General features: G+C 42.6%; 1 protein-coding gene across 5 annotated transcripts; it reads left to right on the forward strand.

The window, feature by feature from the left end:
• The first annotated feature begins 14,013 nt into the window (after positions 1 to 14,013).
• On the forward strand, positions 14,014 to 72,292 carry GPBP1 (GC-rich promoter binding protein 1). Of its 5 annotated transcripts, XM_077816873.1 has the most exons (14): positions 14,014 to 14,166; positions 15,305 to 15,553; positions 16,096 to 16,372; positions 17,441 to 17,509; positions 42,199 to 42,319; positions 52,290 to 52,413; positions 54,112 to 54,341; positions 55,145 to 55,211; positions 58,765 to 58,949; positions 60,050 to 60,190; positions 60,987 to 61,151; positions 66,547 to 66,728; positions 70,192 to 70,294; positions 71,331 to 72,292. In XM_077816873.1, the coding sequence occupies exons 5-14, from the start codon at positions 42,257 to 42,259 to the stop codon at positions 71,487 to 71,489; spliced, it is 1,419 nt and encodes a 472-aa protein (XP_077672999.1). In that variant the 5' UTR covers positions 14,014 to 14,166; positions 15,305 to 15,553; positions 16,096 to 16,372; positions 17,441 to 17,509; positions 42,199 to 42,256; the 3' UTR covers positions 71,490 to 72,292. The 5 variants fall into 5 exon arrangements, with proteins under 5 accessions (XP_077672999.1, XP_077672996.1, XP_077673000.1 ...); XM_077816870.1 differs by having other exon boundaries at positions 15,305 to 16,372; XM_077816871.1 differs by having other exon boundaries at positions 14,037 to 14,166; positions 15,309 to 16,372.
• The last annotated feature ends 71,887 nt before the right edge of the window (positions 72,293 to 144,179 follow it).

The following is a 144,179-nucleotide window of genomic DNA, read 5'->3' on the forward strand; positions in this document are numbered from 1 at the left end:
TATGCCTGCAGTGCCTAGTACAAAGGGGCTGGGACTTCCAGGTGCAACTGCAATGCAAATAATTAGATACATGCTCCTTTCTTTGCCCATGCTCCTGCTAAAAGGCAATACTCTCATTATTTCAGGATTCATAGATTCTAAGGCCAGAAGGGACTATTGTGGTCATCTAATTTGAACCCTTGTCTAACACAGGCCATAAAACTTCAACAAAATAATTCCCAGAGAAGATTTTAGAAAAGCAGCTAGTCTTGATTTAAAATTGCCAGTGATGACAAATCTGCTGGGACCCCTTTTTGATAAATTTTTTGATGAGTAATTATTGATTGAAACAATTTACCTTTATTTCCAGTCTGAATTTGTTTAGCTTCAACGTCTAGCCATTGGATCATGTTACACCTTTTTCGCCTAGATTGAAGAACCCATTATTAAATGTTTGTTTTCCCAAGTAGGTACCTATAATCAAATCACCCCTCAACCTTCTCTTTGTTAAGCTAAGTAGATTGAGCTCCTTGAATCTGTCACCAAAAGTCACATTTTCTAATCCTGTAATCATTCTCTTAGCTCTTCTCTGAACCCTCTCCAGTTTATCAACATCCTCTTTGAATTGTGGGCCCCAGAACTGACACAGTATTCCAGCAGTGGTCACATAAATAAAGAGTAGGAGTAGAGAGGTTATATTACCTCAAGATTCCCCTGTTCATGTATCCCAGGATTGCATTAGCTCTTTTGGCCACAGCGTCAGATTGGTAGCTCATGTTCAGCTGATTATCCACAATGACCCCCAAATATCTTTCTGCGTCACTACCTCCCAGGATAGAATCCCCCCATCCTGTAAGTATGGGCCTACATTCTTTGTTCCCAGATATATACATTTACATTTAGCCTTATTAAAACACACTGTTTGTTTGTACCCAGTTTACCAAGCATCTAGTCCAGTGGTTCCCAAAGCCGGTCCGCTGCTTGTTCAGGGACAGCCCCTGGTGCGCCGGACCAGTTTGTTTACCTGCCGCGTTCACAGGTTCGGCCAATCGCGGCTCCCACTGGCTGCGGTTCACTGCTCCAGGCCAATGGGGGCTGCGGGAAGTGGCGCGGGCCAAGGAGTGTGCTGGCCACCCTTCCTGCAACCCCCATTGGCCTGGAGCGGCAAACCGCAGCCAGTGGGAGCCGCAATCGGCCGAACCTGCAAACGCGGCAGGTAAACAAACCGGTCCGGCACTCCAGGGGCTTTCCCTAAACAAACGGCAGACCGGCTTTGAGAACCACTGATCTAGATCGTTCTGAATCAGTGACCTCTCCTCTTCATTTTTCTAACACTCCCCCAATTTTTGTGTCATCTGCAAACGTTATCAGTGAGGACTTTTTCTTCTTCCAGGCAGGGATTAATTTGTGCTAGAACGTGCCAGGGCTGAGCCTCAGCACCCCTTGGCTTAGCAGTTCATAGCCCCAGCACCTCTGGGCTTGTTGCATCAGTTATGAAAGTAAAAGCCATGGCCAGGGGCAGCAGGTTTGTATAATTTTTGGTGGTGCCCAGAATGGGTCCAAGTCCTACCCCCCCTACCCCTGCTTTGTAAGCTGATATATATATTTAAATAATGTAAAAATGGACTGGAAACAGTAAGCATTTAACAGTTTCCCTATATTGCACAATGTGGGGGGCTGAGGGCTCTGGGGTGGGGCTGGGATGAGGGGTTTGAGGTGTGGAAGGGGACTAAGGGCTAGGGCAGAGGGTTGGGGTGTGGGGGGTGAGGGCTCTGGCTGGGGCTGAGGATGAGGGGTTTGGGAGGGGGCTCAGGGCTAGGGCAGAGGGTTTGGGTATGGGGGGTGAGGGCTCTGGCTGGGGCTGAGGATGAGGGGTTTGGGAGGGGGCTCAGGGCTAGGGCAGAGGGTTGGGGTATGGGGGTGAGGGCTCTGGCTGGGGCTGAGGATGAGGGGTTTGGGAGGGGGCTCAGGGCTAGGGCAGAGGGTTGGGGTATGGGGGGTGAGGGCTCTGGCTGGGGCTGAGGATGAGGGGTTTGGGAGGGGGCTCAGGACTAGGGCAGAGGGTTGGGGTATGGGGGGTGAGGGCTCTGGCTGGGGCTGGGGCTGAGGATGAGGGGTTTGGGAGGGGGCTCAGGGCTAGGGCAGAGGGTTTGGGTATGGGGGGTGAGGGCTCTGGCTGGGGCTGAGGATGAGGGGTTTGGGAGGGGGCTCAGGGCTAGGGCAGAGGGTTTGGGTATGGGGGGTGAGGGCTCTGGCTGGGGCTGAGGATGAGGGGTTTGGGAGGGGGCTCAGGGCTAGGGCAGAGGGTTTGGGTATGGGGGCTGAGGGCTCTGGCTGGGGCTGAGGATGAGGGGTTTGGGAGGGGGCTCAGGGCTAGGGCAGAGGGTTGGGGTATGGGGGCTGAGGGCTCTGGCTGGGGCTGAGGATGAGGGGTTTGGGAGGGGGCTCAGGGCTAGGGCAGAGGGTTGGGGTATGGGGGCTGAGGGCTCTGGCTGGGGCTGAGGATGAGGGGTTTGGGAGGGGGCTCAGGGCTAGGGCAGAGGGTTGGGGTATGGGGCTGAGGGCTCTGGCTGGGGCTGAGGATGAGGGGTTTGGGAGGGGGCTCAGGGCTAGGGCAGAGGGTTTGGGTATGGGGGCTGAGGGCTCTGGCTGGGGCTGAGGATGAGGGGTTTGGGAGGGGGCTCAGGGCTAGGGCAGAAGGTTTGGGTATGGGGGCTGAGGGCTCTGGCTGGGGCTGAGGATGAGGGGTTTGGGAGGGGGCTCAGGGCTAGGGCAGAGGGTTTGGGTATGGGGGGTGACGGCTCTGGCTGGGGCTGAGGATGAGGGGTTTGGGAGGGGGCTCAGGGCTAGGGCAGAGGGTTTGGGTATGGGGGGTGAGGGCTGCAGCGTGGGGCAGGGGATGCGGGGTTCATAGCGCAGGATGGGGCTCAGGGCTTGGGCTGAAGGTTGGGGTGCAGGCAGGGGAGTCCTCCTCTCTGGCCCCAGCAGCACACTCACCCGGCACCGTCACTGCACATGCTCCTAGGGGCCAGGCCCCTCTCAGGTCCAGGAAGCCCCCTCGTCCCAACTGTGGTGGGTGATGGGAGCCGGGGGGGAGCGGCCATCACATGTGCCCTCATCCCTCTGCAGGCAGCTGCGCCGCCACCGCAGCCTGCCACTGGCACGGCTCCCTTTTGTGGCTGGCAGCTGCTGGCGAGGGAATGCAGCGCAGAGCGGCAGGGCAGCCACCTGCTGCCCAGGCCGGGAGGCTCCGGGGGACGTGCCCAGGGGCGGCAGTCGGGGGACACTCCAGGGGAGGCACATGGGGCGTGAGGCCCAGAACATTGGTGGAGCCAGGCCCCCGGGCCCTAAATTTGCTGAAGCACGGGCACCATAGCCCCCTATAACTCACTGCCCCTGGCCATGGCACCTAATTGCTTGAGTCCCAGCACCTCTTTCATTACAAATTAAACGCTGCTTCCGGGTCATTAATAAAGATGTTAAACAGCACAGACCCAAGAACTGATCCCTGTGGGACCACAGTGCAAACAGATCTACTCAATTACTATTACAGTTACTTTTTGAGACCTATCAGGGTCAGGGACTGCAGTGTCCTTGCTTGATAATTGCTTTTTTACTTTGCACTTACACAGTCCATGCCAGTGCTGTGCTACATCAAGCCTATTATCATTGTAACCTTTGACACATGGATACATATGTAAAACTTTAACAGCAAACCTTTCAGTTGCCTTTCTGGATGAACAATAGCATAAAGTATGCTATTGAGAAGTAATTATTGTAAACATCTTTAATAAAGGTAAAAACTTAAATCTCCTTCAGTGGTGTTTTTTTTTAATACATTTACCTTAAGGGAATGAATCAAGTTGCCATATGGAAAGATATTTCACTAGGATCCCATACATACATTTCACAAGAATATTAACAACCATTGTGGCTGCAGCTTTTATTTAAGACCTCACATGAGATTGTTGGTGAACCAGAATGTAGGTACTAGAATCAAGATATTACTGTAACCCTCTTGCCAGTTGACAGTAAGGGATTCTTGGGTCTCACTGGGTTTGCTCATTCTCCTTAGTGGAGCCTGTCAGTTAGGCTGTGTGCCTGACTCCTCCAGGGGCCAGTCAGACCCCCTATTTTCCATGTAAGGGGCTTGGGTTTGATTTTGGAACTTGCTCACTAACTTTAGTCCAAAATAACCTTTTTAAAAGACCAACCTCACAAACAAAATAAGAGCTATAGATACCCTGACAGCAATAAAGGTCCCAATCCTGCAAAGACTTATGTATGTGCTAACGTTGTGAGTAGTACTATTGAAGTCTATGGGACGGCCTGCAATGTGTAAAATTAAGTATGTGCATGTTTGCAGTCCACATGGAGAACCGCAGTACAATAAAATAACAAAAATCAACATTACAGTAAAATATGAAAACACAGTTGAGGGGGTTCTGTATGAGCAATGATATTTTGGGGAGATGAGGAGAGTGCTAAACCCTGTCAGGTTAATTTTTGATTGGCCAATTTTGGCTACTTAGGTGGAGTGATGCAGCTCGATTTAAAACAGGCACCCTTTAAATGTTTGTATATAAATTTGCAAGAAATAAGAGGAGATTTCAGTTTTAAGCAGGAATTGATTCTATTTAGAGCCAGATAAACAGGTGTCTAGATTTATACATACAGACTTGTAAGGTGAAAGTAATGACATATAGAGACCAGGTTTTCTGTTTAATACACATTATCTTATTTTACTTTCTACACATGTAAGGTAAACCTAGGCACTGTGTAATGAATGAGGTAACAGGATATTTTAAATTTTTATTATGCTTCCTTTTTCTGATAAAATAGTTAATAACTTTTTAATTTAATGGAAATTGTGTCCCTTGTCATCAAATACCTCTTAGTACTGTTCACAAATAGGTTAATTTCCATATGTAGACTTATTTGGAAGGGGTGTGTGTGTGTGTGTGTAAAAAAAGATTTTTGTTTTGTTTGTTGTTGTTGCTGGGTAATCTAATGCCACTCAAGCCAGTCTGTCTCTTCCAATTTATTGTAAGGAAGCATGAAGCCTGGGTTGGAGGCAAGACCAGAAAGCAAATAAGGTAAAGTCTATGTAGAATATCGAATCAGAGAAATACAATGACCTATGTAAAAAGATATTCTTATTCTCAATAAATACCAGACATGAAATTGTCCCTTTAAAACTTCATACCTTATATGACACCTAAAGATTAACAAAAATATCTATCTATCTCTCTCTTTTAAGAAAGGGAGGTTTGGGGTTTTCTTTAAAGAAACTTTAAGGTCAAAAGTAAGGAAATAAATCCTTGACCTGTATCATTATCTTCCTGCAGGACAAAATCTCTACAGAGATCCCCTGGCAAGAATCTCCACATGCTGTTTCATTGGGGAGTGTAGAAAAGGCTAAGGGGCCTGCCCCTGAGTTTGGCAGGATCCCCAGGAAACCGTGCAGATCTCTGGCACCCAAGATGGGTTAGGGTCTTTAAAACAAGTTCCCATGCCTCTGCCCCAACTCTGGTTCCTGGTACCCCTTCTGTCTCTTGCTTCCTGGCAGTGCTATTCCATTGGAGCCATGCTACCAAGAAAGTGCCACAGCTGCTTTCAGAGACCCTGGGAAAAGATAACGGCCAGTTGTTATATGATCTCTTCCAGATAACCTTCCTAGGATTGGAGGGCGATGATGTGTTCTCTCGCTCTCTCTACGCCTAGCCTGCAAACACCCACTCCAAGGTTCCCAGTCCCTATCCTCTCCCTTGACCACAGTGGGAAAGCACAGTATTTGCCCCATGCTCTTTATATGGTGAAATTGTCTGTGCTGCCTTTGTATTTAAAAGTGTGCCCATCCATGAGAATGTTATTTGCCCAACACTTTTTCTGATCTCTCTCCTTCCTGTATGCTCCGTATGCTTCTGAATGTCCCTGTAAAACAGTGTTGAACCAGGAGAACAAAATATGTTTCTCATGATTTATAATAGCATTTTAAAGGTCTAAATAATGTAACATAATAAAACATTGTTTTTAATTTCTTTCCCCATGTCAGTGCTCTGCCTCAGTGCCTTTCACTGCACAAATTAGCTTTATAATTTGTATTATTTGCTGGCATAGTAGGCCAAATTCTTCCCTAGTTTAGTGTAGTTCCTCTGAAGGCAAAAGAGTTATGACAGAGATTAATCTGGTCCCATGAGAGTTGGAACAGCTAGGGTCATTGTTATTTCTAGCAATTTCACATCAGTGGTAATTTTTCTTAATTTTCCTGTATAAGCATACAGCCAGTTTTACCACATTTTTTGAGCGTACTTTTAAAAGAGTTAATGCACGCTATGGGATATATCTTCAGATTGACTTTAGCTGAGTATCAACTTTTTGTACTTGCAACTATTTGTGTTTGCATTTTAGATCCTTTACACAAATCTACATGCACTGTGAGTAGTCCCCTTACTTCAATGGGACTAGTTCAGTACTCGCAATGTATAAAATGAGACATCAAGGGAGAAATCTGGCCCCACTGAAGTCAACGGAAGTTTGGTCATGGACTTCAATGGGGCTAGGATCTAACCCCAAATGGTTGCAGGTTTAAGGTCCTGGTTTGCACTAGAGTAGAAATGTCATATTTTGTTTTAACAAATTAATATAACATAAATCAAACAATTTCCTCTTAATATTTTCTAAAGTAATTTCCACTGCAGGCAATCAAAAGCTTTTTGTATGGCTAGTATTATTAACATAATCACAGAAAATATAATAACAATATGTTAAAGAGTGCAAACACTAACTTGGTGGAAGGATTAATTTAGAAGAGATGCATAGCCTTTTGCTGGCTGTCTCTGTTTTTGATAAATCCACACTGCACAATGCATGCAAAGCCACACAGCACTCAAAAATGGCGAGATGTGATCCAAAGCCCGTTGAAATCAATAGAAAATTTCCCATTGACTTAAATGTACCTTTGGTGGGCTGACACTACTGCTTTTCCTGAGTGTAATTTTACTGTTACTTTGTGCTCTCCTTCTCCTCCTCCCTGTTGTCATATGCTGAGACTGCAAACTCCTTGGGGCCAGGGACTTGTTTTTATGATATGTGTGTATGTGTATAGTGTTTAGCACAATTGTCTTGACTCATGACTTAGGCCTCAAGGTGCTATTGCCATACAAATTATTACTAACTGAGCTAAATGTGTTAGATTAATTACAGCTTAGCCTATATGTTGTTGTGTTGACAAATACTTTTAATAACAAAACAAAATGGAGGTGGTAGCTTTAGGCCTATGGAATGTATGCCATTGTATTTTTACTCTACCACTGGCCCCACTCCTGATTTCCAGTCAACCTGCTAGACAGAGCACTATCCTTGATTCCCATCCATGGGTTCTTTAAGACTCTGGTGACAGCAACCCACAGAAGAGACTGAATTCCTTAGTGACTTTCCGTCTTCCGTTTGGAAAGCTGGACTTTTATGGCACTAGTAGTTGAAAATCAAACACCAAAACCTACATAATCTCACAGTTTTGGGGAGTGGAATGAGGTTGCAGAAAGTTGGGAGGTAGCCGGAAAGGGGGTGAGGAGGGAGCTGGGTGTGGTTCTGAATGTGTTAGTTTGTATAGGGCCTCAATAAACAAACAAACAAAAAAAAATGCAACGTGATTCCTGCTGGACAGTGAGAGCTCTGTTTTTCAAGATGCTTGATATATCTTAAAAAAAAAAAAGACCCAATCCTGTAGATCTTTTAGACAATACTTCCATTGATGACAGCGGGAGTTTTGGCTAAGCTACAAACTGCAGCATTAGACCCAAAAGCTATCAATGCAGAACTCAATGTACATGGAATTGAAAGTGTCTCTACAGAATATTTAAAGACTTTTAATAAAATTGAGGTTAACTACTCAGCACTGATTTGAAATAAAATTAAGCTGCATAGCTATCTGAGCCTAGTCCTTTTGTAATGTTTAAAGAGAAGAAAGTACTTTACATTTTTTTTCACTTTCTAATTTTCTCTGGTTTTTATTCTTTTACATAATAACTTTATCAAATAATATAAAAATGATCAGTTTTGGCAGTACGTACTTTTTCATAATAAGTTTTAAAAACTTGTAACTTGGCAGGATTTAGAAGATGTTTTAAAATCAGCCTATGCAGTGATGAGTTGCCAAAATCTTAACAACTGGTTCCCTCCTCATCCCATGAGGGGGTCGTGCCCCGACCCCTGGGAATCCTGCCCCATCCAATCCCCCATGTTCCTTGACGCCCCCCGCCCCCCCCCGGGACCCCTGCCCCATCTACCCTGTCCCCTGACCGCCCTCAGAACCAGGAAGGAGGGTCTCATGGGCCACAGTACTGGGTGCCCAGCCCGCCCTGCCCCTAAGAGCCAGAGGAACCTGCTGGGGGGTGAGGTGGGGAGTCCCAGCAGTGCTTACCTGGGGCGGCTCCCGGGAAGCTTCTGGCAGGTCCCTCTGGCTGCTGGGGGGGAACAGGGGGAGCGACCATTCCCCCCACTGATCACATCAAAAGTGGTGCCTTAGGCACCAACTCTGTGGGTGCTCCAGGGCTGGAGCCCCCAAGGGGAAAATTTGGTGGCTGCCCCCAAGGGGAAAATTTGGTGGCTGCCCCCACCGGCAACTCCCCACTCCGCACCCGGCCCCAGCTCATCTCTGCTCTGCCTCCTCCCCTGAAGGCCCACCCCCCGCGGCTTCCCGCGAATCAGCTGTTTGCGCGGGAAGCTGGGGAGGGCTGAGAAGCAGGTGGTGGTTTCGTGTTCAGACCCAGGGAGGCAGAGGCGAGCTGGGGCGGGGAGCGGTTCCCCTGCGCGTCTCCCGGGTTATCTGCTGCGGCGCGGATGGCCCTCCTTGCGACCCCCCTGCCCCAGCTCACCTCTGCTTCGCCTCCTTCAATATCAGCACGAAACAGCCGCCTGCTTCTCAGCCTTCCCCGGCTTTCCGCGCGAACAGCTGATTCGCGGGAAGCCAGGGGGGCAGAGAAGCAGAGCGGGGCGGCGCGTTCAGGGGCGGAGGTGGAGTGGAGGTGAGCTGGGGCCTAAGGCACCATTTTTGGCACGGGCTTCTAAATTTAAAAACCGGTTCCAGCGAACTAGTGCGAACTGGCTCCAGCTCACCACTGAGCCTATGTCAAGGTTCCTTCCCCACTCTGAACTCTCAGGTACAGATGTGGGGACCTGCATGAAAGACCCCCTAAGCTTATTCTTACCAGCTTAAGTTAAAAACTTCCCCAAGGTACAAACTTTGCCTTGTCCTTGAACAGTATGCTGCCACCACCAAGCGTTTTAAACAAAGAACAGGGAAAGAGACCATTTGGAGACATCTCCCCCCCCAAAATATCTCCCCAAGCCCTACACCCCCTTTCCTGGGGAAGGCTTGATAAGAATCCTCACCAATTGGTACAGGTGAACACAGACCCAAACCCTTGAATCTTAAGAACAATGAAAAAATCAATCAGGTTCTTAAAAGAAGACTTTTAATTAAAGAAAAGGTAAAAGAATCACCTTTGTAAAATCAGGATGGTAAACACCTTACAGGGTAATCAGATTCAGAACAAAGAGAATCCCTCTAGGCAAAACCTTAAGTTACAAAAAGACTCAAAAACAGGAATATACATTCCATCCAGCACAGCTTATTTTACCTGCCATTAAACAAAAGGAAATCTGACACATTTCTAGCTAGATTACTTATTAACTTAACAGGAGTTGGAAGGCTGCATTCCTGATCTGTTCCCGGCAAAAGCATCACACAGACAGACCAACCCTTTGTTCCCCTCCCTCCAGATTTGAAAGTATCTTGTCTGCTCATTGGTCATTTTGGGTCAGGTGCCAGCTAGGTTACATTAGCTTCTTAACCCTTTACAGGTGAAAGGGTTTTGCCTCTGGTCAGGAGGGATTTTACAGCACTGTACACAGAAAGGTGGTTACCCTTCCCTTTATATTTATGACAGGTTATTATATAGGAACTTATAACAATTTTAAGCTATTAAAAGGAACTGCAAATAATGAACATAAAATCAAATTCAAATGATAAAAATACTTGCCAATATCTATTTTAATGACAATTACACATAATTTTCTGTTTAATTTTTCATTTTATTAATTGCAGAATCATTTTACCTTTCCTTAAATCATACTTTCATCTCCACAGCTTTATATTGAAATAATTTTACCTGAAAATGTGATTTCAAATTGTCAGGAAGTTTAACCAGATATTTTACAGTTGCCAAAGTTACCAATAGCTCTAAAATAGATACAAGTAAAATTATTTCAAATTAATTGAACACATTTTCCTATATAGATATAAACTGTAACTATTTTTTAATCTAATTTATAGAAACCTAATGAAACCTCTCAATGCTGTTTTAAATTTAAATCACAAGAATTAAGATATTGTTTTCCTAATCTCAAAATCCAGTTGGTGAAGGTTTCTCACCCTATTGCCCTTAATAGCTCTGCTTAAATTTCCTATCAACTCCTGCTATCTTTTGTTAGAATCAGGGTATGTCTATACTACCCGACGGATCGGCAGGCAGCCATCAATGCGGCGGCGGGGAGGGTGTCGATTTATCGTGTCTAGTCTAGACGCGATAAATCAACCCCCGAGCTCTCTCCCATTGACTCCTGTACTCTAGCGCCATGAGAGACGCAGGCAGAGTTGACGGGGGAGCGGCAGCTGTCGACTCACCATAATGAAGACACCGTGATGAGTAGGTCTAAGTACGTCAACTTCAGCTGTGTTGTTCAAGTAGCTGAAGTTGTGTAACTTAGATCGAACCCCCCTACCTCCACCTCCAGTGTAGACCAGGCCTTAGTATGGTCCTGAAGCAGCTGGTCTGCTTCCATGGGATACCAAGATGTAGGCCTCAATCCTGCAAACACTTACATACATGCTTAACTTTAATAATAAAATGCAACTAACTCACGTGGCTATACTTAAGCACATGCATAAGCGTTTGCAAGCTCAGTTCCTGAATTGCCTTTAATTCCCCCTTAGTTGGAAGAAAATATAGGTTTGATCATAACCTTTAAGAAAAGGTTTAGGACTCATTCATCTGTAGATCTCCGCTTCAGGATGCCATGAATTTATTTGTGTAGCTACCTCCTTAATCCATGTTTTTACAAGTGATGACCAATTTTGGCACCATTAAGCTAAACACTGGGAATGCCCCATTTTTGACTACAAATCACTAATATTTTTTGGCAAGCAGGATATATAACAAAGAAAGAATGTTGCTGATTTTGTATTTAACTGGAAGTATTTGAAGGAAGTACTTCTTCACATAATCTACAGTCAGCGCATGGAGCTCGTTGACAGGGGATGTTGTGAAGGCTAAAACTATAATTGGGTTCAAAAAAGAATTACATAAGTTAATGGAGGATAGGTTCATCAATGATTATTAGTCAAGCTGGTCAGGGATGCAACCGTATGCTCTGACTGGGAGAAGCTGGGACTGGATGACAGCGGAAGGATCACTTGCTAATTGCCCTGTTCTGTTGATTCCATCTGAGGCATTTGGCTCTGGCCACTGTGGGAAGATGGGATACTGGGAGAGGTGGACCATTGGTCTGATTCAGTATGGCAATTCTTATGACGGTATCTGAGTTCTAAGACAGGTGTATGATTTTGCTTTAGGGGCATTGGAGATGTTAGGATATGTCATGAATGAATCCATGGAGTCTGCATGGTGCACAAAGCTGTGATTAGAAAAGAAGTACTTGGGGCACAAGTACTCCTTTTCTTTTTGCGAATACAGACTAACACGGCTGCTACTCTGAAAGCTGTGATTGTGTGTGATTGAGAAGTGTGCTGTGAAGTGATAGAAAATATGTTGTGCCCTAATGAGGATTGCTTCCTTCACTTTCTGTCTTATTCTTTTCAGAGCAAGATCCTTACTGAAGAAAAGCAACAAGAAGAAAAATAGATGGAAACAAAATTAAAAAGGGTTTATATGGCAGAGTGAATTACAGTAGAACCTCAGAGTTTCGAACACTTCTGGAATGGAGGTTGTTTGTAACTCTGAAATGTTTGTAACAAAACGTTGTTTTCAAAATTTACCATTGACTTAATAATACTGCTTTGAAACTTTACTGTGCAGAATAAAAAAGTTGCTTTCCCTTTATGTCTTAGCAGTTTATGTTTAACACAGTACTGTACTGTATTTGCTGTATTGGCTCCATTCCTCCATGAATCAATACACATTTGAATAAACTATCCCATCAGTAGAGGCATAAATAATGTTCCACACACAGTAAATGTTAAGATGTTTTTGAAAGCCTTCAAATGAGCTCACAGTCCAATTTTCACTTGCAGTGTTTAGTAACTAGCAAGGTCTCTGTAAACATTACAAAACTACTCTACAATGGGCAGTCTCTGCTTAAGGGCCACATTCTTCCCTCCACTAATGCAAGCTAAGTAGAATACAGACAATCAGAATCCACTGGGAGCGGGCTGAGAAGGGAGAAATGCCAGTTCCATGTCATGCTCTCCACCTCCCTGGAGCTACATGGAAGCTCCTCTATTCTCCATGCATGGGTATTTGGAGCCAGAGCAGGGAGGAACGGAGCCAGGGATCAGCTGCTTGCCATAGCAATGCTCCCTTGCAAAACTCAGTGGGAATTCTGAGTGTGCAAGGAATTCAGGATTGTATCTTTAATTACTGTCATACATCTCCCATGACTATTATATACTGGATGACCAATTGACAGATTGCACTCCCTTACACCCATAGGGGCAGCTGCATAGCTGGGGAGGATTTGCCCAGGGAAAAAGTCTTTAGTACTACTGTTCTGCCAAAGAAGAGTAGCTTTAAATGCTGGCGGGAATACCACAGAGGAAACAGTGGTGGTGACTGTTTGAGTTACTCAGTCAAAATATCTCATCCAGTCTGGTTCCACACTCTCTCTGAGGCTGTCACTTTTGATTGTTTTTGAGGCTAGTGGTTTCCAATAACTAGGCTCTGCTGGCTTGTGATGATGGCAGAACCCAGATCAGGACTCCCAACTCCAAATGTTCACAACTCATGAGTCAAGCACACGCCCTAGCCCCCCCCTTCTATGAGATTTGTTTAAAATAATCAGATTTTTAATAAAATAACACATTGAGGTCTCTATGTTTGCCCACTAGTTCTATATTATAAAAGCAAAACCCTGTACTGCTAGCTGCAGTCTGTTTCCTCTTTAAGGTTTCAGAGTGGTAGCTGTAAAAAGAAAAGGAGTACTTGTGGCACCTTAGAGACTAACCAATTTATTTGAGCTCAAATAAATTGGTTAGTCTCTAAGGAGCCACAAGTACTCCTTTTCTTTTTGCGAATACAGACTAACACGGCTGTTACTCTGAAACCAGTGGTAGCCGTGTTAGTCCGTATCAGCAAAAATAAGGAGGAGTCCTTGTAGCACCTTAGAGACTAATACATTTACTTGGGCATAAGCTTTTGCAGGCTAAAACCTTTCTCTTTAACTCACTCATCGCTAATAGGTCTGTCACCGCATAGGTGCATTGTAACTAAATTCCAGTACCGTGGAGAACTAAAGATTGCTCTCAAATTTCACACAGTGCCTCAATCACAGAGTAACAACGAGCTGTGTTCTCCACAGCCAGCACAATACACAACTCAGCCTCGGACCCGGACCGCTCCTACTCAGGAGTCCCCAGGTGTTATAACACCAGAGACAGTGGGGTCACGAGGGATACTATTAATTAGGATTAATACACTCTCCCGGTTGCGCCCCACTGGGGTGAGCCGCGGTCGGGGACGCCTCACTCCCAGACCAGAGACAAGCTGCGCGCGCTGGGGATTCCCCCTCAGCTGTTCTCAGAACGTTCGGGATTGTTCCGGGTGACGTCACAGCACGGGGGGCTCCCCGCTGGCTCAGGTGGCGCGGTGGGGGAGGGGCGGAGCAGACGGCGGGGGTTCCTTGAAACTCCTCCACGGCGTGGGCTGGCGCCGCTTGAAACTCCTCCCCTTTCGCCTTGCGGGTAGCTGGCCTGCTGGGGCCCGTCCCGCGGCGTCGGCGGGGCGCGCTGACTCTCGCGAGGTTTGGGCGCAGAGCATTGCGGCTCGGAGCGGCGCCATTTTGGGAGCGAGGCGAGTTGTGTGACTGTGTGTGGAGAAGCGGCAAAAGGAGCTTTCAAATCTGGGACCCTCTGCTCTCTGCCTGCCGCCGCCGGGACCAGCCAGCCGGGTACGGCCCGGGGCAGGCCCGAGGGGCTACGGGAGGCGGGCTCGGAGGCTCCGCTCGCGGCGGGGGCAGGGAGCTCCGTGGAGGGGAATCCCCGTTGTGGAGGGGGCTAGTGGCCTCCATGCGCTGGTGGGCAGGGGGTCCGGGCCCGGCGGCTCCGTGCGGGGAGGGGGAGCTGCGGCTGGGGGGCTGGTATGGGGGAGGGGAGCGGGGCTGTGTTGAGGGGCAGCAGACGCAGGAAGGATCCCCTCGCTGCCTGGTGGGGGCTCCCGAGTGGGCGCGGGTCCCGCGGGGAGGGGGACTTCCTAGCACGGGAAGCCCCTCTCCTGCCCCCCCCTTGGGCGCCTCATTGCTGGTGGTCCCGCTCCCCATGGCCGGGCAGCCGCGGTGCATGTGGCCTCTGGGTTTGAGCACAGGGCTTTGCCGGGGGTGGGGCTGGCTGAGCCGGCAAGTGCTTGGATCAGGGTGAGGGGCAGCGCTAGAACCCGAGTGAGGATTTTAAAGCTCTCCTCGACAGATCCAGCGTGCGAAGCCTCAAGGCGAATCCCTCCGGGAAAGTGACTTCTTGCCGCTGTGCGTGTGTGTCTGTGGCGTGGTGGCGGCAGTGAATACGCTTCCACCGATGCCTTAAAAACAAACGCATTCAATTGAAAGCTTTCACGTTGGTGTGTGAGCTAATCCTGACTGCAGCCTGTGCGTTCGTTACTCCTGTTTATTTCTCTTCCTTAGTGGGAGTGCTGGAGGGATTTCCCGGGTAGCTCGTTAATGTCTGGAGGGTGGTTTTTTTTTTTTTGCCGTTTGGCATTTTTAACCTAGGATCAGCAGCTTCCTTTTTTGGTGTAACACTTTTTTTTAATGAAAACGAGAAGTCTGTAAACCTTCCTGGTTGGTTTCTCTTTGGTGGGGGAGCAAAGGTCTGTTTGTATTAAGGCAAGAAGAAACTTCAGCGTGCGCAGCATGTTTATTGATACTGTATTGTGCTCTGTTCACTAGGAAATGTCTGCTTCTTCCTTGTTCCTCTTCTCTCTCAATCATGTGAGCACTGCATTTTTTTAAAGATGTCAGATTAGTTTTATAGGCAAATATATAATAGAACTTTCAGAAAGGAAAACTGATTGTTTTTTTTTTCCCCCTCCTGTAGGCAGTTTGGATTATAAAGGCTATCCTGGATATTTAGAGCCTTTTGCTTCAGTTTGTTGTGGAGGGGGAGAAAGGTGGACGTTGACCTGCAGCCTTTGCTTCAGTTGAAGAGGGGAAAAAAATAACTGGACATCGACCTGGAATTATGATTTATTCAGTCACGTCCTACTCACAAGGCTTCTGAAACTGTCAGAAAACATCTAAGAAGTAAATTGAAAGCTTGTGAAGTCTTGAATTTCTCTACTCAAAAGTACGAGACACCTCATCTGTGGACGCTTTTGTCCACATGGAATGGATAATTAGTTAAATTTCTTAAGCTCAGCATACTTCTGCTGTTAAAATTAAAGGTTTTTTTTTCCTTTGAATTAAAAATTTTCAGGCACTGGCTAAGATACTTTTGAGTCATATGCATAACTAGTTTTGTCAACTGGTTTTAGATTGCATTAAGTGTAATCCTTGGTTGCTGTTTAAGCACGGCTGAAGAGTTTCATGGCAGATATTTTTACCTTCATTTTATTTTTTAAATATTCTGACACAGCCTTTTTTACTTTGCAATGAAACCTATTTTCTAAATGAAGAGATTAATAGAACTTTGTTTTTCTTTTTTCCTTTTATATTTTATTTGAGTTTTTTGGTAAAATGTTGCCAACAATCAATATGGCGGTATCCAGATAGCCATTGTTTGCAGATGCCTCTATGAGCTGAATCTTAGAAATGTTCTTCAGTTCAGATGTGATATTTGGCTTTTCAGTTTTACTCTTGGTGTCATAAAAGGTATATTTATTTCATCAGGAGCTGATGCTCATTACATTGAGATGTACATGGAATAGTAAAGAGAAGAGGCCGCAGAAAGATAGAACAAGCTTCTTAAATCAGACTTGCAAATTTTGGAAATAGATTTGTGAAGGCTGTAAACGAGAAGGATGGGTAGCTGATTTCTGAGAGGGGAACTCTGTCAAATAGCTACTGATGTAGTATCTTCAAGGACTCTGGCTATTATTTCAAGGAAAACAAACTGGAAAATACAAATTACACTGAGCTAACAACTTGTACAGTCTTCTTGGATTTTGTAAGTATTGTACTGTGCATGAATCAATATGCATTTGAATAAACTATCCCATCAGTAGAGGCATAAATAATGTTCCACACACAGTAAATGTTAAGCTGTTTTTGAAAGCCTTCAAATGAGCTCACAGTCCAATTTTCATTTGCAGTGTTTAGTAACTAGCAAGGTCTCTGTAAGTATTGGAAGCTGTTGCAAGAAGATATAGCATTAAGTAGAGAAAATCTTATGTGATTTTGAGGATTTGCGTTAAACCAGTGGTTCTCAAACTTTTATACTGGTGACCCCTTTCATATAGCAAGCCTCTGAGTGCCATTTCTCTTCTCCCCCTCCCCCTCCAATGAATTAAAAACACTTTTAAATATATTTAACACCATTATAAATGCTGGAGGCAAAGTGGTGTTTGGGGTGGAGGCTGACCACTTGCGACCCCACCATGTAATAACCTCGTGAGCTGCGGAGAGCCCCTGCTTTAAACTGTGTGCTGATGTATAAATGTTTAGGTATTCTGTGTTTTTTTTGTTTACGCTGTATGCTGAACATCAAGAAGTTAATACTTTTGACTAAGTTGATTGAGCAGCATACAGATGGAAAGAATGAAATTCTCAATGCACACACTACCGCCTAGAAACTTTTCATAAGGTTGCCTGAAGTGATAGACGCTTCATATCTTGCACAATTTTGTGCTATGTAGCTAAATTGATTTCCTGCAGTGTATGTTAAGAATTAAGGGTGAAGACAGTAGTTCCTGTCCATGTTCAGGTTTTGATAAAACATCTGTTTAAGCAGGCTGACTTTTTTAAGTTGCATTCAGAGTAATTTAGTGAAATGTGATGGGTTTTAACCCTCTATCTAGTTCCTGAAAGCTCCCTTGATTTTTCTGATTCTTCAGATACCAATAGGTTGCTTAATTCACCACTTTGCATTTTTATTGTTAAATTTCACATCTTTACTGTTATATTTATTATTGTTCCTCTTTTTCACTGGAAACATGGGGAGCTTAATTACAAGAAACAGCTTGCCTATTAATTGTAAAAACATTTACTGCAATATTTTAAATTAATTTCTCTGCAGGTTTGCTTTCAACAGATCCACTACTGCCTCAAGAAAAATTTAAGATGGACAAAACAACCTAGTTCAAAAGTCAGTGGTAACTTTATTCAGCTTTAATCTTGTTTTTCATACATAAAGGTCATGTTGACCTAGGTTTAAATAATTAAAGCACTATTTGTAATCTGGCACCTTTACTGAAGTGGCCATATTTTCATAATTTTCTCTTTAAGCTCTTCAAAATTTGTGTTTGCTAATACCAATTTTGAGTCTTCTCCAGGGCTCTAAAATGGGATCTGGGGCAGTGTCTTGAAGGGAAACCTCACATACAAGCAATTGTAAAGGAATGTGAAGCTGTGCCTTGATGACTTTATGGGAATTGCTTTTTCTATATGCTGATATTTTGACCAGGAAGATCTTGTTTTAAATAGGCCTACTTCATAGGACCTGTATTCAGGTTCCTGTGTGATCAGAATTACCCTCTTCCACCTCCCTCCTGAGTGTTGGAGGAGCTTTATACTAAATACAGCACTTCAGAATAAAACTCCTCACTATCTTATTTGGCTTCTGCTGAATCAAAATCTGTTATGTACACCATCATTAAAGGGTTACCCTGATCTAGTTATGGTTCTGGGATAGTTTCAGGAGTTCTACTTACTCCCAAATCCCATGGCCAAGTTTTGTGGGGTTTTCTTACTCTAATTCTCCTATTTTTTTTCCTCAAGTGTTTCTTTCCTCTTTTGCTTAAGCCATGCAATCATGAGAAAATAATTAAAGGTCTGATCCTGTAATAAGCTCTGCATGGACGGATCCCTTTGCCTGTGAGGAACCCCATTGAATTTAATTGGGCTCTACACTGACTCATGGATCTCTTATAATGGAGTTAATTGAATGACTGGGGGCTAATTGATTATACAGGATAAATTGTGAGATTGTCTATACACAAAGTACTGTAAATTTATAAAGTAAGCAAACTAAAAAGTGGAGAAATACCTTTTTTAAATCTTTCAATTGTAATAATGCGTTGTTGTTGCTTCAAGTAGGTTTAAAAAAAAATTCAGCCATAAGCGATTTTTCTTAAAGTTGATGGTGTTTCCTTAAATTACCTATCTATAGGTTCCATACTACTGTCCATCAATGTAGTATCTACGTGTCTTCCATTTAAAACTCATAGTAATAGGAAAGACCCTAATGCTATTCAAGCTGCTGATTTTCAGTATTACTATAACTTGTTCTTGATCCAGTTTTCTCATTGAAATCAAGCCCTTTCCCACCCTGGGACATTCATTCTGTGGAGTGATTTTTTTTCCCTTTCTCTGGATGGTTCTACCCTAGTTCTCTGTCTGGTGTATATAGAAGGGTGCCCTTTACTCTTGATACATTGACTCCATTCTTTACACTTTCCTAGTTGCTGGTAGCAGGAGAGTTTTTTTCTTTTCACTACTATCCCCTAACTTAGGATCCTAGGATGATCTCACTTGAGAGCTAAGTATCCTGCTTTGCATGCATATGTATTGGACATAGTTTGAAGCTCTCCTGTAGTTGTTACTGTATCTCTTGATGGGACATTGCAGCTTGACCAAAATTCATACAGTAGTTAGGGCCTACTAAGGAAAAAATTGCCACCATGCTGGTCCATTACAGTGCCGCCTCTTTATTGATGTTTTTAAAATTTTGATAGCACTTACTAGGCTGCAGCACTTTGCAGACAGGTATGAAGCTGAGGTCCCTGCTCTGAAGAATTTATGCTATAACACTTGGTTTAAACACACTTACTGTACTGGTATAACTGTCAGGGCTGTAGGTTTTTTATCAATATAGCTATCCTGGCACAACCCCTAGGGCAGTGGTTCTCATTTTTTTGTTTTTTCACGGACCACTTGAAAATTGCTGGGGGTCTTGGCGGACCACTTAATGATCTTTCCAAATGTTGTTTGTACCATTAGCTAACTGTTGTAAAGCGCTTTGGATAAAAGCGCAAAATATGAAACTTAATAATTTTTTTTGTTCTACAAATAAAAGCACACAACTCATATTTTAATATCCGTAGTCTTGTCTTTCTAATGTGATGGATGTGCCCTCTCTCCTCTCCTTTTCCCAGCCCCAGCTTGAGGGCTGCTGCGGCAGGGGTCTCCCTCTCCCCAACCGCAGCAGCCCCTGAGCTGGAGCGGTGGGGGGATGGAGGGGTGGGAAGTGTCCTCTCCCCTGCCACAGCGGCCACAGAGCTGAGACTGGGAAGGAGGGCCATCTCTTCCCAGCAGCTGCAGCCCTGGAGCTGGGGAAGGTAGCCTCTTTCTCTGGCTGCCGCAGCCCTGCACATCCCAAATTCCCCCCAGTCCCACTTCTCACCCTACTGCCCCCTCCCATCTACCTCCCTATTCCTCCCAAGGCCACCACTTCACCTTACATGTGCGTCTTCTCCAGGGTCCAGGCACCTAATTAGTGGAGTCACGCCTGCACAGCTCCACTAATTAGGTAGGTGGCCATTCATTCTCTCGTTTGCAGCCACCCAGGCGCGCACCTTAGAGGGAACTATTCATGGACCACACTTTGAGAACCTCTGCCCTAGGGCATGCAGTCATATTATAAAGGAGTCTTATACTGGTACAGCTTGTTTCCCTTGCAGTACACAAATCTATACATATATAAGCTTTTATCGTTAGACAAGGCCTAAAAGGTTAACATACATACAGATTGATAGGATGCAGTGAATATGATGATATGAGGAGGTTGAACAGATGTCCTGCTTTGCGATTTGTTTGGATTTTTATCCACTTTAAGATTTGCACCTCTATCTGTCACTGTGATGAGTTTCTTCCATGTAAAATAAATTTGAATAGAACACATTGGCAATAGATAAATTCCTCATGGACTTCTGGAGTTTCCTATTCTTAATCTTGTTTTGTGTTTGAGTAAACTGAGTTAATGTTCTTCTGTGGGGAGGATTAGTTGTGATAGGCCTCTTTGTACGGAGCACTAGGGTTATAAAATGGTGCATACTGTGTGTGTAAAAAAAAAAAAAAAAAAACCCTAAAAAAACTGTAGTTTATAGTAGTGCTTTGCCGTTAGACTGTCTTGACAGTGATTGTGACATCAATCATTGACTGTCCTACAGTGAGGTGCCTGAATTGGTATAGTGCTACAGGCCCTTTGTTTCTCTTTCATAATACACATGGACAGCTCCACAGTTGGCTGCCTTCCCGTACTGAGGAGGTTATATGCAGGCAGGGTGCTGCATTCATGGCCGTTCTCTACTGCCTTCAGTATCCAATATATACTCAACTCCTTCTTCAGTCACTTTATATTGTCACTGTACATAAATATAATGGCTCCTATTTGTTTAACACAGCCTAGATGAATCTTGAAAACTAGACAGTCAGCACCTGAAGCATTTAGTGCAATAATAAGCACTTTGACCCTCCTGCATAGGGAAGTAGATCAGGATTTAATTACCTTTTACCTGCAAGGTGCTGCCAGTGCAAAACTAACTAGTTTCTCTCAATTTCTCTTTTTGGAGTCCTTTTGTACGTGTAAAATGCTGCAGCAAAATAAAGGATTAAACAGCAAAAAGCAAGAAAACGGGGTGGGGAGGGGATACAAAAGGGGAGAAATGAGGAAAGATGTGTGGCTGGATGGATGGAATTCCATAGGATACAGAAAAGGTAGTGAAATATGGTAGAAATAGTCTTAACACTAGTGCCCGACTAACTTTGTAGCAGTGACAGATTCTTCAACCCTTTATCTGGTTCTTTTTTTTGAACCCTATACAATTTGTGGAGGATAGGTCCGTCAATGGCTATTAGCCAGGATGGTCAGGGGTGGTGTCCCTAGCCTCTGTTTGCCAAAAGCTGGGAATGAGCGATGGGGAAAGGCTCACTTGATTATCTGTTCTGTTCGTTCCTTCTGGGACATCTGGCATTGGCCACTGTTGGAAGACAGGATATTGGACTAGATGGACCTTTGCTCTGACCCAGTATGGCTGTTCTTATGTAGGGATGCAGGACTCTTCTGTTGAGTCATCCTGATGTCAGGTTCTTAAGCTCTGTAGAAATGCAGAAGTATTTTTGCTAAATGACTCTGAAGTTTGGTGAGGTATATCCAGTTAGCTACAATGTAAAGCGTTGTCGGTACTAGAGAAATGCATTGGTTTAACTAAATAGATTTTAAAAACAATTGGCTTAGTTCAGCTGGTGCACTTCTGTGGTATGTACATGGTTTGATTATAAGAGGGGTGAAAGTGCTTCTCTCAGGTAAATGGTATAAGGGACAGGGATGGAGTTGTCTTTCCTCCTCCCCTTTCCCCCCCCCCAAAAAAAAAACCAAACAAACCCCAACCTCCTAGGAGCTGCCAGTTTTGATAGAGCTTAGACTGATTTTATAGTTATGTATAAACTTGCCAAATCCCAGGAAGTGAGTAAGTTTAGAATATGTACAATGTCTGTGTGCACACTCTACTTGGAGCAGAGGGGGAACTCCACCTGCATATGCATTTCCATTGTTGGTTATGAGGGACACCAGCATTTACATGTCTGTTATCAAAGCATACTTGGAGAGCCCAGCCATATTACTATTTAAAAAACCCCCAAGCGCGTCAAAGTGTGTGACAGATAACTTAGCAGTTCTTCCTCCATTTTTTTAACTACTTGTTCTTTCCCAATAAACTCCTAATGTTTTCTCTTGCTGTTGGTCCTCAGGTGACATTTGTCCTCATGGCTTTCTAAAGGTGACTTGAAAAGGGAGGGAGAGAAAATGAGTTTGTACCCTTTGTTGCTTCTCTGTTTATAGAAAAGAACTGAGGTTTTTTCCCCTCAAAACCAAAATTCTGCTTGTTTTTTTACATTAGAAAATGAGGTCTTGTCAATTATGGAAGACTTCATGGCAACTGGTCAGAATAGAGAAACTGACATCACAATTGGAGATGAACTAAATGCTGTGCAATTGAGAGGGGATGGGAATTTTTTTGTCAATGTTAAAAGCTTTAAAGCTTTTGACATCTGTTGAAGTCATTGGAGGAAAGAAATTTGTTTCAAGATTCCACCTGTTTACCGTCAGTTAAGGTGTGAAATCTCGCAGTAAAGAATTCTTCCAGCAAAACTAAGGAAAATCAAACTTGAATGCATAATATTCTGTGGCAACACTTCCAACCCCCCTATACTTTCAGAGGTCCTTTCTACATGAAAAGAAAATAAAAAGGCACAAACCCAACTTAAACAATCCCTTTCTTGTCGCCTTTACATTTGGAGGAAGATAGGAACTGGTATAAGCAACTATGTGGGGCGTGGCCATCTTTAAAAAAAATAAAAAAAATAAAAATCAGGTTGATTTGGACCAAAACCTTAGTTTCAGTAAATCCCTGTTTTTACAAAATCTTCAGATTTGAATTTGATTCTGAATTTAATTACTCTGAATTTAAAATTTTTAGCAAAAATATTTTGGAAATCTAAATACTCCCTGCTGTATTTTACAAAGTGAAACTAACTAGTCTGTTTTAATTGTTGAAACTTAAAACGACTTCAGTTGAAATAATACAAGGTGAAGACACAGAAAAGGACATTTTTTATTAGAAATGTTTAACTGGATAAAAACAATTTGTCTTATTGTGGAGACTCTCTGCCAATGACTAGAGCTGACTAGAGGATGAAAATTCCATTTTGCAAAAACTTGCATTCCACGTTTGAATGAAAACCAAACATTTCAAATGTTATCACAACTGGAATTGTCAAGTCTGTTTTCTGATCAAAACCTGAGCTTTTTGATTTGGGAAATAGAGCGTATATCTATAGCTGGTGTGGGCACTGGCCTGAGATCTGGGAGACCAGGTTCAGGTCCCCACTCTACTTGATTCAGAGCAAAGTCTTTCATCTTATCAAGTTAAAGCAGGGATCTGAACTTGGGTCTCCTGTATCCCAAGCCAATACTGCTGTTCTATAGAGTGTGAGGAAAGTCAGTCTCTTTCAGTCTCTGATGTAAACTTTGAACCAAATGTGTCTTCTCAAAGCTGAATCATTTTGAGGAAAGAGCATATTTTTGTGACATTTTATTTCAGCAAAAATGTTTCACACAGCCCTAGTAGCTGTTCCAAAGTTAGGTTTGCTTTCTGAAGTGGGCCTAATGTGACATAAATCCTTGCTTTTCTTTGAAAGTAGGTAGCCTTTTGGTGTGAAACATCACATTTTTAAGCCCTTTGAAATTTTTACGCAGTTTGGTTTCTTTTCATAACTTAATAGGAAGGGTTTGAAATATGGCTCTCTGAAAATTTTCCTTGCAGTTCATTTATTCAATCGATAAAAGATTGTGTATCTACACAAAATTAGAGGAGAGGTATATTCTAGAAGAGAAGGAGTACTTGCACCTTAGAGACTAACCAATTTATTTGAGCATAAGCTTTCGTGAGCTACAGCTCACTTCATCGATGCCACAAATACTCCTTTTCTTTTTGCGAATACAGACTAACACGGCTGTTACTCTGAAACCTGTCATTCTAGAAGATAGATTTGGTGCCACATGTAGATTTTTTTAAATGGATTTTTTGCTCACTTTTGTCAGTTTATTTGTGATGAGAATATTTATGTACAAACAGTTAATGATAAGCTTCTGCAAAAATTTTACTGGGTGCCCTATGGTTGCGTAACAGGAGGTTTTTAAGTGCAGCTGTTGACATGTAGGCCTAGTCTTCACTTAAATGTTAGGTTGCTATAGCCATGATGGTCAGGAGTGTGAAAAAAGGCATCATGCAAGCTGATTTTCAGTGGCACTCACACTGCCTGGATCCTGGCCACTGGTTCAGGAGGCTCTGCATTTTCATTTAATTTTAAATGAAGCTTCTTAAACATTTTTAAAAACCTTATTTACTTTACATACAACAATAGTTTAGTTATAAATTGAAGACTTATAGAGAGACCTTCTAAAAATGTTAAAATGTATTACTGGCACGCGAAACCTTAAATTAGAGTGAATAAATGAAGACTCGGCACATCACTTCTGAAAGGTTGCTGACCCCTGTTCTACATTATGGCACTGTAATGCTGGTAATGTAGACATAGCAATAATGGTTAATGTATAGCAGCTGTTGGTGCAGAAAGTCTTCATTAGAAGTTGGACTTACATCTATCATTTACCTCATCTTCATGCATTACCAAACCCTCACTTAAACATTCAAAAAAAAAAAATCCAAGGAATTTAATATACAAAATCCTTTGTGAAACGGGTAGTGATGCCCTGTACTATGTGCCTGACTCAAATCCACAAAGGCAAAAAAATGAAGTTAAGTTGTTGAACAGTACATAACCTCTTTTCTTTTACCTTCAGGCACCCACCTTAGCATTTTTACCCCTACTACTGCATGCCACAGACAATGCAATGCAAGCTTAGCTCTGATCCCCAAAGGTTCTCCAACCTTCCTTCTCTCCCCTTTCCAAAGCTATTTGATCCCTGCACAACTGTGCCAAACGCTCACAGCTGATAGTGTGAGGTGATGGTAGATTGGTAAAGGGGTTTGTGGTGGAGGGGGTAGTCTGAGGGGCAGAGTTAAGGTTTGGGTGGATGGCTGCGGTGTACTGTAGTTATGGTAATAGTAAGATGTGAGCCTGTGGGTAAATAAGAGGATATATACTATTAAGCTACCTAACTTTTCATTTCCTTTTGTCAGGTATGTTGTGTGTGGAACCCTAACTGCTTCACAATAAAGATGTTTTGTGTGTGCACATCTCCCTTTTTAGTTTATCTGCTTCTTACTAGAGCCTTCATTCTGTACATCAGTACTTTTATATCTGTTCTTAACCATTCTGTAGTGAGCATCCAGAGATTTTAACTCCCTTCTTCTGCTTTAAAGTGTAGCTTTAGAGGGGATAGTCAACTTGAAATTTATTCAATTAAAAAAAGCTAAGTCGTCTTCAATATTACTTTTGCCTATGGCCACCCCTATTGATTTTTGTGGTATTGCAATCATATTTCTCTATTCTAATTTTTTTTCTCTTCTGATGTGAGCCACCCACAAGACAGTGAAATTTAGGCCTGGTCTACATTAAACTTAGGCTGACACAGCTATGTTGCTCCGGGGTGTGAAAAACCCTCACCCCCAAGTGAAATAGTTACGCCAACCTGACCCTGTTGTAGACAGTACTAGGTGGACAGAAGAATTCTTCCATTAACCTAGCTACTGTCTCTTGGGGAGGTGGATTAACTCTGCCAGTGGGGAAGCAGCTCTTGTCAGTCTAGGTAATGTCTCTACAGTGAAGCGCTACGACTGTAGCCGTTGCAGCATTTCAAGTGTAGCCAAACCCTTAGTTTCCCTTGTAAATTCAATTAATCAGGTTATATGTGAAGTACTGAACTATATTTCCAGTCTTTTGCTTATGAGTGAGTTTGAGTTTCATTGGTTGTAATAGATAAAAAGAAAAAAAGCAATTGTTTTAAAATCTTGTTTCCATTAAAAATGAACTGCCTAAACTTATAAAGTACGTGTCCCAAATAGGAAGAGATGTAAAGTTAGTCATTAAGCTTTTAGAAACCGTCTGTTTGGTGGTCCTGTTTCTATCATTCTGGCTGTCCACCTCCCTCTCACTATGTACTGTAACATATTTACAATTTTAACCTAAAAGCTTTACATTTTTAAAAAGTTGATTTTTGTGTAATCTTGATAGCAATATGTGTATGGTGGCTTTTAAATAGCATTTGTCAGTGATATTTGAGCACTTTATAATTAATGAGTTTAGCCTCAATACCTTTTTGAGCTATGGAAGTATTTCCATTTTGTAGCTAAAGAAACACAGAGGATGACTTGCCTGAGGTGCACGGTGGAAGTCTGTGCCAGAGCTGGCAAGATTTTCTGAATCCCCACCTGATGCCTTAACTAAAGGACCATCATTCCTGTCTTCAGTTAGAAACTGGTTAGGCAAGTTAAACAAGACATGTTCTAAATCTTTGTGGGGATGGCCTCTGTAATCTGTTCTTCCTCTGATCTAAATTAGGCCTGACATGGTTTCCTCACCTCTTTTCTTTGGAGTTCAATTAACTGCTTGTAATATCATACTGGTATGACTTTGTTTTTTAAGATGGTGTTTTTTGTGGCTAAGGAATGGAATGTATACAGACCTTTTAATTGGAGCACAGCTTCTATGAGGATCTTAGTGCAGTTCACATCTGACTTCCCCTATAGCTTTTACTATAAAGTTTTAAGAAGGACATTGTATTAGTGGGTCAGGTGAAGAAAGGCAACTGAACTTGAATTGTATAATAAGAGTACTTGAAGCATCTGCTTCTATTCGTTTTAAGTTTTCCAGTGATCTCTACTTTATTTGCCTTATGTAAGCATGCTACTCAGACCTGAAATTATTCAGCCTTTAAAATTGAAACACCTGAATTCTCAGTTGCCAGAGATGAAGCCTCAAGTTAATGCAAATTAGTTGCAGGGTATATCTTTTGATATTTTGAAGGAAAGTGAGTTGGCCTTTGAAAAGAGACCCTGGCACTTGAGCTTTACAACTAATAGGCCAACATTTGTAATATTTTAAGGGCAGAATTTCAGTCTTGAAATAGGATCAGGGAGTTGTTACTTCTGTATGTGCTATTGGTGAGACTGTTCCTAGAATATTGTGTCCAGTTTCAATGTCAGCACTTTTAAAAGGATGTTGAAATATTGAAGAGGGTTCAAGAAAAAGCTACAATAATTCAAGTTTTGGAAAACAAACTTTAGTCATTGAGAGACCTGAGGAGCTCAATATGAAGAGGCTGAGACACCTTGATCACAGAACCTACAAAGGAATAAGGGATTTGATACTGGGGGTGTCTGTAACCTAATAATAAAATGCATAACAAGATTCAGTGTCTGGAAATTGAAACTAGAAAAAGTCAAATAAGGGGCACACTTGAACAGTGTGGGGGTAATTAATGGTGTTGGCAAAATAACGGATTAGTTTGGGTGCAGTTTTGTCATTGCTTGATAATGTCTTTAAATCCACGTAGAATGCCTTTCTAAGAGGTATTACTCTAGTTCAGCCACAAGTTATTGTGCTCAATGCAGGAGTCACTGCATGAAGTTCTATGATGTGTGTGTTTTATAGGAGATCAGATTAGATGATCCCTTCTGGCATTAAAATCTGAGCCTTGCTTTTTGTTACTTTACTTCACTCTAAGGTTAAGAGGTGTTTGATTTAATTTTGTAATTAAGCATTTTTACATACACTGTTGGAACCAGGCCTTGGAAAACCTTGGTCACCCAGAGCAAATAGCAGTCTGTCTTATGAAGATTTTGTTGAGTTGGGCAGATGAATCACTGTCCCTTTTTTCTGGCGAGGGGGTGGAGGGGAGTACAAAGTGCCCAACCGCTGCTGCTCCTTTAATGGAGGGAGCGAGTGAGCAGATCAGTCTCTGGAGCCAGTTCTTTTTGAGGATGGGAAGACCCTGGAAGGAGCAGAGCAACACTGACACTACATTTGTCACCGAATGGAAGGGGAAGGCAGGAAGAAGTGTGGCTCCAGGGTAACTTTTCTCTCTTCCCAGAACGGGACTGATGGGTTGGGGACTGGCAAAGAGCAGAATTATCTCTGGTCTGCTGCATTTCTAAGAGGAAGGATGTAGGTGAGGAGGAGTGCAGGAGGCAGAGGGGCCTGTGGCATGCCCAGGAGAGCAATGAGAATAGAGGTTGCAAGGCTCTCCTGCTGTTAAGAGATGATGGTGGTGGACAGAACTGAGTTTTAGGTATGGAATTGGTGAGTGAAGATGTGCTGATAAAAATTAAATACATATAGCCTTTGGAGAGTGGTGGCGGGGTAGTGATCACTCTGTTTGGTAGGCTTGGTCCTAGAGTAGATTGTTAGGTCAGTCTTTCAGGCTATTTAAACATGCATTGACATGCTTACAGAGCCACGCAAACTACTTTAAACTTAAAAGCATTTCAGCCAATTGTGTGATGAATGTTTAGACAATTAATCTTTTTTCCAAGAAGGTTGAATTTATTTATATTTGCTTTCTGTGTTGTATCTTGATCTTTTAACAGCCTGAGAAAATTGCTAAAGGTCTAAAAATGAGGTGGTTTAAGTCTTAATATTCTGAATTATAAATACACTTGCAGTTATTCATTATTGGTATAATCTGACATTTTCATTAAGGCTCTGTCAAAGCATCTAATATTAGTCTTCAACAATGAGTGTCCTCAAAATCAGCTTTGTTCAGCAAGAGGAAACAATCTTTTTCCTGGCAGATCAGAAGGAAAGGTGTATTTCTAACCAACAAAGAGCGAATCATATTTCTGGGAGTGGAGGTGTTCATTTTTGTTGGAACTACTTTAGAAACTAGGACTCCAAAATTTTTCATTCTGTTAGCTTATTCCTCTTTCTTTTGGAATATACTGAGTATCTCTAGGCCCATGTCCATTAGACCAAGTTGCTTGTTTTGTTGTGCTGGTGAGTTTTAACTGGCAGAAGATTGATTTACTCGGTCCCCAGTTGACATTTAGTGCCAATCTTCAGTTCTAAAGCTGCCATTCTTACTGATGCTGGAAAGATATCCAAAGTAATGTGGACTGTTTGTATTTACTTACTTCATAGTTGGTATGCTGCTTCAGTGCTTGAATAGACTGTATCAGAGCTGGTAGTATAGCTATGAGAGCAGAGTTAAATTTTGTCTAACATGATTGGAACTATATCGCTGTGGATAAAGAATTTTTTTCCACCTCCATGCAGCCTGCTAACTAAACTGTACTTTAAATGCCTTCAATTCATATGTGTCGTTCATAGCACAGAGTTTTGTAGCTGGCTGACACCAGTTTGCAACTCCTGGGTGAGCCTCCTTCAGTTAGCTTGATCGACAGGTAGCAGAGCCAATCTGACACTTTAATGCCCTGTGTTTGGTGTTTGCGTCCTGTCCTCTGCAATTCCTGGTTCCTTTCTCCACCAGCAAAGATACTCTGGGGTGTTTTTTTTCCTCAGCAGTGGGGATGGCAGGAGAGAAGCCAGGAGGGTTCCCCCTGTTTTCTGACTCTTGCCATGAGCTAGGGAAACTTGGAGTGCCATCAGAATTTCCCAGGATTTCCTAACACCCTTTGTCAAAAATAAACCTTCCTAAACAGCCATATCTGTATCAAAGCTGCCTCAGACACACCAACCACCTATGTGAAGGGAGATTCAGAGCTTTCTGTGGACCACCACCTCATTTAACACTCCTATTGTACAGTTTTTAATTTCTGTGAAACTGCAGGAGGAACTCCATAGTCCACAGCTTGAGACCATAATTCTACCTTATTGCTATCACCTTTGTGAATCTAATGGATGACTTTAGTAGAAACATTCAATTTGGCAGTGAAGAGATACAGTTTTCTTTAAAATAGGTGGTGGTAAAGCCTCAGACAGGAGTGGATAAAAAACTTCATATAATGTGATGGTAAAGTGTCAGTGTCACTCCTCCAATAGCTTTCAGAAAATATCCTTTTTGAGTTCAAGGCTTTTCTCATACCCCCCTCTAGAGGCTTCTTTCATAAGTCCCTCTTGAACCAAATAGCACTTGAAATGGATCCTTTTGGAGCCTGCAAATGCTTCTTGCAGTGTTGGCCAAAGTGACTAGTTTTTTTTACAAACCCAAGGGGGTTTTTCTTTCAGGTTTTTCAGGGTCTGGTTGCCCAGGTGACCAGTCCTGCCATATCCTACATCCATATGAGCTGTCATAGATTGTTGTAATCATCACAAGATTCCATAGGAAAAAGTAGGGATAGATTGGGAGACAGTAGGAAAAAAAGGACATTGCAAGAGGGAAGCGACCTCTTAGAACAGGTATCTTCAAAAGCTTAAGCCAGCAGTAAAAGGAGTTTACTGATCTGTTTCAAGGGCTGGTGACTCCCAGTCCAGTCTTCCAGTCAAAATTCTGTTAGTGTCTTTATGCACCGACCACCTGTTCTGGCATTGCTCTCAAGGATATCATGTCTGCGGACTCATCCTTGGCAACAGTTTGAAGTCACCCATTACTTGGTCAGCCCCATAGGCTTACCCCATCAAGTCATCAGGTCTCTATAGTCCTGAGCATAGCTGCTCAGGCTCTTCATCATTGCCTGTGACCTCACTGTGAACCATCTTGGGGACTGGCCAAAGAAGTGGCTCTGCTTTTGTGGCGTCTGCCATTCCAACAGCTCTAAGTGGCCAGTTCTTAGTGCCTGAGGCAATGAATCCCAAGACTTCAGACTATCCTGGAGTGGACAAAAGAGATTGTGTAGAACATCTACTCCGGAATCCCGGCATTCTCAACAGAAAGGTTGAAAGGTGGCTTTTCAAAGCCTTACCATATAGGATTGTATGGTCTTGACTACAGGGTTTAATACTTATCGCAATCCTGAAGAAGAGGGCAACAGCGCCTCGTTGGCCACCTCCAAAAAGGAAAGTTACTGGCAGGTGTCCCAGAGAGGCTGAGTTGTCTATAGTGCTACCCTGGTAGTTAGATCCAATTAAGAGATTCAGTAGAGAACAGATGCTTCCACCTTTTTAAAAAAAAAAAAAAAAATCAGGACTCAATTGAGGGAATTGCCAGGCCTCAAAAAGGAAGGTGCAGCCTCCCTACCAGCTGGGTAACCATTCCTCAGTGACTCAGGAGACAATTCCCCCTCCCCCCGCCCACTGGGTCCATGGACTTTGCTGCTTACAACCTCAAGAGTCTAATTCAGCTTAAGGAGAACCCTTAAGTGAGTCATAATTGCACTTGCTTTGAAAGCAAAGCAAACCATTCCCTACTTTCTGTTCCTAAAGGCTGAATGAATGATCAGGGGCCTTCTCTAGGTTAGAGAAATCCTGGTATGTTTCCCCAGACCTCTGAAAAAGAGAAAAGGGTCATTCATTACCTGAGATGCACAAATGTTGTTCCATGCTGCTGCCTTTCAGGCACAGTACACTCCATGATGCTCAAGCAAACACTTGCCTTCTTTCTCTCTTCACCCCCAAAATTGTACTTTCTCCAGTGTCCCCATTAGAGTAGGTGAAGGGAAGAACTGGGTGGTGTGCATAGAGGAGCCCCGAGGGATGTTCTGTGTTGAGATCTGGCCCTGAATCACTCCTATCTCTGGATCCTGGAGTGGAATGCAGGACAGAGAAATTTTACCTAACCAAAAAAAAGTCTCTCCCTTTCCCAACAAAATGAATGAAGGAACAAAAAATGAAAATGATTGAAGACATTGAAACAATAAGGAGATTGATTTTGCTCTGAAACAGTGTCAACCAGAGGTGGCAGTGCTGGAAATAAAGTTTCATACAAAAATTACGTTAAAATAACATTAAGGTTGCAAAGTATATTCAACTTAGGAAAAGCCAAAATTAAGGTTGTCCATGCACTGTTCCCCTCTCCTCCCTTTTGTGCATAGTCATTAGCAGGGTCTTGCCCAACATCCCAAAGGAAGTCTGTGGCAGAGTTAGTTATAGAACTCTGATCTCATTGGCTCTAGTCCAATACTTTAGACACAAGAGAATGTCCTTTCTCTTAAAATTCTCTGCTTTATTCATTGTTCGTTCTGTGCACTGAATGCGGCAGGCATCCTGTTGAACAAATGGTATGTGATCATTTACTTAAGCACTGTATCATATTGCCTGCATGCAAAATGTCTGAATTAAGGTTGTGCTGGTAACCTTTATTTTGGCCTGAATGGTTGACTTGGCAAATTCTTTTAATGTAGTTTTTGGTATTTGATTTCCTAGATGGATGGTTTTTGTTTTTTAAGTATACTGGGAAAACAAACTCTATCATGTTGAACCATATTGTGGCCCTGGATGGGTTATCCACTAAGTTTAAAAAATAGGACTTCCAGCTCCACAGCATACCTTCATCACTTGAGTAACTGGTGGTGATGGTGGTGGTAGTAGTATACACTGTTGTAGGTAGTTGCCTTATATGTGGATCAGCAACTTGAGCGGGATGCAAAACACAATTGCACAACTGTTTGCTAGACAGCATAGGAATATTTGGAATCAAAAATTCTAGTTCATATTCTTGACTAGAGAATAGTGTGAGCTAGTAGTTATGGACACGATAGTCAAGCACAGATATGACCCATTCATTCTAAAAGACAGTGAGGTTAAGTGAGACTTTCCATATTAGAGATCTTGGGGGTTCTTCTTCTGCCAGAAGTGACTTTAAACCTCGGTGCCCGCTCTTCTTATAAATAAAGTATGCTATGTGTTTGCCACCAGGCAAGACCTCATACCCGTACCATAAAGATTACCAAGTACAAAGTACTACCACCAGCCTGGAGAAGCTGAGATCTGAACTCATTCATGATCTTCTGGTTTCCTAACCCTGTGAATCTTCCTTTGTGCCAAAGTGGGAAATGGTTGCTGCATTTCTTCTTTCTTCTCCTCCCTCTTCCTCAGACCCCCTCACCCGCCCCAACTTTCCAGAAATATAGCTCTGCTTTGTCTGCCACAGGCTCAGTGGTGATTTGGAGGATGCTCAATGCAGGTGATAGGGTTCACTGTGGGTTGAAACATGTTCAGTGCAGATGTCATGTTTGGGGCTTTTGGTAGTAAGCTGCTTAAGCTTCTCTGCATGTGGCAGTTTTCATGGGGATAGCAAAAAGTGCCCCTTTGACACCAGGACTGTTCCCCTGCTAAATTTCAGGTTTCTACTGTAAAGCATGGAAGAACTGGAGTTTTTCAAAGAGGTGGGGTTTTTTTGTGTTTTTTTTTTTTTTTTTTTTTTTACAGGGGAGTGCATGAGGGGTGCATGATAAAATTGGCAAAGCTACCTAATACAACTTTCAGAAGTGACAGGAGTTTTCAATGGAACTTAAAAATAAAAATCCTGAGGCAGAGAGCAACTGTGGAAAAGTCTAGGCAAATGGTTAAACTTTGATAAACTTTTAAGCAACTAAAAAGGACTTAAAATGGACACTGGTAGTTATAACCACAGAAATGCTATAAACTCCTCTTATAGTACTGGATCTCCAGGACCAGAGTTGGTCTGTTAGCAGGTGCTGAGACAGCTGCTGTCTCTGCCATGGCTTCTGGAAGTGCAAAGGTTTAGCTTCCCCTTCCAGCACATGCATGGCTTCTTATGCTAGTCAGAACCTTTCAGAACAAGCAGAAGAAGAATCCAGATATACCCATGAGATATATTGTGCTTATTATATGTACATGCCAAGATGGGGAACTGTTTATGGTATTTTGAGATAGGTAAAGCAATCCACAGGCCTTTTACTTGCTTGTAGGGAGTTTTGCTATGTGAAAAGTGTGTGACTTAAAACTGGATGACTAGTGTATGCTGTAGAAGGCTGCAGCTTGCACTGGTTCCATCAAACTGCAGTGGTAAAATTCACTTGATGAAAACACACCCACTGAATTGCATAGGAGTTGCGCATATAGGAGTTGCACTGCTGGGCCCAGAACTCCCTATTTAGTAACCATTTGGTCATTTTTTAATTTTTTTTTTCACTTTGTGTCTTCACGTCCACTCAAAGACCTTGTTGCCCCCTTTGTGTAGTCCTCCCACTCTTGCATCTTTATCTCCCTCCCCCCACACCCGTTCCCTTCACCTGGAGTGACATCTATTGCGATGCACTAAGCATCTAACACAGTCCTCCTTCAGATCTCTTAAAAGTTCAGTAATATTTTGTTTTTTCTGACCATTTGCATTTATCTATTCTTGCCCTCTCATATTCTGAAGTTAAAACTTTAACAACCTGTTCCTCACATTCTTTTGTTTACATACTAGTTTCTTTAAAAAAAAAATCTACTTATGACCTGAGACAGCAACAAGTCATACAAACTGCTTTGGAGGTGTCTTTTGGTACAAGGTCAGGGTTTGTGTATTTCTAAGAAAAGGGGCCTTATTTTTTAGAAAGGTAGTCATTTTGGAACATAAGCAAAACAATTTTTCAGTTTCTGCTTTTGTTTCCTTAACATTGTTTCCATGCTTCCTCAGCAAAAAACAAAACAAAACATGAATATAGGCATGTAACTGCAGCAGACTATTAGGATTGCTAGATTTTAGGTTTGTGAACTTGGAGTGTATTCCTATTAATGGTTCTAAAGCTGGGGCATGCTTTGTTTTTAATCTTCTTGAGTAAATTCTACAGCAGGGTTTGTTTTACTTTCTAATGTAAATAAGTGCAAAACAAGATACTGATAAGAAGGAGCTTCTATATATCTAAACAAAAAGATGCACAAGCTGCAGATGTGTCTCCTGGTATGTGAGAGTAGCAAGATAATTTCCTGTCAAACCTCCCTCTTCCCCCCCCTCAAAAAAAAATGGTGCTACTTTTCTGTGTGCACGTGTGCCCTAGAAAATTTTGAGGGCTTTTAAAAAGAACATTGACTACACATGAACGAAGTATAGTCATATCTTATATCTATCCACACTATCTACCTACCATGTAATAGCAGTCCCCCCAATAAAAATCAGATTTGGTTATGTAATGTGCACATTCATATACTTTTCAATATTCTGCACACAAACAGGACCAAGTGAAGAAAAATTGTTTATAGGTGTCCAGATTCCAACAACCAAAGCAATTTTAGACCTCACAATCTCAAAATGTGTCTAAGCAAATACACTACATATACACTTGCATAGGCAAGGATTTCATATTTTTTCCAATTTATTTAATATATTCCAATATTGCTTATTTGTAGCAAGAAACAGAATACATTTTTATTTAAATTTGAGTGAGTTAAGAGAATGGATTTTCAGTGAATGATGAAAACCTTGCACTTGGCTTCATAACATAGTTTTTACAGCTGAATCTTTTCTTCCTTGTGTATTTAATGCTCCAGTTCTATGTTCTTTCTTTAAGGTGGCCTATGTAACTGCCAACTTAATTTTGTAAATGCAGCTTGAACATTAATACACATTGTTAGCTCAAAAATAAGAATTCCCCTGAAAGTCAGTAGTTGATTAAAAAGTTCAGATAGAATTTTTAAATTATAATAAAAGCAGAAAATAAATTAAGAAACAACTCAGTGTAAATTTTGTCATTGATTTGCATTGGAAGTAGAAATCTCTGAGATGACGTTGTGTGCTCTTCCCTGTCAGCTAAGGGGATAGGTTTAGTATTTGAATGACTAATAGAGGAAGGATAACGAGGAAAGTTCAGAGTTATGTGAGAAGCAAGCATTGCTATAAATTTCATGCTTTCTCCCACACCCACTTAGAACAAAGTCAAAATAACTTTCCGATAATGAAGTTGATAGAATCCACTGTATAAAACTTAATCTATTCTACAATCAAAAGAAATGAAGAAAAAAAATTTTTTATGGCTTAGGTTGTTTAATTTTACTGTTCGGGAAATATTTTTATAAAATGCAAGTGGGGCAGTACAAACAAGTTTGAATTATCCCATAAAAAGTAAAGATTAGGCTATCCTCCTTTAATTAATGTGGTCTTAACTTCAAAAGAACATTGCTGTTTAAACCTAACAAACTTTAGTTTAAAGGGATGTACTCAACTTAAAAATTAAATTTCTATTAAATATTTCTGCCTACTGTGCTTATAAGTACCTGTAATATTACAATGACTGAAGGGAATTAGTGAAAGTATTGATCTTACTTCATTTGTCTTTGTGTATATGAGCACTTTGTGTCTAGTTAGTTTAGCTATTTAGCTTCAATAGTCAGGTTCTCCCTTTCTGTCATCTCTTATAAGCATAAACAGAGAAGCAGCAAAACTCTTAATATTTTTCTTTAAATATATTATTTTAAGAAGTTTTAGGGTTTACTATTTAAAAAGTGTTCTGTCTGAAATTACATTTTAAAAAAGTCAATTAAACTGATATTTCTTTAAATATTAAAAGTAAAGCTCTTTATACAATTAGTCTGGTATCAAAGCAGAAGGAAAACTTGATTTTAATTTCTAGGATTCATGAAGGGACCAATAGATCATCTAATCTGACATGTATATCAAAACCATTAAATTTCACCATAATCCCTGTGCTAAGGTCAATAACTTGATTGGCTAAAGCATATCTAGAAAGGCTTCCAGTCTTGATGATATCAAGAGATGATGAATCTACCACTGCCCTTGGGAGTTCCAATGATTAATTGCCCTAACTATTTAAAAACGTGTGCTTTATTTCCAATTTGAATATGCCTGGCTTCAGCTTCCAGCCATTGGTTCTTGTTATGCTTCTTTCCACTATAGCACCCTATATTTTATTCCAGTGGAGGTACTTAAACTGTAATCAAGTTATCTCTATTTTTCCTCCCTTGGTATCCTACTGTTAATTGAATTGTCTTGTTAGATTGACCTCCCACTTGGTAAGGCAACTCCCATCCTTTCATGTGCTGTGTATTTATACCTGCTACTGTATTTTCCACTCTATGCATCTGATGAAGTGGGTTCTAGCCCACGAAAGCTTATGCCCAAATAAATTTGTAAGTCTCTAAGGTGTCACAAGGACTCCTTGTTGTTTTTGCTGATAGACTAACACGGCTACCACTCTGAAACCAGTTGTCATCTTTTTCATAAGCTAATCATACCGAGTTCTTTAAGTCTCGCAGATCAGATCTATGCTGCAAAGTTTTGTTAACATAGCTGTGTTGGCCAGGCTTGTGTGAAAACACATTCCCCAGCAGGCATAGCTATGTCAGCAAAACCCCTAGTGAAGACGTAGCTATGGTGACAGAAGAGTGCTTCTGTTGGCATAGCGAATGTCATTCAGGCTGGTGGTTTCACTAAGGCCTGGTCTACATTAGAAGATTAGATCAATTTAAAAATCCACACCCCTGGGTGCCATTGTTAAGCCAACGTCAGTAACCATATAGACAGCACTAAGGGAATGGCTACACTTGCAGATATAGAGCGCTTTGAGTTAAACCAGCCTTCGGAGCGCGCAGTAGGGACAGTGCTGCAGTCTGTCCACACTGGCAGCTCCCAAGCGCACTGGTGTGGCCATATTTGCGGCACTTGCAGCAGCATTGGGACCAGGGCATTATGGGCAGCTATCCCAGCATGCATGTGACTGCAACATGCTTTTCAAATGTGGGGGGTGTGTGTGTGGAGTCTGACAGGGAGTGTGTTGTGTGTATGTCGGGGGAGAGTGGGTTTTTTGGGGGGGCAGAGAGCATGTCAGCATGCTGTCTTGTAAGTTCAGACAGCAGCAGACCCCCCCCCTCCTTTGCCTCTCACGCAGCATTCCACACTAATGGTTGCTTTGTCTCGGAGCAGATAAGCAGCCGGCTGTCAGAAATGGAGCTTTCAAAGGGCGTATCCGCATTCCTACAGCGATTCAAAAACAATGACAAGAGTGGCCACTTGACGTAAGGGGATTATGGGACTTTTCCGGAGGCTGATCAGAGTGCACTAATGCAACACCTTGTTCACCTTGTTCTGTGCGGCTGTAGTGTTTTTTAAGTTAGACAAGTCGTAAGATGACAGAAAAATGCCTTCTATTGGTATAAGCTGCGTATACTCTGGGCGCCTCTGCCAGTATAGCTATCCCAACAAAGTATTCGTAGTGTAGAGGGGGCCTCACTTTTTAAGGCTTTTTTTTCTGGGCTCCATATCAATTTAGTCTCTTCTACTAACCCTCTCCAATTGTCAACATCCTTTTCTCATGTCATAGTTTTAACTATATGGAGTATTCTAGCATTGGCCTCACCAATGCCATATACAAAGGTAAAATCACTTCCTGTTCCTACTCCCTTGTGTATATGTCCGAGGATCATGTTACCCCTATGTGCCACAGCATCAGTCTGGGACCTCGTATTCAATTACACGTCCGCTGTGACCCATGGACCCTTTTCAGAGTGTCCGCTTTCCAGGGCACAGACGCTCTACTGTTGGTATTACTTGCATTCCTCGTTCCTGAATGTGTGTTAATACAGCCAAATGCAAAATTACACATTTTGTTTGAAAAGGCCAAGCTTACCAAGTGATTCAGAGTGCTTTGACTGGCCTGTCCTGTCCTCATTTACCATTCCGCCAGTATTTGTGTCATCTGCAAATCAGCAGTGACTTTTGTTTACTTTCAGATGATCAAAATGTTGATAGAACCAGGTCTAGTACCAGTCTCTGTGGAATCTCCCTAGAAACACTCCCATCCAGTTATTCTTCCTTACCCAACCAGTTTCAATTGAACATTTTTCAGTATATACTAGCACAAGTGGCTGAGATACCACCTCAGGAAGGATGATCTTTTATGGCTTATGCACAATTCTGGGAGTAGGGGATCTAATTTAGATTCTGTTCCCAGCATCTCCACAAAACTCTCCTCTGACCTCTAATTCATGTAATTCTTCTGTGCCTCATTTTTCTCAGCCGTCTTTAAAATAAAAAGAAACAAAACATACTTGTCTGCTTTACACAAATGTTGTAAGGTTTAATTTTTTTTACGGTACTTTTGATATCCTTGAAAGGGGAAGGTGCTGTAGAAGTGCAAATTGTCAATTTTAGCTAAAAAGTTTTGTTTTCAGGTACTTTAACTGATTAAAAAATGCTTCCTACTATAAAAACTCATCTGATGTTGAGTGACCACAATGGATTCAGCTTTAAGGGAATTGGCATAGCACTCCACAGCACAAAACCCTTGAGCTCAAGTGATCTTCCAGCCTCGGCTTCCCAAGTATCTGGGATTACAGGCATGTCCCACCGTGCCTGGAGTTTAAATAGCTTAAATAAATTTAAATGTTAATACAAGTATTATATTAGGAGTGATCTGGGTGGTTATACGTAAGAACTTTGATATACAGCTTGACCTAAGCTAAGCAATGACTGATTGTGTGGTTTTTTTGTTTTGTTGACATATGTTTTGAGGTTGCATTTTTAGCAAATTCAACTAGATTGTAAATCAAAGGTCTAAGAAACCTTTTTTTTTGGGCATGTAGTGAAAAGAATGAAATGGGGGGGGGGCCCTCAGGTAGCAAGTATGTTAATATCTCCATAACCCCCACTTTCAGTTTACCTCAGAAAGTAGCTATCTAGTCTGAGGGCCTACTACATATGTCTGATCATCATGTGTCACAAGCTGTATTGCATATAGAGAAGAGACATAGAGATGTTAGCATACACTTAGCTTTGCATTCCTAATAGACCATAAGCATTTCTAAAGTTATTTACAGTAAACTTATAGATATGAGTTCATGTTTTCCTGATTTCATTGCACTTCCGTGTTAGGCTGCTTTATTGTCTTATGTTCATGTGACTATGAAAGACTTTCTCAGGTCTGTGAACTGCTCCATTCTTCCACTGTTGCTATTCTTTCTCCCCACACCTCACTCCAGGTGCTGTAGAGTTTGATATGTCATGCACGCCTAGGCCATTCTCAGTTTCTCACCTCAGGGTCAGCAATGCGTTCTTGGTGCATGCTCTGAGGGCTGGTCTACACTACAAAGCTTCATCAGCAAAAGTTATGCTGCTTTAATTAAAACTGCTATTGCATGTCCACGCTAACATTGACACAGAGAGCAGAGCACTCTTGTAGCTATCCCACTATGCAACTGGCCGCAGGGTGCTTTGGGAAGGGTTTGCAGTGCCTCATGGGGGAGGTACAGAGTCACAGGATATAGGTTTCTCAATCCCGTTCTTCCAGGGACATCCCAGTAGATTGTCAGCTGCTTTTTCAACTGCAGTGTGGTGGTGAGGGAGAAGAGAGTGGTGTGTCTGGAGGCGGGGAAGGGCGGGGCGAGGGAGGGAGACAGCAGGCTGACTGACCTATCCGGAGGCAGGGGAAGGGGGACATCCCCACATGTCAGCCTCCGGCTCTGCTCTGCACAGAGTCTCTCCTGTAGCAGCCTGTTCTGCCTGCCTATGGTCCTGTGATTTCCTCAGAGTTCTCCCACAACTTCCTCAGCTGCTGGGAGTTGCATCCTGAGCAGCTCTGTGAGCTCTCCATGCTGAGGAATGTCAAAGCAGCATAGCAGTCCCATTCCCCTCCTCCTGCTCCCTGCAGCAGCAGTCTGCCTGCCTTTCTTAGTGCAGGATAAAATAGGAGCGTTCCACGTTAATGATTTGCTCTTTGTTCCCCAAAGGGAGCAGTACGCCCAGCTGTCAGATACTTCCCAGAGCTTTGGAAGGGGAGGGGTGCATGCCTGAAGGGCAGCAGAGATCAAAACAGAGAGCAGAGCAGTCATGACAGGCATTGTGGGTTACTAGCGGAAGCCAGTTCTGTCGACAAAACAAACAGCAGTGTCTACGTTGATGCTTTGTCGCTTTAACTTTGCTGCAAAAAGCGTTATGCCTCTCATTGAGGTGGTTTGGTTTTATCTGCAAAACAGCAGAGTTTTGCTGCCAAAAGTAGCTTTATAGTGTGTACATATCTTCTGTTTTGTTGGCACAAGGCATCTTTTGCTGACAAAACTTTGTAGTATAGACAAGGCCTAAACTTACCATACAGAGGGGCAGGCGTCCTAGATCCTGGCTTACATGGGAGTAGAGAGCGGGGCTCAGACCCCCCAGTAAGTGAGCAAGCTCACCCCAACCTGGCTCACAAGATGCGGGAGGTGGGTCAGGCTCACACAGATGGATAGGGTCCAGGGTTCCTCCAGATCCTGACCCACATGGTGGGGTAGGAAGCAGGGCTCAGACTCCCCTGGGGGACAGATTAGAGTTCACCTGAGGGGGATAGGAAGAGGGGCTCAGATCCCCTGCCAAAAGGCAAGCCCCTGTTAACCCCAAACCTGGCTCACATGAAGGGGCATGAGCGGGGGTTAGACCCCAATAGATGGGCAGGGGTCCCCAGATCTTGGCATACACATGGGGGGGGGGGTGCTCAGGCACCCCTGGAGAGGAAAGGCCCCTCCATATCCCAGCTCACATAGGGGGTAGGGAGAGGGGCTTAAGACTCCCCACATCCTGGCACGCACATGAGTAGAATGTGGGGCTGACAGGTGTCCCTGCTCTTTACTCCCCCACTTACCGCCTGACAGCCATCGGAGTCCTTCAACCCCCTCATCCATTCCCAATTATCTTTCTTCCCTTAGTGAAGCCCCAAACTTCTGACCCTATTCTTCCCCTCCCCTACCTCTCCCCCTCCTAAAATGCCTTTCCCGTGCACCAACCATTGCATGTCTCATTTTTTTCCAAAAATACCTTGATTACATTCTCCCAAAATAATTGTTCTGTACCTATATTGGTATAGAATACGATAGTTTGTGCTTAGTAGCTTTAGATTTCAGAGGATAAAACTCTAAATTCTGTTTTTAACTTGAAAATTAATATGCTGTCACTGTTGTACTGAACAGTAAGAAAACTCAGAGCTTCATTTGGTGCCCTAATACTCCAGTGCGTGAGCAAACATTCATTTAACTTTTTTCTGTTTAAATTTCCAACAGAACATACTTAGAATGACATAAAATATCAGTTTTTAACTAAAGCTTGTACACTTACAAAGCCAGAGATACTTAATTCGAGAATACTTGAGCCAAGGGGCTTGCCTTTTAAAGGAGCTGAGCTTCCACAATTTCCATTGGCTCTAGTGAGAATTTTGGGTGCTTCTCAGCTCTGAATATCAGGCCACTTTCTTAGATGTCTAAATATGGATTTAGAGGCCTAACTGTAGAAACTCAGATTTGAAAAATTCTTTGAGGAAGGATGGTCTTGAACTGGGAGGTAGGAGCTGACTCTGCCACAGATTTCCTGTGCGACCGTGGGCAAGTTACTTGGTTTGTGTCTTGTTCCATATTTGTAAATAATACTTACCTACTTCACAGGTGTTGTGAGGGCAGTTACTAATGTTTGAGGAACTCTGATATTATGGGGTGGGAGTAGATTTGTTCTTGAAAGTAGTATCAGGAAAATTGAGGCATGGTTGGAAATGAGACAAAATTATACATCATCCTGTTAAGATACAAGTCTAAAATGTATCAACTTTTTCCAAATGACAGGGACTTGCCATGAGGTGCTGAAGCCTTGTTTCACCGATTTTGGAGAGACTGGACCTAAATGGCGCAGCATGACTTTGCTCCAGCCTGGCTTAATTTTCCTACTCCGCCATCATCAACAAAGGTACCTTTTCTGAAGTCCTTCTGAACATACAAGGATATACTAAGAAACTTTAAAAAGTTGCCTCTATCATACTCGTAAAGATACTTATTTTTTTTGCCCCCTCTGTTGGTGTACTTGTTCTGTCATTATGAAGTAGCAACTTCCAGTGAAAAAGCCAGATTTCTGGCATGACTGAAATCTACTCTAATGTTCAGCCTTTTATATCTGAGTTTTCTTTCATAACAATGACAGTTGCATAGTAATCATGTGACTTCAAATTTCTTTCCCAATTTAATGACTTTACAACAAGGGAAAGAAAAGAAAAAAAGTAATAGTAAGGTGGAATGCATTCTGTGGACCTTGCAGCTTTATTTACAGGCTGCTTTCTGTGTTATGGTCTTTATGCAATGTTCAATATTGGACTTAGGATGAGAACATAAAATTTAGGAACAGGATTGGTTATTTGTCTAAACATAACCACATCTTCCACTTCTGATCCCAATTTCCTGATTTCCATATAGGCAGCCACGTAGGCCGAGCAGTCACGAGGGTAGCTCTTAGTTTGAAACCAAAAGTACAGATTAGCAAGAGGTGAAGTATTTTTCTGGAGATCCTAGCTAGCAGCAGCTCTTTCACCTTCTAATTGCTTATAAACAAGATCTTTATTTAGGATTTTGGTATGGCACACTTGAACTTCTGTCTGATGCTTTATGGTGAGCTACAGTGTCAATGTTTTTTATAAAGAAAATAGATCCTCAGGAATTCAAACACCCTGGACTTGGAGAAAGTCTGATAGAGATTTGCAGCGTGCAAGTATCTCTACCTAATGCTACAAGTATGATCACTTAAACTAGATATGTTTAGAGTATGTTCTGTTTAAGCTCTTTTTGAAGAACCAGAGTTTTTTTTCACCAGTACCTTTTGGCAGTACTTCTTTCTAGCTAATGCATCATTGTCAGAAACCTCTTTATTGAATAGCTAACCTGAGTACTAATACAAAATACATTTAGCACTGGGAGAACCCAACACCAAGAAGTCAGGCTTCTGTGAACATTGTCTGAATGTGCATGATCCATGTTACAGGTAGGCTAAATGTATTGCTGGGAGTTTCTTTTTGAGGATGATAGGTTGTTGTTCCCCTGCTTCCCCCCCCCCCCCCCCCCCTAAATAAAAACAGTTCAGTAAAGAATTTTTCGTACCTAGGCTGGTAAACTTCAATGATTTTTGCAAGACTACCCTATTACTTTGTAAAGCAACAAGCTTTCTTCTCCCATGTTCTTGAATATCATTTTTTGTTTGTTTGAAGAATGGAGTGCCAGATAATTTCTCAATTTTTAGATATTAACAATAAAGATCCTGATGACTACAAAACTGTTACTTTTGTCTCCAGCACAAGCTTGACAGAGCGTTAGCGCCATTGTGTGGTGAAAATGTGAACTGTCTGATTTTGTATATGCGCAAATTAATTTCAGCAAATTAGATACTTATATTGTTTGAACTTGTATATAAAATATTTATAGATTAATTTTTTTACATGGGACTGACACTTCCTTTTAAATAAAGGGATCATTAATATTTAGCCAGTTAAGAGGGTGTTTATTGTTAAAACTTACTGAAGAGTTAATTGCACAGCTAAAGGAACTTTTGAGCTACAGTATTTGGAGAAATATACTGAGTTTATATTTACTCGTTAATTGTCTTTAGATGTACCAGGTTGTCTGTCAGCCAAGCTTTATTATCTGGCAGTTACTGTCCATTTAATTTTGAGTAGAGGCTTGAGACTCTCATGTACATTACCACATTCTTTATTTGAATGCCAAGGCTGAAATGCCCAAAGGACAGAAAAAATCAAATTCCTTTAACTAATTACATTTAAATGCAGTATTACAAGATGTTTATATGTGAAAGTATAAACGAGACATGAAGCTATCTTCTACAATTGCTGTCTGTCTGTATGTACTGGTTATCAGTAATACAGCAAATGCAGCTCCGCCTGGTGGTGATAAGTTATTTCCTGGCAGCCTGTTCCAAGGTTCAGTTTATAACTCTGAAAGCAGAATAGTAACAGCAACACTTTTCTTGCTTTCCCAAACATTTTTAATATAAAATATTATCCCTCATATATGTTTTTTTATTTGTTGTAATGTTTCACCAATAAATAGGACACCTGTATTGTTTAGAGGTCACATGGGGGGGTGGAGTGGCAGAGTCCCCACTTGAGACTCCAGAATGAGGACGTACATTTTACAGTGAATGGTTGCTGGGCTTCAGTCTCACTCACTGAGGTTTGAATACTCTCGTGGGCTTTATTGGACTCCTTAGGCCCTGCTTGGCCTTGGCTGCTGCTTGATGGGGAAAAAACAAAAATAGGTGGGTATTCTCCCAAGCCCAGCCACTTGTGGTACCAAAACAAGTAGTTACTCAAGTTAGATTGTAAAACTTCATTTGGTCCTCCCTCTCCTTTCCTTTAACATTTTAAAGCTTTTTTTTTCAGTCTGTCTCCAGTCTGACATTGTTGCGTTGGTTCAGGTTTTCAAGGTTTTTGGCACAACCATAACAGCTAGACCAGTGGTCCCCACCCCGTTGATCGCAATAAACTGGTTGATCCTCGGGACTCTCCCATGGATCATGATCTCAGTAGCAGGGCTGCTAAGTCAGGCTCCCTGCCTGCTACGACCTCATGCCACTCCCAGAAGTGGCTAGCATCCCCCCATGGCCCTGAGGGTTGGGAGGGTGGGGGGTGGGTGGGAGGGGAAACAGGGGTCTTGTTGCAATGCTCCTGCCTGCAAGCACCACCCCTGCAGCTTCTATTGGCCGGGAACGGGGAACTGTGGCCAATGGAAGCTTTGGGGATGGTGCCTGCAGAGAGGGGCAGCGCACAGAGCCCACGTGTCCCCCAGCCCCCCTTCCAGGGGCTGCAAAGGGGCATCGCTCCTTTCCAGGAGCGGCATAGGGCCAGGGCAGGCAGGGAACTTGGCTTAGCCTCAATGCGCCACTGACCGGGAGTTGCCTGTGGTAAGTGCTGCCCAGCCGGAGTCCGCACCCTGGCCCTGAGCTCCCTCGTGGAGCCAGCAACCCTCTCCTGCATCCCAGCCCCTGCCCCAGGCTCAGTGCAGAGCCTCCTCCCACACTACGAACCCCCTGGCCCCAGCCCAGAGCCCACACACCCCTCCTGATCCCCAACCCCTTGTCCCAGCCAGATGAAAGTGAGTGAGGGTGAAGGAGTGATATGGGGGTGGGAAATGGAGTGGGTGGGGCTTTGGGAATGGATGGGGTAGATCCTGGGTTGCCCTTAAATTCAAAAAGTGATCTTGGGTGTAAAAAGTTTGGAGACCACTGAGCTAGACACTACATTTAGTTGAAAGTTGATTCTGGGGAATAGAATAGTTAATACAAGGGACAAGGTAAGTAGGGTTGTGTGGGAGGTGGATGTATGCATCTAGGTGGTTCTAAAAAAAGTTTCATCATCATTGCTTGATTGAATTTCACTGTTTTTAGGCAAGCTTGAAGTGAGTTGTGAGAGCATATTTTAAGGAAAAGAGGGAGGAAGCATTGTAGGTGGTGGTGGGAAGGGAGTTCCTGGTTTGAATTTGAAATTTTTCCTGAAAACTCCAAACTTCAAAACTTGGTTGTAGCTGCCTCTATTGTTTACCTGATTTAAGAAAATTAAAGCTTGTTGCCAATATTAGCAGTTTAGCATTCGAATTTCAGAAAGATAGGCATGCAGAAATGTGGACAGCTGTGCTTCTGATTTTTAGTCAGCAAACTAGTTACTTACACAACAAATTACCAGTTTTGTCTGGAGCTACCCAAATTGCCTTCTATAGTGTGACAGTTGGGTTATCTGAGAATATAATAGCATGCATGCAAGAGTGTGCCTAGAGACCTCTAATTCTGGAGGCTTAAAGTATAGTGTCCAAGAGGCGGCCCCAAACAGAACAGCCTTTAGGTGAGTGGCAGGCACCACCAATTTGGTTGACTTAATTTGCCATCTTTATACACACGTGCCATAATACACCATTTGAAAGCTTATTTTGTGGAGTTGTCAAGTGGTGCTGTTACCATAGATAAACAATGACACACATACGTTAAAATGACCACGTTGCATGCATTTCTGTTAATGATTGTATTATTTCAAGCCATACAATTGGATTTCTTTGATCTCAAAGCATCAGAACAACAATCTAAAGGGTAAAACAAAATCAAATAATACATTTGGACAGGTATCATTGAAATGTAGTAATGCTGGTGACATTTCTAGACAACTTTTATTGTCATCTTCATCACTATGATTGCTGAGTACGTGGATTACCACAGGTTTCAGAGTAGCAGCCGTGTTGGTCTGTATTCGCAAAAAAAAGGAGTACTTGTGGCACGTTAGAGGCTAACCAGTTTATTTGAGCATAAGCTTTCGTGAGCTCCTGAATGCATTCGATGATGTGAGCTGTAGCTCACGAAAGCTTAAGCTCAAATAAATTGGTTAGCCTCTAAGGTGCCACCAGTACTCCATTTCTTTTTGGATTACCACACTTTTCATTGCCATTGCATGTACACAATTGTGTCGGGAAGATTGTTCAGACTACAGATGCTGTTGATTGTGCAGCGACCCCTCTTGGTACAGGCACAAAAAAGATCTTGTAGAAGCTCAGATGCCATTCTGCCCTTGAAGAATAGAGGAAGTAATTAATCCACATTTTTCCATCCATGTTGCAACAATGGTCCAATATCTGGTTTACCTATGTGCAGAGACATCCAAGTCTTTGTATGCCAAAATGCTCTTTTTGACATGCTCTTCAGAACTGTTCTCACATGGTGGGAGTTTGGCCAGTGACTTGTCCTTTTTGGTGGCTAGATTTTTGCCACATGCTAAACAGCTTCATCATTTCTGAAAAAAATACTTGCTCATATAAAACCAATACAAACCTTTTTAATACATTGTCATTTGGTAGCTTTGACCAATACTGACCACATTAAGTTAAAATTAACACTTTAAACAGTAAAAACTGTAGCCAAAGTCGTGTTACTGCTTCTGGAACTGTGGAAGAAGACATTCTCGTTTTGGGTACCATTGTTTCACTTTGCCTTCATGTGGCACCACTTGACGGCTCCACATCATACCTTCTCTAAATGTACATTTAAGTAAAGTTTCAGATGAGATATGATGTGGGTGTGCATAGGATGTATCCACCCAACTCTAAAAATATTGCCCTTTTGGGGGAATTTCTGCATGGCTACTGGGCAGTGTCAAGCTGTTTAATGTAACAGACTCCAGTAAGGTCAGGATTTTACCCCCATGTCTTCCAGATATCCTCATGTAGCCCTAGAATCCCTTTGATCCCACATGAAGCTAAGACACACAGATGCTCCTGATTGTGAGTGCTCAGTCTCCTTAGGTAGCTCACTCTCTCCTCCACAGGCTCCCAGGCCTCCTTCTGAGTTGAATCACTTTTCAGCCAAGGACATGGACTTCTGCCTGCACTGAGCTCTCGAGTCATACTAACCAGCAGCGTTCCCTCCAATTTTTCCCACGCCTGTGCAGAATGAATTTTATGTGCACATATTTTGTCTCACACATCACCTCCATATTGGTGCACATAAAATTCATGTGGCGGAGATGGAGCTGAGGGGTTCAGAGTGTGGGAGGAGGCTGAGGGTTGGGGTGCAGTGGGCTGAGGGTGTAGGCTCTGGGTTGGGGCTCAGGGCTGGGGCAGAGGGTTGGGGTACAGGGGGGTAAGGGGTCCGGCTGGGGGTTCGGGCTCTGGGGTGGGGCCAGGGATTGGGGTGTAGGCTATGCCGGGGCTGTGGCATGGAGAGAGGATCCCCACAGCTCGCTGTCTCTCCCCAGAGCAGCACCTGGGCTGTGGGAGGAGAGGCGCCACTCCCCCAGACAGGGCAGGTCTAGGCTGGGGCTGGGGGAGGGGCGCCTGAGGTTGGTGCTCCTACTCTTGCATCCTTGTTGGGAGCATCACAAGTAGCTTCTACAACCACCATCAGACAGAGGGTGAGATTCTGCTCTGTGCAGTGGGCCAGCACAAACCTGGGCATCACCTGAGCCCTACCCATGTCCGGGTGCTTCCAGATGTGCAGTCCCCTTGGGATCAGTGGCTGGGCACTGTGCTGGGTGGTGAGTGTTTGCAGTATCGAGCCCTTATCAGTGACCCCTCGCAGAACAGGAAAAGTGCAACCCGAAGGCACTGCAGTGCCTGTGCTACTTCACTGACACGCTGCAACCTGGGGCTGGGCCTGTCAGGTGTGGCCTCTCTCAAGAACAGCGTGGAGCAGCACTGCCTCCCACCAATGCTGCCTGGAGCCTCTGGGGAGCACAGCTCGTGCATCCCCACTGCAGAGCGAGGGGCAGCCTGTGCTCCCTCCTGCCCCAGCTAGCGCTCACGGCTCCTTCCATTTGGGACAGGAACAAAGGTCCAATATTGGGATTTCCGGGGAGGGACAGAGTCTCCGATTTCTCTCAGCTCTAGTCCCTCCCCCAAGAAGTCCACGACGTCTCCACCCCTGCTTAAAGCCATGTTACAGGCCAAATGGAGAGCTGCTGGGGGAGAGGCGCCCCTCCCTGGCCCCAACTCAGGCCTGGCCCGGACCTGTCAGAGGAGAGGTGCCCCTACTTTGGCTGTGGCACAGCTAGGCCCGGGACTGGGTTGCGGTTGTGGGGGAGGCACCCCTCCCCCAGCCGCGGCAGGTCCGGGCTGGGGGAGGGGAGCCTCTCCCCTGGGCTTTGGCAGGTCCTGGGTTGGGGCCAGGGAAGGGGCACCTCTCCCTGCCGTGGCAGGTCCGGGGATGGGGGAGAGGCATCTGCGTGGCACTTAATAGCACACTTATTGGGAATTTAGATAATCAGATTGTCTTCTCTCAAATGAGGAAGTGGAGTCTTTAGTGGAACTGACACTCTCCACCTTACAGTAACAAACCAATGGCTCCACCCTCCTTTCTTTCCCCACTCTTTTTTTCCTCCCAGGAGGGATGTAGGAAGGGTAGTTCCACTTTCCTAGGCTAGCTGGAATTTGTAGAAAAATTCTGCCAGAGTTCTCTTGTATAACACCTTAGCATGAAAAAATAAGTGGCTGTGGTGTTATAAAGACACATGGAAATCTTGTTGAGGCACCCTTTAATGGGTTGAATTTTGTCTGAAGTTCTAAAAAGTAATTTAACTGCCTCCCCTGTGTTCAGAGTTGGATGTTTTGTCTATTTCACTGTAACTCAGTAGACTGCCATAAACATTTATTTTAAAAACAGTGCTGTTGCTTTCTGGATTTCTCTTACAGTCTAGTACTGAATAAAAATAACTTCTGAATTTCCTCAGACACTTCTTTACGCCCCTGAGATGTCACTCTGCCACTTACTATAAATTTATCAGAAATTAATGTCTTATAGTGAATGAGTGAGCAAAATTAAAAACCTACAATTTTTCTGTGCAGTCTGCGTAGGCACTAAACTTCTAAAACATGGCATTAACGATGCATGGCAAACCCATCATCATTATTTAGTGGGTTTTGTGCTGCTCCCATAATATGTTTTGAAAATGTACACACATGTTCCTTAACTTGGCTTTCCGAGTATCTGTATATGAAAACTTCTTTTTTTACTGCAAAAAATATATACCTCCCCACCCCCTAACACTGTGGCTGCGTTCTGTTAGATGCATAAGACGTTTTAGGTCCACACAGATAATGGATTGGTCCACTGAAAATGTCAAGGGGAAAATAAAATTTTGGCTCCCATTTTTTTTGGCTGTTTCTGAATAGTTTCTTTTTGATTTTTTTAAAAAATGTCCTTTGTTTTTAGGAGGCCATGTTAGCAAAATGCTGTCATGTTAAATCAGCCAAAGCAGCAGCATAGCTAGATAGAAGTAGTAGTAAAGATAAATGGTGTAATGCATGCTCCTACTCAGTCTGAGGAATGAGCTGTCACAGGTCAGGGCATTGGCACTTGTATTTCCTCCTCTGTGGTCAACCAAGGGCGCCCACTTTTAGGCTTCTGGCTGCAGCTGTAATCTCTCTTGGGCACAGACCCGCTTGTCTCTCCCTCTTGACTAAGGTTTTTCCAGGCTGCACAATTCCCTGACTAAAGTGTGATATCCCCAGCAAGCCAGACTGCCTAAACAGGCCAGTGTCTGTGCTTCACTTTCTCTCCAAAGACTATGAATAGTAGTCACAAGTTACCACGCAGCTCTTCCTGAGTAAGCACATTTATTATTAAGGTGAAAGCATTGCAGAGAAAACACATGAAAGAACCTACACACATACTAAAAAGCTTATCAGAGGTCACCCCCAATGCCAACCTCGGGCTTGGGTAGGTGTTAGTCTTCCAAAACCCACCACTGGGTTTCCCCCATGCTTACAGGTCCATAGGTCTCTGACTCAGAACAACCATGAATAGTTCAATCTTTCCTGTATACAGTTTGTGTGTTTAATCTTGGCCTCATGTAACAGGTGATCAGCAGACAATAGGCCACTCCTCGGGGCATAGCTTCAAAAGGTTAGGTTTTTGCATAATCAGAAGTGGGGAATTTGCATTCACCTGCCCCTAGATGTTCCCCAGGAAAACCACTTAACGCTTTTTAATCCAAAAGTCCATTGTTCAGTAGAGTTCTTTTGAACCTCCATGTCTCACATCTGTTACACCTCCCCCCTTGAGAGGCTACATACAGTCCCACCCACAATAATATGTAGATCATTCATTTAATAAATGTGCCCCACAGATATTTAAACTTAATTCAGTAAGATTTCCCAAGTATATTTGAGAAAACCGCCATATCTGTCACGTGAATGTTAGTAAAAGCATTGGTTTGAGTTACTTGAATACTTCAATTTAAAGCAGTTTAGCAGTGCTCTTTACCGGAATCAAAAACCTTAAAAATCTTGGCTCATTCTCCCTTCTAGTTTATCTGGGATCTGCCACAATACATGACCTATGGTGAACTGAGAGAGGTTTAAAGAAACTTCCTGTTGTCAACTTTCCCATAAGTTTTTTATCTTGCTTCTCATAACCAAAAGTGCTTGTTTTACTGGATCCTAATAGACTGTTCCGTTTTGTTTCTCACAAAATTGGGTGACTGAGCAACAGAATGGCAGCTGAAATTCAATATTGGTAAATGCAAAGTAATTCACATTGGAAAACATAATCGCAGCTCTATATATAAAATGATGGGGTCTAAATTAGCTGTTATGACTCAAGCAAGAGCTCTTGGAGTCATTGTGGATAGTTCTTTGAAAACATCCACTCAATGTGTAGCAGCAGTCAAAACTAACAATGTTGGGAATCATTAGGAAAGGGATAGATAAGATAGAAAATATCATATTGCCTCTATATAAATCCATGGTATGCCCACATCTTGAATACTGCACGCAGATGTGGTCCTCCCATCTCAAAAAGATATCTTGGAATTGGAGAAGAGCAACAAAAATGATTAGGGGTATGGAGCAGCTTCCGTACGAGGAGAGATCAATAACACTGGGACTTTTCAGCTTGGAAAAGAGACTACTAAGGGGGGATATGATAGAGGTCTATAAAATCATGACTGGTGTGGAGAAAGTAAATATGGATGTGTTATTTACTCCTCATAACACAAGAACTAAGGGTCACCAAATGAAATGAATAGGCAGCAAGTTTAAAACAAAAAGAAGTATTTCTTCACACAACACACAATCAACCTGTGCAGCTCGTTGCCAGAAGATGTTGTGAAGGCATAGACTATAACGGGGTTCAAAAGGAACTGGATAAGTTCATAGAGGATAGGCCCATTTATGGCTGCTAGCCAGGATGGGCAGGGATGGTGTCCCTAGCTTCTGTTTGCCAGAAGCTGGGAATGGGCAACAGGGGATGGATCACTTGATGATTACCTGTTCTGTTTATTCCCTCTGGGGCACCTGGTATTGGCCACTGTCGGAAGACAGGATAATGGGCTAGATGGGCCTTTGGTCTGACCCAATATGGCCATTCTTACATTCACTGATATACTGTTTGTGCTTATTTCCAGTCATCACTGAATTTTGAAAAGCATTCTGAAAATTTATCATGGACAGAGAATCGTTATGAAGCAAACCGCAGACGACACAACTCTTCAGATGGGTTTGATCCTAGTATTGGACGTCCTAATGGAGGTATAATTTTATTTCTGAATAACCTCAGTCAGTGCTGTGTGTTTATAAGCTTTCTTCGTAGAGCTTTAATGTTTTTTTTACTACTCCTGGGGGAATTCTTCAGCACTGCGCACGTGCAGCATTTGTCCCCCTCAGATTTGACTTTGACTGGGAAGCAAAGGGAAGCCACAAGAGTGGTCATGCGACCCTACCCAGCAGTATGTTTTGGGTGCCCAGGGCAGCTGGCAGAGAGGTAAATCACTGTGGGGTCAGGGGCGGGACTGGGGAAGAGCTGGCTGGTGGCTCCTATTGTGTCAGGCTCAGCTGCTAGTCCTGGCTGGGCTGGGACTTCCTCTTTCCCAGCATGGAATCTGGGGCCATGTCAGAACTGCCCCCAGATTTCTCCCCTGGCTGTAGGAAGCTCTGAACCCCCTTGCCCCCCCCCACCCGGTGCTTCCTGCACCCATTGCTCCTCAGCTGCAAGGGGAGGTATCCATATAGAGGGAGCTGCTCCCCCATCCACCCAACCCCCTCGTATCCAGACCTTCCTGCCGAGCCTCACTCCCCCTGCACCCAGACGCCCCTGATGATGAGCAACCTGGATCCCCACCCCACTAAGCCCCAACCAGCTGACCCTGGATCCCCACCGCACTCCCCCAACTTCTGGACCCGTCTGCCAAGCTCTGTTGTCCCTTCCCCCCCAGACAGCCATGCTGAGCCCCAACCACTTTCACTTGGACCCACCTGCCGAGTCCCCTTATCGTTGCACCTAGAACCCTCAACAAGCCCCTGTGCATCAGGATCGCACCCCCTACCCGAATCCCCCACTGAGCCGTTCGCACCCAGATTGCCCCACACAGAACCCTGTTAACCCACACCTGGATCCCCCACACACTAAGCCCCTCCGCACTTGGATCCTGCCTGCCCACACCTGGTGCACTTGGCATGGAGGGATAGGGCCCTAGAGTGTTTCTGGGGCAGGCCCAGTCCTTGTGCTGTGTCAGGGTTGGGGACCAGCCTTACCACTGAGTCTGTGTCCCGGAGGGGAGCTGCACAATGATCTCCCATCTCTGTGCAGCTAGTGGCCTGTGCTCCCCAATGCCATGCTGGAGCCTCCACATTTGACAAATATTTGCAGAACTTTAAAATATTGTGTGCAGAATTCCCTCAGGAGTATTTTACATTCTGTAAAGTATAGACTTTCTTTCCTTTCTTAATATGCAAACACTGAATGCTTTAGCGTTGGAAGGCTTAATCCCTAGGAGAATGGAGGCACGGAGAATGGAAGCAATACAAAGGGTATTCTTTCAGGGCAGGTAGGATGGCCTCGGATTGGTTAGAACAATGTGCCACTGGGTGCAATGTATTGCTCTTTTGAAAAGGAGCGGTATTAATACCCAGCTAGTGTGTGCTGTAGACAGCAACATACACACAAGCAAACAGGAGAGAGGCCTGACAATATTTAATTGTCAGACCAAGCTCCTTTGGGGCCATCTACTTCCTGTCTTGCTCTGAAACGGAGCTTGTCTCCTTAGTACAGAGTAGAGATCCTACTCTACTGCCTGTATGAGTGAAAAGAAACTCACTATGCTATCAGATCCAGAATGAGCATAAAACGTGATTTGATTCATTCATGATTTTAACTGTCTATCAATTTTGCAACGTAGAAATTCTTTCAAAACTGCTTGTAATCACTTTTTTTTAATTTAAAAATCTAAGGACATTTTGGGAGAAAAGAGAAAAATGGTTGGCGTTCACAAGGCAGGAATGGGACAGAAAACACACACCACCGTGCGGGAGGATACCATAGTGGAGGTTCCCGCTCTCGTACCAGCACTTTCCACTCTGGAAAAAGCCAAGGACTGCTGCATGAAAATAATGTACCTGACAATGAAACTGGGAAAAAGGAAGACAAGGAAGAACCCAAGCAGTTTGAGGCTGAGGATTTTGTAAGTTACTTGTAATTATAATAAACAAGGTTTCATTGTTTCTGCAAGTGCCATTTTGCCCATTATGCAAGCTACTTCATGAGATTTCACCAATTTCAGCTCATCTTATACAGAGATCACCCTTTCCATAGGTAAGAGGGCATTGATGGTTTATCCATTAACTTGTTTCTGTTCTTACTTCCTCTTATTATTGTAATTGTATTAGTGTATAGTACTCAATTCATTTGTTTATAGACGAGAGCTTTTGGGACCTAGGTCTGTTCCAAATCCTTCATTACAATATTTTATGGCAGTTTACCATGGCAAGTACTGCATAATAAATTCTACACAACTTTCTTTTCAGAAACTGGGAGTAGAATAAGTAAGTAGCCTTTCTGCCATGTAGAAACCCAGGCTGGAATCTTCCTCTTGAGTTGTGAAACCTGGGAATTGCAGGATGTAGGAGGATTTGAGCCTTTCTGTTCTGGATGACCAACACCATTCTCCTCCTTTTCTGGACAAGGAGTCCACAAAATGGCATTGATTGCAGTGTGAGAGAAGCCCATTATGAAGGACATGATATTGGAGAGGGGTTAGGCACCAGAGAAAAATAGCAGAATGTAAATTACTGTAAAGTATTGGTCTGTTTCAGAAACAAACCTGGGTCTATCCTCAGTCCTGTCTATTTAAGAACTTATTTCCTTTGAGAAAGGATCTCACATTTGAAATGAATTTTAATGTGATTCTCAATACTGAATTTCATTCATAATCAGTCTTGAAATATGAACCAACTAAGCAATAATTTAAAAATTATTTCCTTTCAGCCCTCTCTGAATCCTGAATATGAGAGAGAACCAAACCAGAATAAATCTTTAGCAGCAGGTGTGTGGGGTAAGTATTTTTGACTGTTTTGATAGAAAATATAGTAAAGGTTTGGAGATGATTGTTTGTTTTAAATAAAACAATGAAAAGAGGGGTGTGTGAGGTTTTTAGGATATAACAATACTAGTTTTTTCACAAGCATGTAATTTGAAGTTAAAAGGACTCTGGTCCTTACTAAAATTTAGTTTACTTTTTCCTTTATGAAAACAGTGCCTGTTGCCTATAATTGTGTAACAGAACATTGGCTTGTAAGCACAGGCATGGTCGGCACATCTGCTATGGTGACAAGGCATCTTTTGGTCAAGGGTTTGCTAGGATTTGGTCTTCAGGCAGGGCACATGGTGAAGAGGGGTCAGTTGACCAAGTGTCATGTGACTGCCAACTGGAGATTTTATAAAAGAATGCTTCTGAATCAGTCTTGGAAGATGTTTGAGGTAAGACTTTGAGAGAAGTTCCTCTGTGGGGTCCTGGCAGGAGGCCTACAAGATAGCCAAGACAGCTGCCCAGAGGGAAAAGTGCATCCTTTGCCCTTGTCTTGCTGAAAGTTGGAAAGGCCGCTGGTGCCTGGGAGCAAGTGTTTTGAGTAGCTGGTCTCTTATTCTGTTCTCCTCCTGTGCGCCGCCCCCCCCCCCCCCCCCCCCCCCCCCCCCGGTAATCAAGTCAACTCTGAGGAGAGGGACTGAATTGTAGTTTGGGCTTTATTTTACCTTTCCCAGCTGGTGTAGCTGCCTGCCAGCTTAAGTTTGTGCTACAGATGCATGATTCACAGTAACATGTTGACAAATGCAGGAAATGCATGTTTGGAGAATATATTTTTTTGAGTATTTCAGCTGCCTTTTTGAGGAATGTAACATTCTGTTAAACATACATAAAAGCTGCTATTTAGAAGTGGATTTATTGTTGTCAAAGCTGAAACCTGAAAAATGAGTGCTGTTTTTCAAAAGATTTGCGAACTCTGCATTACTTCAGCTGTACAGTTTCACCTTTTTAGAAAGCAAACAGACACAGGCCAAGATTTTAAAATGCGTTCCTAAAGTTAGGCTAGTAAATTCTTTTAGATGCCTACCCAGCAGCTTCCACTTTTGAAAATCAAGCCACTTATTTCTTTGCCAGAAAGGTCAGCAAGAGTTTAATTTTCTAGCCAAGCGGGAAGAGGTTATAAAACACTTATTCTCTTCTCTTGCCCCCCACTCCCAGCCACATCTGACAGCCAGAAGTTCAAGAGCTGGGGCTTGGGGCTTCAGCCCAACTCCTGTTGGAGCCCTGAGACACACCTTTCCTCCCCCCGTGCTGGGCAAAAGCCCCTACCCCACTGCAAGGCAGAGGATCCAAGCCTCCCACTCCACTCTGGTAGGGGGAGGCTGGGGGAAGAGGGAGGGCTCTGCAAGACTCACTTTAATGGTAAAAGAGCCTCATGTGACTTGTGAGCCACAGTTTGGCCACCCCTGTTATATAGCTAATGCTAGATCCTTGTAAACTGAGTAGCATCAATGGAACAGGAAACAGTTCAGTTAGATTTGAAGGAGAATTAGCTTTCCGGGGTGTTAGGCTACAGTCAGATTGATCTTCATAAGAAAGGCAAGAAATAGTTTAATTTGCCAAACACATGAGCATAAACTACAATGATAACTTGCTGTTGCAGTGCATTACTTGATTTTAGAGGGAAATGACATCTTTCATACTTCATTACAACCTTGCAATTGCAGACTTAAAGTATACTTGGAAACAGGGCCGTCCTTACCCATACGCAAAGTACGCAGCTGCGTAACGCACCAAATCTCCTGGTGCCCTACATGCTGCTCCAGCCTCTGCTCTGGCTCTTCCTCAGGCCCCCACCCCTGCTTCACCCTGCCCAGCTTTTTCCCCGCCCCTGCCAAGCCCTGCCTCCACTCCCCTGAGCTCTGCAGCAGGGCTGAGGCTGCACTCACTGGCGGCAGGAAGTGCAGAAACCCGGCTCCAGCTGCGCTGCTGGTGAGTGCTGGGGGGTGGTTTTCCCCCCTGCCCCCAAGCCAGCTCTGCTCCCCCTGTGGAGGCCTGGGGCCCGCCCCCCCACTTTCCCCCACAGAGGTCTGGGGCCCCCCACACATACCCCATGGGGGGGGCTGCATAGGGCCCCAGAATAGCTAGGGATGGCCCTGCTTGGAAATCTTAAATTGGAACAAGAATAGCCTTCAGATTAACAGAAAACTAACATGCAAGACAATTGGAAGATATTGTAGTTCACGTAGATGTATTACATATTAAAGTCTGGGTCAAAATGGAGTGTAATTTTTGTTCCATTATTTTATTTCACTTTGTAAATATGGCACAAGAGCTTATTCCATGCTCTGAATGACTTCACATATTGTTAAATTCTACAAGAACAAAATATTCAACTACCATATAATAAATAGTATACTTTTAATTTGCTAACACTCACCAACAATAAGGAACAACATAATGATTTTACTTTTAGGCAGCCTTTGCTAGTGTATTACATATAAACCGGTTTTGCTGATGCTACTCTAACTTTCCATGTGGACACTTAATCTTCATTAAGAGCGCCTGTTTGCGGTTTAGCATCATCGGGGAGCTAGTGTGGAATAACTATTAGGCTTTAAATTCATACCCTCGCTTATTCTGTACTAACGTCTCCATGTAGGCAAGCCCTAAATTAGCTTCTCTAATAGAAACGGAATTGTAATGTTTAGAGTTGAAAATAGTCTATCCAATAACAAGAGTTCCAGTAGAATACCTCTGTGCAAAAGATTTAGTGTGGTAATTTCTTAGTTATGTAAATTTATTTTGAGTGGCACTTTATAGAGAAATGCCATGTCTCTAAGCAAACGTGATTAATGACCTTAAGTGCTGTCCTTCAAATAAAATGTTTCACCCCTAAAGTGGACAGTAAATGCAAATAGTGCATTTTATTATACTTTCCACAACTGAGGCATGTTGAGGTGAAATAACAAAATAAAAAAACTTGAAACAGGAAATGACTGAGAGAGACCCTTACTGCTCTAGAGCTCAAGGGTGCCATATTTCTTCTGTTCATGTGGGAGAGTTGTTCCTTTAGTCTAGGCTATGAGCCATCATTCAGGAGAAAGTGCAAGACTAATTAGCCCTGGCCAGTTGTTGATAAAATAAGCAGGAAAAAGTCTTCTCTCAGCAGCTATATAGATTTCATATTACCATTCAGATGTAAAATTTCCAAAATCAAACACTGTTTCTGGTTTTGAATGAGCAAAGTAATGTGCCTGAGGGAAGAAAATGTTAATATTTAGCACTGTTTCTTAAGAGCATTAATAATTGGGTATGTAAATAACACATCACAAGTTTTAATTCTCACAACAAATGTGAGGTAAGTAGGGTATTGTAGGTATAGCAACTGAGAGTCAGAACAGTTACTTTACTTGCCCCACACCACACGAGTTATTGGCAGATCTGAGATTGAACTCATCAGTTCCTGATTCTCTGGCCTCTTTGCCCTGGACCACACTGCTACCCAACATTTTGTATCCTGAAACATTAGGGAGAAGGCTCATTCTCTGATTTATTTTATGTTGCTTTTGTTTCTATATAGAATATCCTCTGAATCCAAAATCTAGATCTCCAAGAATGCTGGTCATTAAAAAGGGTAATACAAAAGATTTACAAATATCTGGATTCCCTGTAGTAGGAGGTCTTCATTCACAACCAGTCAAGAATGGAACTGGTACAAGTGTTTATAAAGGATTAGTTCCTAAACCTGCTACTCCACCTGCAAAGGTAAGTTTGAACTCTGTTGGAAATATGAATGTCGTCTGTGAAATGTGCTCTAATTTTTGATACTTGTCTCGTATCTGGGAGTACTACTGCTTCATGTAGCATTACCATGTTTAAGTATGGTTATACTTAAAACGTAACTGAACATATTTCTGAACTGTATTTAGACCCTTCCTATTTCTGCTACATATTTTTGAGGTAGGATAAGAACTGAACAGTGTATTCCAGGTGAGAGTCGAAGGGACACAGTTGATTTGTGTAATGTGAATATATTTTCAGTATTTTTCTGTTCAGTTCTTTAATACATATAAACATTTTCCTCCTCTCAACCTCCCCCCTCCCCCCCCCGGCATGCAGTAGAGGCTTTCATCAAGTTTTCCATAATGACAACCTTTTTTTTCTTTCTTTCTTTCTCTTTTCCACTGGGTGGTTCTGGTTAAATTTAGAATCCACCAGTGTAATGACTTAGTCAGATCATTCCTTCTAATTTGCATTGCCTGGAATGAGTTAAGAGTAAAGATAAAGGGTCTGCACAGGTATTACTTAAGCTGTAATTTGGCCTGCAGTACTCCTGGTAAGGTTTGACTGAAATAATGCATCTTGGCTCTCAGAGCTCAACCTGAATTTGCAGGGCTGGCAATAGAATAAAATAATAAAAAAACCTGAGCCTATTTGTTGTTGAAGTAATTGAAAATAAACATAGAACACCAGTGCCATTTTAGGTGTCTTGTTTTTTTAAATGAAGCCATTGCCTCCGTGTTAGATTCATCCTTACCTCACTTCAGGAATTTACACACTCTGTATGTAATGACATAAATTATTTGATAGTGAAAATATTTTGAGTTATTGAAAATGATTTATTTAATATTGCAGTGCTAGATATACTACAGAATATTACACACAGCTTTTGAATTTAATTTGGTCTGTTTAGATAACTAACAGAACAAGGTATTGGTATAAGAAGTGCCAAATAGTTTACATTTGATTTATTAATTATTTTCAACAAGAAAATAGTTTTTGTACTGTCTTACAGAATGACTGTGTTTGTTTTTTCTGAATAAGCAGACCTTAGTTAATGATGATTGGTTTTATTTTTCGTTTAGCCTGCACAGTGGAAAAGCCAAACAAAAGAGAATAAACTTGGGACTCCATTTCCTCATGAGTCTTCATATGGTATTGGCAACTTTAATGCTTTCAAATCAACTGCCAAGGCTTTTAGTGTATCACAGAATTCAGTGAAAGAGGTATAGTATTTTTTTTGCATCAGATCCTTTTAAAATTTCAAGGTATTAATCTGAGTAACCTGCTATATACTGTAAGTGAAAACTGTTACATGCAGTGTTGTAGCCATGTTGGTCACAGGGTATTAGAAGCAAGGTGGGTGATGTAATATCTTTTACTGGACCAATTTCTGGTGGTGAGAGACACAAGCTTTTGAGCTTACACAGAACTCTTTGTAAGATTTGTCCGGACTGTCTTCAAACCTGAAGAACAGCTCTGTTTAAGCTTGAAAGCTTGTCTCTCTCACAAGCAGAACTTAGGCCAGTAAAAGATGTAATCTCTGAGATTAATTATTTAAATAGTTAATATTTAAACTTTACCAATGTTATATACCTCAAGCATTGGCAGTACCTGTTGACCTATTTTGTGGGTTTGGAAGGAGGAGAGGTGTATGGTTTAGAAGATGTTAAGTCTGAGAATGCTGAACATAAAAATTGCTGATGATGTGATACAATTCCAGAAGTACCACCTTTTGAGGCAATACTCGAACACCTTCCAAATCTGATTTATCAGTGAGTGCACACCGAATACATCCACTACCCATGGATAGTTGGGAATTTTAATAAACTCCTCTCTTTATTTTTACTATATTATGTAAGCATACTAAGTCAGTTCTGGACTCTGGATGCAGGTGAAACTACAGTAGGTGTACATTTTTAATTCTTGCTCAGTAAAAGGAACTTGTCTTGTGTCCTATCGAGTAATTTGTCTTTAACTTGCCAATTTTTCAGTGTTCTTACTTTTTTCCCCCCGCATTAGTGTAATCGGTCAAATTCTTCATCCCCTGTTGACAAACTTAATCAGCCTCGATTAACAAAATTGACAAGAATGCGCACTGATAAAAAGAGTGAATTCTTAAAGGCATTGAAACAGGATAGAGTTGAAGAGGAACATGAAGATGAGAATCATGTTGGGGAAGAGAAGGTAATTCAATTCACCAGCTGTTACAGATATAGTTGTAATACATCTCAAACCATACACATATTGTTTTATTTGGTTGTAATGAGACTTTCACTTTCTCTGAACACTTACAACTGCAAAACATAACTTACCATGACAGAATTTCTAGAAATATGAAGTGCAATACAATAATGAGGTCAGGATCCCAGGCCTATTTAATATTAGAAAAGATGAATTATCTTTTAATGTCCCTCAGGTATCGAACCACTGTCCCTTTCTGAACATCACTTCGTCCCTTTTTATAATGAAAATTAAAATATTAACTGGGATCTTGATGGCAGAGTATGAAATTATACATCCAGCTACCACCTCTTCAGTTATTCTTATGACATATATTCAGTTGTTCACCTATGCACAAACTCTTGACTACTCTGAATATTCCCATTAAAACTTCTCCTCTCACATGTTCTTATGCTGACTTAGGGCATGTCTACACTACAGACTTAAGCCGACCTATGTTAAGTCGACTTACAGCAACTACGGTAATTACTGCAGTGGCTGATGTCCACACTACCCTCCTTCTGTCGGTGGTGCGCGTCCTCACCAGGAGTGCTTCCACTGACTGTAGAGGGACAGTGTGGGAGGCTGAGAGCCAGTGCGCTTATCTCTGCACGGCTCCCCGCCGGGATCCCAGTTGCCCCCTGGGCTCTCAGCTCCCCGCTCCCAGCTGGGCTCCAGTTGGCCAGCTTTGTCAATTTCAGGGCTCCATAGTGGAGCCCTGAAATTGACAAGGCAGCCAACCACCGATGTAAGTAATGCAGTGTCTACAATGACACTGTTGCCCTAACTACTATACCGACATAATCCCTATGCCTCTCATGGAGGTGGAATTATGTTTGTGTAGTAGGGCACTTACATCGGCGGGACAAGGCTGTAGCGTGTACATGACATAATGAGGTCAACATAAGCTACCTTACATCAACCTAACTATGTAGCGTAGACCAGCCCTTAGATTTACTCTTCTCAGTAGGCTGTGGGGCATCTGTTACATACTTTTTAGTGACACTTTCACGAGAGCATTTCAGAAACTAAGTGGCCATTATGGCATATTTTGAAACAGGTTTCTCTCTAAAGTTTATTATTTTTTATTATGTGCAGGACTCTTTGCAGGTAAATAAAATTGGCAAGTCTTTACTCTAAGTAGCTTGTGATCAAAACTAAGCACAACACAGCAAAGGCTGGAAATGAAAGTTGGCGTGAGTGAGGGCTAGAATTGTTAAAGAACATGATTATTCATGTTAATTCCTTGCAATGCTAATTATATTAATATTTGTAACTTTCCAAATTGTTGTTGTTTGCCATCCTTGTACAATGAAAAATGTGTCCTGGAATGTCTTGCTCAGAATCCTACTGTATGGGTTTTGAGCAGAAAACTTAAAAGCCATCTAACAATTGTAGTTTGCAGAAGACTATATACATAATCCACCATATATGAGCATTGTGGTATATTTCCTCATTTTGGAATTAAATTTTCTGCCACTGATGAGAAATTGCAAGTATATTGATCTAGTAGTTCCCTCATTTCCTGGTCTAAACTGAACCTAATCTAAATTGTGAGAATTTACTAATTAGTCTGCTGGTAAATGGTGGTAGCTTGGTGTTTAGTAAATGGTAGGTACAGGAGAAAGAAGATTCCTAGCTTCAAGTCCTGTGCCAAGTGTAATCAGTGGCTCTCAGTGGTTGACCAAGACAACATATGCCTATAGTTGAGAAAAGAAACACCCTTTATTGAAAACATATGGCATGGCAGATTCTGCAGCATTGTTCAGTTTTCTGCACAGTTGTCAGGCTTACTAATGCAAACAATTGGCCCCTAAAAGATTCAAGTTCCAGGCCTCTACAGAGTTCTTTCTAAACTGTTTTCTGTCACTCAGGTATCTGGATAGTCAGAAGAGGTTCCAATTGATCCTCTGTCCTTGGTCAAGCCACATGAGTATTATTTCTTTCTTAGGTACTCATAAGGGAACCTATCACATTGTCCAGTTTGGGGCTCACAGGTCTGATGACCTACCTATAGAAGAATACCTCAGAACTATATTAGTCTGCCAATCCCCTTCTCTACTCTAGTGGACAGAAACCATTAAGATGGTGGGTGGTTTCCACTTACCAACACACCTCTTTTTTTCCCCATTAAATTTTAGATGTTCTGATGGTCAGTTTCTGACAGAATGGAAGAGAATAAATTTTGTATAGAACATACCTGAGAGCAGTGCATATGTCTAAAGAGCCCCTTTGAAATTCCAAATGTGAAATGGTGCCTGCATTTTGCATGGATGCCACATCAGAAACCTTAGTGTCTGGAGCTGATCTGGAAATGTCCCTACTGGAGATCTCTGCTACTGATACAGTTCATCATAGAATATTTGGTTAACATGCGTGTAGTCTTAGTTATGAGGCAAACTGTTGTTATAACAATACTTTGAGGATTTATCACTTCAAAATGGGAAAGGGGAAACAGATGTTTAAGTTCTTTCTTTAGATACTTTAAGTTTTCATACTAATGTCCACCATTCATTAGTTACCTGGATACCTGGAGGCAGCTGTGCTTAATAGGGTGGTTGGTTTTCTAGAATGGCAAATACATGAAGTTAGTCCAATGGAACGGTCTGTGGAGGGAGAGCATGAGTTGCTATTGTAAAATCAGATTTTTCATATAATGGAGTGAAAATTTGGATGGATTAAGGAGTTTGATGAATTGGTTGCAAAAGGGCCTGGTTGCAGTGGGCTCAGAAGTGGCTTAGAAGTTACTGAGTAGCAGAGACAGGTGGGAAAGAATGAAGCCTGCATACTTTCCTGATAAGCAGCAGGAAAAAGACTTTTCTTCTAGGCTGGTACTGGACTATGGTTCAGGCAAAAGGAAGTAATGCTGTTTCTAAGGCTGGTGTTCTGCTTCGTGCCTGAGCTCTTGGTTTCCAATATGTTGGTTAGGACGTGGAGAATTCTTAAGGATAGGAGTGGGAGTGGGTTTGGCAACTGGGATTTGAGGTGGATGAGGCCAGACATGCCTATTGATTGCTGCAGATCTCCTCTGAGAGACTGATTTGGGGATCGTTGGTGAAGGAAAGAGCAAAAGCTAGACAAAAGGGGAAATAGAAAGCTGCCCTGTTCTGCTGATTGCTTTTTAATTAAAAAATATCACAGCACTGTAAATTTTATACAGTACTTCAAAAACAGAGTAATTAGATCAGGCTTTTTCACTCTTGTGACAGACAGGTTTGGTAGGGGGAGTCTTGTCGTGGTGTTTAAGCCCCAGTATAATAATCTGTCCCATAAAAGGGTTAAATTTGGGATGCTGTTATTTCAAATAGTTCCCAACTGATATCTGGCCATATCTCAAGCATAACTAGCAATTTTGTTGGTAGCTTCAACAGAGATTGAAGACTGAATAAACATGGGTTCTGAGCTACCCTCCCTTACCTATAGAAATTATTCATCCAGGGCAGGTTTGAGAGACAATGGCAGGGTGGAGAGAAAGGGGAGCTTGCAATGCTGTTGTGTCCCAGGGTGCCTGATCTGTGGCTGAACTCTAGGTACTGCTTTGAGTGCTGATCCATATCTGTATTCCACTCTGGGTATACATAAGCTCCACGTACCTGAACTGGAGAATTCCTGCAAGCAGTGTCCGTTGGGCTGTGCCTGCACCCCTGCTTTTCCTTGCCTTCCACACAGAAGGTATAACGGGCATGGTGGACGGACTGTCTCTCTAGTTTGTGACCAGAGTCTATTGTCTGGAGCTGATCCTTTGTCTACTTTCTATAAATACTCACTTATATATATATTTTTGTTAGTTTTCTGATCGTTCACTAGTTACTTAATGTTAGCATCCCCACCCCAGGGAACCTTCTCTGTCTCCCGGCATGTGACTTAAATTATGTCCAAAACACCAGGCTTCATAAACTGCATCTCCTGCTCTGGCTCACTTTAGGTCAGCGACAACCATCAGCACTGCCTCTACCTTGGAGAAGCTCATATCTCTGCTGAGCGCAGTATCAACTGCTCTTTTCCCAGCTGAATGTGGCAGGCATGAGAACTCCAGCTGCGGAAGCACATTGTGGAGCATGCAATGAGGCCTCAGTCAGACTTGTGCCAGGGAAGCGCACTGTACATTGGCCAGAGTCATTGAGGAGCATGCCACCTAGTACTGTCTGACTCCAGAGCAGAAAGGATCAGAGGAAAAGACCCTTTGTCTGGGCCCTGTCATGAGAATAAAGAGCACTCTCTCTCAGACTTAAGAGTAGATCCCCCTCTTAGACCTTCTGGGAGGAGAGATCCATCCCCATCCCTTTCCAAGTTGTGGCCAAGTGTGCCCAAGCCACAAGAATCTACCACCTCCTCTTCTCTCCCCCCCCCCCCCCCAAAGCCTTATGGGCAGATCAGAAGGCACATAGGGGCAAGGATCCTTTGGTACCAGCCTCTGCACCAACTTCAGCATCAACTGTAGTACCAATTAAAACAAAACACTAGGACTCAAAGTACTGGGAACTGCTGGTACTGTCGAAAACCATCAAGTTGGAGATTCGTTTACCAGAAGTACCATCAGAGCCCCATAAGGAACTACCATTGACACCTACTCTGATGGTACAGGCGTGGACCGGGTAAGGGGGATGTGACTGAAAAAGTTGGGGATCACTGCTGTACAATGCAATAGGCAGCCTCAGTAGCATCACCTCAAGAGGTGTCCCTGCTTGATATTTGCAGGGCAGCTATGTGTAGTTTCATCCACACATTCACGAGACATAGGCATCATTTAGCACAGCAGTTGTACGTGCAGCTATACTAGCATTCTCGCACCCTCCTCTGAGTACTGTTCGTAGTTACCCACAGTGGAATACACGCAGGGACCAGCACTTGAAGAAAGGGAAGTTACTTACCTTATTGTAATGATTTCTTCAAGAGGTATGGTCCCTGCTCACTACCCTGTCCCCATCCCTTCCTCTCTGTGTTGAATCATGACGAGATTCGTGGTAGAGAAGAAACTGGATATACAGTCAGTCCACACTATGTGGAGTCACAGGCATCAACCAACGGACCCTAATTGCAAGAAACCTTCAGTCTCAGGTTTGTGGATTGCATGTCTACCCATAGTGGAATCCAGACAGGCACCACATATCTCAAAAGTGTAGTTACAATAAGGTAACTAACTTGCCTTTTCCACTGCTGTGGGCAATCCAGTACCTCTAACTTTAAATATATTTAGAAGTATGAATAAAGAGATTTTGTGAATTGATGGTGAGTTGCTCCATTTTAAAGCTAATTTTAAATGGTACATAATACCAGAAAAATGGCAGTTTGCCAGAGTATTATTGTGGATACTGTCTCCTTTGAATTATAATCTATATTTAATGTACTTTTTTAACAGGATGATTCATTTAATTTGCATAACAGCAACAATGTTCATCATGAGAGGGACATAAACAGAAACTTTGAAAATGAAATTCCTCAAGAGAATGGAAATGCTTCAGTGATTTCTCAGCAGATCATTCGATCTTCAACTTTCCCTCAGACAGATGTCCTTTCAAGTTCACTTGAGGCAGAGCATAGGTATGTACTTTATATCGATGCCTGTGTTGGCTGTTGAACATCTTTTCCTGAATTCATGGCCCTACCAAATTCACGGTCCATTTTGGTCAGTGTCAGTCATAAGATTTTAAAAATAATAAATTTCATGATTTCATCTATTTAAATATGAAATGTCATGGTGTTGTAACTGTAGAGATCCTGACCCAAAAATGAGTTGTGTGGGGGAGGAGGGAGGTTTAAGGTTATTGTAGGAGGTGGGTTGCAGTACTGTTAGCCTTATTTCTGTGCTGCTGCTGGCGGCAGTGCTGCCTTCAGACAGAGCTGGGCAGCTGGAGAGCGGCGGCTGCTGGCTGGGAGCCCAGCTCTGAAGGCAGAGCCACCGCCAGAAGCAGTACGGGTGACATGGTATGGTATTGCCATGCTTGCTTCCTCACTGCTACAGGCTGGGCGCTGCCTTCAGAGCTGGGCTCCCAACCAACAGCCGCCACTCTCCGGCCGCCCAGCTTTGAAGGCAGTGCAGAAGTAAGGGTGGCAATACCGCAACCCCCCTAAAATAACTTTGTGATCTCCCTGCAATTCCCTTTTGGGTCAGGACCTCCAATTTGAGAAACGCTGGTCTCCCCTGTGAAATCTGTGTACTATAGGGTAAAAGCACACAAAAGACCAGATTTCACGGTCCGTGACACGTTTTTCATGGCCGTGAATTGGGTAGGGCCCTATTCATGACTGATATAAACTTAAGTAATTTAAATATATGGATAAAACTCATGCTCTGATATTGAGTTCATAGTTAATCGGTTTAAATACAACTTCTCATGGGGGGTTCTTCTAAAAACCGAATTGTTCGACTTTTTAATGTTTCTTCAGAGTCCATAGGACTAGGTTTCATTTGCCTGTACTGGTTCTCTTATGCACTGTCAATTTTAAAAGACCACATTTTGGGCTTTTGGAGTTCTTTAGACTGAATTCTACATTAACATTCTCAAGTAGAAGGAATCTTAGTTAACCGTGCCTGCATTCTTTCTAGTAAGGCAGTGACATGTGTTGAACAGTGTTCATCTAGGTATTCTACAGCCTTCCAGATGAAGGTGACTTTTCCAGAAGTGTTTCTTTCTGGGATTGGATTGTAGTGAAGGTGTTCTCTGCGTACGCTATTGGTTTGGTAAACTGAGCTGACAGTCCTGATTCCTTATACTGGTGCCCTGTGAATGGACTCTTCTAGAGTTTTTTTTGGTGGTGGTTGACTTGTGGGAGGACTCTCTTACATGGCTCTCTTGAGTAAAGTGAACAGAACATGTTTGTCACTATGTATCAAATGGGAGGTAGGGGAGATCCTTCTCATGGTTTCCCTTCTTCAAGGAACAATTTCTGTATGGCACCTTCTCTAACACACTGATCCCATAAGGTATTAATGGAGTTGGGGCAGGTTAAAGCCTCTGAGTGATACAAGCAGACCCAAAGTGAGTTCATTAGTCCTTGTAGATTTTCTGGAACAGGAAAACTACTCTCTGGTTATCCTGTTATAAAGCTGAATGTTTCACCATCTGGTAATGTTACTAGCTTAAGCATGGAATCTGAGTTTTGGTCTTAACAAATTAGTGGATCCACTATTTTGACCCCATCAACAGTTGTCCCAGATATCTTAAATCTCCTTGCTAATGGCAATAGTTTAATGAACTGCAGGTCCTTATTGCTAACACATTGTCTGTTTTAAGACAGGCTGTACACCAGCATTCTAACTTTCTGACTGTGGTCCAGCTTCCATCTCTTGGTCTTTTGCTTCCAGTCTGTTTTTCCTTGTTGCCATACTTCTGGAGAGAAACTGGGAGCTAAATAAACCCTCAGGTCATTTTTAGACAGATAGAGCACTATTGTCAGCCCTAGAAAATAGATCATATGGTTTATTCTATGAGTGATCAGAAACAGGGATGCTGTCTATTATGTGAACATTATGTCCTTGCCTCCTCACTCACGATGGCATGAGTGGTGGTGGTCTCTTTGTGAAAAGTAGATTTTTATGGGTATCTCGTCAGTGGGCCTCCCTAGTTAGCAGTTTATCTCTGCATGTGTAAATCATAGAATATCAGGGTTGGAAGGGACCTCAGGAAGTCATCTAGTCCAACCCCCTGCTCAAAGCAGGACCAATCCCCAACTAAATCATCCCAGCCAGGGATGTGAAGCCTGACTGCAAAAACCTCAAAGGAGATTCCACCGCCTCCCTAGGTAACGCATTCCAGTGTTTCACCACCCTCTTAGTGAAAAAGTTTTTCCTAATATCCAACCTAAACCTCCCCCACTGCAACTGGAGACCATTATTCCTTGTTCCGTCATCTGCTACCACTGAGAACAGTCTAGATCCATCCTCTTTGGAACCACATTTCAGGTAGTTGAAAGCAGCTATCAAATCCCCCCTCATTCTTCTCTTCTGCAGACTAAACAATCCCAGTTCCCTCAGCCTCTCCTCATAAGTCATGTGTTCCAGTCCCCTAGTCATTTTTGTTGCTCTCCGCTAGACGCTTTCCAATTTATCCACATCCTTCTTGTCGTGTGGGGCCCAAAACTGGACACAGTACTCCAGATGAGGCCTCACCAATGCTGAATAGAGGGGAACGATCACGTCCCTCGATCTGCTGGCAATGCACCTACTTATGCAGCCCAAAATGCCATTGGCCTTCTTGGCAACAAGGGCACACTGTTGAATCATATCCAGCTTCTTGTCCACTGTAACCCCTAGGCCCTTTTCTGCAGAACTGCTGCCTAGCCATTCGGTCCCTAGTCTGTAGCGGTGCGTGGGATTCTTCCGTCCTAAGTGCAGGACTCTGCACTTGTCCTTGCTGAACCTCATCAGATTCCTTTTTGGCCCAATCCTCTAATTTGTCTAGGTCCCTCTGTATCCTATCCCTACCCTCCAGTGTATCTACCTCTCCTCCCAGTTTAGTGTCATCTGCAACTTGCAGAGGGTGCAGTCCACGCCATCCTCCAGATCATTAATGAAGATATTGAATAAAACCAGTCCCAGGGCCAACCCTTGGGGCACTCCGCTAGATACCAGCTGCCAACTAGACATGGATCCATTGACCAATCTGGTAGTGACAAGCCTAACTACACAGTTGGCATGTGCAAGTGCCAGGTATTGTGGACACATTTTTGAAGGTCTGTTGAAAGCTTCACCTTTAGCATTTAGACATGTTTGATTAATTTACAAAGTTACAAATATAGGCATTTACTGAAGAATCAGAATAACTCTGAAGGACAAGCTCATGTTTCAACCTGTGTGCATAGGTTAAATAAAATAAAAGCAACAAACTCCCCCTGTGTCAAAAAAAAAAAACCATAATGAAGTATGTGTATTTTGCAACTGAGTATTGTTGATTGCTTGCAAATTGTGAAGACACGTTATCTATTTAAGCGATGTTCAAAAAGCAGAATTCTGAATGTTTGATGTAAATGTCAAAATATTCTTTTTTTTTTTTTTAAAAAAAAGGTTGTTAAAGGAGATGGGTTGGCAGGAAGACAGTGAAAATGATGAAACCTGTGCTCCACTAACAGAGGATGAGATGAGGGAATTCCAAGTCATTAGTGAACAGGTGATACTTACTAAAAACTACCAAGCATTACATTTTCTATTTGTTTACACTGTGCTTCAAAAAACACAATTGAGGGATTGTCAAAACTGGATTGAGACAGTGAGTGAACTGGGTAGCTCGAGATGACTCCGCAACAGGTACATATTATAAATGTATTGTGTTCTGCAGTATGAAGGGAAATTCAGAAATCTGGATGGCTTTACAGGTTTAATGCAGTAGTGTTGTCCCATATTGGCCCCAGGATATTAGAGAGAGAAGGTGGGCGAGATATTTTTTATTGCACAAATTTCTGTTGGTGAGAGAGACATAAGCTTTGTCTCTCTCTGTCCAACAGAAATTGGTCCAATAAGAGATTACTTCACCCACCTTGTGTCTCTTAGAGGATTTTGGCACTCAATACTATCCTCCCTTCTCCCCCCCCCCCCTTTTTTTTTTTAAATCTTTAGAGCCTTGTATCTGCATCTAATCCGCAAAAATGATCTGCAGAAATCTGCAGATTTTCAGGGCTCTAAAATCCTCCCCTCCTGCCTTAAAAGGCTAGGGGAGTGAGCCTTGAAAATTCATAGTGCATGAAATGTCTGTCTATAAAAGATAAGCTTACATCTAGGACTTGCAGTAAAACTATTTAATTTCCTTTCATTGCTACCAGTGATGGAGCTGCACAGATTCCATGGGCTCTCCAATTTCTTCATCTCAATCTGACTAGAGGGGGTTTTCTTACCTACATGCTTTTTTGCAGTTGCATAATTTTCTAAAATCTTGGTTTTCTTTGGCTTCTGGAAACCTTTGTCCAGTAATTTCCAAGGAAAAGGGGTGAAGAAACAATTCTGACCTTGACAGTTTTTCTCATTTTTAGTATATGATCCTAATGACAAGAAAAAAATCTATTTCTTTGTGTTGAATCTTACCACATTATACATATGAACTGTCCTATGAGAGGCATAGTTGTTGATGTACAAAAAAGCAATATTGTTTTAGTGTAATTCATTACTGCTGTCAATTTTCAGCTCACTAAATGTTTGTTTTTACATTTCAGTTACGAAAAAATGGCCTTAGAAAAAATGGCATTCTAAAAAATGGCCTCATCTGTGACTTTAAATTTAGCCCCTGGAAAAACAGCACTTTCAAACCCACTATTGAGAATGAGGATACAGAGACAAGCAGCAGTGACACATCAGATGATGATGATGTGTGAAGAATTCTCTAACAGCTTTAGAAGCTTGTGTGGTCTCATGCAGGTTTGGGGGTGAATTGTTCAAGCCCCCCACCCCCAAACTATAATTTATGTAGAAAAATACCCTGTTAGAGGAAGAATGTTTTGGACTTCTCTATGAAGAAAACAAGGAATATTGTGTTGGGCTGTGAACATTACTATAATTACTTTGTAAATCAATGTTGTAGAATGAGGACTTTGGTTGATCCAGCGTCGACTTTCTTCATCACTGCAGCATTTCTCGACTAGCAATGTGACAATGTAACAAATGAGATTTTCTCATTTAATAATAAAAGCAAAAATTGTATAATGTTTTGCAAAGCTTCTGTCTTAAAATGTCCAGGTCTTTAACAAAAAGGGGCAACTTGACAGTGTTTTGCTTGCTGAGTCATTTCTTTCTTACAATGGAAACTCTCAAGTCTACTTTGTACGCAAAAAAAAAAAATATGGGCAATGTAGCATGTTGGCTAAAATGAGCAAAGTGCACTAAAACTTTGTTTTCCTGAATTGAGCTGTTGTACTGTTCCACTTTTTCCAAACATAATTGCTCTTTAGCCCTTAATAGTTCAATTATTGTTACAGCAAAAAGACTATTGCTGCAGTTTCAGATTTATAGAACTGACTTAAAATCAAGAGCTTTATTTGGGTGCTGCAAGGTCCAGGAGTCTGAGTGGATATTAACAAAGATTTTTGTTGGAAAATAAACATTTTGATAAATTATTCACATGCAGAAAAATTGATTATACTGACTGGATCTACATGGAAAATAAACTGGATTTACAGAATATTGTCTCAGTGCATAACATCACAAGTATTGTTTATGAAACCCAATTACAGTTTGTTTTATCTTTATCAGGTTGGAAGTATACTGTGACAGCAATGGTTGACTTTTAAGCTTTGAGAAAGTAAAACAAAATTTGATCACCAGTCTTTGCATTTACTGCTAGGTCAGTTTCATCTGTACAATAAGCAGTTTATTTCAGTGGCCTTGTTTAAAATCTTGTTTTATAGTCTCACTAATTCTTAAACCACTGTGGTCTTGTTATATGGTTTATTGGTTACTGGAGATAATTTGGCAGTGCCATTTCTTAAATTATTTGTACAGGTTTATTTTGTTCATTTTCCTTTTTAGATTATTATATTTTTCCTTCTGAGGTTGTTCCAACAGTATAATTCATAAGCATAAATGCATTTTGATATGATTTCATATTCTATAATGTAGATCTATATAGATATATTTAGGTTTCCCCTTAAAATATTTCCTATTGTACTAGATCTTGCATAGTGTTATGTTTTATCCAAGATTATGACTTTCACAGTGGAAAATTTTTTTTCTAAAGGGCAGATTTTTTTCATATTTTAGTTTTTGAGGTTGGGAAAAATTTTTACAAGTGAACATAGACTCATTTTGGCAGAGGGTAAAAGAGGAGTTTTAACAAATACCGGTATACTTTTAGTCCATGCATGAAGGCAGGGTTCTATTGAAAATTGAACAAATTTAAGTGTGTGTTCATTTGGGCACAGAATATCTGAAAGGATGTTGTTCTTTTCTTTAATTGTCTGGTTTTGTCCAAGATGCTAATAAGAATGGAAATCTTTTCTTTCTAAAGAGAACTGCCATGTTAATATCAGGATCTGGAATAGTTACAAAATGCACCCTCTCAGTCACTCACTTTTGATAGCTTAATCTGGTTTGTATTGATTTTTCACTTCACAGCACCTTTCATGCTGTCAACTGCAAACGTTTAGGGCACTCCCCCTGTACCCTACCAAGGGCTTAAGGTGTGACCCGGTTAATTTAGGTATCCCCAATCTTTTTTACCTAGGACTCGGGGTGTAAAGCACCTATCCTTAAGAATATAAGAACGGCCATACTGGGTCAGACCAAAGATCCAGCTAGCTCAGCATCCTGTCTTCAGACAGTGGCCAATACCAGGTGCCCCAGAGGGAATTAACAGGTAATCATCAAGTGATCCATGTCCTGTTGCCCATTCCCAGCTTCTAGCAAACAGAGCTAGGGACACCATCCCTGACCATCCTGGCTAATAGCCATTGATGGAATTTATCTAGTTCTTTTTTTGAATCCCGTTATAGTCTTGGCCTTCACAACGTCCTCTGGCAAGGAGTTCCACAGTTTGACTGCACTGTGAAAAAAAAATTTTTTTTAAACCTGCTGCCTATTAATTTCATTTGGTGGACCCTAGTTCTTGTGTTATGAGAGAGTAAATAACACTTATTTACTTTCTCCACTCCAGTCATGATTTTATAGACCATTATCACATTCCCCCCCTTAGTCGTCTCTTTTCCAAGCTGAAAAGTCCCAGTTTTACTAATCTCTCCTCATATGGCAGCCATTCCATACCCCTAATCATTTTTTGTTGCCCTTTTCTGAACCTTTTCCAATTCCAATATATCTTTTTTTGAAATGGGGCGACCACATCTGCACACAGTATTCAGGATGTGGGCGTACCATGGATTTATAAAGCGGCAATATCATATATTCTGTCTTACTATCCATCCCTTTCTTAATGATTCCCAACATTCTGTTGGCTTGTTTGACTGCCGCTGTACATTGCGTGGATGTTTTCAGAGAACTATCCACAATGACTCCAAGATCTTTCTTGAGTGGGAACAGCTAATTTAGACCCATCATTTTATACGTATAGATGGGATTATGCTTTCCAATGTGCATTATTTTGCATTTATCAACATTGAATTTAATCTGCCATTTTGTTGCTCAATCACCCAGTTTTGAGAGAGCCTTTTGTAGCTCTTTGCAGTCTGCCTGGGACTTAACTAACCTGAGTAGTTTTGTATCATCTGCAAATTTTACCACCTCGCTATTTACCCATTTTTCCAGATCATTTGTGAATACGTTGAATAGGACTGGTCCCAGTACAGACCCCTAGGGGACATCATTATTTACCTCTCTCCATTCTGAAAACTGACCATTTATTCCTACACTTTGTTTCCTATCTTTTTAACCTGTTACCAATCCATGAGAACCTTCTCTCTTATCCCAAAATTGCTTACTTTGCTTAGGGCTTTGTGGGTTTGCGGGATTTTTTTTTACATCGCTCTGCTTTAAACTTTTATTAGCAATAATTGTAGAATATATATGCCAAGCAAATTTTGTATGCTTATTTTTAATATACAGACAAACTTTACCCGATAGCCAGTCAGGATTTAGTTGTTTGGGGGTTTTTGGTGATGCCTTTGCACATTACTGTTGTGCAGAGGGGTTAGAGTTTTAGCAGCTTGAAGTTGAACTGCAGTTCAGAGAGGCATTTTAAAGAGCTTTGTTTTTAATTATATAGATAAAATTATTTTTTTTAACATTTATTAAACCTATTTTGTTTAATACCCCATGGTAACAAAATTTACCCAATCATGCACTGGCACGTGTTTCCTCCTTTTTGCTTACATTTTTTTTACATTTTATTTTTTATGCTTAAATTGTACCTTATTATGACTTTTTTTTAGTTTGTGCAAATGGTCAAATTTGGTGGTCAGAGCTCATTTTATTTCTTTTATCATTTGCTGGGTTTTTTGTATTTGTTTTAAGCTTTCCAGTGCCTGTGTGTTTCTATTTTACAACCCTTGGTGTTGTAACTCTTGTTAGGGGCATTCCTGAGGTGGGGGTGCCTTATTAACAGCAGAGCATTTTTCTTAATTTTAGTGGTAAAATCCCTAATTTTCACCCACGGCTAGTCAAGTTACTTCCATACTAAACTAGCTTAAGTCCCAGGCCTACAATGCCATCGTCAAAATTGTCTAGAAATCACAAGTCCCCCATCTTAACTGATGTAGGCGAGTACATAGGTGCTGACTCCGTGGGTGCTCCAGGGCTGGAGCACCCATGGGGAAAAAAAAAAGTGGGTGCTGAATACCCACTGGCATCTCCCGCTACCAGAACTCCCCCCTCCCCCCAGCACCTCCTGTCTGCTGGCGGGCCCTGCAGATCAACGCCTCCCCCTCCCTCCCAGTGCCTGCTGCAGATCAGCTGTTTTGCGGTGTCGGGGAGAAGCAAGGGTACAGCATGCTCGGGTGGGTGGCGGAACTGGGGGGGAAGAGGCAGGGGTGGGAAGAAGCTGTGCCAGGGTGGGGCCTTGGGGGAAGGGGTAGAGTGGGGGCAGAGCCTGGGGGGAGTATCCCCCAGCAGATATTAGAAACTCTGTGCCTGTGGGCATGTATACTCATTTTACCATGGGGATGAAAGGTGTGTTAAGTTTTGTTGCATGCCAAGTAACTTTATCCCAAAAGCTACTAAAATACATATGTAGTCTAGAGAAATAAGAAATGATAGGCCACATTTTACCAGTTCTCTCTCAATGCCACTTCAAGGTCATCACTTTCACTGATTTAGGTGCGTGAGGGTCTTGGCCATGCCTTAAGGTGTAAACCATGATTAAAAGCAAGCAAAATAAGCACAATGATTTCCTTAAAGGAATAGAGAATATTAAACAACACAAAACAGAATAAAAATGGTAAATAGTGGTTACTTCAGTTTCAATATTTTCTATCTTTTCTGTGGAGAACTTTTAACAGAGATCAGAGTAGCAGCCGTGTTAGTCTGTAAGTCTCGAAGGTGCCACAAGTACTCCTTTTCTTTTAACAGAGATTACACCTTTGGAGAGTAGCCCTACCTCTGGGTCTCTTGGGGAGCTAAGAGGGAGAGTATGCTATTCCCTAGAAGTAGCAGTGAATCCTGTCTTAGTGTGTCATAGATGGACAAAAGAATTTCATTAAGGGCAGGTGAGTCCTGTTTGGTATGTCCTGGGTAACCTGAACAGTTTATAATGGGCAAAGATGAGTAATTTTAATTAAGTCTTATGAAATTATTAAGTGATTTGAATACTTGCCATAGTAGTCATTCAAGGAGTTGTCTTAAGCAAATTAATGAAAACCAAGAATTTTAAATGCAAATTAAATCCCACTATTTGTCTCTGTTTATCAATATTAAGCCTCTCAAGGAATACTTGTTCTGAACAGTGTAGTGTTTCATGGAAATCTGTTAGTATCTTAAATTACAATAACATTTCAATGTCCTATTAAAATCTAATTCTCCTGCGGTGCTTCAGCATAGATCAGTAAAATGAAAGTTGGCAAAAGTCCTGAAGGTGTCATTTGAACTAGTAGGTTTTCTTTTTGACGCTGCTCTGACTTTTCTTTTTTCCAGTCTGTTACAGCTACCATGCAGAGATGAACAGGATGATTTGTGCTGAGTGCTGTAAAATTGAGGAGCGGAGCACAGAGCGAACTGCTTGCTCAGTTCAGAGTTTTATACTGCTCTCCTCTAAATTTATGCAAGGAGGAAAACAAACCTTTCAGGCTTGGTTAAGTTCAAATTTGTTGTCATCCATTCACTGGTTCAGTGCCTTCCTGGGTTGGCCTTAGTAACCTTTTCAGCTCATGAATAATGTATAAGCAATAGGGGGTGTAATTTTTCCTCAACTTGATTGTTATCCTTCTTTTGTGGCAGGAAATTATCCTAACATCTTCGTTTTAGTCTATTTTTCAGAGATTAAACCCTAATGAAGCTAAAGGAAATAATAGGAGTTGAAATTCTGTTTCAAATAATTCCATACGCTCTTAAAGCTTTTTGGTTCTCAAAATAGTCTTTTTAAACTTTTATTAATTCTTTGTGTTTTTTTAAACTCAGTTGAAGTAGTTGTCCTCTCATTAATCTTTGAAGAGGTGATTTTTGTTGTTCTGATTGGTATGGACATTGCTTAAGCATTGCCAGATAAATTAATTCCCAGTTAATATAAATATTCTATACTCAAATAGCTTCTTGCTTTTATAGTGAACAGTTACAGCAAGTTATTGAACTCCATAATGGTACATAAAGCATCTTGCCATTTATGTAGCAAAGATATTGGGGCGCTATTAAATTTTGATAGCTTTGCATTTAGGTAACATTTGCAAATATACATCTCAAAAGAAGCTTGTCATTTCCAGGCATTTAAGGAATAAACTTTGTATCATTGAGAAGAAATCTGAGTTAGAGGTGGTAACATATTCTGTAAGGTATTTTCAAACCAATGTTTTTCTTAGTTGCAAATATAAAGATCGAGTGTTTATGGAAGAAATTACTCCTAATAATTTTGAAGGCGTTAACTGAGGTTTTTCCTGCAAAGAGGAAAAGGAATAGGTAAAAGGACTCCCCCCACCCCTTTTTTTAACATTTTAGTTTAATGGCTTCTGATAACATTTTTTATGCATCCCTCCCTTTTTTCTTTTAACAGAATGACATCCTTACTGTCTTTTAAACTTGGGACTCTTTCTAAAACAAATATTTTGCAAAAAGTTCTCTCAGATTCTATCAAATGAGATTTCGTACCAGACGAGTGTCTTGTCTGATAAAACTCCTTGATGCCTTTTTGCCAAAATGGACCTTGGATGTATCATTTGCAGTATATTACAACTTGCAACTAAAGACTTCTATTGAATATTTTATTCAAAGCACAAATTTCAATAACCAATGCTTACATAAGTTTTCAGCACATAGTGTAAAGGAAATTCATATAGAAAGATAAAACAAGATAGAAAAGTTATGGACGCTGCCTTTTCAAGTTTGTGTAAACACTCATAGGTGATTTATGGTCAAGCCCCCTGGAATGTCTTTTTAATTAGCTTGAACAACATCTTAAATAAAATAAGCAACCAAAAATGTTGGGCTTTGCTACTATATCTTCGAAGCATGATGGGACTAAATAATTGTAGGTATCTCTTAAAATTCAGTAAAGATGCAGGCAAGTTTGTAATGACCTAACGAGAATAAATTATAACTTTTTGCATCAGTATGGAGGTTTCTCCTGCATTGTTAGGATGAGCTGAGGCACAGAAAGGTTAAGTAACTTGCCCAAAGTTATACATTGGAATTGGTGGCTGACTTCAGTATAGAATCAGCTGTCCTGGTTTCTGGTGTGTACTCCAAAAGCTAAACCACTCTCCCCTCTATAATTCTCTTTAGAAAGACTATTGCAGTAAGTGGTATAGAACTATTGTTATGTACCCAGTCTGGGGGAAATGGTGTTATCAGAATGGGGATTTTGTCGTCGTAAATGACTGTTGTAAATTAATGACACTTGGAGAAAACTGACAGGGGAATAATGTATATAATATATGAACAACTGAGTGTTTGAAGGGGGGCAGTCCTAGCCTTTACACTGAACCCATGGCAAGATTTCATGTGGGAAGGGAGAACCAGGCCTACAAGCTTCCCTGCTGTGCGCAGCTGAAATGGCATTATCCTTCTCTAGTCTCTACTACACTTGCTGGCTCTGTACAGTTTAGGACTTTTCTAAATATGGTTTTAAACAAACTGATCTATCTGTTCAGAAATTGGTAGAGTTAAATAGGTGCAAGTGTCTAGTTTGATTGCAATTATACTAGTATAAAGTTGCCAATGCCCTTTGTTTCAGGTTTTTATTCTGTTTTAAAATTTCCTGGGAATTTATACATGTTAATTACAAACATTTAAAAATGGGTGGAAGTCGATGCAAAAGAACCTCTAGTTTTCTGGGAAAATATCAGGGTTAATACTGGGTGACAGGACGACAGAACAAAAGCAAAAAATAGAGAAAAGTAAGTATGGAAAGTAAGTTTAATGCTGTGGATTATTTCAAGAACATTAACAGTATGTACATGTGTGCATGGATATTTCTTCCACTACATTGCTTGCCTTTGACAGCCTCACATATATACTTAAACTAATTTATTCTTCCTATAAACACATCTACCTAGTGAATTGGATTTGATTCAACATTCAGGTGAAAATTTGTAAAACCTGAGAATGTTTTGGTAAAAACTGAAAACAGTGGGCCTTAACCATTGCTTATGTGTATAGCTTTGACAGACACACTGGCTGGCCAACAGAAGTATCTGTATACCATGATAACTGCATCCATATTAGGGGATGGCAGTAATTAATCAATTTTGAAACTGATATAGTTAAATCAATGCAAAAAAATTGTGAAAACTAGTCTGTGTGTCTGTCAAAGGGCAGAAAGGGCAGCAGCTGGACCAGATGCAGAGTAGACAATCCACTCCGCCTAGCCCAACCTTTCCTGTTCTGCTACCTCAGTCTGTGAGAGAGACCCAGTGCAGCCCCAGCCTGAAAAACTCCGGGAACATCTTCTGGAGGCTGGCCAAGGTTCCTGGCAGCAGGTTCAGTGTGTTGAACTGGTGCCAGAGTGTGGACAGGACCAGTTGGTAGAACACCAGCACCCTCCCCAAAAGGGAAAAGGACTAGAGCAGCCCCTTCTGCCTCCGTAACTGGTCAGTCACCTTGCCTCTTGCTCACTCCGTTCTCCAGTGGGGATGGCTTAGTGGCAAAAAGTAAATGCCCAGAGAGCAGTGGTCGTGTGCACCACTGGATGGCACAGAACGTGGATGGGAGGGAGCCTGCCTGTCTGCAAACTTCAGGCCAGAGCTTTTGACCCAGTTGGAGGATGGCTTAGCAAGACACTACACCAGCTCTCTGTGATCCTGGGCCACAAGAAACACATTGTTGGCATAGGCCTATAGGACCACCTGCCAGTCTGGCTCTCACAGCACCAATCTCATTATCCTCTTGTAGAGGAGGAGATGGAAGAAGGGTTCTAATGATGGTATTGAGCTGGCAGGAGAGCAGACAGCCCTGATGTACCCCTCATCCAAAGGTAATGGGTTTGGTCAAGGTTCAGTTGAGCTTGACCAGACACTCCACAGTGGCAGTCAGCAGGATCTGAAGTCAAATGCTGATGAGATACCTGTGATTCATCCTGTCAAATACCTGATGGTCTAGGGACAGGAAGGTGAGTGACAGACCATCCCCACATGCAAGATGGAGTAGGTCCTAGACCAGATAGAGGTTGTTGAAGATGGTCTGATCACAGTGGATCACATCCACTAGCAAAAAATGGCTTTCACTACAATCTTGTAGTCCATGCTGAGGTCACGGAGGTCCCCTTTCTCATGCAGCCGGATGAGCACAGCCCACCTGCATGACAGAGAACACCCTGCTCCTCAAGGACTGGGCCCAGAAGGTGGCGAGGTCCAGGCAGAGGATGTCACAGAGTACATTGTAGAACTCCATGGTCAGCTTGTCGATTCCCAGAGCTTTGTTGGGACCTGTTGCTGGAAGAGTGACCAGCCCTAGGGCCTCTAGATAGGCTGGAAGCCTCCCCTGCCTGCCACAAGGAAGTCCTCCTCAGCAACTGAGGTGAGTTCCACCTCTGTGCCGACTGCGGGGACGTGACAGAAAGGTGGAAGAGGTGCTCTCTGAGGCTTCCTCCATAAGGAACTCCTGCAAGGGGGTGGTATTGCCCTCTCCACTGTCAGAGCCTCCTTAGCTGCTTCCACCAGCTGGACTTTCTCAAGAGCTGTGGAAGCAGCAGGAACACTGGCAGCCTCCCTAGATCCTTTACAGAAGACCACAGCTGCCTGCTCCAGAGGGAGGTAGTGGACTTGTGCCTTATGCTTACCATGTTTACACCACATTACTAGAACTCAGCCTTCAGTGGTGGTGTGGGTCCATGGAATGAGGGTGATAGGATCAGCACTTGGGGAAACAGAGATGGGGCTACAGAGGGAAGGGTGGTCTCCCCTGAGGTGAGCCTGCTCCCGGGCATTGTGACAACTCCCTTCTCTGTGGACCCCATCCTATGGCTATCAGCAGTGGGGCCTTTTGGCTTGGCTGGGTGTGATTGCGGGGGGGTGGGGGGCAGGGCTTCCCAGCTCTCAAACAGGGATGTCAGCTGGGGCAGGAGGAACAGCAACTGGGCAGATAGGGTCGCTTGTGATGGCAGGGCAATATGCTCCTGGGTTTCAGGAGTGCCCAGCATCCCTCTTTTGGTGAGCTGAGGGACTGCCTCTCTGGACGTGCCCCAAAGTCTGCCAGAGGAAGCACTGATCCTACCCCACTGTATAGTGGACCTGATACAGGGAGCCTTGGTTGGGCACCATAGAGGACTAAGCTCCCCCTGCCACACACCGTTGCCAGCAGCTGGATGGTGACTTGCTGGCAGAATGAGTGGAAGTGGTGGAGGGTGGGGTCCTTTACAGCCCAGCATCAGAGGGCTGGTGGTGGAAAATAGTTTCCCTAAGGTAGAGAGGGGAAGCAGCAGGGCAGCATTGGGGAGAAAAGATGGGATAGAGATAAGGACCTCCCACATGCCCAAGGGGGACAAACAAGAGGACCCCCACTGAGATGCCTTTTTCCCCTGCCTCCTGCATGGTCAGGGTGAGGAAGAACTCCCAGGTGCTGTTGATGTTAAAAGAGGAGACTGTGGTGGGTGGAAAGACTGTGGCAGATGGTGATGGGGCAACAGACCCGGCCACCTGTGCATACAGGGTGGTGGTGCTCACCCCCACAGCTGATGGCAGGGTGATGGGGAGTCATGGCCGTTGGCGTAGCAGTACAGCCATCACGATGGATGGAGCCTTCCAGCTGGAGCTCTTGCCCTTTTCCTAACCTTGGCTCTTTTTGCTGACAAAAGGGGCTCCAGTGATGGTGGTAAAGGTCTGGCAGCAGAGTCCCCACCTGTGCCTGCTGCTGCCACCCTGGTGGGGCCACTGATGTACTGGCAGCTGTGTTGTGGTGGCAGAGGGGGGAGAAGAAGGTGACAAGTGTTCCCCACTTCACTCCCCCCATCGACAAAGCTGCTGGCGCGGAAGCTTCACATGTGGCCAAATTGGGTTATACCACTGAGGGCAGGTGATGCGAACAGCCACCAGAGGCTGGGATAGAAATGGTAAAGGGGGTGGGTAGGGAAAATAGAGGCTAACAGCCAAAAACTGGAGGGGATAAATAAAATAAAGGAAGGCAATAGGCAGGAGTGGAAGGGGGAACTGGCTCCTTTGGCTGCCCAGTGAGTGAGGGGCAGGGATGAGGGTGAGGGGTACAGTGACTAGGGGATGAAACAAAATGGAGGAGGGTAGAGTCATAACTTATTAACCATTTGCTACTTAACCTTAGTTATATTTGAACAATTTAATATATAATATAATTAAAATATAAATTGATTTGTTATACAGTTTACAAACCAGCAAAATTTGTTTATAAAAATCCAACTAGTTAAAAATATTATAATAAGGTAAAGAATAGAAGCAAAATTCAGAAGAGGTGGATAGATAGGGAGGGAAGTAAGTGTGTAGAGAGGAGGGGGAGGTAAGGGGACCCAAGCATTAAATCACATAATTCAGCTACTTCCAGGCAGACATTCCATACCACAGAATTTGTCTTGGGTATTTCTATTCTAATATACAATTCTGTCTATGGAGCCTAGTTTACAATGTCTGTGCTCTAGTCTTCAGTTGTTGGTTGAGGTTTGGATTTCCATTTTTGTCGTACTAGTCTTTTAGCAATTCTTAATGCTCTGCTGAGCCACAGTTATTCAGATTTATTCAGCTTCCAATTAACAGCCATTAGGTTGAAAATTACATGTTTAGCTTGTAACACAAGTTGATCTGATAGGAGCAAATTAACTCTGCAATTAAGTTCTTAAAATGTATGGGTATAGGAGCATTCCCAGAACATAGGGGTTAAGTTAGCACTTAACTAGATGATACTCGCACCTGTGTCTTAGTCTGCTCTGAGAACAAACAGTCCCCCGCCCTCCTAACTAGGTAACAATACAGCATATAGGGAAAACTGAAGGATATATAGGCTTCATAAAAATATTACAAAAAAATTTCCACTTAGTCACACTATGTTTTTAATTTCCTTAGGGAACAGGATGCTGTGATATTTGAGGTTTGTCTGTTGTCATCTAAATGTTCCTATAGGGGTGCCATTTCCAACTAAATCCACTTTGATCGTCATTGCTTCTGCCTTATCCCAATTTATCCTGTAGCCAGAGAATTTGCCAAAGTTATCTATTGTTTGTAGGATATTTGGAATAGTTTGATCTGGATTTTTAATGAATAGGAGGATGTTTTCTGCATAAAGATTTTTGTCTCCCCGAGACCTGATTTGATCCCTTGAATACCCTGGTGTTCCCTAATTAGTAATGCAAGAGGGTCTAATGCTAGATTGAAAAGGAGTGGGGAGAGGGGCATCCCCCTCTAGTTCCCCAAAACAGAATAAAGGTGGGGGTTATTGTGTTATTTGTTAGGACACAAGAATTGGGATTGGAATATAACAGCTTTATCCATGAAATAAAGAAATTTTGCAGCCCAAATTTATCCAGTGTAAGAGACGGATACTGCCAGTTCACTCTGACAAAGGCTTTCTCAAGTAAAGTGATCACATGGGAATTTCTACAGTGTTGATGGAATGCCATAACATTTAATCATCTGAAGTGCATTATCTGAACCATGCCTTTGTTTAATAAATCCCACCTGATTAGGGTGAACCAAATCACTTTTTCAAGCCCCTTAGCCAATATGTGTGAAAGTATTTTTATATCAGTATTTATTAAAGAAATGAGTCTCTAGCTGTTACTTTTGCACATCCTCACCTGATTCAAGTACTATAGTAATTAGGCTCTCTCTCATACTAGGATGTAATGTACCTTTCTTTAAGGCATCTTTGTAAATGGATAATAGCCGAGAGGCCAGAACTTCTTTCAGACTTTGATACAATTCTATTGGTAGGCCATTGTGTGTGTGTGTGTGTGTGTGTGTGTGTTGCCCAGACCCATCTTCTCCCTGGACTTAATTAGTTCCTCCTATAGCCAGCGAGAGGCCAACCTGGTCTGCTGCTCTTTTGAGATTTGTGGGATAAGAGTTTAAACAAAATTTTTCAGTTCTTTTGGGTCAGGTGCTGAATCGTTATTGTAAAGAGAATTTCAAAAATTGATCATGGATCTCTTTTTGGTTAATCTACTCACATTCCGATTTGCATGGTATCATTTGGGGCCTTTGATACACTTTTAGTGTATCACTTTTAGTCTGTATGCAAGAAGTTTCCCTGCTCTCTCTCTCTCTCTCAACTCTCAATATGTTTGAGTCTAAAAAGAGCAAATTCAGCTTGCACTGAAGGCAATCTATTGACTTCCAAGTGAAGACTGATTGATTTTTTTAAAGATTTTTCTTGTGAAGGGTAGCTTGCATATTCTGAATCAATAGCTTTAAGTTGTTTGGTTAATTCCATAGCCAAGCTTGGCTAGCTGCCTTCCAACCTGCTGAGTAGGAAGTGATCTGCCACCTAATAATAAATGTTTTTAATGTATCAGGATAGTGGATCAGGATATTTCTTTTCTCATTTGTTTTGAAGAAAAACCAAATTTCTTCTGTGACATTCTGAAAATTTTTCTTTCAAAAGAGTTCAGTCTCCATCTTTTACAAGTCCAATTTGTTTTTGGAGGGGGAAATTGTAGTATCCCTGGCTCATGATCAGAGATCACGATAGTCTTGATTTCATTATTAAGCACGGAGTCCATCAGATTAGAATCAACCATCATAGTGGGAGATTTTAATGAGGTGTTGGCCCCTTTTTTAGACAAATCAGAGCAGCCCCAGCATACACAATCACATGCCAGAAACATTACAAAAGATTATATAGAAGAATTGGGGCTAAAAGATGTATGGCATTTGAAGAACCCTACAATGAAGGATTTTACTTTTTTTCTCTCTACATTTGCTCCTCTTTCCCACCACAAGGTTCACCCTGCCAACCCCCAGCCCTTACTTATCCCCAGCATCTGCTTCTATGCTCCTGCTCTCATGCTGCAGAGCATCTCTGGCAGAATTCCCATACAAGCTGACTTCCTCCATTGTAAATTTCTTCTCTCCTCCTCCACTTCTGTCCCCATTCTATCTAAATTCCACTTCTCCAACTTAACTGAATCCCACACCTGCAATCCCAGCTACCTTTTCACTACCTTTGACTCACTCCTCAAATCCTCCCTTCCTCCTGCCTCAGCTTCTCTTCACGGGATCTCACTGATTTCTTCCAAGAGAAAGTTTACAATGTGACCTCCCTCCTCCCCTTGCTTTACTTCCATTTCTCTCTTACAGCTCTCCTCCTCCTCTAACCCCTCCACTTTCCCCAGTGATCCCATCTCCTGATCTCCCTTGCACCCATTCTCATCCCCTCGCTTACTCTTCACCTTAACTTCTAACTCTCCTCTGGCTCTCTCCCCTCACAATACAAACATGCTTTAGTATCTCCCATCTTAAAAACAAACACAAACCACCCTTGACCCCATTTGTGTCTCCAACTATTGCCCCTTCTCCCTTCTTTCTTTCACCTCTAAGCTCATTTAACATGCTGTCTGCCATCATTGTCCGGAGTTCCTCTCCTCCAATTCCATTTTAGACCATCTCCAATCTATCTCCTGCCCCTTGCACTCAACTGGAACTGCTCTCACCAAAATCTCCAGTGACCTCTTCCTTGCCAAATGTCAACCCATACTCCAGTCTTAACCCTCATTGATTTGTTGTAAGCCCCTGACCATGCTCCTCTTCTTGAAAAGCCCTTGGCATCGAGAACTGTCATCTCCTAGTTCTCCTCCTACCTCTTCAGTCATTACTTCAGTGTGTCCTTTGGAGGATCCTCTTCATCCACCTTACAACTTTCTGTGTGGGTTCCACAAGGCTAAATCCGTGGTCCCCTTCTCTTCTCCCTCTACTCCTTATTTCTGGGCAAACTCATCCACAAACACAAATTCAGCTATCATCTCTATGCTGATGACTCACAGGTCTATCTGCTTTTGTCAAAAATTAAAACCTCTCTCTCTGACATGTCTTCATGGATGTCTAGCCATCAGCTCAAGCTCAACATGGCTAAAACAGAGCTCTTAATCTGTCCTCCTCCCCCAAGCCTTAACCCCTATCTCATTTCTTGATCAGTGTGGCCACCATCTGTCCTGTCGCTCAGATTCATAACCTGGGCTTCATCTTCATCTCAGACCTCTATCACAATTACAGGATGACCTCTGCCTTAGCCCCCTTTGCAATCCCTCTTGAAGGTACCCCTTAGATGACAGCTTTTGCTTCCTTCACCTCTCAAGGGTGGTATCCAACGGTTCAACTATTGTTAGGCTGGAACTCTGGGTTGCAGCCCCCTGTTTTCCAACCATGTTGATGTGGCACAAATACATTTGGCACCTGCAAGAAACTTTCCGCCAGGAGCCTGTGACCAGAGCTAATCAAAGTGACTCAGAACAGCTTATTCAAAAACAAGCGTACTGTTTAGTCACGCAAAGGCCCACAACAATCAGAGAAAAGCTTAAAACAACAAATGGCCTACGTGCCTGGGTCTTGGGCCAGTCTTGCTGCCCAGGCCCATCCCACAGAGTCTGCATCTCAGTCTGTCTGCTGTCTGTCAACAGCCCTGACGACTAAACCTCCCTATCTCTCCAGAGAGAGAGAGAGAGTTTTTAATTGTTCCATGTCCTTTTGATCTTAGGCTCTCAGTCTTGGCAACCCAGCTGTGTAATTTTGGCTGGCACCTGGAAATAATATTTTCCCAGTTAATGGCCCTCAACGTATTTTTTTTTTTTTTTTTTTTTTACTCCAAAGATGTCTTAGCCCTGGCTGTTGTAGCTTGTTTCATTTCCTGCTTGTTCTTCCTAACAACCTCTTTTGATTCAACTCCATGTAGTCAGATGGAATAACAGGAAGCAGGTAAACTGAGGTACACAGCATTAATAAAAATGATACAGATATCTCTGTTGTTCTTCACAAGCTTTCTCTAGGTCATCGCCTCCCAGCTATGCCTAACAGATCCTACCAGCAGGGCCTCCGACAGGGGGAAGAGGCAGGGATGTTAAAGCACTGCTGCGGCAACGCTTTTCTGTGGGCTGGATATGGGCTGGTGCGGGTTCTTACCGGTACGCAGAACTGGCCCCTACTGGCTCGCTTTCACCCCTGGCTGCTTCCCTTCACTTTCAAGACTCTTCATGGCCTATCCATACCCTACTTATCTCTCACTCGCTATCGAAATGTTAACTCCCATCTGCAATCGGTCCGTGATATCAGCCTTCACCACCCACTCGTTACTTTTTCAAACAAGCACCTTCATGCTTTCTCCCATGCTGCTCTCACACTTGGGAAGAGTTTTCTGTAAACATCTGCAAAACTGCAGCCTTTTCCTCCTGCTAATCGCTTCTTAAAACTCTCCTTTGCCTTGATGCCTTGGCCCATACATTCTCAGTGTTACCTGGTACTCCCCCATTAGTCCACCTTTACCCATCTGTTGTCTCTAGTCTTCTGCTTAGATTGTAAGGTCTTTGTGGCAGGGGCCATCTTTTTATTCTGTGTTTGTACAGTGCCTAGTACAATGGGGTCTTAGGTGCTATAGATATAGACAAATAATAACGTAGGGTGACCGGATGTCCTGATAAAATTGGGACTGTCCCGATTTTTAGTTCTTTGTCCCATGTCCCTACCGATGCATGGTCGGGACGCCATTTCTCCCGATATTGCGGCTTTGGACGCTCTGGTGGGTTTTTTTTGTTGCTTCGGCAACTCGGCTCTGGCCACTTGTTGTTGTTGTTGTTGCTTCCCCCATGTGTCTTACTATTTGTCCGTTTCATCTGGTCACCCTATAATAATGCCTTATGGACCTCAAGTCTGATGTTTCTGAAAACTTTAATAGAAGGAAGTATATTAAACTGCTCAACTGAATGTTTTGTGCTATATCTCCTGTATTGCCTGCCAATTAGCCTCTAAGTTGGTCATGATAGTAGAGATATTGTTTAGCCATCAATAAACTATCCTGTGGCACCTTTGATGAAAAATATGCTTCACAAACCAGCAGATGGTGCTAAGGATCTTTCTATTTAAAGTGATTCTCTGAAAGGCTGTGGGCCCACTTCTGATCTTCCTTAGGCCTGGTCTACACACAGATTTTCTACCAATACAATTATTTGGGTGAGGGGTGTTTCAGTTGTGTTTTTTTTTTTAACTGACCTAGTTGTACTAATACAACCCCTTCTGTGGCACAGTTTTACTCTGAGTGGCTCTCTTTCACTGGTCCTCATTTCACACCCAGCTCTCCCCTGTGGTTCTAAGTAGCTGTGGCCACATCCTGGAACACCACTTTGACTGGTGGGCTAAACCAGGTAGAAGGTAGAAATGCCTATCCACAGCATATTAAGTCCCGCAGGTGGAAAGGCATTGCAAGGATGTATTGTAGAATATATAGGGCTTGGCAAGGCACAGAAGAAGTCAATGGCCAGCCATGGTGGCTTCTTAAATTTCCAGTCACTGTGACTTTTCGTGGCATTGGTCTTTCACTTCAGCATCCAAGAGAATGATACTGCCACTGTGTAATGGTCTTCTCATGTAAAAAAAACCTCACACACAGACATTCATGCATCATTAAGGATTCTATGTGATATCTGTTTGTAACCTTGTTCCTCACTGATCGGATTATACAGCCAAAGGGAACACACGAGATGCTCTGACATCCTTGTCGGATAACAGTGGACAGCTATACACTAACTTCAGGGAAATACTGCAGTTAGCCAGGATGAATAGACTGTATAACTGACCAAAATGTATGTTAAAGGGAAAATAAATTGGCAAGGCCAGTTGTAGGCTCCAATCTGTGTTGGCTCTCAGTTTGGCATAAAGGCTATTGTGTTAAGGCTTCCAGCTGCATTATTCTATTGTGCTGTTACTGCTTTTGCAGCTTAACAAACGGTCTTTGAAAATGGTGGTCTATATTTTCATAATGTATTTGGTTTGATGGAAAATGGGTCTCTTGCAGGGAGATGGCAGTACATCTACTATAATTCACATTAGTTTTTTATTCAGAAACAAATGAAAATATGCTACAGATTCACGTTTTATCAAACTTTGCTGTTTAACTAAAAGGCTGCCACTAGAGGACAGCAAAGGGATGTCCACAAAACACACTTTTTTTTTTTGGCAGCTAAAGTTCATCTCCTTGTCTGAGCATAAATTTTTCTGACAGTAAACATCTGCAACCCGCAGCTTAAAGAAGTGACCATTATTTTCCACTAGATTTTAAAAGCCAGTGTTCGTTCTCTCTTTAACCTGTTTTGCCTTGCATGTGGTCTATTTCTGTTCTACTATCCCAAATTTTAACCTGGGTTTTACTCTGCTTTTCTAGTGCTAAAGCATATGTGCTGGAAGCCAGCCAATAGCAGTTATAACAAGTTGTTCTTGGGCCTAATGGCCCAAATGTTCAAACCTGCATAGCTCTGAATTAGAAGTGGCCTTATTTTTCAAAAGCGCTGAGCAATTATCCTAGTTCCTGTTGCCAGTGGGTGCTGCCAGTCCTCAACACCTCTGAAAACCAGGCCACTGACACTTAGGCTCCTAAACCCATAGTTAAATATCTGACTTTAGCTAGCCGGATTTGAAAATATTGGCTTATAGCCCTTAATTAATAGCTCTTTATTGCTTGCCTCTAAGGATTCTCTGAGCTTCTTTCTCTACCTGAGAGAGAAGGTAAGCATCTATTCTCACAGTGGATATTTATGCAAGTCCTCTAGTCAGGCAGGAGATGCTGCAGGCCTCCAGACATAGGCTGCAGAAATAAAACTGTCTAAAAGTTTCAATCTGTGTGATGTATTGTAAAATAAGATGGCCAGAAATCCATAGACCCATGTTCATTTGTAAACCTGGGTCAGTCCCAGTACAGCAGAAAACGCTATTGTGCCAGAAAGCCACTTACCCCTCCCTGTTCTTTTATAATGAACATTTTATTAAATTTGATAAAATCAAATAAAGGAAAGGCCATGGGTGTAATGGCTGCTGTGCACTTACATAAGATGAATGCCTTACCTTTACAGACTTCGGCTGGAATACACTTTTGGGACCCAGGAAGCCTGCTGCTGAAGTGGGAGAGGCTGACTTTATGTTGGGACTGTTCCAAATGAAATGGTGTTGTCTGCTGCTATCTGAGTGTAGGCAACAAGATTAGTCCATTCTCGGGGGCGGGGCGGGGGGAGAGGAACAACCCGCAGACTTTCTGCGTGGGGATGTTAGCTCATACCTCTCAGATGGTCACAACTGTTGCAGTATAATGGGGAGGGAGGTGGTCTGCCAAATAGTTGGGTCATAAACTATTTGTGACCTCTTAGGTCAAAGCTATTACCTTCAACTTCTCTTGGTAACCACAGTAAATGATGGACCACAGCTGTGTGCTGTCTGTCAGACACTTAATAGAGGACCATCTTGTTTTGTGCTAGCTGCAACTTGTGGATGGTTTGCTGGAATAGCTTCATGTATTGCACATTTGAAGTAGCCCATCCTCAAGGTGACACAGCCATGGATATCTGTGGCAACGTCTGCACCTGAAAGAAAAGGACCTGACCTTCTTGCACAGTGCAGAGATTAGAAGCATACTTAGCAACTGCTGCTACTTGGAAGGTATCTAGAAAATGTAAAGGTTCTGGAGATCCACAGAAGGAGAGCTGAGGAAAGGAGGTAAAATTGGAACAAACTGCTGGCAGAATCTGGCTGTAAACTGGTGTATCTGGCCCTGGTAAGGTCATCCAACCATATGGGTATCCTCCAGTGATGTATAAACAGTGTAGCAGCCTCACAATCTCTTTTCTGCTGGTCTAGTGGTGTAGCTGGATCAAAAAGAGCATAGCCAGAGCTTCTTTGTCTTGCTGAACCTCAGCTCCCAATTTGACCCCATGGGGACATTGGCAATCAGTGTAATTTAGCTTAACCTTCAGACAGCTGTACCTTACACCTGGAGGCCTGTTACTTTAAACCCCTCCATCTCCCGATGTTTGCAATCCTCTGTAGCTGAGGATAGGGTGGGAGAGAATGTGTGTTCTACAGGCAGTCGGGGTAGGGGGAAAGCAGGCCACTTACCTACGTTCTGAAATGTGAGGAGGGAGAGCAGCTGTACTATGTTGCCATTTATTGTTCATCTTAAGTTTCATAAAGGGCTCCCTTCAGTACAGATGTTCCAATAGTCTGAGGCAATTTGGGCTTCAAAAGATACGTTATGACATAATTATTTAGATTATAAAATGAGCTAAAATCCTTTATCTTGCAAAAAAAATTTTTTTGAAAAAACTCTCACTACAGAGAAAGGAATGTTGCACAAAGTCAGTTAAGAGATGAAAAATTGTGTGCCAGGACAATAAATAACAGTGTAGTTGACTGGAGGACTCCTTCCATTAGATATACATACTATGGTAAAGAGGGATGATACCCGACTTCATAAGAATTAGTGCTGCCCTAGCAAAATAACTTTTTGCAACAACTGAAGTGATTTAGGAAGTTTAAAGCAGCTATTCTGACATTGTCACCATTCTTCTCTATCTAGAGCAATCTGACAGTATGGCAAGATGAAATACAGCAGCAGTGTACTACAGAATCGTAAATGTCACTGTTCATCACACAGTCCATGCCAAACATTTAGAACCTAAGAAGGGAGACTTTTAGCAAATGATGGCTTGTAATTTTCTTTGTTGATTTGATTTTTAAACTTTGAAAAATTCCTGCTGGGGGCAAAAAGTTCATTAGTATACATGACCGATGTGCATACTTTGTGAGGTGTGAATACGCCCCAGATAATCAGCTGGGACAAAACCTTAATCTTACTCAGGCAAAACTCCCTTTGTAGCCAGTGGATCTTTTAATCACACTTAGACTCCAAAAATTGGCCCACATTTATATCTATAGTTTCCTTTGGAATACTAACATTTCTACCTCTTCCTTGATGCAGCACTCAGATCTCCCTGTGTGCTCTGCTAACAGAAACACTGATTACATTTGTAATTAATAGGCATTAAACCCACTGACATGAATATCCTCTTCTCAGGAAAATAGTAGGTCATATGTTTCCATGGCTTGAGCTTGATGTAGTCTAGCAGTTTATTTTATAACTTGTCTCCAAGTTCTACATTCAAGCTAAAAGCTACTAGTTGGTTTGCTGTGATACCAAGGGCCCATGTACCTTTGCAAACTCCACCAAAGGGATGTGGTTTGAAGAAATGGGGGAGGAGTCAGAGAAGCACCGAGGTGGATAAACAAAGTAAGGCTGTGATGCTGCATCTTGGCTTTAGTTACGCCTAGGGTGACCAGACAGCAAGTGTAAAAAAAAAATTGGGACAGGGTGGGGGGTAATAGGTGCCTATATAAGAAAAAGCCCCCCAAATTGGGACTGTCCCTATAAAAGCAGACAGAAAAGTCAATTACAGTTGTTCAGAGCAGTGTATGTTTGCTATTGGTTAAAGCTACACCTTGGTGTGGCAAAATGGAAACATTTCAGTGAGGTCTAAGCATATGTGGGCCATCTTCAAATGGTATGTGTGTGGACTTCATCTCAGAGCTCAGGGACTGGGAAAACCTCACTATGGGTTTCTACGCTGTGTGTGGCCCCTGCTTACATATGCTGCCATGTGGCAATGCAGGGCTCCACATCTGCCCCAGTACAAAAGCCACAGTGGGTGTGTTTAGTTATGCAGGCTACTGGTTTATACAAATATTCTTTTTCATGCATTGGTGGCATGGCACAGCTCCGTTCTGTAGTAACGTTCTCCGTTAGTCTAAGGGGAACATTGCAGCACACTGTCGGAAGTAGCACAAAATACAGTGCTCTTCCCCCTAGCCTCTTCCCCCAGCCCCTCCAGTGAACAGAAACTGAACACACCACAAGTAGGTTCAGGTTATTATGAAGCATAACTGGGTTTAGTTGTTCTAAAGTACAGTATCTGATACGGCACGCTTATCTGAATGGCCTGGGGGCCATCCAAAGTTTCAGGTAAGGCATGCAGATAAACAAAAGTGATTAACGAACATAAGACTACCCGGAGGACACTCTGTAGATTCGGATAACTAAGATTTTCAGATGCAGGGAATCTGGATAACTGGAGTTACACAAAAAGAAAAGGAGTACGTGTGGCACCTTAGAGACTAACCAATTTATTTGAGCATAAGCTTTCGTGAGCTACAGCTCACTTCATCGGATGCATCGTGTGGAAAGTGCAGAAGATCTTTTTATATGCACACAAAGCATGAAAAAATACCTCCTCCCACCCCACTCTCCTGCTGGTAATAGCTTATCTAAAGTGCTGTGTATATATAAAGTCTGCTGCAGTTTCCACGGTATGCATCAGATGAAGTGAGCTGTAGCTCACGAAAGCTCATGCTCAAATAAATTGGTTAGTCTCTAAGGTGCCACAAGTACTCCTTTTCTCCTGAAAATGTGTATGATAATCAAGTTGGGCCATTTCCAGCACAAATCCAGGGTTTAACAAGAACGTCTTGGGGGGGAGGGGGGGGTAGGAAAAAACAAGGGGAAATAGGTTACCTTGCATAATGACTTAGCCTGACCACACTACACGATCCATCGTCTACAGCCAAGCTCTGTGATACAACCGCATTTGCTCCAACCCCTCAGACAGAGACAAACACCTACAAGATCTCTATCAAGCATTCTTACAACTACAATACCCACCTGCGGAAGTGAAGAAACAGACTGATAGAGCCAGAAGAGTTCCCAGAAGTCTCCTACTACAGGACAGGCCTAACAAAGAAAATAACAGAACGCCACTAGCCGTCACCTTCAGCCCCCAACTAAAACCCCTCCAACGCATTATTAAGGATTTACAACCTATCCTGAAGGATGACCCAACACACTCACAAATCTTGGGAGACAGGCCAGTCCTTGCCTACAGACAGCCCCCCAACCTGAAGCAAATACTCACCAGCAACCACATACCACACAACAGAACCACTAACCCAGGAACCTATCCTTGCAACAAAGCCCGTTGCCAACTGTGCCCACATATCTATTCAGGGGACACCATCACAGGGCCTAATAACATCAGCCACACTATCAGAGGCTCGTTCACCTGCACATCCACCAATGTGATATATGCCATCATGTGCCGGCAATGCCCCTCTGCCATGTACATTGGTCAAACTGGACAGTCTCTACGTAAAAGAATAAATGGACACAAATCAGATGTCAAGAATTATAACATCCATAAACCAGTCGGAGAACACTTCAATCTCTCTGGTCACACGATTACAGACATGAAAGTTGTGATATTACAACAAAAAAACTTCAAATCCAGACTCCAGTGAGAAATTGTTGAATTGGAATTCATTTGCAAATTGGATACAATTAACTTAGGTTACCTTGCATAATGACTTAGCCACTCCCAGTCTCTATTCAAGCCTATTTCCCCTTGTTTTTTCCTACCCCCGTCCTCAGACTTTCTTGTTAAACCCTGGATTTGTGCTGGAAATGGCCCACCTTGATTATCATACACATTGTAAGGAGAGTGGTCACTTTAGATAAGCTATTACCAGCAGGAGAGTGGGTTTTTGTGTGTGTGTGTGTGGCGGGGGGGAGCTGAGAAAACCTGGATTTGTTCTGGGGAAATGGCCCAACTTGATTATCGTACACATTTTCAGGAGAGTGATCACTTTAGATAAGCTATTACCAGCAGGAGAGTGGGGTGGGAGGAGGTATTTTTTCATGCTTTGTGTGCATATAAAAAGATCTTCTACACTTTCCACAGTATGCATCCAATGAAGTGAGCTGTAGCTCACGAAAACTTATGCTCAGATAAATTGGTTAGTCTCTAAGGTGCCACAAGTACTCCTTTTCTTTTTGCGAATACAGACTAACACGGCTGCTACTCTGAAACCTGGAGTTACACAGTATAAGTTTGAACCTTCAGTGTATGTGAAGTATCAGGTTCAACAATGAATCAGCTTATTTTGAAAGGAAAAATTGTGACACTGTTTTTATTGAAGACCTTTTACACCAGATGTTAGAACCATGGGGAAAATAAATTCTAAAGCACAAGAGCTCTTGTCACACAATGACTCTTGTCCACGAAGTTTAAGACATTTTGAGGTTAATGGAAACTCTAAATTAAATGCATTCATCATGTTTGTTTACTGGCATTGCAGATGTTATGATAGGCAGTGAGTTTGCATTTGTGAAACAAAAGCAGCAATCAGCAACTTTTGGCTGTTGTGGCAGACTTTTCTCAGAATGCAAATTTACTTTGTAACGTTAATTTAACTTGTACATTTACATTGTTTATCACATTTCTCCAAGATGCACAAATTAACAGCCTGGAACCGCTCTCTGACTTCTGAAAGCAGAAAAATAGAGCAAAAGTGGTATTGTTTTGTGACAAAAACTGTTCAAGATTATAGTGACAAAACCTCATTAAAAAGTAGTAAGATTTATTAAATCTGCAAATGCTAATTAGCTTTCATTATTAATGCTCTCTGATTGATTAATTGAGCAATTAAAATAGACTAGTTCATTTCTCAGTTTTTATTTTCTGTTTCTGTTAAGAGTACCCATCACTGTGGTATCTAGCCTGCATAGTTCCCATACACCACCATAATGTTGTTTGGGTTACAACCACACAGAGACCATTTTGATTTAAAATTGCTTTTCTTTTCTAACCTCATAAAAACTCTCTTCGTACTAGGCTGTGCAAATCCATGTTATAAACAGAATCAAGATTTTTATGTCTAATACTAGTTGACTAACGTATGCATTCTACCACTGCAAGCTTACCAGATTGAAAGGCACTTTACCCACACTCTCCTTACCCGACATGTTACTTATGCTGGGTGGGTGTTGGTGGAAGTGGTACAGAGCCATATATGTTGACTCTACGCCAGCCAGAGATTACCCTTTGTGAGGGGAATTCCCAGGTGCCAACTAGTTTTACTATTACAACAGGTTACCACCTCCTTTGCATTGTGGAAACAGCACAGTGGGATGGAGTGGGAACCAAGGATCTGGCCACAATGGCATGTTTACCTAGAACCAAATCTGCTCCCCAATCTGGTAAAACTCCCATTGTCTTTAACATTAGCAGGATTGCTCCCCTGAATGCCCCAATTATCATAAAGTAGAAGCACACATACCTACACTGTAAATTAGTGTCAGTTAAATTGTGGTAATGTTAGAATTATGGGGAGCAGCGCGGGGTGGGAGGTGGGGTGGGGAGATGTAGGGCGGCTTCTGCCACTATCTAGTTATAAAATTGTCTCCTGAGGGTGTACCTTTGCCCTTATCCTGCAAAGTTGGCACTCACTAGTTGCTGAATAATTGTTGATCATAAAGAGCTGTGTTTGCTCACTGCTATCAGTCACTGATGTTTTGATTTAATTTAATTACCATCTAAAACAAACAAAGGAAGTGAAATAAAACAAAAGATTAATTGGGTAGGAAAGGGCAGAGAAAAGGCCTCTTTTCAATTTTTTTTGAAAGTATGTAGGAAGAATTAAAAAAACCAACAAACAACCATTCTGTACAAAATACCCTGGCACTTATCCACTCTGCTGGTGGCCCCCTTACAGATAAAATGTACATCCAGAGTCTAAAAGCTCCACTGGTAGGAGTAGAGGAGTGAGGGAATTAACCAATGGGGAAAATAATTGATTTTTGGAAAAAACATAATGAACTGTGTCTATAAGCTTAGAGGCCATGGAAATAAACTTAAATGCCCATAGGATTCTTCTGGTTCTTGAAAGTTTAATTGAGAGGCTAGAACAATCTTTGCCCTGATAAATATAATGAGCGAGGGTTTTAAAAAACGGTATTGAGGGTTGTGAAAAAGTTTATTAATAGCTGAGGTCAACAGCAGGACAAAGGCTTTTCCTGCAGCATCTGTTCTTATTATTTGGATGACAGTAGTGCCTAAAAAGCCTCATTGGGCTCAACACCATTCAGACACTTAGTCAAAGACAGTCTCTGCCCCAAAGAGCCTGGAATCTAAGGGCCCACCTCCGCAAACACTCACATGCATAACTTAACTCATGTGAGTAGGTCCATTTGAACTAATGGGTCAATTTAGGGTCAGGCCTACATTAAAACTAGATGCAACTGGAGGGAATAGAAGGGTAACACTGATAATATATTAACTTTGCATTTCTACAGCACCTTACATATGAAGAATTGAAGCCTCCTAGCACCGGTGAAGTTAGTAATGTGACAGGGTTGGGCCAGATGGCTACAGGAGAGTAATAGAAGGCAGATATATTAGCCCCAGGTTAAGTAGGTCCCTTTTCCCTGGGTAAGGGAACAGGGAAGGTGCCAGAACAATCAGGAAATTTCTGGAAACAATTAAGGCAGACAGGCTGATTAGAACACCTGCAGCCAATCAAGAAGCTGCTAGAATCAATTAAGGCAGGCTAATCAGGGCACCTGGGTTTGAAAAGGAGCTCACTTCAGTTTGTGGTGTGTGTGAGAAGCTGGGAGCGAGAAGCGGTACTACTGGAAGACTGAGAAGTACAAGCATTATCAGACATCAGGAGGAAGGTCCTGTGGTGAGAATAAAGAAGGTGTTGGGAGGAGGCCATGGGGAAGGAGCCCAGGGAGTTGTAGCTGTCACATAGCTGTTACAGGAGCCACTGTAGACGGCTGCAATCCACAGGGCCCTGGGCTGGAACCCGGAGTAGAGGGCAGGCCTGGGTTCCCTCCATCCCCCCCCAACTTGATACTGGAGGAGTTGAATTGGACTGTGGGTTCTACCAGAGGGGAAGGTCTCTGGCCTGTTCCCTGATCCACTAGGTGGATCAGCAGAGAGGGCGGAGAATTCCTTTTCCCCATGCTGGCCAGTGATGAGGCTAACTGAGTGAATGGCAGATCTGAGCCATTAAAGTGGCCAAACTGAGAGCTGCTGTGAACCTCTGAGGTGAGCAAATCCGCCAATAAGCCCAGGACCCACCAAGGCAGAGGAGGAACTTTGTCACAGTAAATTATCCCCATATTCCACAAAATGCATTAATTCCATTGAAATCAGTTGGAGCTGATCACCTTTGAAAATCAGGCCCTTGATGTCTCAGGCAGGGTACGCAAAATCATCAAATACTTGTGAAAATTTGGGCCAAAGTGACTAGTTCAAGTTTGCCAGAGCTAGGGACAGAACCTTCCCTCTCTCCACTCCTTGTTGTTTGCTTTCGCCAGGTGCCCATCTTTCCCATGGATCGGTGGCCATGTTAAATGATACTTGATAAGTAAATTACTCTCTACTCTTCGTTGCCTCTGTCTTACGGTCCTCTTCAGCTTAAGCAGCATACTCATTTTGGCTAACTTCCTTTTGGTTTCAAATGTAACTTTTGCCATTTTTATTCCAATAGCTTAATTACAAAGCTCAGGCCTTGTGATACTGTTAAAAAGCATTACAGAAAGGCTCTTTGCAGTCCTGGTGCTGTGTTGGAATATTCCATTTTTATAGTAGAAACTGAAAATATGTGCATGATTAACTCCTGCTTACTAAAATGTACATTTGAAAAATGGAGTTACATTCATATTTCCCATAAAGAACAATCATTAATTTAATAACTGTACAATGCTGCTACTTATCTTGCTGTAACATCTGGATATTTCATTTGGCAGTGGGGCTGAGTGAATAACTCACAGCAAATTTATTTAATTAAGCTTGTCTCTTTATTCATGTAATGTCTGTAAGCAGGTCATGGCTTCCTTGCCTGTGTTCCTTTATTAGTAATGGTAGTGCTTAAGGGCCTATCAGAGACAGAGCCCCATTGTGCTAGGCCCTGTACTAACACAGGGTAGCTGATAGTATCTGCCCTGAAGAGCTTACAAGGTAAATAGACAAGACACACATGGTAGGTGAAGGGGTTGAACACACTAACAGAGTGAACAATCTGATGATAGTAAATACCATGTGTTTTTTGTGTTTTTTGTTTTTTTTAAAGTTCTGATTTGGTGGGTATGTTTTTCCTCTGTGGATTGGATCAGAACCGTTTGTGTACGTATTCAACATTCTGTTCATAATTCAAACATGTCTTTTATGACTGGTTATCTGAGTTTGGCTTTGTGAAGATAAGCAACAGACAGAACCTAAAGCTGGTCTTTCACAAACCTATAAGGGCCTGTTCCAAAGCCCATTGACTTCAGTGGGCTTTGAATCAGGCCCATATTTTAGAAGGGAACCCTGAGAGTTTTTTGCATTTAAAATAATAAGCTTAGACCAGCCAGTATGTGTTGGATTACTCTGTAGTGGAGCAGCATGAAAAAGTTTGAAATGGCAATACAGAAGATCCAGCAAGGGATTAAAGATAAGTAAATCCTAGACTAAGTATTAATAAATCCTTGATGCAAGGTAAACATTATGTAATGCATTCTTTATTTAAGGGATTGCTACGCAGGTGAAACATAGTAGAAGTATTAGGTGATTTTAAGGAGAGCTGTATTTATATTCATGGCTGTAACTGGTTTGTGGAATCTTCTGTTATCCCTATACATAGCACCTGTATATTTTAAAATGTGTAAGCAGAGCTTTCAATTTATCTCTTCCAGACATAAAGAAGCATCAATTATATTACACAAGTTCTTGAGCAGGGGCCTTATACCAGTGATGCATGAGCCAGCCTCACAACAGATAAGACACCCCCAGCAAATTTTTATTCTGATCAATGACCGATCATTAAGGCTATAAACTATTGCGATCTTCTGCCCCCAATTTTTTAAACCTCTTGACCGCTTCACTGTATATGCCAAAAATGACCAATATCAGTTTCATGCTACACAGTTCTCTTGCATACAAGTTTCTGTCTCACCAACAGAAGTTAGTCCAGAAAAGAGATTCCCTCACCCACTTTGTCTCTCCAGTATCAGTTGGCCACTTTACTCATTAATCCCAGATATAATTAATGTAACCTTGCTGATATTATGTAGATTCTCAGAATAACACTGAAATCTAGTCTGTGTCCTGTATGTATTCAGCTTGATTTATTCAGAAACATCCTCCATCTCACAGTATTCTACATTTCAGTCCCTATCCCATTTTGTCCACTGCCCACTACTGTTCGTTGCAGTCAAGCAAATGTAGATGCAAGTAGTGAGCCTTCTTTCAAATGGATCCATAATTAAAAGCTCATCTTCAAATGATTATATTTTGGTTTCTTGATCAAAATTTAGTTACTATTCTAAGAAAATGTATGGTTTGAAAGCATCTCTAAAAATGAGTGTTTAGAGTGTGATAAGTAGTGTTGCGGTTCAAATACAAGACAGAACAAGGCTTTAAGCAAGCAAGCAGGCTGGTCTGCCGACGGCTGGTTTGCCTGTCAGCTTTTCACCCTCTCTTTTATTTCTCTCTCTCTCCCCGCGCATTACATACTCCAACAGATAAAAGGAATACACTGGCTTTGTTTAATATTCTTATTTACCAATATCTATCTACCGCATTCCTGGCTCTCGGGCCTTGAGCCCAGTCCTGGGAGGCTTCCCACGGTTCATGTCATCTGGGCGAGATTCCAAGGTTCATGCCCTTGAGAGGAGCCGTGTGTGCACTGCTCCTACACAACACTCCGGGTGTGCCCGGAATGTTGCCAAGTGCATGAACCCTGCATAAATGCTACAAAGTAGCTCTACCTTTCTCAAAAGACATTTGTGTTTGAGGTAGCATTATAAAACCAAGCTCTTCCCATAGCTAAGAAAGATTGCCTCTAAGTGCCTTTGCTATATAAGTGTTGTATAATAATTATCCTTAAAGAGAATGCACCTTTGGAGGATTTGCCATATTTAGGTGACTTGGTGCCAACTGGTAAATCTATGTGAATCATATGGTACATTCTTAGTTCTCGTAAACTGTATTTCCATGAACATAAGGTTTGAACAGTTCATGAGCTGTGCAAGGTCAGCTGAGACTCAGATTTTCTGTTTGCCTGAATCCAGATCACAACTGAAAAATAATACTTATAAAAGGGAATGCCAAAGCACCTATTTTAGGAAGTAGGTAGGATTCCATCCTTCTACGCTTCCGTGTACTCCTGAAAAACAGGCCCCATTGAAATCAGTGGGACCTGGATTTCACCCAGAGTATCTTAATGTTCCAAATGAAGGGCCAGAACCCGCAGGTCTCTTCTCTTATCAGCTAGACCACATGAAAGGTTATGCACCTTTTGGCCATACCATCAAGCAAAGCAATGGGTCCAGCAAACTGGCAGGATTTGCTTGCCAGAACATGAATCTCTGGCATGGTTTCCAGGGTAAAAACTGACCTCTTCATGATTCATACCTTGAATGCAACAAGACCCATCTACGTCACAAACTCATTTTCCAGGAAAGTTCAAGATGGCTCAGCAAGATTATATCAACAATGGATTGTCTAACCTAAACACTATCTAACTAACGTACCCTGGTAGAAGCTGCTGACATTTTGTGATTATGGCCCCTACTTTGCTGAACCATAAACAAATAATATTGCAATAAAATGTAAACAGGATGCTGCCCTTTCAACTGCAACATTACTTACCAAAAGGTACACATTTAAATGGTGTAACTGTTAAATTAGGCACCAGCAGCAATTTTAGCAATATACTGAGCACGTTGTAAGCGGGTCCCACCCTGGTGAAATCAGTCCACTTATCCCAGGTCTGAATTTTCCCCATTCAGACTGAGTTTTGGACAGAGGTGTGCAAAACTCCCTGGGTAACCTCTTGTGGAAGCCAAGCCCTCCAGAAGTTGATACTCTTGTGAGGTTCATGTCAGTTTAGGCTTCATAGGAAACCCAGAAGCAAAAAAATCCCTGTCATGTTTCACAACAAAAGCACAGACTCACTGCCCTCTTCCCCTGCTAGACACAAACAAACTAAATCCCACAATATACAATGGGATTTAGTGGGGCCTGCTGCACTGCCAAACCTAAGCGTTCAAAAGTCATGAGTCAGGCCCACAAAATCATTGGTCTTTTAAAAAAAAATTTTTTTTTTAATTGTTCTTTTTCTTTGCTTTCTTAGCCTTTAGGGTGAACTCATGTCATGTTTTTAAGCCTTTCTTTGTAATGGTGAGGGTTGGAGAGATTCTTTTTGAAGTGAAAGCCGAGACGCTCTTAACTCCAACAGCTGGGTTTGTAAGAAGTACACTAAATATCACAAGAGTTGGCAACATTCTGACCTTTGAAGAACAGGAACCCAAGAATGGACCAGCTGGCTGGAGAGGGCTATTCATGGAAACAGAAGGTCTTTTGGCTTCCTCTGCAGCACACAACCAAGTCTCCTGTGTGAAGAGGGAGGGGCAGGGGGGGAAGGGAGATGAGGGCCTAGCTGGGTTGAAACAAACCAGAAACCAGTTCAGCCCCAAGTTCTTAGAAAGCAGCTGGAAGGTTTCCTGGACTATCATGCATTTTGGGGTCATGATGTAAGCAGAGTCTGAATGAGCTCTCCCCTGACATCTAGTAGTGAGCTGTGGAAAAAGACTTCAGAAGCTGATCATGTTTGCATGGACACACCCACCCTGTCTAGGTGCTCAGCATGATCACTTGTGGCTGGTGTTGGATCCCCAGTCTCCTGGTTATTGGGGCAGGAGTAATAAAGAGTTGTGTGAACTGAGGGCAGCAGAACTGTACCTGGCATACCCCGATGGAGGGACTCACCCTCAACTGAATGGCACTCGCTAGACAGGGGACATGGTGTTCCAAAGACCAATGAGCTGAGAGAGGCTGGGGACAGGTACTTGTACTGGGTAGTGTGGGCCTTCTTTAAGGGTTCTTGGCACCATTTGACACTTCCTCTCTCCATGGTATAATAGAGCTAATTTAGATTCAATTGAGAGTCTTATTACATGCTGCAGAGCTGAAATCACTATTTCAAGAGACTGCATAGTGTGCACCAGCAGTGAGGCTCCCCCACTAACAGCTGAAATCACTGAGAGCTGTGTTAAAGGGGGGTGGGCCCTGAAGACATCTTGGTGAGTGGCCAGAAGGGCGGCTGGTGAAGCATGGCAAGCGGCCAGCAGGGGAGCTGGCAGAGTGGGCCAGAGCAGAGCCCTGCAGAAGCGTGGAAATCGGCCATTGGGGCGTTGAGCAACTGCTTGAGCAGTGGAGCATGTAAGGTGTCTCCTTACCCACTCCCTCCCGCCCCCCCCCCAGGCTGAGAGGTGAACTCTGAGGCTGCACTGGTCAAGGACAGCAACTGTGAGTGGGGTACATAGAAGGGATGGGCACCTTAAAGGGACTTCTGGGTTGCTGGACTTAAGACCCTGAGGGGAAAAAGGACACTGCCCAACTTACTTGGTGGTGGGTCTTTTGCTCATGGTTTGTGTTTGTGAACCCTGGTTGCGATGTTTTCCCAAATTAATGCTGAGTTAATTCCCCTCTTTTATTAAAAGTTTTTGCTACACTCTGACTCTGTACTTGCAAGAGGGGAAGTATTGCCTCTTAGAGGCACCCAGGGGGTGGTGAGTAATTGTCACAGGGTGGGGGCTCGAGCCAGTTTTGTGTTGTATTGTTGAAAAGGAACCCCTAGATACTGAACCTGGCCCTTGTTGCTGCTGGCTCCACCTGGCAGAAGGGTTACAATAATAAAAAATGTAATTTAAAAATTCCTGAGTTTATGATGACCTTGGTTTCAGAAGAATAGCTATAAAAATCTTGTACAGGTTTAGTTGTGAATCTAAGGGGAAAGTAGATCTGAATTTGCAAGCCACAATGGGTCAGTGGTGGGTAAGGGTTTCGAAAATCTCACACAGGAGTCTCCTTCTTTGCATATTCTTACAGTATAAATTAATACAGGTGGGGTACCTTGTACCAAAACATCAAACAGAATTGCAGACCTTTTGGTGGTGATTGCATCTGAAATGTTAGATCAAAGAATCTAACTAGGAAGGCAAAGCCAAAGGGCTGTTGCAGGCAGTGGGTGATAATAAATAGCAGATGATGACAGGACAAGGAGTAATAGTCTCAAGTTGCAGTGGGGGAAATTTAGGTTGGATATTAGGAAAAACTTTTTCACTAGGAGGGTGGTGAAACACTGGAATGCGTTACCTAGGGAGGTGGTGGAATCCCCTTCCTTAGAAGTTTTTAAGGTCAGGCTTGAGAAAGCCCTGGCTGGGATGATTTAGTTGGGGATTGGCCCTGCTCTGGGCAGGGGGTTGGACTAGATGACCTCCAGAGGTCCCTTCCAACTCTGATATTCTATGAATAACATGGAGTGTGATTTGTGTGTGTGTTTTTCTTTTCTTTTCTTTGCTGTTGCTAAACTCTAGATCTGCTGGTGTCCCTTCTCCCTCCCCATATGGGCTGTAAAAGACCAGTTGTTCTCCTTTGCTGCACCTGCTTTCCACTCAACGAAGGCATGGGGCAGGCTTTCCAATGTCTCAGAGGTAAGGGACATGGGAGCAGCGTGATGAAAGTTTTAGGTCGCTAGCTGAATGTGAGGATAACACTTTTATCATTCTCTTCTTTTCTGACTGGAAGTGTTGTTACCTCTCATGATTTTATCATGTCTCACAATATTTGATATTTTACTTAAAAACCCAGTTCTTGGAGTCTTGTAAATATATGATTACCTCAGGTTTCTTTTTCTTTTTTTAAAAAAATGCATTTCTAGTCATCATCACTGGAAAACATGAACACCAAAGGCTCAAAACCCATCAGGCAAATAGAGAACCATAAATTTATTATTTTGAACATCTTGTGATTTTTTTGAAGCCAATCTCATGATTTTTGGGGACCTTGCTCATGATTTTTGAATTATGGAGGTTTCAGCACATAATTTTGTGCTTGATATTGATGTTTAATAACGAATTCTGTCATTCTTGTTGGCTTAGATGTCTAAAATACTGAAGAATGCACCAATCCTAGGCTCTGGGCACCTTGCCATTATCTTAAAGTGCAAAATAGTTTTTTAATTTTACTCTTCTGGAACTGAGATTTGATCAAATCATTTTATAAATAGCAAAAGGGTGGTACAGCATGGGGTGCAATGCATTGTGGAGAGAGAACAGTGAAATGCGTATAATAGAACTGGTAGAAAAGTGGTTTTCTTTCTTTTTTCTTTTTTTTTCTTGCTGAAAATTTTGACATTTTGGTGAAAATTGAAAACCAAAATATTTCTGTTCCAAAATGCCATCATAGTACTGGTAGTTTGTGAGTCTCATGTTGTTCTTCTTCTCTATAGGCCAGATTCCCTGGTTGGCCTACATCTCCTGTGATGCAGCACGGTCTCTCCTCTTGATGATGGGGCATTAGGGGATTCCTCTGGGAGATGTAGCCTGGCCTATAGAGGTTAATGGGGACAGGAAGCACCATGGGATCATATCCAAATTCAAATATTTCAGTTTTCAGGTGCATAATTTTTCCAATGACAAATAAAAATTTTCTGTAGTAAGTGGGCACTTTTTCAAGAAAAGTGTGATTTAGTCAAAAAACCCAGTTTTCCAATGAAAACAGTTTTAATAGAAAAATTTCTGCCACCCCTAGTGCAGTCCCAGTTAAGCAGAGGCATGGCGTAAATTACACAATGGATGTCATTTGCTGAGTAACTTTCCCCTATTTGGCATTAAGTGGGTGTGTAAAATATGCCAAAGATGTGCAATGTGGGTTCAGGAAAAGCAAATAAAGGTGTAAGACAAAATATTTCACCAGTTACTCATCTATTTTCTCATGAACTTGCATCACTATTTCTCCTTGTTGGATTTGGCCCTTAAGAGTTACTCCTGCTTACACCAGTTCTGAAATGTTGGGCCATTGTCTTCCAGTTGATTAGAAGGTTTCAACAATAAATTGCTATAAATTAATTTATTATATTATGGTTTTGACTATACCTAATGTGTGCCTAGAATTCCTAAAATAACTTGCAACCTATTGCTGAACTGAGTGTCCATTTAGCAAGTCTAAAACTGTCATCTATATACCCATATTTTTTTTGTCCTTGACCTTTATTTGATCCATGTTAAGGATGACCATATAATACACATTGCATTTTGGTTACTGTGATAGAGACTGCATGGTACAATGTACATTCATTAATAGGTACTGACTAATTTCCTGGCTGCAGGGTCCACCTATGTAAAGTTTGCTGTTGGGGGGAAAGTTCCCTTAATGGAAATAATTGTTCTATCACCACTATGCTGTTGCACCACCTCCTTTTATAGGGTTGATCTTGAATTTAATAAGTTGGCCTTAGTGTGTAATTCAAGGAAGGGCAGGGTTGGCTTTATGCCTCAATGACTGGCTGCAGGGAAAGTTGGTGTAGGGAGGCATCTTTCCTCTCACCTTTCAAAGACCGAGCTTTGAAGATTCCTTCATTGGCACAGTCACTGCTGCTGGATGTTAAGAGTGTTATCCAAGATAGAACAATTGAACAGTGTGCTCTGAAAAATGCACAAGCTACTGCCAGGTTTGGTCTTTAGCAGACATGGCAGCCACCTTAGATAAACATTTTGGGTGAAATCCTAGACCCACTAAAGTTAATGAGCATTCTACCATCGTCTTCATGGGGCCAGGATTTCACTCTTTACATGACAGTTACACACTTGAGGAAATAGGTGCGATTCAATGCTGCACCTCCGGACATAGCGCAGAACTCGCTGCCCTGAGAGAAGAGGCTATGGTAGTGTTAAGCTACACTTTCACCCTCCCAATTGTGGGCTTGTCTGCAGCTCCTGGCATAACTTAGCTTGGTGGTCCTGTCTAAATTACAGCAGCCTGGCCTCAGCTGCCTATGGCTGGAATCTCTGGAATGTTCTGTGCTGCTGCTGTGTCAGGCACTATGTCAAGACTTCCATGGGGGCCATTGGAAGACAGCCTTCTGACTGTCTCTGCAGTGCCTTTGTTAAGGGAATGTTTCCCCAGCCGTAGCCCTTTACACCTCTCTAGCCATCTTATGTGGCATACAGGGCCTGGAGCTGGGGTGCGGATGTCACCCATAGAGTTTTTTGGGCAAGGCTGTGAGACTCTCTCATATCACATCATTCTCTTTCCTCTGAGCAGAGAAGGGCTTGGCAAATCCTCTGGACACCATCTGCGCTGCTCTGTCACTTGTCCAAAAGGGGTTGGTGGAGAGGACAGGCATGTGGGAAGAGAGTCCTCTCCACCAACCCCTTTTGGACAAGTGACAGAGCAGCGCAGATGGTGCTCTTATCCCCACTATCCTAGGAGCCATGACAACAATCTGAGGAGCAAAAGTTAAAGATACCTCCTATAGCAGTACCTTATGCTTTAGCCATGGCCCACCACTACATCCTAAAGTTATTTCTTGATGCCATTTTGTTCTTGTTAAAATTGCACTCGTGTGCATCCAGAGCATAGATATGAGAAGGATAGAAATAGTTCATCATGGAAACCTGCAATTACACTTGTCTGAGGCACAGCTTCAGTAACATTTAAATGATTGTTATACAAGGCCTTTGAAAGACGGAGAGAAGAAATCTGTCTGTTTAGATCTGTATTTGTTTTGTTAGCAACCTTGTTATAGATGCACACTGCAAACCATCTCAAGAGGCTTCAAAACTAACAAAGAACAGAAATAAACAGCTGCAGAATTTAAAGTTCTTCGATAAAGAGAGAGCATAAAAATAGGCTTCCTACCCCCCTCATTTAAAATACGCAATGAGAAGTTCTCTCTCTGTACTCCCCTTTTGCTAAATAAAGCCAAGTTATGCCGGGGGTAATTCTAGTTATGTTGCTTTTTTTGATATACACTGGAGGAGCCATTTTGGCTTCTTTGTGGTATGCATTATACACCGATGTTTGTTTACTACCCTCAGCAGAATAGCAATGTCAACATTAGCGTAGCTCCCACTCATTTTAAGCCTTCCTCTTTATAATTTTCCAAGTTTGAATGTTTATATGGAACAGTCTATGACGTAAATGCCTCCTAGGCTGTTAGCAGATGGAGTTTTAGCCATGTGTCCGAGGAGAGGTAGTTTTCCAAGGGGGCTTCTTATCTGAGCTTTCATATTCCACTGCAAACTCTACCTGGACCAGGAAAAGTTAAAGGTCAAGTCAATCTGTCACTAAAAAGGTAACTTTCCATAGGAGTTCAGTCTTGAGTTTGATAACCTTACAATCATGGTAATTTGACTGTTATGGATGCATGAATGGCCAGCCTCAAACTCACAGGGTGTGACTGCAGCATTTGCTGCCTTGGATTTTAAAATACAATGTAGACGTAACTTCTGACTCTAAATCAGGCATTGTTAGCCACGTACACCACAGGCACCTCCACCGGGTTAAGATGCGTTTAGTCTCTTTATAGAATGTGGTTATTGGTACATGCAGGCATGAGAGGAAGTGTGAGATTTTTCTTTAATTTTTTTAAGTAAAATTTGCCTCTGAGGCTCCCTTTATGTTCCTCCTTTATTAACTACTGACTAGAAAGGCCGAGTGTTGGGCTGACTCCTCGTTTTACTGGAGGAGGTTTGGATGCAGCACCATCCAGAGCACATCATTCATGCTCCTGGGTCAGTCAGAGGGAGTTGTTTAAGAACCGCACAAAGGTGCTCCCTTTCCTCATGGGCTGAGTACACTTCCCTCTCAATCACTGCTAGCTGAGGTGCAAGTTGGAGACAAACTCACAGCCCTGCCAGACTGGCCCACTTTGTGTAAATTTTAATGTGTTTTTAACAAATCACCAATATGAGCTCTGTAGCTGACATTTTCCAAGAGTTTTCCTTTACAGTTAGCATGACCCGCAACTGTAGCATCCAATGAATCACCAGCATGACCTGGAACTCTGACTTGTGACATAAAAAAATACAACACATGCAAATAGTACATTATTTGGAAATGTTATGGCTGACAGAAAGAAAACATCCTCTCTTTGTCAGGATATGACACACTGAGGGAGACTCCATGATCTTCATGAACTAACAGATCCAAAGGAGAGACTTTTTCAATATTATTTTAAACATTAAAAAAATGTTTAACCAACCCTGTCTGTCCAATTGTATTGGATGTTCTCCCTCTACCCCTCCTTTCGACCAGATAGGTCAAATTTCTTTGCAATTTATGCAAACAGGATGCTTAAAGAAAGCAATCTGTGGAGTATTACATCAAAGGACAAACTCGAACATCTAAGGATGTATTTAATGGAAGAGGGGGGGGAAACCCCATATGGGAGCTCATTCCAGCACCGGAAATGCATTTGGATTCTTTCTAGATTTGCTTAATTGTTTAGACTTTTTTTTTAACATGCACAATAGTTTCCCATCTTTGTCCATTGCTCTGGCGCATGGACGTCCCCATATTCGATTTGCTAGCTATTAGAATGGATAGTAACACTTCTATACCTCACTCTTGTTCCTATGTAGTGCCCAGCAAGGAGTTACACTTGGGAGTAAGCAATGTTCAGCGCGCGGAGCATAGTAGTCTGCACTAAGCAGAAGTCCCGAGCCTTGATCTCAAGGAATTTGATTCTGTGCTAATGAGGGTGCTGCAGTGTGGTCACCAAATTCCTCCTACTGGGCAGCAAGATTAACACACAAGGTGGGAATGCTGAGCTAAGAATTTCATTTCCTTGGGCCTGTGTTTCCTCATCTTCTCTGCCCAGACTCTGCTCCTCTTTTTTTTTTTTTTTTTTTTTTTTTTTTATTGTAGTGAATATGCACAGAGGACACTTGATGATTTCACCACTCTGAGCAAAGGATAATGCTTAGTGCTTCATCTTATCTGCTCCCTTATATAGTACTAGGTTCTTGGACCCATCACTGTCCTTTTTGTGCCTCTTCTGCCATGCAAAGGGAACAGTGGGCAGCTGGGGATTCCTCTAGATTCAGGGAAGTCTTCAGATGCCATAAAGTGCCTATAGCCAGGTGAATTCACACACTGCTGCCTGGCTCTTTGGCCTGAGCTCCTCTGATCCTGGGCTGGTTGCTGCTGCCAGCACAAATTAGAGCAGCCCTGCTGCGGCGTGCACCAGGTGCTGAACTGGCTCTTGGCTGTCCCAGAACTGAGGGAGATGGCAGAAGGCTAATTTTGCCCTTGCTCATCCTCCGATGTGTTTTGAGCAGAGCACAGGGGCCCCAGAGGATGTAGTATAGGCATGAGCACTGATACAACGTCAGAATAATACAGCCTTCCATGCTGTGCAGTGCATGAGGGCTTTCAGGATCAAAGCCATCACCTATCGCTAGAGCATAATGTGTCATGGATCATATAAAAAAGTCCCCAACTATCAATGCTGGCTATTATAGGGTTAACCTTTTTATTTGTGAATTGATTCACAGTGTGGCAATAAGCCTACTATTAACCGTGCTCCTGTTCTTTTTTTCAATATATATTTAGCCATAAACTAATCTTTTCCTGCCTTTCAAAACACTTTTAGATTACACCTGGTGCTCTTGCATGACTGACAGCATTAGAGTATCTCTTACCATCAACAATAGTTGCTGGCTTATGCTGGATTTTGGCTGGAAGTAGGGCATGGTATATTTTTATGCTTTTCTTTATTTACGGAGTGTGCATAACCCATAGTAACCTTGCACCCACATCAAGTCTAACTTACATAAAATAATGCATCTGAAAAATAAAAAATTCAGCTGCCCAGAATGTGATTAGTGACACACTAAATGTTTTTGGGGAAAAAAGTTACCAGTTATCACAGATGCATTTATTGATTCAAGATGTTGCATGTGGCTTATTTTTCACTGTAGTGTTAGCCAATGACATGCCCTTTCTGAGCTGCTTAAATTAATGGGAGTAACACAGGCTTTGATACGTTTACGCTCACTGTTATAGCAGTAGAGATATAGTCATGCAATGAGAGCACTTGAAATCTGGTGTAACAGCTAATTCTTTTTAAAATTCAGTTTCTTGCTTGATATATTAGAGATCCTGGAATTTCTTGACACCTGTAATTGTGGACTCTGACACAATGAGTTAACAGAGTTGTTTTGATTTGAGAAGCGCCACAGCATCCAATTCAAATACATTTTTAACACCATTTCAGTGGAAAATTTGTCAGATATAAGGGAACTTATATGAGGGCTTAATGTGTCTGCAGTAAAGTTGGCATTGTCTGCATAGAAATCAGAACACGACTAGCCACCTTTTTAATTAAATCTGATACCAGCTGTTAGTCCAACATAGTCGTCATTCTTATCTGTCACCCACAGGGACACCTTTTAATAAACATAACAGTTCTAAGATTTAATGTCTCTTGAACAGACATGTCTCACAGCAAAACCCAGAACACAAGTTGTGCTAGACACTGTGCAATCATTGTAATAGTCACAGGGGAGGATGTTTAACCCTTGCCGCACTGTGGAGTGAGTTCCATGGTTCCTCCTGAAACAAGAGTTCTGGGGTGATATTTTCTGCAAGGTAATGGGAGGCAGTGTGGTCTAGGGCAGTGTTTCTCAATACCAGGTGGTGGACCAGCGCCCATAGGCATAGTTTGACTTCTATATTGGGGTGGGGTAGGGTGGCTCCAGTCAGGCCAACAGAGCTGTGCAGGGTGGGGGGAGAGGGGACACGACACAAATTCCATGCCTGCCCACAGGAGCGCTGTTTCAGATGTGGGAGGGGGAAAAACATGCAACTTAAACTGTGATTCCGGAGGCTACTTGAGCAATTGAAAACTCTAGTGTTTTTATAGATAATAACTTAGAAATATCTGACAGGAGCATTGTATCAAATTCCTATATCAAGAAAGAAAATTAAATAAATATTAGATCCACTCAGCTCTAATAATAATATATTCTGACAACTTGTGACCAGTCACTTTTGGGACACTGGTTAGGTTTAAAATTGTAATGTATATTCTTACTCAGATACTCTTACTAAAGTCAGAAGGGACCATCTACTCTGACCTTCTGCACATTGTAGGCCACAGAAGCTCACCCGCTCACTCCTGTAATAGACCCCTAATCTCTGGCTCAGTTACTGAAGTCTTCAAATTGTGGTTTAAAGACTTCAAGTTACAGAGAATCGACCATTTACACTTGTTTAAACCTGCAAGTGACCCCATGGTGCAGAAGAAGGTGGAAAAAGCCCCACAGTCTCTGCCACTCTGACCCCGGAAAAAATTCCTTCCTCATCCCAAATATGATGATCAGTTATACCTTGGAGCATGTGGGCAAGACCCACCAGGCATATACCTGGGAAAGAATTCTCTGTATTAACTCGGAGCCCTCCTCATCTAGTGTCCCTTCTCCAGCCATTGGGGATTTTTGCTACAGGCAGTCGCTGATGGGTCACACACCATTGTAGGCAGTCCTGTCATACTTTCTGCTCCAAAAACTTATCAAGCTCAGTCTTGAAGCCAGTTGGGTTTTTTGCCCCCACTGCTCCCCTTGGGAGGCTGCTCCAGAACTTCACTCCTCTGATAGTTAGAAATCTTTACCTAATTTCAAGCCTAAACTTGTTGATGGCCAGTTTATATGTATTTGTTCTGGGGTCCACACTGACGCTTAACTTAAATAACTCCTGTCCCTCCCTGGTATGTATCCCTCTGATGTATTTATACAGCGTAATCATACCTTCTCCTCAGCCTTCTACTGGTTAGACTAAACAAGCCAAGCTCTTTGAGTCTCTTCTCATAAGATAGGTTTTCCATTCCTCAGATAATCCCGGTAGCCCTTTCCTGCACCTGAATTCATCTTTCTTAAACATGGGAGACCAGAATTGCACACAGTTTTCCAGGTGAGGTCTCATCAGTGCCTTTTATAATGGTACTAACTCTTCCCTGTCTCTAATAGAAATACCTCACCTGATGCACCACCGGACCGCATTAGTCTTTTCACTTCCATGTCACACTGATGGCTCAGTCATCCTGTGATCTATCAATACCCCCATCTCTTTTCTCATCCACTGTCACTTCCAACAGACAAGTCCTTAGCTTATAGAAACTGTAACTTGTTGTTAGTTCCTAAATGTATGACTTTGCACTTCGCACTATTAAATATCATCCCATTTCTATTACTCCATTTACAAGGTCATCCAGATTTTTTTGTATGGTATTGCAGTCCTCCTTGGTATTGGCAATACCTCCCAACTTTGTCATCTGCAAATTTTATTAGCACACTCACACTCTTTGTGCCACAGTCAGTAATAAAAATGTTAAATAAGATTTGGTCCCAAGACTGATCCCTGAGGAATTCCACTCATAACCTTCCTCTAGCCTGAGAGGTCACCTTCTGATATGACCTGTTGTGGTCTTCCCTTTAACTAGTTCCTTATTCACCTTTTAGTTCTCAATTAATTCCCATCTTTTCCAATTTAACTAATAAGTTCTGATGTGGCGCCGTATCAAATGCTTTACTGACATCCAAGTAGATTAGATCTACTGCATTTCCTTTGTCTAAAAAATCAGTTATCTTAAAGCTATTAGTAACTTTGCTACCACCTCTTGAATACAACAACTGTAGAAAAATCTACAGTTCCTTTCTATCATTTAGGCTACTTACTTTTTGCAGTTCACCAAGCTTGGAATAGATCATTTAACTTTAGGAAACATTCTAACAGCGCTTTCTCATCTTAATCACCTGTTAATCACTGTTTGTAAACAAAATTACTCCCTGCCTCAGGAGTGCAAACTGGGAGCAGTCTCCCATCTCCTCTGGAAAACTCCTTGCATTGTACACTCAGGTTGCCGGCCCTTGAGGATGACAGTTTGGAGAGGGCAAGGTCCTCTCTTGCCCCCACAAACTCAGCGCCACAAAGTCAGCGCCACTCCCTGAGATCTGTTTGACACAGTCAGGTCCCTGGTATCAGAAAAGGTTGAGAAACACAGGTCTAGGGGATAGAGTACTAGAGTGGGAGTCAGATCCCAGCTCTGCCACTCACCTGCTGTGTGACCTTAGGCAAGCCACTTCATGTCTTTATGTTCTTGTATGTAGGGTGAGTCCCCACCAGACCACAGTTTGGGCTGTTCACAGAGTCCTTCCCTGCTTGTGGCATACAAGGGATTCTCCAAACAAAAACTGGCTTTTCCCGCTCCCTCCCCTAGGTGATGGAGAATCAGAGTAAAAAAAAAGACAAAGGTGGCCACTCTCTTAGGTAGTTTTTTGGTCACCCCTTTGGGGTCCAGCTTATCTGCAGGCTCTGTGATCAGGGGGAGGGTCTGCCTCCAGCCCCTCCTTTTGGTACCCTCTACTTTATACAATCTCACGGTCTGCAACTGGTTTCCTCTTTTCTGCTCTATCCCTGGAGGCAGCTCCTTAGCCTCTTCTCTACTAGAGTGAGGGTGTCCCGCTCCACACTGCTTTTCCTCCTACCTTTTGTCTATTTAGATTCTAAGCTCTTTAAGGCATTGACTCTCTCACAATGGGGCCCTGATCTCAGTTGCGACCTTTAGCTGATACTTTAATACAAACATGTGCCAGGTGCCTCCCACATGGGAGCAGCAGGGGGCGGTCAGCACCACATCCCAGGATCAGTCCCTTTGGGACTTTTTTTTTAAATATATTTTTAACCATTTCAGGGTTTGCAGGGTGACACTCAAATATCTTGTGTTTTTATTTGGTAGTTTTTGGGTCATTGGAAAGAAATGATCACAACATCCTGCATGGATATAGTACCTTTCTTTGGCCTTCCCATGTGGCTGAATTCTAACTGCAACTCTTGAGCAAGGGGCCTGCCTTTCACTGTTCAAAACCTCGGAATTTGGGGCTATTCCAACCCTACTCACTAGCAATGTACCTGGTTTCCCACCCCAGCTGCTAATCCTGTATGGCCAATATCCCCTCCCCCCAAAAGCAAACGGATCCCTCCTTCAAGCTACTAAACCTGCAGGCAACTTTTGGAATATTTGATTATATTAAGCAATAGCCCTAGATATCTCTGGAGTCCCTATCACTTATAAAGGAAATCGTATCTGGCAACCGCGGCTGTTTGCTCACTTCAGCTGAGGAAGAAATCTTTACCTACCCATGGATAAAAACAAGTTAATTTATCTCCCTACAATCAATGACCCAATAATGAATAGCAGGATTGACATTACCTACCACCGCTAGTAGATGAAGCATGAATAACTGAACTTACTTTCACAAATGCTGCAAAGATACCTTCTCTGGAGCAAAGGGCTGTCAGTTAGGCCTTTACTCTTTGCTGTGCTGAAGCATGGCATCTGTCTCAAATGCACCCAAAACAAATAGTGAAATGCAGAAAGGAGCAGAAGGGGCCAAAGGAATACGAAGCGGCAGAAAGAGGGACTGGAGGTAGGAAGAAGCTAGGATTGTGAAATGATAATGAAAACTAAAACATCCTCTAAGAGGGGCAGACTGGCAGGCTTTGGAGGAAGTTTGTCTCCTCCGTTCTCTAACTGATAGGTAAAATATATATATCTCTTCCATTGTTTGCAGTGTCGTTGCAGCCTTGTTGATCCCAGGATATTAAAGAGACAAAGTCAGATGGAAGAAGAGCTCAATGTAAGCTCAAAAGTTTGTCTCCCTCACCAACAGAAGTTGGTCCACTAAAAGATATTACCTCACCCAGCTTATCTCTTTTGTAAAAATATATTTAAACAACGTATGTAAGGTTGTCCAACTCTTCTCCTTATAAGATGCTGTTTTTGGTGGCTTTAACTTTGACAAACTATAATTGTTTGATTTCAGAGTAACAGCCGTGTTAGTCTGTATTTGCAAAAAGAAAAGGAGGACTTGTGGCACCTTAGAGACTAACCAATTTATTTGAGCATAAGCTTTCGTGAGCTACAGCTCACTTCATCAGAAAGCTTATGCTCAAATAAATTGGTTAGTCTCTAAGGTGCCACAAGTCCTCCTTTTCTTTTTATAATTGTTTGGGCTGAGATTTTACACGTGGGGTGTCTGCCTCAGGCTGAATTGTTCTGGAAAATTTCAGCCAAGATAGCCTAGCCATTTCTGAGAATAGGGCTAGGGAAAAACGTTTTGCCCATGTTTGGTGTGTGGTGTGTTTGTTTTTTTTTTTTTTTTTTAAATATCCCTATGCTTTGGAACAGGGACTGGAAATTTGTCAGAGATGTACCTTTTTTCCATTCCTGAGAAAATCTGCCCTAATTAGGCTAAGTTATAAACCTTTGAAAAATTTCAGTTTACACATGCTCAATAGAGACTCTTTAGATTTTTAGCAGCTACAGTCTCCAAAGGTTCCATCCCCAATGAACAAACTAGAGCCTCTCTCCGTGCCTAGTACTGACCAGATAGAGCATGTACCATCCTTATAGAGGGGCTGAGCATGCTCCATCCCCTCAAGCTCCTATGTATGACCATATTGCATATGCACCATCTCTATAGAGCCACTGTGCATACTCCCACCCAGGGGTAAGGGCATACTTTTTCCTGTAATGACTGATCTGGGCTGGGCAGCAGAACTGGGAGCAGGGAGCCTGTCTCTCTTGTGCTCTCTCTTCTGGCATCTAGGAAGCTATCTGATTCAACTGAAGAGGGCACAAAAGCCAAATTGGGAGGAGGGAAAGGAATAGATTAGGATCAGGAGTCTGGGACTGGGAGCGGGAATGAGGAGCTAGTTGGTTGGAGGAGGGAAACATTAAGCTCAAAGGATGGATGGCATGGATTGCACCCTTAGCAAGTTTGCAGATGATACTAAACTGGGAGGAGAGGTAGATATGCTGGAGGGTACAGCATAGGATACAGAGGGACCTAGGCCGATTAAAGGATTGGGCCAAAAGAAGTCTGATGAGGTTCAACAAGGACAAGTGCAGAGTCCTGCACTTAGGACAGAAGAATCCAATGCACTGCTACAGACTAGGGACCGAATGGCTAGGCAGCAGTTCTGCAGAAAAGGGCCTAGGGGTTACAGTGGACGAGAAGCTGGATATGAGTCAACAGTGTGCCGTTGTTGCCAAGAAGGCCAGTGGCATTTTGGAATGTATAAGTAGGGGCATTGCCAGCAGATTGAGGGACGTGATCGTTCCCCTCTATTTGACATTGGTGAGGCCTCATCTGGAGTACTGTGTCTAGTCTTGGGCCCCACACTACAAGAAGGATGTGGAAAAGCTGGAAAGCATCCAGCAGAGGGCAACAAAAATTATTAGGGGATTGGAACACATGACTTATGAGGAGAGGCTGAGGGAACTGGGATTGTTTAGTCTGCAGAAGAGAAGAATGAGGGGGGATTTGATAGCTGCTTTCAACTACCTGAAAGGTGGTTCCAGAGAGGATGGCTCTAGACTGTTCTCAGTGGTAGCAGATGACAGAATGAGGAGTAATGGTCTCAAGTTGCAGTGGGGGAGGTTTAGGTTGGATATTAGGGAAATCTTTTTCACTAGGAGGGTGGTGAAACACTGGAATGCGTTACCTAGGGAGGTGGTGGAATCTCCTTCCTTAGAATTTTTTAAGGTCAGGCTTGAGAAAGCCCTGGCTGGAATGATTTAGTTGGGGATTGGTCCTGCTTTGAGAGGGGGTTGGACTAGATGACCTCCTGAGGTCCCTCCCAACCCTGATATTCTATGATTCAAAAGAGGAGCTAGAGTGGAGGGTAGGTGATGTCAGGGGCTGTTGATCTTGAAGCAAGACCTGTACGGGTGCCAAGCAAGAGCCTTTCCTTCTGTGCCACCGTGTTGTGAGGTCAGACAAGGAAACTGCAACTGATACCCACAAACGGGCTACAGTTGTTGACTCAGTAGGATCAGCTGACTAGCAGCAGACTGCATTCCCTCCAACCAAACTTCTGCTCAGCCAAGCTAGTCTTCAGACCTGCCCGAACCGCATCCTGCCAAGCCTGTCCCTCGGTCTGCATGCTACCTATATTGACCATCCCATCCCTGCGCCTTGCTTGCTCATCACCTGCCTTGCCCCCACCCCCAAGACTGAGCCCAGCCACTGAACCTGCCACTCCTGATGCAATCTGTTTCATCCTTTGGATAACAACCTCTCACCGATCTCTTGGCAAGACCTGGCTGCTCCCTGACCACCTGCGTTGAGCATGCTCACCAGCCATCTGGCCTCCGCCCACATCTCAACCTTGTGGTCTGTCCTGCTTACAACAGGATGGGACTGGCTGGACAAGGAAACTTGGACTAGGAACCAGTGGGGAGTGGAACATGGGTGTGGGGGAGAAAAAAATATATATTCTCCCCCCCACACTTTCCCCTCCCCCCTTGTTATAGATTTCTCTGACTGGGTAGTACTGGCTGTGCAGAGAGCCTGGGACAAGGAGGCAGGGAGGAAGAAAACTGAGGAGATAAGGCCTACAGCCACATATCAAATAATGAGGAGAATACAAACTTGAATAGCTGCTCATTAAGTGAGCACCATCCATCCTGTACATTGAACGAAGGGGAAAAATAGTATGAGACCATATAATTAGAGACTGTCATAATGCATACATGCAAGGGGGCTCTATTATGGTTGCACAGCATTAATTCTGGCACTTCCTACCTTTTACTTGATTTTGCGACCTTATGCTATATACATATTACACATACATTATAAAGTTGGAGAGTGAGATAACCTTACCTGTGTTTAAACATGCTCTGGGTGAAATCTTGGCCCTGGTGAAGTCAGTGGGAGTTTTACCATTGACTTTGAGTTCAGATTTCACCCTGTGTTCCTCTATGAACAGCTATGCGTGGCTGCTAAGAGTGAAGTATTGTCTCAGCAGGGCTCAGGAACTCTTCAGCTTTCACACGGAGGGTCTGATCGTCCGCGTGACATCTGTGGGGTGCACCTGGAAAACAAATGGAAGCAAGTGGAGGCTTTGGGGCACAGGTGTGAAATGCAATAGGTGTCACAGTGGCCACCAAAGGCAAAAAGAACTGGTATGGATGCTTAGTCTTGGCTGATGATCTCCTTCTGGATTGGATGAAGACTGTTGCACCCTACCCAGGGCTTTGGCTTAACAGTAGAGAGAAAAGGGTTAAGCAAATATGAGGACTCTCTGTTGTTAGTTTGCTTTATTATCTAATCAATAACAAAAAGTAGTTTAGACTGAGCTGAGGCCAGCAATAACCCTCTTTATTTCAACATTCAAATCTCAGGTTGTACTTTTAGTCAAAAATCTCTGAAGCACTACTTCCATTTAACCAGCCCATCCCCTTCATTAATTATGTCTAAAGCAATAGTTTACAAAGTCAAGCTAATGGTTTTCTCTTCAGGAGGACAAATACAGGTTTGGAAATGACCCAATTTTGAGCAACATTAATTATCAGCAAGGATGCAACATGAACACTTAACATGTCTACTCTTGCCTAAAGTCTTTGAAGAGTTTAGGCCTAACAGGAATAATTTGCTTCTAAAAATATGCTCAAGCCTACTTACTGTAGTTAATAATAACTTGTTTACTATATCAGTTGAGGTATTTAATATATTACCGTATACCCCTTTCACCCTAAAATTATTCCAAAGCACTTTATAGACTATGGCCCTATCTTTCAAAATACTTAAGCACGTGAAATTTTAAACATGACAACAGAACCAATTATTTGTGTGTGACTTCACTGGGATTGCTCACATACTGAAAGTTACATATGTGCCCTAGTGCGTTGATGGATTGGGGCTTCTATGCAGTATGTTTAGAAATTGTCCTTAACTGAAATGCAGCCACCTCTGGGATAGTACACAGGAGCGATGTAACATTGCATAGTAACATTACACTTCAGTTTAGGATGGGAAATGAAGAATATGACGATGAACTGAAGCTCCAGATAGAATTTATAGGTAGGCGGGATGTGACAAATTCATCCCTGATGTAATTCCATTCACTGCAGATCTTAGAAAACACATCTTTATTGCTTGTAAACTGAGCAAACCTGAGATGAAGCTGCTGAGAGACAACAAACCCATGAACATATCATTTTTATGTCGTCATTTTCAGACTAGAACCACAGTTTTAAGAAAACTGTTGAAATACAATTTTGCCCGATTCATCTGGAAGTGCTGGTATCTGTTGTGGTAGCTGCCATATTCGTCTGGTTAAGATTTTTTTTCTTTCCTATTGTTCGTTTCTTTCTTTTTAAATACAATTTCAAAACAAAGGAGATTAAATAGATTCCACTTTCCTAGAGCTTTGAAATGAAAAGGGGCCTATTTTTAGTGGATCTAAGAAGAGAAGGGATTGATAAGTTTAAACACAAGTGTTTGCAGGATCAGGCCCATAATAAAAACTGTAAGATTATTTGTGCTTTGCTGTCAGCTGTTTGGATGTTTCTATTTGACTCTAGCAATTAATTTAAAATGCTGGCATACAGGTTCTACTGTGCCATTAGGAAACAGTCATGAGAAATGGTAATCTATATAAAGCATTTAGGTCACAGACAATTTCCAGACTGAAATTATTTCTAAAGTGTTTTAATGCTTGTGTCTCTACTATGCACCTAGACTAATTCTGTCAGTTGTTCATTTGTTGCTGAAAGAGAATTACCGTTCAGCACATGTGTTCATAGTCACAGGTGATGCCAAAGTGAGAGGAACTGTGTGACAGGCACTTTAGGTCATTAGGGTAACAGATGGCAAATGCATTTCAGTTCAGATAATAGAATAATAAGCATAGGAACAAATAGCCAAATGAGAGAATGTCTGTTAAATGGGAAAATACTGAGGGTAAAGAGATTTATGTGCTAGTGTTCAAATCTCCCTCCCCCAAACAAACACAAAAACCGTATAGCTCTCAGTCTATTGGGCTGCTACAGAGGAGAGAAGACAGCGAGCTGCTAGACTGCATAATAATAGAATGCACAGTATTATAACTTAGAGGAGATAATTCATGGCCTAAAGCACAGATAAGAGCTTAGCTAGTCCACTTTTATGCAGAAATGGACCAGGTTATTGGCTTCGTTATCCTCCTATAATGCAGCAGTATGAAAAGGCATGCGGATAGTAACACTTGCATACATCTCTAGCTCAGGTATGGTCCCCTGAGCAGCTCACAACCATTGATATATGTATCCTTTCAACCAGAGCTGAAAGAAAGTTTTCAGACTAATTTTTTTCCACTGGAAAAAATGCAGATTTGGGTTGACAGAAACATTTTGCAAATTTGTCCAATTGTATTGGTGAAAAAAATAGCCCCACCCCCAACCCTTCTGAAATACCCTTCCCCTTGCCGTAACTTTAAATATTTATTGGAGTAGGAACTTGAGTCTCCTGTATCTACACTTGGGCTAGAGGATATTCTGGTATGGGGGTCTCTGTCTTTTCTGTTGAAACACTTTCACTGTGTGTAAGGTACTTAAATATTCATTGGGCTACAGAATGAGACTGACTCTATAAACCAGTGGTGAGGGCACTCAGCCAGGAGGTGGGATACCTGGGTTCAAGTCCCTACTCTGCACCCTACAGAGGGGGATTTGAATCTGGATCTCCCACATTCTGAGTGAGTGCTCTAAATATCCGGTATAAGAGATCATCACCACCACCTTCTCCTTTGGCTGGGTTTTGTTCAGGGCTTGATCCCATTCTCTAAGTTGGCTTCTGAGCATGTCTACCACACTGGGTGGCCCTGCAGGACTGCTAGGCAGGGGAATACCTATTTTGTGACTCCCACTGTGGCTCAGTCTTAACTCAAGTGGCTGTGCAAATGGCCACTGCAGAAATATAGGCCATTAGGAAGTTCACGTGCCTAAAGGGGTAGGTAGCAGCTGAATGGGGATTTTGAAGATCTAAATTTTGGACTTAAGTACCTATGTGCTCCTTGTGAAGCCCACCTAAATGACTTGTCCAATGTGACTGAGGCAATCTGAAACAAAGCAGAAACAAGAGTCTCCCAAGCCCCTGTGAAGTTATTGCGTACTTATGAAAAAATGATCCATATGGTCAAGTATCTTGTAGTAACAGACTGGAGTAAATGTCACCATTATAATAAACAATACTGGGTATTATATTTTAGAAACAAAGCAACCGCATGTTTACTTGCAGTACGTTATTTGGCCAGGAGGGGTTTTTGTGCTGTATAGATTTCCAGGTAGGCTGACAAACAAGGAAGGCAAAGCTGCAAATCAAGCTGTGTGGAAGCATGTTCATCCGATGAAGTGAACTGTAGCTCACGAAAGCTCATGCTCAAATAAATTGGTTAGTCTCTAAGGTGCCACAAGGACTCCTTTTCTTTTTGTATGTGTCTGTTTATCATAATATACAGACTCAATCTTTCTTAAACAGAAGTCAATTATAGAAAATAGCTACAACTAGAAAGGTGAGAGACAGTTGATGGGACATTATAGGAAGCAGATAAGAAGAAACAATACTGTACAGGCAGATGGGCCCAGGGAAGTATTCCTGTTCCTAGGAGTCTATCTATTTTAATTATCAGAGGGGTAGCAGTGTTGGTCTGTAACCACAAAAACAATGAGGAGTCCAGTGGCACTTTTAAAGACTCACAGATTCATAGATATTAAGGTCAGAAGGGACCATTATGATCATCTAGTCTGACCTCCTGCACAATGCAGGCCACCGAATCTCACCCACCCACCCACTCCTGCAATAAACCTCTCCCCTATGTCTGAGCTCCTGAAGTCCTCAAATCATGGTTTAAAGACTTCAAGGTGCAGAGAATCCTCCAGCAAGTGACCCATGCCCCATACTGCGGAGGAAGGCGAAAACCCCCCAGATTTATTTGGGCATGAGCTTTTGTGGGTAAAAAAACTCACTTCTTCAGATGTATGGAGTGAAAATTACAGATACAGGCATAAATATATATTGGCACATGAAGAGAAGAGAGTTACCTTACAAGTGGAGAACCAATGTTGAAGGTCAATTCAGTCAGGGTGGATGTGGTCCACTCCCAATAATTGATGAGGAGCTGTCGATACCGAGAGGGAAAATTGCTTTAATAGTGAGCCAGCCACTCCCAGTCCCTATTCAAGCCCAAATTTAATGGTGTTAAGTTTACAAATGAATTGTAGCTCTGCAGTTTCTCTTTGAAGTCTGTTTCTGAAGCTTCTCTGTTGAAGGATGGCTACTTTTAGATCTGTTATTGAATGTCCAGGAGATTGAAGTGTTCTCCTACTGGCTTTTGAATGTTACCATTCCTGATGTCTGATTTGTGTCCATTTATCCTTTTACGCAGAGACTGTCTGGTTTGGCTAAGGTACATGGCAGAGGGGCATTGCTGGCACATGATGGCATATATCACATTAGTAGATGTGCAGGTGAATGAGCCCCTGATAGTGTGGTTGGGTCCTGTGATGGTGTCGCTAAAGTAGATATGGAGACAGAGAAGGCAATGGGGGTTGTTACAGGGATTGGTTCCTGGGTTACTGTTTCTGTGGTGTGGTGCGTAGTTGCTGGTGAGTATTTGCTTCAGGTTGGGGGGGCTGTCTGTAACCGAGAATTGGCCTGCCTCCCAAAGCCTGTGAGAGTGAGGGATCATTTTCCGGGATAGGTGATGGCCAGTGGTGGTCTGTTGTTGAGCCTGTCCTGTAGTAGGTGACTTCTGGGTACCTGTCTCGCTCTGTCAATCTGTTTCCTCACTTCCCCAAGTGGGTATTGTAGTTTTAAGAATGCTTGATAGAGATCTTGTAGGTGTTTCTCTGTCTGACGGATTAGAGCAAATGCAGTTGTATCTTAGGGCTTGGCTGTAGACAATGGATCATGTGATATGTCCTGGATGGAAGCTGGAGGCATGTAAGTAAGTATAGCGGTCAGTAGGTTTCCAGTATAGGGTGGTGTTTATGTGACCACCACTTATTTGCACTCTAGTTTCCAGGAAGTGGATCTCTTGTGTGGACTGGTCCAGGCTGCGGTTGATGGTGGGGTGGAAATTGTTGAAATCCAGGTAGAATTCTTCAAGGGCCTCCTTCCTGTGGGTCCATATGATGAAGATGTCATCAATGTAGCGCAAGTAGAGGAGGGGCACTAGGGGACAAGAGCTGAGGAAGCATTGTTCTAAGTCAGCCATAAAAATGTTGGCACACTGTGAGGCCATGCGGGTACCCATAGCAGTGCCACTGACTTGAAGATATAAGTTGTCCCCAAATCTGAAATTGTTGTCGGTGAGGACAAAGTCACAAAGCTCAGCCACCAGGTGTGCTGTGGCCTCATCAGGGATACTGTTCCTGATGGCTTGTAGTCCATCCTCATGTGGAATATTGGTGTAAAGTGCTTCTACATCCATAGTGGCCAGGATGGTGTTTTCAGGAAGATCACCAATGCATTGTAGTTTCCTCAGGAAGTCGGTGGTGTCTCGGAGATAGCTGGGAGTGCTGGTAGTGTAGGGTCTGAGGAGAGAGTCCAAATAGCCAGATAATCCTGCTGTAAGAGTGCCAATGCCTTTTGGATTTGGGGACAATTTATACCTTCAAGTCAGCAGAAGGGAAAAGCCAAAGGCCTGAGAACCAAAAGGAGGCAGTGTAAAACACAGGCAGCAGGGAAGCAGCACAAGGGGAGTGAGAGCTAGGAACAGCCGAGGGAAACAGCAGCACTTCAGGAGAATTGGACATATCTGCTTAATACATCAACCCTGGGCTGGAACCCAGAGTAGAGGGTGGGCTTCGGTTCCCCTACTGACCTCTGAGGAAGGGGCATGCAAGCCCAGTGGAAGTAATGCTGAGCCCGCAGTGGAGCTGAAGACTGATCCCAAAGTATGGGCTGAAGAATCGCCCAAGGGTGAGGGGCGCTGAAGGCTCTTTCATGTTGGGATGTTTTGTGAACTCTCAACTGGACTTTCTTGATCCCCTGGGAAGGGAACTGAACTTTGTGGCTTGGCTGGAAGGCTGAGCCACGGAAGACTGGTCAGAGGCAGATGGCCTGCATGAGGTGCTGGAGACAAGGACCCCTTGCAGCATCATGCCTTGACAGAAAGGGATGCTAGGGATGGTGTATTTACTACTTTACAAGGTGCTCAAATTGTGTTTTTTTTTTTTTTTTTTATTGGAATAGTATCAAGGCATCCCAGTCACAGACCAGGACCCCATTGTGCGGATGGTCCCTGCCCCAAAGAGCTTACAATCTAAAGTTGCGCCTGTTTTAAAAAAAAAAAAACTTTTCAAATAGCCAAACTGTTAATGATGTGTGATCAGTCATTTTGATATGCAAATGCATGTTCTAGCATGTGTGCATATAGACCCTGATCCAGCAAAGCACTTAGGCATGTGTTTAACTTTTTAAATCTGTGAGTAGTCACATAGCACGAGCTCCTAATTTGCAGTCACAACTCAGGCACCAATTTGTGAAAGTTCAGCCCTGTCACTGCAGGAGAAGAATTAACTTCTCTAGCGCTGAGAAATGCAAATCGTTTCGCTCGTGTATAACTGCTGGAGTGAGGCTGGTGTTTAGCTAACTGGATAGTTAGCTATCGGAAGCTTTCTGAAATGATTCAGAGTAGCAGCCGTGTTAGTCTGTACCAGCAAAAACAACAAGGAGTCCTTGTGGCACCTTAGAGACTAACAAATTTATTTGGGCATAAGCTTTCGTGGGCTAAAACCCACTTCGGGTGTAGTTTTAAGAATGCTTGCTAGAGATCAAATGAAGTGGGTTTTAGCCCACGAAAGCTTATGCCCAAATAAATTTGTTAGTCTCTAAGGTGCCACAAGGACTCCTCGTTTTTTCTGAAATGAGTTAGCTTTCATATGAGCTGTGATTAAAGGAAAAAAGGAATTAAACTAGATCTCATTCTTACCTCTTTTTCCTCATCTAGTGTGGTGTGTGTGAGTGAATTTATAAGACGTTTGAAGTATATTTGTTTTTTCTTTCAATACAAAATGCCCCCATCACTGCAGCAGCAAACAATTTGTCTACTAAGCTTTCTTGCCATTCTAGTGCTCTCTAATAAATAGAGAAAACATAAAATTGGTATGAGAATGATCTTCTTGATGCCAGAGTAGAACATCTGCAGGCCTTGGAATTCAATGCACTGGCTAAAGGTCCTGTGAGTGCAAGATCTCACATGAGGTTTTCACTTTGAATGCTATATTTCCGGTAGTCACTAAACTGGGGGAGAACATAGCCTTCCACTGCTGCTGTACAGAACCAAGGAACTACTATAAATGTTCTAAGAGAAATGCTCCTATCAAACATTATGCAGGAGTCACAACATTGTATATTTTCCTTTGTGATAAGCACGCCCAGGGGTTGGAATGGGATTGCCAGGTTCCCTCTCACTTGAAGCTTTGGATTTGGATTTATTATTCTTTATGTATGTAGCACCATAGCTATGTGAGGCACTTGGAAGAACAAATGAATATAGCATCTCTGCTGTGAGAAGGGTTGACAGTCTCAGGGTGAGAGGCTGAGGTAGGCTCTCTGCCCATGCAAGGGGATAAAGAGGAGTAATAACAATTCTTACACTTCTGTGTGACCTCCCTGCATCTTGAGTGAAATCCTGGCCCCACTGAAGTTTTGCTGTTGAATTCAGTAGGGTTGGAATTTCACCCTTAGGTGAAATGGTTGCTGTGAACCTGCTACTCTCCCCTCCACATCTCTTCACTCCAGGGGCACCCCCAGAAAGACTCCTCTTTCTGATGCTCATTTGGTTTTTTTTTTGTCATTCTAAACCACATATGTAGATGGTAATGCTTACTTTCAGGGCTTTGTATTAACTATTATACTTAAGAGATCTTAAGACTTGGAACAAGAACCAGGGTTACTGGCTCTTTAGAATGCTGCTTTGTGTGTGTAAATGACTGGCACAGCCCTACGTGGGGATGAGAGGTTCATGATTTCAAACAAAACATTTGGATTGGTTTTGCATTTCTACCTCATATTTAAGATATGAGGGAGAAAAAAAAACAAAAAACCCAACTGTCACATTGGTTAGACACGCTGACATGAAAAGAACAAGCGGAGAAAAGAAAATAGTGAAGAATGTCAGACAGCTGGTCTTGGTTTAATAGATTCAGGGGATTATACCAAATTAAGACAGACTGAGACAATGTTTTTGAACTGCTGCTTCAAAGTGGATGCTCAGCTATGCTCAATGGTAACCTCTGTCATCTGACTGAATTCCTAACTAATTACTTCCAAACAAACGAGTCTCATCTCTTCCGCTACTTTTTTTTTTTTGCTTTGTACTAAGTTTATTCACATCTTTTGTTCATTTTAGGATTTCACAAAGACAAATTGTTTCTGTAGCATCAAGTTGAAATGTAGAATAGAACCATTTCCCCCTCTTGCAACATAGATAGTTACCCAAAATCACCCATATGCAGTTCTCCCATTTCCCTATTACAGCAATGATGCCCTCATCCCAAGGGCATTTCTTGGATAATCAGTGCCTCACTGATAGTAATGATAGTCCTTAGCTTGGTGCTCAACACACCAAGTCGGCCATTAATCTTCAGGAAATGCCATGGGTCTCCATCATTGCTGCTTAAATATTCATGTTTTATTTAGATATAGTACCACACAAACAAATTGCTCAGAACATTAAGATTGCAAAGTAAAGCACTTAAAGATTAGGAATAAGGTGGTCTCTACAACCTCAATTTGTCCGCCTTGTGCTTTATGATACAGTCTCTAATACCTGCTCACATATTATTATTTTTTTCCACACTGCCTCATTTAGTGCACAGGATTGATCTTCTTCTCTGGAGATGAATTTGGGTTATGGAGTGAAGGAGGCTGTCGTCTACAGGGCCCCAGATTAATTTTGTTGCTGAAGTTGGAGGCGTGTTGTAAATGAGACATCGACAGGCTCCTTCAGGGCCAAGCCAGACTTCTTGTTCTAATCTTCTACTTTCCTCTTCCTCCCTCCAGTCTGGCTTTTGTCCAGGCTGTCTTGGAAGCAGTCAGATTCATCCTCCACACTGCCTGGGTGCCTGCAAGGAATGTCACTGAGAGCATGGGAGACAGGCTCCCTGCTCTCTGTTCTGGGCCAGGAACAGAACAGAGAGCAAACAGCCATTACAGGGAAAGTCAGGCTTCATCCCTGAAGCCTAGGGCTGGAGGGAAGTGTTCTGAGCCACTCTGGGGATAGCACAGGTGCTTTGGGGATGGGTGCATGCATAGTCTGAGAGAGTTTCAAGCATTCTCAACAAAGCTGGAATCCTCGTAGATTTTTTTTTTAACAGCTATGTGTAACTGAGAATGTGCAAAATTGTTTTTCATAGACTTATAATTTGATCTAATTTGGGTGGATTTTTAGAGGGATGGCAAGAAGGCACATCCCTAATAAATAAAGCAGCTCCCTGCCAAATATTAAGTCTCTGCTCTAAAGCATGGAGATGCTAGAGCTGTTCAAAGAAAGTCAATCTTTTCATTAACACGGGCAAAACATTTTCCCCTAACTTCATTCTCAGAAATGTCTGAACCATTTTAGCTCAAATTTCCCATCCCCTCCCCAAAATAAAACAGCCTCAAGCCAACACCCACCATGACATTTCAGCCCAAATAATTTTCAGTTGCTTATAACCTTACAAAACAAGGTCCTATAATGAGAAGAACTGGGCAACCTTAACAATAGATAGTGCTACCAGACTCATCGATCATATAGAACTGTGTGTATATATAGTAGCCAAGTTACTTGGCTTGTAAGGAATGACTGATACAATTTTTTTTTAATAACGAGAATGAAACATCTGGTGACACTGGATTAGAAAGATCTCCGGCAAAGACTAAAAGTTACATTAACTTTCTAAATAAGGCCACATCCTATTCACCTTTCTTGGCCCAACTGATTTCAACAGGACCGTTTTCATTACCTAGGGTAGCAAGATTTGGTCCTAGAAGTTTTATTGATAGTAATGGTAATTGTTGAAAAACATTCATGTGTTCGTTCTCTCTCTCTCTCTCTCTCTCTCTCTCAATTAAAAGGGAACATGCAAAAAGTTGCAAATAGAATGAAAGAATTCAATAGCATAAGACAGATCTTGGAACGGGTAAATGTTATGTCCTGTTGTTCATGGAAAGGCCAGAGTGGAAGCTAAATCAAGGAATTTGTAGTATTCTTGAATTGTTTAACAAGAACAAAAGTTACTGCTAACTAGAAACAAACAACATTTTCTGGGACCCTGAACTACTTTTCAAGATAGTGAACGGTTCATGTGTGGTGTTTTTTGTTTTTTGGGGGGGTCAAGGCTTAGATATGCCTTAAGTGTAGTTTGCAACCTATCAGAATGAGCTTTAGGAAAATCCATTAGTGTTGTGAAGAAAACGTAGGCATGTGGTGCATGCCCATCTCCACTAGTGTGCCCACAGTTGGAGCAGAGAGCGTTGGTGGGAAATGTGGTGGTAAAAAATATCTAAGGTCCAGATGTTCAAAGGTATGTAGGCGCCTTGTGAGATTTTCAGAAGCATCTAGTCTGTGTCTTTAGGTGCCTAAATACCTTTGAACATCTGGCCTGAAGTGCTTGACTTTGCAACTTTAATGTTTTTAACTTAGTGGTGTGTGTATGCGTAGTCCTACATAATAGCTAGCAGATAGGATGCTAAAACAGTCTATAGAGAAGAATGAAAGCTTGCAGGGTAGGATGGAAAGACTCTTGATTACTGTGCAGCTGTATAAACAATAGTACATATACTTTCCATTCATATACTTTCCATTTACACCTCATTAATTTACTAAAACCAGATGATAAAACTTGAAAAACAGTGGCAATAATCCCGGAATAATTAACCACAGATGGTAGTGTCTGCCTAGTATAAAATCACACCTGCACAAAAAGGTACCATTTATTGTCTGTTGCTAGCATCCTCAATGTTCATGTTTGACTTATTAATGGTTTTGGGACACAAATGGTAATATCCTCATGCTATAATTAGTATTTGTTTTCAACAGCTGTTTGTTTTGCAATAGTGAATAAATTACTTTAGATACAGGAAGCATTAACCGTGAACCATCTGCTTCAGGATACATTAAGTCTTCATTTAAAGATGCCTGAAAAACAAATTTGGCTGAGCTTTTAAAGGCCAAACCTGTTTCCAAATTGCTGATGGCTCTCATTAATGATTTTTCTTACAGGATCAATAACACATCTTTATGAAAGAAAGATTCCTTGTCTTTTGTACCTTTAGAAAGTTCCCACCTCATGTCTCTTACGTGTGTATCTGCTTTATGGAATTTGATGTAATGCACCTAGAAAATCTTTGATGGACAAGTGACTAATTTTTAAAAATATTATGTACCTCTTACAAAAATGCAATGCATGCTTTATGCACTCCACTGCACACTGTGGTGAGGAGCAAAAGCAGTGAGAAACCCCAAATATAGCAGTGTAGGGGTAGCATTTATGCTGAATTCTCTTACTCCACTCCTCATGAAAGACTCAATCTGACACCTGCTGAAGTCAATGGCAGTCAGTGGATATTGGGTGGTGTGTAAGGGCCTCTGGAAGCAAAACCAGGGGAATGATGCAAAATCAGAGTACTCCACACCTGCTGAACATCAAACCTAAATAGGGTGTGGAGCCTTGTAGCAACTGCTCTGTGATAGTGTCCACAAAACATATGATTAATCTCTTGCTTTAATGATGTTAGAGGCACATGCTATCAGGAGTATGCAGTTCTATTCCTCTTCTCTTTGTGTTTGCATAGATAAGGCTGACCAGCATGCTCCCTCCACAGATGTGCAAACAAAACACTTTGCAACTGAAAGTTGTGCATTTGGTTATGGGCTCCCCTTATTAAAAAAACAACCTTCCCAGCAGAAGTCCTCAAGCACCATTAACAGCCGTCTATTGGATCTGCCTTCCTCAGAGAGAGGAGTAATATGTAGTCATCCATTGTTAGGGAACCTGTGTTTCTGGAGAGACCCAAACAGTAAGAGATTGCTTGGGCAAAGGCAACTTATGGATACTCTAGAGGCCTCACACTTGGGATGTGATGTAGTATTGGGCTCTGCAGAGCAAGGGTTTGAAGAACTTGCTCCATATAGCTGAAAAACCTTTTTCTTTTGAGCAAACTATCCATTCTCTACCCTCTTTCTGCAGAAAAGGAGTTCTTGGTACTATATGCTTAACTTCCACACTTCATACTTTTTTCTTTGTATTAATGAAACAGTGGATCTACAAATTCAGTGTAACACATGATGAACAACTGAAATGGGTATTTCTCCACCCCCACAATTAATACAAATATGATAAGATATTGCTCTGTAATCATCGTTATTCTGGTTGCATTTACACTTGAACCAGAAGCTGATGCTATTTTCCAATAGTAAGAGGACACTGGGTTCATGGCAATTAGAACTGTACCAAATTTTCCTCTCCACTTTCTGCTGTACACAGCAAAATCTGGGACTTTTGAGAATTTGATCTGATATGAAATTGAGTCTGTAAATCCTTCCCTTCTCTGATTCTAAAAACACAAACAAAACCCCTAAAGATGGCAGGTGTCCCCACTGACTACTAGGAGATGTAGTTCAAGTCCATCGTGGTCACTGGCCAAATGGACCTGAAGCCTTCCAAAGGCTAAGATACCTCTCCTTCTCCCTCAAAACACCATGTTCCACCTTCTCTCCAGCAAAGACTCTTCTTAAACTTTGTTTAAGCTTTAAAATATTTCACCACTTGTGGGAAAGAAAGGGACAAGGAGTTTTGTGGATAGAATGACTCTTGGCCTGCAAAAACATAGGACTCTTGCTTTGAACAAAACCTTATGTTTCAGTGGCATGAATATTTTGCAATAATCCTTTGAGTAAAACTACTATTGGGCACATTTTGTGTTGGCTGAAGAGTCCCGAGCAGGTGGAGAACAACAAACTTGGCTTCACACTGTAATATCGGATGCAAAAAGTACAAAGCAATTCTTAAAAGATGTCTCCATACTTGGAAAAAATTGAATATTGGAGAATTCTGTTAATTTTTGTCATTTAAAGATCTACCTGTCTTGGTTTTTGTATGAATGCCCTGTAGTATTTAAGCATCTGAACTTTCTGAAAAGGATGTTCTTTTTAATACCATTTAGTTCATTTGATACACTGGAACCTCTCCTTTAGATATTGAAGGCTTTTCCCTTCACAATAAGGGTTTTAGTTACATACTATTTCCACTGGGTCTGACTTGAACTTGTAACATGAGTAAAATTCCAATTATCGTGTGCTAGACATTTATTCCACAGATTTTTGAATTACTTTGTCAGATGCTTGCCTCTTGCCAGACTTTCAGGGAATAGGAAAGAGAGGGGGAGGGAAGAGCACAAAGAGATTTTTATATTTTTGCTTTAACTTGTCTAACTTATTACTAAGCGTAGTAGACCCCAATGAAAAGACAATAATTAACATTTCCAGTGATCCTCAAATTGACTGGGTAAATGTCCCTCCGGTGTGATGCAGAGATCAAGTTTCTAGACACTATAAGTGATCGCTTCTTGGAGCAGCTAGTTGTGGAACCCACAATGGGAGAGGTAATTCTTGATGTAGTCCTTCTGAGGGGAAATGCTGAACTGCTTGGTAACATTGACCCTAATGTAATTAAATTTAGCATCCTTGTAGGGGGGAATAATACCAACCCCCTCCCCCGCAACCATAGCAGCATTTCCCCTCAGAAAGGGAACTGCACAAAAATGATGCTTGTTAGATGGAAATTAAAAGGAGCTGGTCCCAAGGGTTAAATGCAACATGGGGGCTATTTAAAAACACCATAATAGAGGCCATCATGGCAAATAGCCAGAGTAATGGAGGCCATTAGAGCCACCAAGTCATCCTTTTAAAATTTGGAAGTAGAGTCCTAGTGAGGATAATAAGAAGGTGCACAAACTCTGGCAGGTTAAACCTAACAAGGCAGGCTAAGAAAGAATTTGAGAAGCAACTTGCTAAAGATGCAAAAACTGACTTTAAGAATTATTTTAAAATACATCAGACCAGGAAGCCTGCCTGACAGGCAATGGGGCCACTAGGTGACCAAGTTGTTAAAGGAGTCCTCAAGGAAGACAAGGCCATTGCAGAGAAGCTAAATGAATTCCATGCATCACATCACATCAGAACTATCCTTTTTGGCCTACAAATCTGAAATACTGACCCACACTGATATGTCAGTAGAGAGGTATTAAAACAAATTGATTAAACGGTAATAAGTCACCACGTTCCTTTTTTGAAACCTGTTACAGTCTTGGCCTTCACAATATCCTCTGGCAAGGTGTTCCACAGATTGACTGGGTGTTCTGTGAAAAATACTTCCTTTTTGTTTGTTTTAAATCTTCTGCCTATTAATTTAATTTGGTGACCCATAGTTCTTGTGTTTATGAGAAGGAGTAAATAATATTTGTGCATATCATTTTCTATTAATAAAATTACGGACTTTATAGGCACTTGTATTGATTAGGAGAGAGCTGGGCAGAACAAGACACACATTTTGGGGAAAATCTGGGACTAGGAATTTGCTGGTGTTTCTCTGCAGTGTAATTCTTGAGCGGCTGGCTATAGCACTCACACAACACAACTGGGAGTAACTTACATGCTGGAGTCTTTTTTTTTTTTTTCTTTTGAGGATCTTGGGGAGGGGGGGGGCCTGGCCCCGTCACTTTTGGGAAGGCTTCAGTGTCTTTGTCCTGAAAGCTTCAGCTCAGTGCACAGGAGCAGTCAAAAAGGCTAACAATGTTAAGAACTATTAGGAAAGGGTTAGAAAATAAGACAGAAAATATAATACCACTATGTAAATCCATGGTGTGCCTATGCCTTGAATCTGTGTCCAGTTCTGGTTGCCCCATCTCAGAGGATATAGTGGAAGGGCATCAAAGATGATCAAGGGCATGGAATGACTTTCATAGGAGGGGAGATGAAAAAGATTAGGGCTGGTCAGCTTAGAAAAGGGACTACAAAGGGGAGACAGATGTCTATAAAATCACAAATGGTGCAGAGAAGATAAGTGTTTTCCTACAGTACAAAAATCCAGGGTCATGCAATGAAATTAATAAAAAGCAGGTTTAATACAAATAAGAGAAAGTACTTTTACCACACAACACACAATTAACCTGTGGAACTCATTGCTGTGGGATATTGTGATAGCCAAAAGTGTAGCTGGATTCAAAAAAGAACTACAGAAGTCTATGCAGGATAGGTTCATCACTGGCTATTAGCCAAGATGGTCAGGGATGCAACCCCCATGTCCAGCATAGACCTGAACCTCTGACTGCTAGAAGCTGGGAGAGGAAGATGGGGTATCACTCCAGCTATCCTGTTGTGTATACTAAGCTAGAAGGACCATTGGTCTGACCTAGTATGTCGGTTCTTATAAATAAAACTAAACCAAATGTAAGTTCTGGAGGGGACCAGCCAGTAAAAGATATCCTCTCATCCAAGAAGCCAATAGTCATTAGTTAAATTATTATTTTAACAGGTATCCTACATTTTCCCATACCATAAAGTAGTAACTACATTGTAAGGAGATAGAAAGGGAGCACATGCTCCACACATGTAATATTTCTTAACCTGCTATGTCAAGGATATATCTCTTTATTATTCCCTAACTTGTAATCTTTTCATCTTGCAACACAAACACCACAGTACCGGTAATACCTTTTGGTGCACTGAGAGACACTATTACTTTCCCAGGGGCACATTTTCCCTCCCCTAGTGCTTAATTTGTAACGAAAGAGATGCCAGGGCTCAAGCAATTTTTTTCTTTTACTTTCATAACTGACCTGGCAAGCCCAGAGGTGCTGGGGCTCAACCCTGGCACAAATTAAGCACGGCTCTGCCTCCCTTTTAGTTTACAACCACATGTTGTTTCCCTTCCATGTTCTGTAAACACAGCTACCAGGAGAAATCTAACTGCTCCCACAAATTATACATTCACTGCACCACTGAACCCAGCAAATCATCCAGTTGAACAAGTGACTCTTCTATATTGACTTCATGTTCATGTACTTGGGATTTGAGATTATAGAAGATGTTAGGGTGGGAGATGAGGCAGAAGAAGGTATGCAGGGGTAATGGGGGAAGTACAGGGTATGGAGGGAGGACATGGGGTAGGCAGAGGAAGACAGGGGATATAGGAAAAGGGGCAATCAGGGCAGGCTGAGAGGTAGGAAGTAGGAGGCGATAGAGAGAACAGAAATCACTGTCCATGTAGTTCAGCAAATTGCATTGGTCGTCTTCTATGGTGGTCCATAGAGAGTATAACCATGCTGCTTGCAGAGAGGGGAGCAATTTCTCTCACATCTAGCACATGGGAAGCCAAGCTGCTAGGCTTTGAGGGCTCCCAGTAGTAAGGTGTGGTGACACAGCAAGGTCCCCCACTGGAGTCCTCAAACTTCTACAGAGTCATTAGGGAGCTGCACCGCCCCCTGGTGATCACATGGGTGCTGAGCTAACACACAAGCTTTGTATAATTATAAACAAATAGATCATGTTGTTCTGTCCATTTGGGGATGTTGTCAAATGTTTCCTTGATTTCCCCAGCACAAATACAGGAGGCAAGGCACTTAATATTATAATACACAATTTAAATGAACCCTTTCCACAGTCAGTTCATTCCCTTGAAATATATTTGGGATAAAATCCTCCCTTAACTCCCTGCTGGGGTGCTTCATTCTGCCATTTGAGAATTAACATACATGTCCCAGAAGGCTGACTTTTAAAAAAGTTTTTAGAACTTGTGTATTTTGTGTCAGGACCCTGATCCTACACTGGAGTACATATCTTACCCATGTCAGCAATGCAGGGAGCATCTTTACAACCTGAGGGAGAGAGAGATGAGAAGAAAGCACTTGTGCCAAGAATAATGGACAAAATTTTCAAAAACGGGTACCTAAAGTTAAGCTCCTATGACCATTTTTAAGGCATATCAATAAATGGCCTGATTTTTTTTTTTTTTCTAAAATGTGCAGCACTGTAGCAGATTTCTACTCCACACTAGATGCACCCCCTTGTGGCTGGGTCTGGGGATTAGCTTTCATCCCATCTAGCATTCCCTGTCATTGCTTGCTCACCCCAGGGCCCCTCTTGCTCCTCAAGATTCAAGGGATTCAGCCTCTGGCCAGGCCACTATTTAGCTGTCCTCTTCTAAGGTACCGGAGTCCTGCTGGACAAATTGTCTATCTGCTGTCTTCTGATCCACTTCCAAGTCTATGCCATTTTCCCCAGTGACTGGTAGGGGAACCTGGGCTCACCCAGTACTCCAGGTTCCAGCCCGGGCCCCTATTCCCAGCAACCACAGTCTGCTCTAGCTGTGACCCTGTTGCTGTTTCCCTCGGCTCTTTCCTACTTCTCTCTTCTATCCTATGACCCACCTCTGGGTGTACTCCTGGAACTTCCTCTGCTCCTCAGGGCTACTTGTAGTCCATGGCAGGATCCTAGGGCTTATTCTCTCCCTAGAACTCCCCCTACCTAGCCAATGCCCCTCCTCTCTAGGGAGTGACTACAGAGCTCCTCCCTGCAGCCCCTCCCACCCCAACTTCCTCTCTTTATAATCTTCTTCCAGCTGGGCTTCCTCTGCAATTAGGGTTATAAATCCCTGGGCCTCTCCAAGTGCAACTGTGCTGGTTCCTGGTATCTTTCTGATCTACATTAACCCCTTGGGAGTGAACCCTCCATCACAAGCACTCAAGCTCCCACTGATTTTCAAAATATTGACGGAAAAAGGGGAGCTGCTAGGTGCTGAGCACTTTGGATATCTATCTGCTTTATTGACAGTGCCTACATGGGAGCTGAGCTCTGTTCAAAAGTGTGGCCCTAAGTAATTTATCCCAGGTCTCATAGCAAGGCAGTAGGAGACTCTCTGCCCTCAAATCCAGCACTCCCAACTCTCTTGCTCTCACATCTGGATTGTGCTTCTGGCTAGCAATAGGGTGTGCAGCATGCTGATAAGGGGCTAGATTGCAATCTGGCCTGAGTAAGGCCCAGCATGTTGCTGTACTGTCCCACAGCTCGGACCAAATTGCAAATCAGAGTCACAATTTGGTCCTTGTGCTGTGAAAGAGTAAGCAGTGCCAGCTTTTCTGATGTACTTTATATCTTCTTTGTGTCAGCTTTGCTGTGCTGGCAAATTCATTGAAGGGGAACGGAACAAAGGGCTACACCCAATGACTGTCCCTCCCAACCTACTCTCCACCCAGCTGTGTGGGAGCAGGAGTGGTGGACTGGCAGCAACTGCTCTCCCACTTCTGCTGATATCTGTGGTGTGTAATAAGCATATGGGAGGAAGCGTGTTCTGGTGTGTAGAAAACAAGGTGGTTTTGCATGTTTTGTTCTGCCGGCAGAGCAGTCCTGACTCAGTGTGATGTAGTCAGAAGGAAAAGCACAAGGGATAACATCTCTCTCTGGCCACAGTCGGCTCCTGGATTAAAAAAAGGTTGACACAGCTGGATACAATTATCATGATCTATAATCTTAACATGTTTGTAAGGCTGCTGCAGCACTGAGCCAGCCTTGTATCTGTGGTCAGTTAAGGCTGAAATGACTCAGAGGTGGTGTTTTTCTTCTGCTAAGAACCATACTTACTGGGTTAACATTTATGTTCTCCTGGCAAAGATTACATGACATTCATACTGTCTCAAATCAAATGCTCTGTCTGCTTCCTCTACCAGGTACTATGGATGGCATCATGTGACTAACATTCCAGTCAGATATGTGATGTACACAAAATCCAGTCCTTTTAAAGGTATTTAGGGAAATAAAAGTCCGAAACCAAATATGAATGGCAAATAATAAAAATCGCTGTCATCCTAGGGTTGTGGCAATTTTAAACATACTGCATCTTCACCCCACCACTTCTTCCCAGTGCAGGAGGATCCCTCACCTGCTCCAGCCCTCTACCACCGTATTTCTCAGTGCAGGGAAATCTCTCCCATCCACTGTCCTGGACACCTCTCCCTCTTCCTCCTCTTGAAACACCTCCCTACCGACATTCTTGAACAACTCTCTCATACCTTTCTTCTGCCGCTCTGACTGAGTCTCCTCCACCAGCCCCTGCCTTCCTATTGGATGGTCCCCCTTGCTACTTATCAAATAGCTATAGCTTGCTATTTATCATACTAGACACAGTGGACTCAATCCATCTGTTAATGTGCAGATCTGTATTTATATCTGTATACACAAATCAACTTTGTGTATTACTAAACCATAACACAATTTATCACATTTCATCAGGATTACCATTTGTTCCTCAGCAGAGGCTCAAGGACTGGAATAGTACATGGTGCAACAGGTCAGGAATAGCAATGAGGAGTCCTTGTGGCACCTTAGAGACTAACAAATTTATTTGGGCATAAGCTTTCATGGGATATAACCCACTTCATCAGATGCATGGAGTGGAAAATACAGTAAGCAGGTATAAATATACAGTACATGAAAAGGTGGGAGTTGCCTTACCAAGTGGGGGGGTCAGGGCTAACGAGGCCAATTCAGTTAGGATGGATGTAGCCCATTCCCAACAGTTGACAAGAAGGTATGAGTATCAGAGGGAAAATTATTTTTTGTAGTGACCCAGCCACTCCCAGTCTTTATTCAGGCCTAATTTGATGGTGTCGTTTGCAAATTAATTCCAATTCTGCAGTTTCTTGTTGAAGTCTGTTTTTGAAGTTTTTTGTTGAAGAATGGTGACTTTTAAGTCTGTTATTGAGTGTCCAGGGAGACTGAAGTGCTCTCCTACTGGTTTTTGAATGTTACAATTCTTGCTGTCTGATTTGTGTCCATTTATTCTTTTGCGTAGAGACTGTCCGGTTTGGCCAATGTACATGGCAGGGGGGCATTGCTGGCACATATTACATTGGTAGATGTGCAGGTGAACGAGCCCCTGATGGTGTGGCTGATGTGGTTGGATCCTATGATGGTGTCCCTTGATTAGATATGCAGACACAGTTGGCAACGGGGTTTGTTGCAGGGGTTGGCTCCTGGGTGAATGTTTCTGTTGTGAGGTGTGTAGCTGCTGCTTCAAAAAGCAGACTTCAATGAGAAACTGCAGAACTGGAATTAACTTGCAAACTTGACACCATCAAATTAGGCCTGAATAAAGACTGGGAGTGGCTGGGTCACTACAAAAAATAATTTTCCCTCTGATACTCACACCCTCTTGTCAACTGTTGGGAATGGGCTACATCCATCCTAACTGAATTGGCCTCGTTAGTACTGACCCCCCCACTTGGTAAGGCAACTCCCATCTTTTCATGTGCTGTATATTTACACCTGCTTACTGTATTTTCCACTCCATGCGTCTGATGAAGTGGGTTATATCCCAGGAAAGCTTATGCCCAAATAAATCTGTTAGTCTCTAAGGTGCCACAAGGACTCCTCGCTTATACTGATACCGACTAACACGGCTACCCCTCTGAAACAGGTCAGGAATGAGAGCTGTGGAGAGAAGTTTGCACATATTCTGCTCTTCTGTTTAGCAGTGGTCGCTGTTGTAATAGGACTTATCGGTCCCTCACTTTTTGAGAGACCCAGGTTCATTCTACCCTCACTTAGCTTCTGAACAAAATTAAGGGTGAAAAAAAATTTGACAACTGTGTTTTTTTTAAAAAAAAAAAAATATTCAGCTGTCTCTTTAGAAATAGCAGAGTGTTCTATTTTAAGAACTAGAATGGTGGTGGGTTTGTAAATAATGCTTTACTATTCAGTGGTTTGATTTGGGGGTGCTCACCCAAGTTGTTGAATTTTTTTTTGTCAAAACTTTTTTCTGTCAAAATGCCATTTTGTCAGTCCACAATGGATTGATATGAGAGAGCATAGTCTATAGCCCAGTGGTTAGCGCTTTTACCTGGGATGTAGGAGACCCAGATTCAAGTTCCTACACTACCTGAATGAGAGCATGGAGCTGAACTGGGTCTTCCCATCCCAAGTGAGTGCCCTAAACACTGATCTGTTGGCTATTCTGGGGTGGGTCTGTCTCATGAAAAATTTCAAAAGGTCTCCTTTTCGGTCCAGTGCAGAATGTAAACAAATTTGAAACCTCAAAATTGTTCATGAAATGGAGTTGTTGTTTTTCTGGACAGCCCTAGTGCTCAAACTTTGCCCTAATCAGAAGGGCAGGTTGGCAATCTGTTTTGACCTTGAGGGCATACTTAATTTATGTATGCTCTAGATGCACCTGCCCTCGTCTTAAAAATGGAAACGCAGCCCTTGACAGTTGCATGATCCAGCATGCAATGTTTCATCTTGGTCGGAGCAGAGCATCGCACCATCTTAAAGATGAGGGTATCCACCATCTAGAATGACATGGACCTTAAGAGCCACACTTTGGCTTCTTGAGGTTTCTTTACACACTTAGGATCAAATCCTGTTGAATTTACTGATGTAAAGTCCCATTATCTTCCAGGGTTTATTCAGTGAGTAAGATGAGCAAGTGGTTCATAGTGTATGAATGTGTTTTCCCCTCCCCCCCAATGGCCTAAGACATTTACATTCAAAATTGTAGCTGAGCAAATCTGGCTAATGATGGGCAGTTACTTACCATCTAGACAGGTTTCAGAGTAACAGCCGTGTTAGTCTGTATTCGCAAAAAGAAAAGGAGTACTTGTGGCAATTGGTTAGTCTCTAAGGTGCCACAAGTACTCCTTTTCTTTTTACCATCTAGACAGACTCGTATCTTTTCAAAGGAAAACACTACTATCATCTCTTTCTCTTCAGGCTACTGACATTTATTAGGGCTTAGTGGAGTCACAGTGACATTGGTTAAGAAATTCTAGTTGCAGGTGCAGTTTCCAAACTTCCAGGAATACAATCAAGCTGTTGACTTCACGTGAGACTTGGTGATTCTGTCCGGATGAGTCACTCTCTTTTGGGGATAATGGTAGGGTTCATGAACTCAAGAGGCCCCAAATTATAGTTTAACATGTAATGCAAAGTAGGGTCTGAAAGATCCTCTGAGGTGCTTTGCTTCTTTAATATTTTTTTGTTTCAAGGGTTTTAAATGGTAATTTCTACTCAATACTAAAAATACTCTGTATTTTAAGTGCTGTTATTAGACTGGTTTTGTAATTGAATTGGAGGCTGCTGCTACTTGCTTTGATGGCTGTCTTGTTTACAAGGAGGCCGGTGGCACCTTAAAGACTAACAGATTTATTTGGGCATAAGCTTTCGTGGGTAAAAAACCACTTCTTCTGTGAGTCTTTAAGGTGCCACCACACTCCTTTGTTGTTTTTGTGGGTACAGACTAACATGGCTACCTCCTTATACTTATCTTGTTTACAGTGGTGAGGTAGCCAAGAGATCATCTCCGGCTATGTGTAGGTGCCTCAGCACTGTATCCTGCATCTTCTTACAAACAGACACTAGAGATGGGTTTGAGCCATAACATTCAAATCTAGATTTGAACTTCAAGCACATCAATGTTTCAGTGTGTTTGGGCAAGAAGAATTTTTTGTCCTGTTGTAGAGATAGGAGCCTTTTATTAAATCCAATCAAAACTAGGTTTGAATTTCAAATATCCTTCTCTGATCTCCAGAAAAAATATGATGGAGGACAGGGCTGGCTGAAAATGTTTCTTTTTACAGAAAATAGAGTTTCACACAATTTTGTTTTTTTTGTTTTTTTTGTTTTTTTTCCAGAAAATGTCTACTTATTTTTGTCCCTTCACCCCTTTTATTTTGGCAAGAGGGTGAAAATTTGATCACCTGCTTCTCCCTCCCACAATTTTCAGTCAGCTCTACTTGAGGTTATTCAGTCCTGGGTTTCAGTTTGGGTCCATCTTTTTTCTCGAGAGTCTGAAGAGACAATAACTCAGTGCCTGGTTTTAAATATGTGCTTAGTTGGGTTTGGGTTTTGCAAACCAGGTTATTTTAGGGGATGGCTAAGTCTCAGTTCAGCTGTATCCAAGTCACCAAAGTTCAAGGCTGGTTGAGGTTTGAGTAAAAAGATCTGTTTCTGTCTCGACTCTGTAATGAAGAAAACTAGAAGCTTTTGGCTTGTAAAGCATTTGATATCAACTTTTGGTTTTCCAAAACGAGATCTAGGGGTGGCTCAGATCCCAGTTCCATTACAGAGGTGATTTGGATTAAATGCTCTTGGTTTTTTTTTTACCCTTATTTAAAATATTTCAAATCAGACTCCCAAACTGCTCCTTTCCAGTGATTTGTACCCTATGCAGGAGCTAGCGAGGGTGGAAGGCAATTAAAAGTACCAATGAGTCTATAATACCAGGAGGAGGATGTTGGACGAGGGGGTACTCTGCGACAGCAGGGCCTATTTCCGTTCCTCCCTAATTTCACGCATCCAGGCAGAGTTCCACTGGGCTCCCTCGACAGCTTTGAGGAGCAGTGGGCGCTGTCCGGGGTTCTCTGCTCAGTGCCCCCATCCGGTATCCTTATTTTGAACCTCTGCCTTCACTCCGATCCCTGTTTTTCATTAGTTGTCCCCCGCAATCAGTTGGTCCCTGGGTCCAGTGGTCCCTCCCACTAGGCTGGGGGAGGGGCCTTTAGCACTGGGTGGGCTTGCGCCCGCCCACCTCCTGGGTTTTTCCAATACGACCAATGAGTCGCATGAGATTTTGATTTTTTTTTTTTTCTTGAACTTAATCAATACTCCCACACTGGTTTATCCATCAGTGGTCAGCCATTCAAATCACAACTTGTCCTCAGCTGTACCCCAGCAACCTGTCTGCTGGTTAATATGGCAGGTTGAAGAAGATGCTAGGTCCTGTAGCCTTTCCAAGTAGGAGTAGTTAAAATCTGCTTTTGGTTTATGTGACACTCCTGGAAACTAAAAAGAACTAGTTCCAAGCAATGTTCCCTCTCTTTTTTTCCACCCATGTGTGGAATAAATTTTGGTATGTGCACCAAGGTAACGTGCAGATGTGCATCACCAGTAGAAATAAAAAAACTAGTTACAATATATACTTTTAAAAAGTTACCAATAGGGATAATTGCTCCAGCCTAGACAAGCTAGGCATTTTAGAACTCACTACTCAAAGAATTTAAATTTAAGTGTAAGAGAGAAATAAAAATTATGAAATGCATAGATCAGTCAAAAAACTAAAATTTCTGAGAATATATGCACATTGCAGGAAGTGCCAAGAAGCAGCAACAACAACAGTGTTGGGAGGTGTGTGACACAGACCATGTGTGTGTGCGTGTGTGTGTGCTGGGGAAGTTTCTGAGAGATGCCTGTCCACTGTCTTTTTAAGGCACTCTCACTGAAAGCTCTCCACCTCCCCCACTCTGCAGAGATAGGGTGCATGGGCAGAGGGGGGGAGAGAGAGAGAGAGGGGGCTGGTGGGAGTCTCTGAGAGGCTGTGCATTGTCCTCAGCTAAGCTCTGGAGTGCCTGGAGGGAGGAAGGGGAAGTAATTTCCAGCCTGTTCATGCCTGAACCTGCAGGCTCTACAGCAGCCCCCAGGACAGGGGCTTAGCATTCTCTTCACTCCCCAGCTCCGCACCCTGGGTCCTGCCCCCAGGGAACGTGGGGCTGCTCAGTCCCCTAGGCACCCTCCCCTGCTGAGCCACCTCTCTAGCCGGGTTAGCTGAAGCCCCTGCAATCAGGTTCCCTGGTTCCTGGTGCACAATGCATCCTTAGGACTTAACCCCTTCCTGCCCATGTTGTAGCTGGGGGACAGGAGGCAGCTGGGTTACGTTGGTAGCCAGCGGCAGCCTGAAGGTGTTAGCTGCCTTTTGACACTGCAGGCACGAAAGAACAAGCTGCTTCCAGCCACGGGAAGGGGCGGGGGAGGGAAGGGAGAGAAGAGATGAGCTCTGCAAAGACACGGGCCAGGTCATCTTCACAGCTGAGGATGTGAGGGAGATTCCCAAACCTGAGTCATTATTTTTAGGTGACAAATCTGAGGAACTGTCCCAGATTGAGGTGTCATTAGAGGAGGTTTTGGAACAAATTGATAAACTAAACAGTAATAAGTCACCAGGACCAGATGGTATTCACTCAAGAGTTCTGAAGGAACTCAAATGTGAAACTGCAGAACTGCTAACTGTAGTCTGTAACCTATCATTTAAATCAGCCTCTGTTCCAAATGAGTGGAGGATAGCTAATGTGATGCCAATTTTTAAATAGGGCTCCAGAGGAGATCCCAGCAATTACAAGCTGGTAAGCCTGACTTCAGTAGGGGGCAAACTGATTGAAACTATAGTAAAGAGCAAAATTGTCAGACACATAGATGAACATAATTTTTTGTGGAAGAGTCAACATGGTTTTTGTAAAGGGAAATCATGCTTCACCAATCAGCTAGAATTCTTTGAGGGGGTCAACAAGCATGTGGATAAGCGGGATCCATAGACTCATAGATCATAGAATATTAGGGTTGGAAAAGACCTCAGGAGGTCATCTAGTCCAACCCCCTGCTCAAAGCAGGACTAACACCAGTGGATACAGTGTACTTAAAATTTCAGGAAGCCTTTGACAAGTTCCCCCTTGTTATTTACCTTTGACAAGGTCCC

Source organism: Eretmochelys imbricata, chromosome 5 (genome assembly GCF_965152235.1).
Source record: "Eretmochelys imbricata isolate rEreImb1 chromosome 5, rEreImb1.hap1, whole genome shotgun sequence".
Classification (NCBI taxonomy): Eukaryota; Metazoa; Chordata; order Testudines; family Cheloniidae; genus Eretmochelys; species Eretmochelys imbricata.

Coding starts and splice junctions, on each gene's coding strand:
- GPBP1 (XM_077816870.1), top strand. CDS start 42,257: ATGGCGCAGCATGACTTTGCTCCAGCCTGGCTTAATTTTCCTACTCCG. Junction 55,212..58,764: donor TTTAGCAGCAGGTGTGTGGG/GTAAGTATTTTT, acceptor GTTTCTATATAG/AATATCCTCTGAATCCAAAA. Junction 61,152..66,546: donor ATCATGTTGGGGAAGAGAAG/GTAATTCAATTC, acceptor CTTTTTTAACAG/GATGATTCATTTAATTTGCA.